The sequence below is a fragment of the Panthera pardus genome, unplaced genomic scaffold (assembly GCF_024362965.1).
Source record: "Panthera pardus isolate Hobbes unplaced genomic scaffold, ASM2436296v1 HiC_scaffold_10, whole genome shotgun sequence".
NCBI lineage: Eukaryota > Metazoa > Chordata > Mammalia > Carnivora > Felidae > Panthera > Panthera pardus.
Window position 1 is genome coordinate 56,059,422 of NW_026526655.1, and position 144,179 is coordinate 56,203,600.

At 39.6% G+C, this 144,179-nt stretch overlaps 2 protein-coding genes and 1 long non-coding RNA gene across 8 annotated transcripts; 2 read left to right on the forward strand and 1 right to left on the reverse strand.

The window, feature by feature from the left end:
* Positions 1–23,846: 23,846 nt before the first annotated feature.
* Positions 23,847–58,686, forward strand: NFE2L2 (NFE2 like bZIP transcription factor 2). Of its 2 annotated transcripts, none has more exons than XM_053907430.1 (5): positions 23,847–24,042; positions 54,548–54,814; positions 55,359–55,448; positions 56,077–56,268; positions 56,966–58,686. In XM_053907430.1, the coding sequence occupies exons 1-5, from the start codon at positions 23,998–24,000 to the stop codon at positions 58,190–58,192; spliced, it is 1,821 nt and encodes a 606-aa protein (XP_053763405.1). In that variant the 5' UTR covers positions 23,847–23,997; the 3' UTR covers positions 58,193–58,686. The 2 variants fall into 2 exon arrangements, with proteins under 2 accessions (XP_053763405.1, XP_053763408.1); XM_053907433.1 differs by lacking the exon at positions 23,847–24,042 and adding an exon at positions 25,032–25,186.
* Positions 58,687–63,623: 4,937 nt separating this feature from the next.
* Positions 63,624–73,603, reverse strand: HNRNPA3 (heterogeneous nuclear ribonucleoprotein A3). Of its 5 annotated transcripts, none has more exons than XM_053907455.1 (11): positions 73,477–73,603; positions 71,395–71,517; positions 71,158–71,304; positions 70,865–71,075; positions 70,447–70,536; positions 70,271–70,363; positions 70,106–70,186; positions 69,500–69,643; positions 68,250–68,372; positions 68,082–68,153; positions 63,624–67,989 (listed from the first exon to the last, which is right to left on the reverse strand). In XM_053907455.1, exons 1-10 carry the CDS (start codon positions 73,480–73,482, stop codon positions 68,101–68,103), a joined length of 1,071 nt encoding a protein of 356 aa, XP_053763430.1. In that variant the 5' UTR covers positions 73,483–73,603; the 3' UTR covers positions 63,624–67,989; positions 68,082–68,100. The 5 variants fall into 5 exon arrangements, with proteins under 5 accessions (XP_053763430.1, XP_053763421.1, XP_053763428.1 ...); XM_053907446.1 differs by having other exon boundaries at positions 63,624–65,297; positions 73,411–73,546; XM_053907453.1 differs by having other exon boundaries at positions 69,503–69,643; positions 73,411–73,545.
* A 15,957-nt stretch (positions 73,604–89,560) lies between these two features.
* On the forward strand, positions 89,561–113,624 carry LOC128778316 (uncharacterized). Its single transcript, XR_008423881.1, has 3 exons — positions 89,561–90,760; positions 103,284–103,471; positions 111,999–113,624. It is a non-coding gene; the product is annotated as an uncharacterized LOC128778316 (long non-coding RNA).
* The last annotated feature ends 30,555 nt before the right edge of the window (positions 113,625–144,179 follow it).

A 144,179-nucleotide genomic window follows, 5' to 3' on the forward strand; every position in this document is an offset into this window, starting at 1 on the left:
CAATGTAGGTAGGGGGCTGTCTTGGGCATCTCCTCCAAGTGGTGATTTGGCAGTTCATCTTAGAATGCCATCAGCTTCAACATACGACCTCAGCAGTTGCCACAGTGGGAGAAGGGAATGTAGAAGACCACACAGGGGGATCTGTGGCTAGGTCTACAAGCACCGTTTGTTTCTTCTGCCACGTCCCAGTGGCAGAACCCAATCACATGGCCCCTCCTAACTGCAAGAGAGGCTGGGGAATGTTATCTTTTGTGTGCCAGGAAAAAAAAATGAAGTTGATGAGTCCTACAAGCTTCTACAAGTGCAAGTTGGACAGCCTCCAGGACTGCAGTGAGGTTTTGGTCTCTGAGCACAGTCAATAGTACCAGTTGCTCTGGAGGCTTGAGCAGAAGTTAAGCTGCAAACGTATGTATTTTTCTAGATTTTTCTTCTAATTATATGATTTGCACTTGATACGATTTAGGCTGACTCCTTGCCTTGTGCTATATGTAATGACATCCACATGTAGCATCCCATTCCTCACAATAGCACTATGAGTTGTGAGGACAGGTGTTCTTATATGCATTTTATAGACTGAGGACCCTGAGGCCCAGAATAGTTACATGACTTGTCTAAAGTCACTACTAAGTGACAGAGCTCTCTCTCTCTCTCTCTCTCTCTCTCAGGTTAGTGCCTCTCCACTATACCACACTGTCTTCCACAGAAACTCAAACTAGATGAGGCACAGACCTCAGTATACAAATGCAGGTATGTAAGAAGTGTATCTTTACTCCATTATAATCAACCTAGTTTATCTTTTAAGCTACGGTTCTATGTTGGAAGGTGTCAGCATTGACTTCCACCATTTTGGTATTTTTCTATCTTTGAGGGTATGTCTTAGTTTGGAGTGGGACATGGCAGGGGTGCACAGATTAGTGTAAGGTATTGGGAGATCCATTCATTCCTCGAGTCAAGTGTTTGAGGAGGCACCAACCAAGATGTCTACAGTTCCTTCTAGTCTTCCTGCTGATACTCATACATCTGTGCCTCCTTCCTGTTCACATGGCCCATTTGTATCCAGCAGCTCCCTGCTACTTTGGAGCCACTCCAGGATCTGGGAAGTTCTGTAGGCCCACACCACACAGCCATTCTTCTCCCCAGGCTTGTTGCCTTCCTGAGGTAGAAGGGTAAGGTAGGAAGGAAGGAACCATTCATGCCTTTGCTATCTCACTTTTCATCCATCTCTCCTCCCACCCTAGTGAAGGGAAGTGTTTCTAGTCTTCCAAGAAAGCCCCACTCTCCTCAAATATTTTTCTTCCAAACTCTGGCTGTACTCCAAATCTCTCCAGTCCTCTGAGGGCTTTTATAACACAAAACATAATTCACAGAAGTTTTGTTCTTGTTTTGCTTGTTACCCTGTCACATCATTCCTGCACCTTAAGGCAATGAGACAAGGGCATGCTGTCCAAGGCATGGAGGTGGGGATAGGGGAATACCAAAGAAAAAAAAAAAAACATTTCTTGATCACATGTGTATAACATTTAGCTTCATCAAGTCCTTGTGAGGTGAAGTGTCATTTTCCCAAAACTAACAGTGAGGAGGGGTGCCTGGGTGGCTCAGTTGGTTAAGAGTCCGATTTTGGCTCAGGTCATGATCTTGCGGTTCACAAGTTTGAGCTCTGCATCGGGCTGTGTTCTGATATCTGGGAGCCTGGAGCCTGCTTTAGATTCTGTGTTTTCCTCTCTCTCTGCCCTTCTCCAGCTCAAACTCTGACTCTCTCTCTCTTTCTCAAAAATAAATAAACATTAAAAAAAAAAAAAACTAACAGTGAGGCAAAGAGGCATTGATAGGAGCTCTTCTATCAGGGGGAACTAGCAAATTAAGTCCCTTTCTGCCTGACTGGTCATTGAATGTACTAGTCTCTGTCTCCCACTTCAACCCCAATGGCTGCATCCTTGACGGTTTGATCCTACAATCTTGGCAATCAAGTTTTCACTTAAGAACTGGGGGCCCCTGGGTGGCTCAGTCCATTAAGTGTCGACTCTTGATTTCGGCTCAGGTCATGATCTCATGGTCGGTTGTGAAATCTAGATGGGCACTGGGTGTGGAACCTGCTTAAGACTTCTCTCTCTCTCTTTCTCTCTCTCTCAAAACAAGACAAAACAAAACAAAACAAAATTGGGAACCTGGTCTTCCCAAAGGAAGACTCACAGCTGTGAAAGCCTGTCTGTGGATGATTTACTAGTGTTCTCAGTGTGGAAAAGGTGATTTGTTTCTCTGAGTGTTTAGTGTTTATCCCTTCCCCTACCTCAGTTATGAGCACACACCCTAGAGGAAATCTGCTGCCAGGGGACAGGTCACTGTACAGTAGACAGTGCTGAAGGGATAAGAAAGTGTTAAGACCGTGTAAGTGGAAAGATCACCTACTCCTAGTGAGAGCTGAAGAACTCAGACCAAACAACAGGCAAAGAGATGGCTGCGTCAAAGCAAAACATCATTTAAAAAAATCTGATTTGTACCAAATTCTATTTGTGAAGTGGATTTTAAAATCATTTCAAAGCACACTAGGCTTTCAAGAGATGTTTGTTTCAAAGAGTACAGTTGGCTTTGGGTCAAAAAATGAAGTTCAGTAATCACAGTAACAATTGTAGTATAATTACTGGCCACAAAATACCAGGTGTTCAAACAAGTCTTTCTACCCACTTAAGAGAGCCAGGCCAAGCAAAAATGCCCTGCCTAGCCATACCCAGAAGTTCAAAAGCTCAGCCTTTGTCACCAGGAAGGAATTCATTCAAAGAGCAAAACCGTTAATAGGCACAACCAGGCATTTTGTTGTAAACACCTTATTCTTAATACATCTTGAGAGCTAAACTTTCTCACATTTGAAAGAGGCCTACTTGAGAGAGAATTTAGACAAGCTCGGTTCAAGGTTGTTTTTTGTTTTGTTTTGTTTTGTTTTTTTAGATTTCTGATGACATATCTATGGGATGTGTAGGGTAGGGAAGTGTTGGCTTCGGAGTCCAAGGGCTCCTCCAGCTATCATTTGACCTAAGAATGGTAGTGTTTCCAGTTCTGTGAACAGATCACTTTAGTGTCAAGGGAATGAAAGCGCAGAAAACAGACAAAACACAGAAGTCTTATAGGGAAGAAGTGTATTAAGAGACCTAATGATGCACTTCCTCATTATACGTAAGGAAACCATTTCCTGGATTCCTTGAGCTATAAAAAACCAAGTGAATTTGCTTAAGTTAATAAATTTTATTTAATTATATAATGACAGTACTGCAGCAAAATGTTGTGTTTCCTCTCTTTTTATTGCTTCCTGTTAGTTATTGAGAGAAGAAATCCATCGTAACTTTTTTGCACTCTGCTAATGATGAGGCTCTCTCATTTGTTTTGTTCCTGCTTCACGATATATGTGTGTTTGCGTGTATGTAATCCAATTGAATAAGGTGGCCACTTTGTGTGGTTGCTACAAACACAGATGTAAGGCTACAAATGGGGCCCAGTTTTGCAAGAGCAAGACCCCATTATAAAAGCCCTTTGCTATGCTTTAGAATTGGTTGTTCTGTCCTGAGAGAACCTCAGTTCTCAGAACAACTGAAAAATCTGAAGTGTAAACCTGATTCTCCTTTCCTAACCCTGGGATGAGAATGAAGTTCTCCATTCAGTTAAGGTGGCCGATCCTTGTTGGCTTGTCAGTGCTCCACATCCCGAAGCAGTGTGGGCATCCCCATGCTCGTGGGCCCTCTGTGCTTCCTTGCCAACAGTGGCAGAGGAGGCAGCGGTATAATGGACACCACTGATCGGGGGTGTGACAGGGACCATTCTGAGCACATGCGGCTTCTCTCACCTAGTCCTCTCTGCATGCTCTCGAGGTGAATGCCTGTCTGCCTTTCACACATGAGGAGCCAGGAAAAGAGAGTAAGTTATTAGGCTTAACCATGTGGAATTCCTGTTTTCGCAGGCCCAAGAGGGTCTAATAGTGGCAAGTTCATATGACTCAACCTAATACTTGCCCGATATTACAGTTAGTAGGTGGTGATTTCGGAGTTTGAACTCTCAAGTACCCCAAAATGATAGCTGCGTATCTGTATTTCAGATGACAGACCAGGGCTCAGGGCAAATTCATTTAAAAATAAATGAATGGTGTGATCAGTGCTGTACTTCCTTTCTTCTGCAGCCTCTGGTTTCAGCTACTGACTTTATTCATGTCATACTGTGAAAGTTGGCTCAAGTCAGATAAGAATGCCCTGCCCGTGGCTACCGTTCCTGCCGTGCAGCTGAAATCAGCCCATCAAACCAGCTCTCTCAGGCTGGCTGCCTTGAAATGCCTGTCTAAAAACATTTTCCTTGCAGGATGGCACAGAGCCACATACCCCATCTCCCCAGCTGAGCTCTTACCTTTCAAGCCACTTAGCTACAGCTGCACGCCTTCCTCCCAGAGCCATTGTTAAAATCCCTCTGGGAACCCTATCACCCTTTCCTGTTAACATACCAATGATCAGTTTATCATCAGATTACATGAACTCAAGGACTTGGATCAAGTGAATTTGATTTGGGAGCTGACGGGTAAGGTCAGGAGCATGAAGATGAATCATGGGCTGTTAGATGTGGCAGTAACTTTAGAAGCTATATCGGCCAGTCCCAACATTTTATAGCTGCAGAAACATAGTCCAGTGCCAGAGCCTTGGCATCTTAATTTTTACGGTGACGAATCACCCCAGTTTGCCTGGGACTGAGAGATTTCCTGCACTTTCAGTGCTCAGACTGGGAAATTCTAAGACAAACCAGGAGCAGTTGGCCACTCTACTCCTTTAGGAGCTTCAAACTCTACTGCTTTTCTGGAGAGGTCAGACTTGAGCAGAGCCTTGCAGCAAGGGCTCCAGAGCTGCTTGGTAGAGCTCAACAACTCCAGGTAGGAGATGACAGCAAACCCGTATTCACATGGCACGGTTGAATCAAGGCTAGCTAAGTGGTCAGTCTCTAGGCATGAACTTGGATGCCCCAAGGAAACAGCCATGCGAGGTAAGGTTGTATCTGCCTCGTGACCGAACCCTCACGCTCCGGGGCCATCGCATTTGGGAAAGCTGTTGATGGAGTCAGTCTCTGAAAATTAGGCTGCGGTCTGGTTTATTCGCTTCATAGAGATGAGCTGCTGTGTGAGCTGCAGCCACGCAGTGTACAGAGCTCGCGAGGAGAGGGCTGCTCTGGTCCGTCTGCTCCCTGCAGCTGCAGGGAGAAGGGAATGGAGAAGTACTCAGGCAGGGAGAAGGGTCAGCAGGGTGCCCCATGCTACCATCGCTTCCTTTTTCAGAAGTTTTGTCACTCAGAGGTTTTGAATCCTGCAATAAGCAGACGTTCTTGGCTAACTTTGGACTTTTTTCCTCAGATGTCATGCACCTAATTTTTAAATAGATCTTGGTTTTACTTCTCCTCCTGGTCTATTTTGTCCCCAGCCCTTGGTTGCTTGGCGGTTGTCTCCCCCACTAGGTCTCCTGCTTTCTGTTCTGCCGGGACCCAGCCTCTAGTTCATGCCCTGTATGTGGGAGCAAGTATGTATTGAATAGAGAAGGGATGGAAAGGGGGAAGAAAGGAAGGAACAATGCGAGGATCCTAGTCAGGCAAAATTGTCAGACAATACAAGTTCTCTCTTATTTTTTTTTTTTTATGTTTATTTTTGAGAGGTGGGGGGAATGCGAGCAGGGGTGGGGCAGAGAGATGAGGACAGAGGATCTGAGGCTGGCTCTGCCCTGACAGCACAGAGCCCAACGCCGGGCTTAGACTCATGACCCTTGACATCATGACCCTCGAGATTATGACCTGAGCCAAAAATGGGACACTTAACCAACTGAGCCACCCAGGTGCCCCAAAACAAGTTCTCTTTAATATTCTTTTCTCTGCAAGCATTCCTTGAAGCTATGCCCCAACACCCCCACCCCCATTCACACCTGCTGGATTCTAAATTTGTCATGTCCTCAGCCACTCATAAAATGTCCTTCTTAGTGCCCAACAAACTTATTGATCGGATAAACTAATTGCTATTAATGGGATTTGAAGTCAGAGGTCAAGGCCTGAAAAGTAAATCTTAACTGTGACCTGTACAGTTAATACTCCTTCTAGGTTGTCTTGACACTTTAGTGAACCTAATTCCAGTGAAGGGATTTGAAATTGGGGGAGGAAGTGTCAGCATAGTGGAGGATTATTTGGGGAAGAGTTCTGTGGTAAGGGTTGCCAGATTCAGCAAAGAAAAATTCAAGATGCCCAGTTGAATTTGAATTGCCCATAAAACAATACATAATTTTTTAGTATAAGGGTATCCCTTGCAATATTTGTGATATATTTATACTAAAAATTATTCGTTGTTTATCTGAAATTCAAATTTAACTCATTATCCTATATTTTATCTGGCAACCCTGTGACCCATGATGTCGCCCAAATACGCAGCCTGTGAAGTAGAAGGGCAGGACTGCTACGGAGTTTGGAACACTTTCCAAATGTCTGGCAGAAGAGAACCAGTCCATCTGAGAGAGCATCACGTGGTACAGTTAGGTGAACTCTCCGCCCTCAAAGCCAAGCCTGGTGACATATGGGGGAATCTGAAGTAGGCCCGAACCAAAAACCCCTGGAGACTGGCCAAGGTGTCAGTGAAAAGGGCAAGGTCCACTGGATCCTTCGCAGAAGATACTGTGTCTGCTTCCGGTGCTGACAACTAGCCCATCTGATATCCATCACACTAAGACATTATTTTTAGATCTGAGGAAGGAGTGGCAGGGTTTTAAAAATAAAGTACTAGATGTAGGGAGAATTTATTTGAGAACCTTAATCCTGACCAGGAAATGCAGGCCATGGGCCTGCTAGCACTAGACCTGGAAAAGATTGGTACCAGCAGCTTTCCATGTAAAAATGACTAAGACTGAGACTCCACACTTCTCTTGTAAACAAAGGTGATGCTACTAGCTTCAAGAAAATTCCTCTTACCACCTGTAATAATCTTTTGTCTTTCCAACTATTGAAGAGTGATAACTGTTTTGTTATCTGGTTTTGATTTCTGCACTGGGTATACCCTGTCTGCTCTTCCAGATCTACCTACAGTCCTTCTTCTCTACCCTGCTCCATTTTCTGGGAAAACACTTAGAGACTCACTTCTCCTCTGTCTTCTGGTTAGGACCAGCCAACAGGAGATATCAGCAAGAGATTGGAGGTTGGGAGGACAAATGGTCAGAAGAATAGCTTTATTGTGGGTAGGGCTTATTAAAATGCTCCTGGTTTCAACAATCTGATAACAAGCACTTGAAATCGAAATAGCTGAATACTTTAATACGATTAAACCTACGTCATCACAAAGCCCAGCATTCTGCTTGATAGAGAAACATTAGGGGCAGCCCCACTAAAGTTAGGAATAAGACAGGAGTGCTCACTGCCACCATTATTATTTAAAATTTTACTGATTGCACTGACAGTCACAATTAGACATGATAAAGATTTCAAGTATAAAAATGGGAAAGGAAGAAAAATACTCACTATTTGCAGTTGATATGATTGTATGCCTTTAAACCCTAGAAATTCAAGTGATAAATTACTATAAACAATGAGAAAATTCAGTAAAGTAGAAGGATGCAAAATTAATATACACAAACCAATCAATCTAACATATACAAGCAATATCTTATTAGAAAATAGAAGGATTAGGGGGGTGGCACCTGGATGGCCCAGTCAATTAAGCATCCGACTCTTAATTTTAGCTCAGGTCATGATCTCATGGTTCATGAGTTTGAGCCCTGCATTGGGCTCTGTGCTGACAGCCTGGAGCCTACCTGGGATTCTCTCTGTCCTTCTCTCTCTGCCCTTCCCCCACTTGCTCTCTATCTCTCTCTCAAAATAAATTAAAAAATAAAAATAAAAACTAGAAAAAAAGAAGATAGAAGGATGAGAGACCTTATTTAATGTAGCAACAAAAAAGAGGAAGTACCTAGGAATAAATTTAATAAGAAATGTACAAGCTCTATATGTAGAAAATTCAAAACAAAACCAGAGGACCTAAAAAAGATTTGAACGAGTGGAAAGACATACCTGGAGGAAAATTCTAAATTGTTATAATGTCACTTTCCCTAACTTCATTTAAAATTTTAGCACAATCCCAATAAAAATACCAACTCTTATTCTTTCTACATGACAAAAATTTCTCAGATTTGTACTGGGGACAGGAAGAGAATAGCCAGGAAAGTCTAAAAAGAAGAGAAATATGTATGTCTGTGTGTGGCAGAAGGTGGAATGGTTAGCCCTACTAGATATTAGAACACATAATAAAGCCTCAGTAATTAAAATAATGTGGACCTAGTCCATAAAGGAACATACAAATGAGTGGAATAAATGAGAATGTCCTGATACAGACCCAAATAGATGCAGGAATTAGTATATGATAAAGGGGATGTTGCAAATCACCAGGAGAAAGAGAATATTGAATAAATAGCGTTGGTATAACTTAAATAGCCATCTGGAATGAAAGTAGGTCCATATTTCACACTATTCAATAAAGTAAATTACAAAGATATAAGTATTTTTTTTCAATATATGAAGTTTATTGTCAAATTGGTTTCCATACAACACCCAGTGCTCATCAAAGATAAGTATTTAAATGTAAAAAATTATAACTAAAATCACTAAAGAGGGGCACCTGGATAGCTTAGTGGGAAGAACAAGTGACACTTGATCTCAGGGTCATGAGTTTGAGCCCCACATTGGGTGTAGACATTGCTAAAAATAAATAAACTTTAAAAAAAGAATTTATGGTATTTAAATAATAATAATAATAATAATAATAATAATAATGATAATAATAATAAAATCACTAGAAGAAAACAATGGGAGGATTTCTTTATAACTTTGGAAGGTCTTTGTAAATGTGACTGAAAATCCAAAAGCCATTTAAAAATTGATAAAGTTGATTATGTAAAAAAAAATTCTTTCACCATAATTAAAGTTAAAAGACATATCACAAGCTGGGAAAAGCATTTTCAACTTATATAAAAAGTACTATTACTCCTTATATACAAAGCACTACTAGAAATAAGTAAGACAAAAAGTTGACATCCCAAGAGAGAAATGGGCAATGGAAATGAATAAGCAACCAATGGCTTCTGGTACCAGTTCTAACAAGCAATTCTCAGACCAAGCTGGGTGTCCTACAATTGTACTCCATTCTGAAACTATTTAACCTGGAGATTGGCCCAGATCCCATAAGTTAAGGACTCAGTCGTACAACACTGCCTGTTCTCCACTTCAGATGCCAACAGCAAGTCCAGGTCGTCACCTGGGTGGATTATAGATTAGAGGTTCCAACAATCCCCTTCTTGGGTTTGATTAATTTGCTAGAGCAGCCCACAGAACTCAAAGAAACATTTTATTTACTAGATTACCTTTTTATTATAAAAGGATATAACTCAGGAACAGCTAGATGGAAGAGATGCATAGGGCAAGGTATGAAGAAAGTTACGGAGTTTCCATGCTCTCTGACAGCTCCAGTCTCCACACGTTCACCAACCGGGAAGTTCTCTGAATCCCTCTGTTTTTTTTGGAGGCTTCATTTCCTGGGCATGATTGATTCCATCATTGGCCATTGGTGATTGAATGCAATATCCAGTTCCTCTCACACCCCAGGAGGTCAGGGGGGTGTGACTGAAAGTTCCAAGCCTCTAATCAAAAGGTTGGCTCCCCTAGCAACCCACCCCCATCCTTAAGTCCTTTCCAAAAGTCACCTCATTGACATAACAAAAGATATCTTTATTGTGCCTATCACTTAAGAATTCCAAGAGTTTTAGGAGCTCTGCCATAAACTTAAGGAGGCCAAATACGTATTTCTTATTATAAATCACAAAGTCACAACTCACAGAAAATTTCATAAATATATGAAAAGATATTCAACTTCACTCATAAGAGAAATGCAAATTAAAGCTATGCTGATATATCATTTTTCATATATCAGATTTTCAAATATTTAAAAATTTGATTATCTTTGTGGGATTGTAAATTAGTACAATTCCATGGAGGGCAATTTGGCAAAATCCATCAATCTTACACATGCACATATCCTTTGAGCCAACAATTCCTTCTAATCAAATATATCCTTTAAATACATTTGACATATAAAATGACCTAGGTACAAGTTTATTCCTTGTAGCATTACTTGTAATAGCAAAATTGGAAACAACCCAATGTCCATCAATACGAAACTGGTTAAGTAAATCATAATGTATCCATATAATGGAATATTATGCAGCCATAAACATAAGAAATACATAAAAAAGAAAGGGTATGCTGTATGGCGTGGGGCTCAATCGCACAACCCTGGGATCATAACCCGAACCAAAATCAAGAGTTGGGCACTCAACAGACTGAGCCACTCAGGTGCCCCTCCAAGATATTTTTAATGAAAAATGCAGTATGCACTATCTTCTGTGTGATAAAAGAAAAAATGTAATATATATATACACACACACACACACACACATATATTATGTAATGTATATATAATGTAATGTATGTATGTATGTATGTATGTATGTATTTGCTTGTATACCCATAAACTACTCTGAAATGATATCCAAGAAACCAGTAACCATGAATTAGGAGGAGATCTAGTGAATGGGAGATAGGAAGGGAGAGAAATTTTCGCCTTTCATATCTTGTAAATATTTGAGTCATGGGCATATATTGCTTATTAAAATATTAAATATTTTTAAAGTGCTTTTAAAAAAGATCAAACAATACAGAAATACCTAAGGTAGGAAATGAATGGTCCCCTACCTCTAAACCTACCACTCAGAGAAAACCAATGCCAACAGACGGCCATTGACCTTAAGAGATTTAGTCATTGAGAAGGAGATAGGATACTTTTTTAAAAATTATGTATTAGGCAGGGAAAACATTATTTTCTGAGTCTCTGAAATGTTGTTGTGGCGTTGCCAAATCTGCTTAGACCAAAGATAAACAGCTGAAATAAATATTGACCTCTTTCTGCATGCTCAGAATGAGCCACTGGACTTACATAGCACATTCAATCCTATGTGAGTTCAGGTATATGTAAAATTAGAACTAGAAAATAATTCTGAATTAGGTAGCAATGTAAAAGTGAATGGTAGAGACCATTAGCTCTAATGGGCTAAGTATCATGTGTATGTGAAATTAAGACATTAACATTTCAGCAAATGAAAATGTTTATGTAGTCTGAAAATTCTTGGCACTGGAACCACAGAATTCAGCTAGCAAGGGCATCTAAATTACAAATGTAAAAGAGTTGCAAAGAACACTAAAAATTATTCCTAATTTTCCACTGCCATTATTAAAAATTATTTTAAAATATTTTCTAACTGGAATCTGACATTCCACTATGCAATGAAGCAAATATCATGTTACAAGGCCCCCCCCTCGAAATCATGTTCCTTTGATTCAAAAAACTCCTTGATGAGTAGGAAATGAATGTTATAAATACCTGTGACAAAAAACATACATATCGCCTCCCTGTTTCAAAATAAATTGCAGTGTCTCTAGCCAAACCAGCAGTTGATATTTTTAATACATGTGCCTTAATACAACACAACAAAACAATGTTTATACAATACACTCTCTTTCCTCTCTTCTTATAAGAGTAGTGTGTTGATGTTGGAAGAAACCTTAGAAATCAACAAGTCCTCTCATGCAATCATTCATTCATTTAACAAATAGTTATCAAGTGTCCCCATGTCTCAGGCAAAGTAAAAAGCAATAGCATAAGAAGATGAATAACACAGTTCCTGGCCCTTGAGAAGCTTACCTCAGCTAACTCCTTTATTTTTATTTTGAAGAATCTCCAGGCCTCTCAAGTTCAGACCAGTGCTTCTTTTGATTACACCAAACATCAAGCATTTATGAAAAGAACTAAATCTAAAAGAATGGCAATTATCTATTATTAATGCTTTTCACATAGTAATTTTTGGATTACCATTTAGAGGATCTAACTTCTCTTTGTCTTCACAAGTAATTTTATATACATTATGACAGTTACCTCACAAAACTTTCATTTCACAGATGAGGAAACTGATGTCAGTGAGATTAATCAACTTTCCCTGCATCACACAGCTAGTAAGTGAATCCAGATCTGTCTCTAGCATTTATATTCTCTCTACTGTAGTATCCAGCAGGATTTGTCAAAATGTAAGCTGCAGAAATTGTAATTAATATTAATACTTGCAGAGTATATGATTGTAATTTGATTGATAAATCTGCTGCTGCTTTACAGAGATTTTCTTTTTTTAATGTTTGTTTATTTTCAAAAGAGAGAGAGAGAAGGGCAGAGAGAGAGGGAAAAAACAGAGAATACTAAGCAGGCTCTGCAGTGTGAGCACAGATCCTGATGCGGAGCTTGAACTCACAAACTGTGAGATCATGACCTAAGCCAAAATCAAGAGTTGGACACTTAACCACCTGAACCACACAGGCGCCCGTCACAGAGAATTTCTTACGGAAAAGCACACTATAACTAAACAATGTATTTGTGAGCGCCGTAATGTCGTTTCAAGAAGAACATGAAATGACATTGGATAACTATTTGTTTCAATCATTACAATACTCTGCATTAAAATGATCAGTGTATAAATGAAATTACTGTTTTTTCCCCACATATTCCTTTACCTTTTTATCCATAAACCTGCCTGTAGCCTTATCTTTTGTTCATTTGAACTGCTTTGCTCTACGTCTTTTGAATATCCACATCGAGTCTATTATATTTTTTAAGTTACTATAATATTTTTACATTATATTATTATTATTATTATTATTATTATTATGTTTTTTAAAAGGTGCCTGATTTTTCTTCTTTTAACCACACTGGTGTGACTCACCTCCTAACATACATGCTTCTCTACTTTTAAGTCTTCAAGGAGCAGGACATTCACTTTACAATAAATTGTTGATGCACAGCTCGCTCAGAGCAGGGTTTGGATTTTTGCAATGAAGGTGATCTATATAGTAAAAGAAATAATTTGGGTAAAATCTCATGATTGAATCTGGCACTGATTGGCAGTTAGCTTTGAAGACCTTGGACCTTGGAATCAGACCATAAAATCTGAACCATGTTCTTTGGAGTGATATTCTTCAAATTCACCTGTGAGCAACTAGCAATCAGATACAGGTTTCTAGGGGCCCTTGTAATCTTTCTTTCTTTCTTTCTTTCTTCTTATGTATTTACAGATTAGGGTCAATAGTAAAGGGCTGGCAAGCAGCAATCAAGAGAGAAAAACAAATATTTGGAAATCTGAAACTGAATTTCAACATGAAAATTATAGCATAGTTTATATGGCTTTATTATATGCCGATAGCATAAAATTACACTACACCCTTCAAAGTGTGTCATACGCTTAAATGGGATCCATGGCAAAAGTTATGGTACAGATCATAGTCCCTACTTTGTTTAATTATTCACAAATAATTAATTTATTATGAATAAATTATTGTAAATAATAACTGGGTGGTATCTTGGGACCTAGCTTGGCCCAGTGAAAAGGCAAAGGTTTTGGAATGAGCTAACCCTAGGATATCATGTGAACTCTGCCGTGGAAGCTTGGCTAAGTTACTGAATCATAGAGTTGTGACCTTGGCCAAGTTACTGTATTGGATTGAACTAAGCTTTATCATGTGTAAAATGGTTGTTGTGAGGATTAGTAATGACTGATAAAAGGTTTGGAAGTAGAGGTTCTTACATAGTAGGCACTCAATAAACTCAAGTCTCACATGGGATATTTCACGAAGTAATAATTTTTTATTGAATAATTACACAACAATTTTTTATCGAATTGATTGCAAGGAAATTAAGTGTTCGTATTATGTGACCTTCCTCCTGGAATGGACAATTGAAATTGAAAGGGCGTATTTCTTGCTGCTGACAATGCAGTACTTACTTCCCCAGGAGACTAGAACAGACTAACTTTAGCAAAAAATGTCCCCATAATGTTCCTTTATGGAGAAGTCTATAGTATACACAAAAACTTCCTTTATCTTTTAAATAAGTATTGTCACAAAATATCTGTTTACTCAGTGTTTAGGGCTTGTTGATGTTGTTATTAATAAATCTGCAGTGACCTTGTTAGGGTACTTAATAAATGATTTTAACCAACTTGGTTCAAATTGTTTATGGTAACAACTAGGGTTTCAAAGAGAGAGGAATCAAGGAGATAAAAGAAACAGGTAATAGCTGTTGCTTCTCAGCACAGTTCAGGAAGTACGAGTAAGTAGGTCCATCAATGCATAGTATATGTAGTATTTTGTAGTATCTTTTTTTACAAACTCAAATTTGCATTAAGATGCATATTTTATATTTTTTGGAATTTTATGTCATTTAAATCAATAGTTAATGATATTGGTTTCCCATAATTTCTCTTTGATTATCTAACAGCAAAGTTTCTAACAATGAAGCATAGTGTAGAGATATATCCCCTTCCTTTCAGTCAATGTATAGAAAACATTATATCACACATTAAAACTGCTGAGCTCTGAAAAGATAATCCACATCTTTAGTCATTAGAGGAATTCAAATTAAATGCAAATTAAAACCACAGTCACACACACACACATGAATGGCTATACCAAGCAGTCTTGGCAAGAATGTGAAGGAACTCTAATAGATTGCTAGTGGGAATATAAAATGGTATGGCCACTTATGAAAATATCTAGCTGATTCTTATGAAGTTAAAACATACTCCTACCATATGACCCATGCATTCTACTCCTAGGTATTTACCCAAGAGAAATGAAATGTATATTCTTACAAAGACTTATATGTGAATGTCCAGCAGCGTTATTCATAGCTAAAAAATGGAAACAACCCAATGTCTATCAACATGTGAATGAATAAATAAGTTGTGGTATATCCACACAGTGAATACTACTCAACAATAAAAAACAATTAACTAGTGATACTTGCAAAAACATATATGAATCTCAATTATGTGGAGTGAAAGAAGCCAGATTTAAAAAGAGTATACATTGAATGATTCCATTTATAATATTCTAGAACATGCAAACGAATCCATAGTTCCAGAAAGTAGATCACTAGTTACCTGGGGGATAGGGGATAGGGGAAAGTAGATCACTAGTTGCCCATCCTAGGGGATGGGATAGGGGATAGGGAGAAGCAGAATTAAAATGAGACACAGGCAAACTTCTGGGAGTGATGGACATATTTATTATCTTTATCGTTTTGATGGCTTCACACAAAAACATCAAAACTTATTCAATTATTGTATGTCAGCTATACCTAAAGCTGTTTTAGAAAAACAAACAAACACTGTGTCAATTTTTCATAAAAATGAAGAGACAACCCTGACCTTGTGCCATCAGGTTGGCTGGATCCACTGCCTCTTTTCTGTGGCATCCACCATTTCCTGGCTCTGGGCAATGGTGATGTTTTACTACTGGACATTGACCTTAAGGGTAGAATCCATGTTTAATTCATTTTGGCCTTCCTTCAAATGCCCAGCATGGTAACCCTCATCAACTGTTATTTTTTAAATGAATAAATTACCTGGATACTTTTTGGCAAAACATTTCAGGAAACTGTTCTACCCAAATTCCCTAACTAACTCTTGCTATTTTTTTTAACATCCAAGTGAGGCAGCAAGTCTTCATGCTTAAGAACTTTAGTGCCAGAGTAAACTGATCAGCTACCTACTAACTACTCAGCCATAGTTAGAATCAGCTAGCCACTCCAGGCCTCTCTTTCCTCATTTTTATTTATTTATTATTATTTAAATATTTTCTTTTAATTAATGAATTAATTTGTAATTTACATCCAAGTTAGTTAGCATATAGTGCAACAATGATTTCAGGAGTAGATTCCTTAATGCCCCTTACCCTTTTAGCCCATCCCCCCTCCCACACCCCTCCAGTAATCCTTGTTTGTTCTCCATATTTAAGAGTCTCTTATGTTCTGTCCCCCTCCCTGTTTTTGTATTATTTTTGCTTCCCTTCCCTGATGTTCATCTATTCTGTGTCTTAAAGTCTTCATATGAGTGAAGTCGATATGTGTATTTCTCTGACTGACTAATTTCACTTAGCATAATATCCTCTAGTTCCATCCACGTAGTTGCAAATGGCAAGATTTCATTCTTTTTGATTGCTGAGTAATACTCCATTTGTGTGTGTGTGTGTGTGTGTGTGTGTGTGTGTGTGTGTGTGTATACCACATCTCCTTTATCCATTCATCCATCGATGGACATTTGGGCTCTTTCCATACTTTGGCTATTGTTGATAGTGCTGCTATAAACATTGGGGTGCATGTGTCCCTTCAGAACAGCATACATGTATCCCTTAGATAAATACCTAGTAGTACAATTGCTGGGTCATAGGGTAGTTCTATTTTTAATTTTTTGAGGAACCTTTATACTGTTTTCCAGAGTGGCTGCACCAGTTTGCATTCCCACCAGCAGTGGAAAAGAGATCCTGTCTCTCTGCATCCTCACCAACATCTGTTGTTGCCTGAGTTGTTAATGTTAGCCATTCTGACAGGTGTGAGGTGGTATCTCAGTGTGGTTTTGATTTGTATTTCCCTGATGATGAGTGATGTTGAGCTTTTTTTCATGCGTTGGTTGGCCATCTGGAGGTCTTTTTTGGAGAAGTGTCTATTCACGGCTTTTGCCCATTTCTTCACTGGATGATTTGTTTTTTGGGTGTTGAGTCTGATAAGTTCTTTATAGATTTTGGATACTAACCCTTTGTCTGATTTGTTGTTTGCAAATATCTTCTCCCATTTCATCTGTTGCCTTTTAGTTTTGCTTATTGTTTCCTTTGCTGTGCAGAAGCTTTTTATTTTGATGAGGTCCCAATAGTTCATTTTTGCTTTGGTTTCCCTTGCCTCTGGAGACATGTTGAGTAAGAAGTTGCTGCAGCCGAGGTCAAAGAGGTTTTTGTCTGCTTTCTCCTCGAGGATTTTGATGGCTTCCTGTCTTACAGTTAGGTCTGCTTTGAGTTTATTTTGAGTTTATTTTTTGGAGTTTATTATTTTGAGTTTATGTACCCATTTTGAGTTTATTTTTGTGTATGGTGAAAGAAAGTGGTCCAGGTTATTTTTCTGCATGTCACTGTCCAGTTTTCCCAGCACCACTTGATGAAGAGTCTGTCTTTATTCTATTGGATATCCTTAACTGCTCTGTCAAAGATTAGTTGGCCATATGTTTGTGGGTCCATTTCTGAGTTCTCTATTCTGTTCCATTGATCTGAGTGTCTGTTTTTGTGCCATAAATATTTGATTTTTAAGTCATCTCTACACCCAAGGTGGGGCTTGAACCCACAACCCCGAGATCAAGAGTCCCATCATGCTCCACTGTCTGAGCCAGCCAAGTGCCCTGTTTCCTCATTGTTAAAGGAGATTATAATATACTTATGTCATTGGTTTTCTGAGAGGATTAGATAAAATAATCCATGTAAAGTGCATGGTCCATAGTCAAAACTCAATTTTTAAAATGCAAATGAATTCATACATTTACTATCACAAAGCCTTTCAAAGTTTATGAACCTCAAAGATTGAAATATTTCATCTTTCATCAGGAGAAAGAAATGTGATGAACAGGTACCTAAACCTCACCAGGAAAGATAGCTTTTTTTTTTAAATGTTTGGTTGGTTGGTTTCTCTCTCTCTCTCCAAATAGTTAATAAATAAACATTTTTTTTTTTAAACTGGCATTACATTTGCAACTACGTGGATGGAACTAGAGGGTATTATGCTAAGCGAAATTAGTCACAGAAAGACAAATATCATATGACTTCACTCATATGAGGACTTTAAGACACAGAATAGATGAACATCAGGGAAGGGAAGCAAAAATAATACAAAAACAGGGAGGGGGACAGAACATAAGAGACTCTTAAGTATGGAGAACAAACAAGGGTTACTGGAGAGGTGTGGGAGGGGGGATGGGCTAAAAGGGTAAGGGGCATTAAGGAATCTACTCCTGAAATCATTGTTGCACTATATGCTAACTAACTTGGATGTAAATTAAAAAAAATAAAATAAAATAAAGTTACCTACATGTTAGGCTTTTTAGAACCACACAACGAGAGGAATTTAGTTTATTGGAAGAAATGCAACGGTTATAATAGCTTATAATCTTGTCAGTGTATTTTATACCAAGGCTCTTAGACCTTTTCATTAAAACAGAAAAATAAAAACTCTACCATTAGGTAGAGAGGCTGAAATTGCAAACAGTCCATTTAGTTTTTTCCTGCCCTTTACTTTGAGGTTCTTACATGTAGAAATCCTGTTCTCATATTTGTTTGCAAGTTTTCTCTCTAGTGAAAACTACTTTATCATTCTGTCTGTGGGGAATTAATTAAACAGAATGTGGAAAAATGTAATCTCCAGGGTGCCTTGCTGTCAGTTCCCTCAGTAAATACAGCACAACCAAGGGACTCTACAGAGACCTGACCTAGAGTGGACCAAGCCTGGGCTTTAGAACTGGACAGTTTCAGAGAATAATTTTCTTGAGTTTTGAGCAACTCAAGTCATTGTTTTGTCGTCTTCTGATTTATAATATTGGGCCTAACCACGTCTCTATGATTTGTAGGAATATTTATAAAATATATGAAATAATTGTCATCATTAATAAACTGGGTTATTAATCTCCTCCAAAAATAAGGTGCTGGCATGTAAGTAAAATTTATAACTAACCCTTTAGATCTGGTCCAGTACTTAATTTGCCTTCCAAAGCCCTGGTCAATTTGTTGTGTGGGAAGAACATAATACCAGGATCAGGAAATGTTGTTCTACTCCTCGCTGTGCCAATAGCTAGCTCTGTGATCAGTGGTAACCACTTCACCCCTCAGTTTCCTCAAATGTAAAAGTAGAGAGTTGGACTAGATCAGGAAGGGAAAACACATGATATGTGCCACTACTCCTACTATTCTGTGTCCATGGCAGACATTATTAATCAATCGCTGAAATTTTTCTACCAAATTGGGAAGCTGCTTCTGAATTCTCAACAAAGCATTGTAGAGTTGGCAATCAAAATAAAACTTTCTGGCCATCTTTGGGTCAGTAAATCTTTAAAGATTCTTTTAATTCTCATATTATGCAGAGGCCAAAATGAGAGTCCATGGAATAGCAAATGTCAAAAGATAAATACCTTGGCAATTCTTCTCTTTTCACATTCCAACCTCTGAGAGTATTAAAGACTCTGTCTGCAAGGCCTGTCCATGAGGATACTTTGCTCTTCCATGATTGCATTCAGCTTTTTGTTTTTTCAAAATGAAAATAGTTTAATTGATTTTCCCCCTAATTCTAAAAATGCTTACTATAAAAATTTGAACAGTACAGAAAAGTACAAATAAAAGTGAAAATTATCTGATATTCAACACCCATTATTAATATTTGGTAACTGGCCTTGCAGACATAGCTCTAGGTGCATGTTTCTGTACTCTGTTTATTTTCTTTATATTGCAATGTTATGTATAGGCAACTTTGAGTATCATTCTGAAGCTGTGATTCTTAGTCTCTACTCAATGTACTCAAAAAATTCCATCTTTGACTGGGGGCTCCTATTCGGCTGAGTGAACATTGCAAATATAGCAGTAGATTGAAAGCGCAAAGGATCTTTAGACCCTTACCACAACTGCACTTAAAGATATGGTTGAATTCTCCAGGCTCCACTCTAGTAAATACAGAATGGAACAATTTGCAAAGCTTGTGGTTAAAATTCAGTTTGAAAATGAAATGGACCCAGGGGCTTGGGAGAAAGCAAATGTTCCTCCTTTACCCCATACCTCACCCCCACTTTTTTTTTGCTTATTATTATAATATAAAGTAATATATGTTTATTTAGGAAAACACAGGCAAAAATGAGAAAAATAAAATCATAAGCAATCTAATCAGAATGATTATGATTAATATTTTGGAGCATATATGTTCAGTCTTTTTTTTCAATGCATATATATTTATGGAAGTATAAACACATAATTCAAAAGCACTCTTAAACTTCTGGGTTTTTTTCTTTGCTCACTGCACTGCAGTTTCTGCAGAGCGTTATTTCTATTATGAGCAGAAACCATACAAGTTAAAACTGGCTTTGGAGACATACACTTCTTTGTATCAGTAGTTTGCATAGTGACGTATGCACACCAAGGACCCAAGGTTATGGGTGTGTTTTGAAATTAATACACAAATTACTTTGAACACTGATGTATGGGAGTTCAGTTTATCCACTGGGTATGCTGCTCCTGAAGTTTAAATTCCCTCAGCAGATATTCAGCAAGTATCTTACATAACTAGTATAAATGAAGTCATGTCACGGCTAGAATTTCGATACGAATTTTATCTGCATCTACATAATTGATGAAATGTCTGTATTCCTTCAGTGTATTTTGACAAGAATATCTCATCATCTAACATCATCTATCTAATGGTATGATACTGGTGCATGCTGTGATAAGGTGACTTATTTTGTATGTAGAAAAAAAAATATATATATATATATATGTTATAGGAAAGATACCTTCCTCACTCACAGGGAAGTCAATATGCCTCTAAGGGTTTGAGACTATTACATTGCAAAATATCATCCCTATATGTACCCCCCCAATGATGGTTAACAAACAAAAAGCAGCCAGGAGAAACCTTGTCTTTGTTATCTATTGCTGAGAAACAAGCCACCCCCAAAATTTAGTGCCTGAAAACAATTGATTATAATCTCTTGCAATTCTTTGGGCTGATTAGACACAGCCAGGTAGTCTTCTACCTATCTTGCTTGGAGTCTCTCATTGATGGTGTTAGATAGCAGCTGGGGCTAGAATTCTCTGGGGGCTTGACTAGGTGGACTGGAAGGTTCCAAGGTGTTTTCTTCACTCACATGTCCGGTGCTTTGGTTCACATAGCCTCCCTCTCCACCTGGAGCCTCTTCCCCCAGGGTTTCTCCATGACCTCTCTTCCCATGAAGATAGACTTCTTACATGACTGACCTCTATGAGTGTAAAATTAAAAGCTCCCAGGACTTTTTAAGTCAGAGGCCTGCCTTTTTAAGGCAGAGGCAGAGGCCTGGCATAGTATCACTTTCAGCCTCTTTCCATAGGGTAAAACAACTCAGGGCTAGCCTTGATTCAATGTGGGGGGACTATACAAGCATATCAGTATGAGGAGCAGTGGTTCATTGGGTGCCATTTTTGGAAACTAGTAACCCAATATTCTCCAACTATAAACAGGACAAATTTAGAATTCCAACTATAATTCCAAAAATCTGGATATTTTCTGGCTCAAACAGAGTACAATTAAAGGAATGAAAAGAAGAGATAAGAAGTCTCAAGGTGATGAAGGATTTTGAAACAGTAGGTGTTTCCTTGTCCTTGCAAACCTGGCAGATTAGATCAGAGAGAGGAACGTGAAATAAACTGGCCATTGCATCCCCATTATCCAAATTTTGTGTACTCAGAAGGCTTAATTAATGATTTTTATTTTTTTGTGAGAACTCTATAACCAAGTATTACAGTTCTGACACATTTGAAGCATATACGCAGGGTTGTCTTTCCAAAGACAGCAAAAAATTCAGACAGCAGTGGAAATGTGCAAGGGTTAGTAGAATGCAAAACAGATAGGGGGAAAAATAAAATAGTAGCTAGGAGAGCCGGCAGTAAAGATTCCCATGGTACCAGAACAGGAGAGGAAAACCAGCATCCTCTTTCCTGTTCCTCTGGAGCTTCTCAGTGCATAGTATCTGTGCCCTCACAGCACAGTAGGTAAGTTTAGAGGGCAAGGAAGGACCCAGGTTCTCACATGAAGACTAATTCTGCAGAGTGTCTGCAAAGACTAGGAACCTCCTTGACATAGATGGTCTGAGACTGGGGTTCCCTTTTCTTGTGCTGAACCACCATTTAACACCAAGCAGCTTTTTGTTAATGTTTATTTTTCTTTGACATGTTTAGACTGTTATCATATTATTCTCCTCCCTCTAAAAATATGTACTCTGGAGGTGCCTAAAATAATACACTCCCAGCAATTGCAGTTTTGAAAAATAAAGGTTATTTCATTCATTAAATTCAATGGAAATTTGTTGCTTAACAAGGAAATAACAAACGCCTTATAAACTCCTTGAGGGCAACTACTGTGTCATATATGACTTTAGTATCTCCTACCCCCTGGGTTCACTGTCTACTTTCTCAGATGTAGTAGTTTTAATAAGTAACTTGAATTGTTAGGCAATATGCTCTTGTGCCCTTTGACGCAGAAGTGTCATTTCATTATGTCTCTGCATGTTTCATTGTAAATAATCAGGTTCATTGTAAATAATTCCACCTAAGCTTGTTTTCAGTGTGCAGATCATTTTGCAGGCTTTTCAAATAACAGCTGAAAAGGTTTAATTCAAGTTGAAGAAGCTTGCTTCAATTACAAGCAATTAATTTAGTTAGGCTTCACTTAGCTCAAGGAATATTTGAACATATGACTTTACAGATAAATCTTGGCAGTGTCAAATTATGCAACCAAGAGAAAGTAAGTTCTTTGCAGTTTTTTGGGCGTTGATCTGCTACAGTCAGGCTTTTTTTTCTTTTCTTTTTTTTTTTTCTCCTGTCAGGTTTTTGAATGAAATAGTAAAACCTCTGCCAGCACTATCTACTTCACCTGGCTTTGCATAATTCCAAGAAACTAGAAACTAAAAACAAGGATTACTAAAGAGTTAGAAAGATTGTTAACACATAAGAGAGAAAAAAAACCCAAAACTATTTATCTCTTCTCTCTTAAATCTGAAAAGATTTCACAATATTCCTGTTTTCAAGTACTTGAAGTTTTCTGTGGACAATGCTTAATTTTTAAATAATTGCTTTTAATGTAAAAGGCAATATATATTGTAGATTTAAAATATACTTAAAGTAACAACGAGAAAGGTAAAAATCATTCGTGAGCTTACAGCTACGATTTTAGTAAACATTAAAGTTGTTTAATTTTTTTCCTAGACACCACCTGTTTTTACAAGACGGGTCCATACTACACAAACTATTTTATAGCTTGGCCTTTTTTATTTTTATTGTTTACATCATATGCTGGGTACGTGAAAAGAAACTTGTGAAGATTATGGCATGTTGTAGTATTGCAGTCTTAAAAGGCGCCATCTGTGGTGTGACGTGTGCGCTTTGGTGAGAAGAGAAGACTCCTGGTGGGCAATACTGACCATTCTCCAACCAAAAGAGACCTCCCCGTTTGCCCACAGGGATGGGCCAGCTAGAGTGCCAGCGCGTGGGAGTAAGCGGAGGGCGTTCAGGGTGACCGAGAGCACGAGCTACTCGCGCGGTCCACGGCTGCCCTGGGCAAATCCCACTGGCCCCGGCCCAGGTATGGACGGAGGGCGAGAGGGCAGTTCGCGTCGCGCACGGCCTGGGTCTAAACATTTAACCCCCACCCCCAGGGCTGGCGCCACTCTCGGGCGGTGGAGTGAGATAAAGCCGGGCAAGGTTCTGCAACTCCAGATCAGGGAGGCGCAGCTCCGACACCGGCGCCTCCGCGGGGTCTCCAGTAGTGTTTGTTCCAACTGTTTAAACTGTTTCAAAGCGCCTGAACCCAAACGACCTTCCGCAAACAACTCTTAATCTCGCGGGCCGAGAGTTTAGGTTTTATTTGCGGGGAGAGGGAGGGATTGAGCGCGGGGACCAGGAAGCCAATGCAGCCCTCCTCCCGGCACCCCGCTCGCCTGTCCGCGGGGACCCCCGCCCGCGGCCCTTCCCTGCCCAGGGCCCACGAGCTTCTTGCGTCAGCTGGGGCGGGGGTGGGGGATTTTCGGAAGCTCTGCCTGCGCAGCCAGCCCGGGAACGACTGGCCCGGGCTCTTGCCCCGCCCTCTGGGGGGGCGGGAGGCGGAGCGGGGCAACAGCCCAGCGGGCCACTCGGGCCGTGTCGCGGGAGTGCTGCGGTGACCGGAGGAGCAGCCGTCGCCTGTGCCGCCCAGTCCGCGCCGCGCCTCGGCACCTGGGACAAGGCTGCCGTCGGGGAGCGCCACACCACGGTCCCCAGCTCATCATGATGGACTTGGAGCTGCCGCCGCCCGGACTGCCGTCCCAGCAGGTGCTGCCCCGGCCCTTGGAGCCCAGCGGTGGTTCCAGGACGGGGACAGGGGCTCAGGGAGCTGCGGACTGGGCGGGACAACCGCAGCCGGCTTCTCCCGTCTACGGCCTGAGTCCGGACTGCTGTGGCCGAGCACTAGAGCCGCTGCGCTTGCGCTGGGGCCCGAGCGGGGAGGAGGAGTAGGGACCCAAAGGGCTGCGAGGATCCTATGGGACGCGAGGAGAGTGGGAGTGCGACCCCCGAGGGCGACTATGTGGAGGTCTGGAAGCTACTTCCGTGTGCGTAGGGCGAAGGGGCCTCTCTAGCCGCGTCCCCGGCTTCCGGAGCTGGGATTCGGGAGCTCCAGCTGGAGTTTGAGCAGCCCCAGAGGTGGCAGGGCAGGAGGGGGCGGACGCTGGCGGTCTGAGCCGGCGCGGCCCGGCCCTTCCGGGGCTGCGCTGCTCCCCCGCCTCGGAGCCGGCAAAAATGTGCCTAGTCACGGGGCCGCTCTCGGGGGAGTTGAGGTCTCCTCCGGACTGGGACCCGGAGCCCTGCCCTACCGCCGCCCCCATCCACGTTCTCCGCGGGCGCGGGCGGTGGCTCTGCGCGCTCACCCTGCTGGCCCGTCTAAGGGCACCCCTTGGCAAAGTAATCAGTCCATCCATCAGATCGCTCGTAGGCAGCTTGGCGAGAAAGCCCAGCCCCCAGGGTGGGGGAGGGAGGAGGTCACTAAGTGCCCAGCGCTCTGCGATGCCCCGACGTGCGGCGGCGGGACCAGGCGCTCCCTCGCGTGGTGGGAAATGTTCGGCCTCGGAGATCCGGGGTCGGCCTCTGGCAACCGGCGGGTAAATGCGGGCGGGGCAGCGAACTGAGGTCGGACGCGGCTTTCCGATACCCGCGTGGTGCCTCCCAGTGGCGCACGCCGGATGCGTGGACTCGGCCTCCAAGACAGTGGCCCGTTGGCTGTCACGGCGGCCCTCGGTTGGCCCTTTCCTGCTTTATAGCGTGCAAACCTTGCCGCGCCGGGGCCAAGGGACAAGTTGGAGCTGTTGATCTGTTGCGCAATTGTTATTTTCCCCAGGGCGGCTTTGTCTTTGGATTTAACGTTTCAGAATTGCAGTTCCAAAATGTGTAAGGCAGGATATTCTGTGCTGTGCTGTCAAGGGTAAGAGTTTCGAGAGTGGATTAGAATTTCTGTTGATTTTAGGCTGTTAGTAAATTTTTTGCTGTCATATATTATTTCTTCCTTGGATGCTTTCGTTTTTTTCTAGTTGAGAATTTGCTTCGATTTCTTAGCATGTTTCTTTTGCTAGGGCAGAAGGTGGGACACTTGGGTTTCATAGTATTTTGCTAGCGAGTTTTGTAAATTGTTATAAAAGTGAAAACAAGTTACTGTTCATACTTTGTAGGGACTTTCAAAGAAGTAGATATTTATATTTCCAAATGTTTTTGGTAATTGGGTTTTTAGGAAAAATACTTAATACTTGGTTCAAGGAAATGTGTAGCGTAATAGGTATAAGTAAGAGCATATGTTTATACTGTTAAATGTGAAGTTTTACATTAATCTTGAAGATTTAAGATTTTAAGTTATTGATAATATATTGTGCTTTCTTGTTATTTAAAGCTGTTTGTCTTAACCCCCCCCCTTAATGATTAGGATTGTATTCCCTCAGTTCGCGCTACTATGAAGTATATTGTACTTTCCGATTTAACTGCTATTCAACAGAATTTATATAACCATCTAGCTATTTATACAGTAATCTGTATAACCAAAGGATATAAAAGGCTAATGGACTTTTGTTTTTCTAAACTGTGTTCTAGAGTTCTCTATTATTTTTAATTTTTTTCCCTGTGTAATTTAACATTCTATATATACAAAAGTTCATTAAGCATGTGTATTGCTTTCTCTTTTAAATGTGAATTTTCAGTTATATTTGATAAGGTAACTACTTTTCCTCCTTTGTAATCAGACACAGTTTTCATATTTGAAGACTATGAAAAAAGGAAATGGAGTAAAATTTGAAATCAAGTTCATGTGTGTAACTGTTAATCATATTAAATAATAGTGGTAGTCTGGAAAGATTTCAACAAAAAGTCAAGAATGGATTCTGAACTTTGTCAAATAAATTCCAGGTATGAGGTGGTACTAGGATTCAGTTTTTCATCCTGTGGGCAGAGGAGGTATTGATAAACAGGGTAGAAAGCAGAGCCTGAGATTCTGTATTTCTGTTAGCTGAAGGAACCATCCATTACCCCTTTCAATGGTGTCTCAGATAAAGTACTTTTATATATGAGGGATGGAGTTGATCTTGGACTAGACTGATTAAGATTATTTTTAAAGGAACATAAGACAGGCCTCTCATCTGAATGAATGTTAAGCAAAGAACAACTTGACTTTTTAGATACGACTTTTTAGACTTGAGAGATTATGGAAGCTGCATGTAGGAGAATAAATACACAATTCATATCAGTCTTTCTGCTTTAAAAATAATGGGTCATTCTGGAATCTTTGTTGTTAACTTGGGTTTTTATAAACAATGCTGGATAAAAAAGAACTCCTGTCTTTCTTTAGGATTACCAGGATCAGTTGAAAACCAAATACAGTTTTTCTTAATATTTATTTTCATTCAGGATGAATATTCTTCAGAGCTAGATGAGAAAAGGAAGCCTCTGTGGACTATAAGCACATTTTTTTGTTGTTGTTGAGAATTTCCTACCTACTGGCTGAACATAATTTAAAGTGGGTTTTGCATAAAAAATATTTTCTCTTGAATTTTTCTTTGATCTGGGGTTAACTTTTCAGTGCAAACTCTTGGGTGCAGGAAGAATTTGGCACTAAGATGATAATAGATGAGTTATTGGGCACTTCCTTGAGTGCCAGGAGCTGCAATAATTGCTTCACATGCATAATTCCACACTAACCCCATGGGAAATACTATTATCTCCAGTTTCCAGGGGGAGAATAGAGGCACAAAGAGGCCAAGATTCCTGCTTAAAGTGCCCCCAACTATTTTTTATTAATTACTTTATTTACATAAGTAATCTCTGCACCCAACATGGAGCTTAAACTCACTACCTGGAGATCAAGAGTCTCACATTCCACCTACTGAGCCAGCCAGGCGCCTGAAATGCCCCAACTATTGACTGGTGGAGATGGGATTCAAACCTAGATAGTCTGACTCCAATGGCTTTAAATCACCACTTCCAGACTAGACCAGGACTGCTTAAACTTTAAACAGAAGGAATAGCTCACATTTTAAAAAGTGGATTAATTGAGAAGAACTAGGGGAAAGAGAGGCAGGAATTAAAAAGATTAACTTCTGCACCTTTTCCACTTAACAAGAAATTCATTAACTTTGTATGTATTGGAGGAGGCAGGCCCTCTTAAATTCAGTGAAAGTAAATACAACCTGGTGATTAATTACCACATGGGGGCTTTTTAAGGAAGACACTGAGACCTAGAGGGGTTTCATTTGGAGGGGCAGGACCATTTCCTTCCTTCCTTCCTTCCTTCCTTCCTTCCTTCCTTCCTTCCTTCCTTCCTTCCTTTCTCTCTCTTCTCTCTCTCTCTTTCTTTCTTTCTTTCTTTCTTTCTTTCTTTCTTTCTTTCTTTCTTTCTTTCTTTCTTTCTTTCTTTCTTTCTTTCTTAAGTAATCTCCACATGGGGCTCAAACTCACAACCCTGAGATCAGGAGTCACACACTCTGCTGACTGAGCCAGCCAGGCGCCCCAGGGCCACTTCTCAATATAATAATACTTTTAAAAATTCATGGGATCTCAGCAGTGTTCAAGATTAAGGTTAGGGTTATGTTAGGGTTGGGGCAGTACATTTTTCAGGGACCATTTTTCCTTTTTCTTAATTAAATCTGTTAGCTGCTAGAACCCCCTTTGCTTACCTTTATTTGCCTTGTTAGTTGGTACATTCTCCTGTTCATTGACTTTTTTTGCTTTGAAGCAGTCAAAAATAAGTTTGATAATATATGTATATGTATGTATATATATAGTGAAAAGTGGGATTGACAGGGTTAGGCCAGGTTGAAAGTCACTGGGTAGAATGGGGAGAATTTGAATGGAAAATGGCTAGGAGAAATTTGTTGGCTCAAATTAAACACCAGTCTCTTGTTTAGGGCATTTCTGAATTGAAGCAAGCATAAGGGCTCAAGTTATCTCAATGAAGCTTATTTAGGGTTTTGAATATTTCAAAATCAAATATATTATTTCTTAGTTTTTATTGTTAAACAAGTTGTTTTCAGAATTATTGTCTTATTTGTATGAATTAAAGATGGTGCATGATTTTTAGGACCCGGTGGATGATTTGCCTGAAAGTTAGTGTGGGTAAACCCAGGGTATTTAAATGCCTGGTCCAGGGGTGCCTAGGTGGCTCAGTCGGTTTAGCATCTGACTTTGGCTTGGGTCATGATCTCAGTTTGTGGGTTTGAGCCCTGCATCGGGCTCTGTGCTGATAGCTCAGAGCCTGGAGCCTGCTTTGGATTCTGTCTCCCTCTCTCTGCTCTCCCCTGCTCAATCTCTTTCTCTCCTGTCTGTCTGTCTCTCTCTCTCTCTCTCTCTCTCTCTCAAAAATAAACAAACATTAAAAGAAAATAAGAAAATAAATGCCTGGTCCAGCCATTTCTGAAAGTTTGCTGAAATCTGTTGCATACCAGGGTATGGGAGGACAAATTTACTAATGCTTTATTTAACGTACCTCCTTTACCTTTGGCTGTATGTTTGTTTTAAATTTACTGTTAACATGAATAATAGAGTTTATATTTTGATAATATGATTTTTAGGAGTTACTAAAATTTCATTGCCACCTGCTTTTAAATATGGTCCAACAGACATTTATTGAAAGGGGTCTAAGATACAGGCCAAGGCTTTTTCAATTGCCCAATTGATATGGCATGTTTTCTGGAAATGAAAGCAAAAATTTTATAATATTTACATTCCAAAACAGTATTAGGAAAAAACAATGGTATTCTTACACTAACCTTCCCCCCCACACAGACACCCTCCCTCCAAGAAAACACCAAGACTGCTAAACAAAATTCCGTTCTGCCTAAAGTTGTTGGTTTTCTTTGTGTCAGCCCCTGCCACAATAATCACTTTTCAGTTATTGGTATTAACAGTTTTAAGAACTTGGGCTGGCTCAGTTGGTAGAGCATGGGACTCTTGATCTCAGGGTCATGGGTTTGAACCCCAGGTTGGGTGTAGCGATTACTTAAAAAAAAAAGTTAGGAACTCTGAGGGTAGGAGGCACTTTTAACCGATCATCTTTATGGCACATGGCCTATAATACCTGTGTGTCATAAAGCCTCCTATATGAGAGTCTTTCTGTGTGTGTAAGCATGTAAGTTTATTTGACCCAAACTCTGATAGTGAAGACAAATCCAGGGCATAAGAAGGGTTTAGAACACCCAAGTCCATCTGTTAATGGCCCTGTTGATAATTGGCTCTTGAGAGTCATTAGAATCCCATCGACAGCCTGTGTTCTGGAAGATTAAAAAAAATCCTTGGCAATGCCAGGTAGTCACTCCTTTCTCATAAACTCCGAAATGGAGACTTTGGTGCCTGTGGTAATAGCATACTGGCCAGATCTGAGCCCTCCGTTGCTTTTTTTTTAAGTAGGAGAATGATTGTGTAAGAAAAGAAAAAAAAAATCAGGTCATTTTGACTTTGAAGCTTTCTTTTGAACTTCAGAGTTTTTATTTTCTGCATTAGGCAATTCTGTTGCATCGCCTTTTAAAATCTCTGATATTTGTCTTGACTGTGTATTTTTCCCCCCTCTACAGCTAGATTGTGAATTTCTTGAAAGCTGGGCATAGAATTTGTATTTCTCTCCTTTTTAAACAAAAAAATAAATAAATAAAATATTTACTTTTGAGAGGAGAGAGAGCGAGAGCCTGAGCAGGGGAGGGGCAGAGAGAGAGAGGGAGAGAGAATCCCAAGCAGGCTCCACACTGTCAGTGCAGACCTCGACTCGGGACTCCCGAACCTCGAGGTCATGACCTGAGCTGAAACCAAGTCAGACGCTTAACCAGCTGAGCCACCCAGGTGCCCCTGTGCTTTTTTTGAAACAGCTATATGAGATAGAATTCACATACCGTATGGTGTACCCATTTAAAATAGTTCAGTGATTTAGTGTATTCAGAGTCGTGCAGCCATCACCATAACCGATTTTAGAACATTTTCAGTGCCCCAAAAAGAAACCCCATAATTATTAGCAGTAACTCCCCATTTCCCTTCAACTCCCTTAGTCTCTGGTAACCACTCATCCATTTTTTATCTCTGTGGAGTTGTCTGTTCTGGATATTTCATGTAAATGAAATCATGCCTTATGTGGTTTTGTGTGATTGGCTTCTTTCATTTGATACCTTGTTTATAAGGTTTGACCACGGGGTAGCATGTATCAGGACTTCATTCCTTTTTATTGCCGGCTGCTGTTCCCCTGTATGGATACACCACATTTAATTTCTCTTCTCATCAGTTGATGGACATTTGGGTTGTTTCTGCTTTATGTATTTCTTTTTGTTCCCTACAGCAATGGTTCTTAAACTTTGTTTTCTAGTTGAATCAACCATCAGTATTTTAACATGCTGACATCCAGGTCATATCCCTCATTAAAACAAAATCTGTGGTGGTGGGACCCAAACATCAGTATTTTTTTCTAAGCTTCTGAAAAGGGATTTTCCAGTGTGCAGTCAGGTATATGAACCAGTGCCTTAGAGCACCTAGCTCAGTGCTTGGTACCCACTGAAGGTATTTATAGTGATTTAGAAAATCTGGTTAGGATATTTGCCGAAAATCATGAAAAGAAGTGTCTTTGTATTTGATCACTGACCTTCACAACCTAAGGTTAACACCCAAATCTGGGATCTGTTTTAAGGTGCCTGGCGAATGTTGGAAATTCAGTAAATATAACTTGAGCTCTTTAATCCCTCATGGGGATTTGGGTGATAATTTTGTTATCAAGAGGTTTTCCCCAAGGGGGTCAGAATTCCTCTGTGTTTGGTCAGGAATGTGACCTGTGAGGACGTGCAGTCTCCATCATTTAGGGTGAGCCTAGGAAAGGCAGTGGGGACAGAATGCTTGGGCTAAGTGTTGGAGAGCCTGGAGGCTAGGACACACTTTGCCTTCCTCTAGGAAATTCCGTGCTCTGAGTTTTTCGGCCTTGTTATCCTCTCCATTTGAAGAGAACAAAAACCTTACATCTGCAAGGCAACTTTTAGCAATTCAATTTTTTGGCTCCCTGTAGTCTGCCTAGTGAAGTATACTTTATATTCTGACTGCGGTAGCTGCCATTTGTACTTACCCAAATGGCTTTCTGGTTTACATCTTTGGAAACTGGGGCTAACTTCTGAATCTTTTACGAGTGAGTGTGTGTGTGTGTGTGTGTGTGTGTGTGTGTGTGTGTGCGTGCGTGTGCATGTGTGTGAGCTACAGCACTGCAGTACCACTCAAGAGACCTGAAAGTATGGTCCCATACTGGGATCGGGCCCAGAAGGGAACAGGCACCCGGTTCCAGCCACAGCCTCTCTCTAGTATGGCCAGGTAAAACTTTGGCAGCCCACCTCCAGCCTTTCTGTAGCCATCAGTAGTTCGAAATTCTTTTAACCCATTCTTCCTTTTTGCTTTAAGATTTAAAAAACAATATCTTATTCTTTCATTTGTTCCTAAGAGTTTTGTCCTGAGGATAGGTGTAATGTGTGTTTAAAGTACCTTCAAACAGTGGGATTTCAGTGTTAACATTTAGGCTGTATGCAACGCATACTTGTATTTCAGTGAATGACTTGCCCCGGTAAAGGCTGTTTTCCTTCTTTGCTGGGATGTAGCCATCATCCAGAGTGGGTTAGTGCCCGTCTCTCCCCCCACCCCATGTCTGTGTAAGATCAGGGACAATACTGACTGCCTGTGTGGGTGGCCTGCTGATAAAGAGTATGGAACTTTGCTGTACTCCAGACTTGACAGCCTTTTGTCTGCTCTGCTTCAGCACAAAAGTATAATGCACATGGATGTAGAACTCAACCAGTTCTCAGTCTAAGGGATTAGAATACAGGGGAAAGTGATTATCCTGTTCTGTTGCTTTCTGTGAACGGAACTGAAACAGAAGGGTGACACATGGTAGAATTACTCTACTTTTTCAGGTGCTTGAGGGCTGACTACAGAACCTGTCCTTTCTGTTGCTTTGGTTTTTTTTGTATTGGATCTAGGGAGTCTTATTGCTGTGTCTGGAGACTGGAAGAGCCCTGAATTTTTTGACGTAGCAAAAAAATAAATCAAAAAATTTTTAATGTTAAAATCCTGGTAATAAAAACCACCAAAAATTAAAACTAGATTTTTTAATTGCCATAGGGGAAATTGCCAATTTTGAAGAAGTTGTTTTTGTTCTTGGTAATTCTCAGTGAAACAGAAGTAAAATATGCTTTGAGGAACCAACCCCCAAGGACAGGACCAGGGCTGGTTCACTTTATGCTAACTGCGGTCCCTGCCCTGTATGTTCTGCTGAGACCAGGACCAGGAATGAGAACCATTCTGTGAGTTCAGGCTCTTTCTTCTCCAAAGACAGAGGCTCACCCTCTGCTGGAAACTTCTTTACTTAAGGCTGAATGTTTGGGAGAACCTTGGGGCATTGGATTGAGAGTAAGGATGGTGACTTCAAGAGGGCAAATTCTGGGTTCTATTTGACTTGGAAAAAAAGGTGCTAGCATGAAAGGGAGAGAGATTGGGAGGAAAAAGAAAACTAGCTTAAGGGACTTCTTTTCAGGGACCCAGGAGGAATACAGACTTTTTGGACTTTTCCTGAGGAAAGCATCAGATGGACTTGGAATTTGTACCTGAAGATCTCCTAAATGTTTAATACTTGGATTTGCTCTTCAGTGTGCAGCCGGCACTTACGTTCTCCATGTGAGGAAAGAGAAAGCAATTTTGAGTTATTTACTTGTGGTGTTGACACTCGTTGTCTTTAGTTCTTTCAACAACCCTGTTAATGTAGGCTTTGTCTTTTCCTGAGAAGACTCTTTGGAGAGGTTAAAAAACAGCCCAGAGTTCAGTTTAGGAAACCAGAAACCACACGAGATGTTTCAGACAGGGAATTTAATACAGGAAATTAATGTATAACTGATTGGACAGACAACCCACAGGTTAGCAGCCTCAGGAAGCCACTCAGAAGCTGGCACCGCATCAGGAGCTGGCAGCACTGAGAGGGGTTCTCCCTCCCACCCTCCAGCCCCTCTCCTGTGCCCCTTCTAGTTGATGGAGTGCAAATATGTGACCACTGGGTAATTCAATAATGTCATCTTAGAAATCCCTATAGAGTACAGATGGAGTCTCCATTCGACGAGTTCCCAGTTTGGGTGAGTATTCCCAGTGTTGGTAGGTCAAGTGCCTCCCTTTCCCTGTGAGGTGCCCCTGGGATGCCAGGGCAGGATTGATTCTGTGTAGCCATGTTTTTGATGTTGCTGAAGGACTTGGGCCTCTGGGTCTTAAACTTCTGGGGAGGTTCAGAAAGGAGGGAAAATATCTTAAGAGCTGGGGAACCTCACGTCTTTTCTCAATGATCCTGAGAAATAAAGCCTTTTCTCCCCCAGAAAGATGGGAGTAAGAATGACACCCCTAGAGAACTCATCCATCTTCCTTTCCTCTGTGCCTGTGGGACTCTTGGAAGTCTGGGGCTCCTGGAGTACATGGCTCAGAGGCCAGTTGATAATGGTACTGTAAAGCTTTAGCAGTTGTGGCTGTGCTGGTGGAGGTGGTCATGATGAAGTGACGGAGGGGACAGTTAGTCTTCCCTTGCAGTCACGTTTAACCAGCTTCCTTCCAACGTTGTGAAAGAATCAGCCTTTTGATGTTACAAGGCATCTGAATACAGACAACCAGCTATTTCATAGGGAAGGAGAGGGAAAAAGCTAACATTTACTGAACACCTGGTAATACTGTAGTAGGTCTTGGACATGTTCTCTTACTTGATCTTGACAATAAATCTGTGGTGGTAAAGGCTATTACCTCCATTTTACAGGTGAGGAAACCTACTCAAAGAGGTAAAATGACTTGTCTGGGGCCATGTCGACTCATGATGGCAGAACAGGGATTTAGCATGTCCATAATCCCTGCTCTCCTGTCCGTTTTCCTTGTTCCTTTCATTTCTTTTCTTGTCTAATAACTGTGGGTATTTTGTTAGAAACTAAGGAATGAGGTACTCCTTTACAAAGATTAATTAAGGCAGTGTCCTTACCTCAAGGAGCTTTACTCAGTGTTTTCCAAAGGGAGTGCTGCTGACACATGGGCTGGACTTCTCTCTTTGGAGTGGAGGACTGTCCCACATTACAGGATATTCAGCACTATTGTGACAGCTAGGAAAACCCCCCACCCCCCATTTCCATCCAGTTTCGGTTGCTGCTCAGTGGTGGTGCCAGCCCCAGTGGAACCGCTGTCCTGCACGGTCTTCTAGAGACTGATGAAGCCAGGATATTACTGTTCCCAGGAAAGCTCAGGGCATTACAGGAGTCCCTCATGATCCAAGACGCCCAATGGTTTCCTGAAACCGCAGATAGTACTAAACCCTATATACACGATGTTTTTTCCTATACCTGCATACCTATGACAAAGTTTAATTTCTAAATTAGGCACAGTAAGAGATGAACAACAACATGATAAAATAGACCAATTATAACAATGTAATGTAATAAAAGTTATAAATGTGGTCTCCCAAAATACTACTCTCCTTGTGATGATGTGAGGTGATAAAATGCCTATGTGTTGAGATGAAGTGAGCGACATAGGCCTTGCGACATAAATTAGGCTGCTGTTGACCTTCTGACAATACATCAGGAGGATCGTCTGCTTCTGGACCTCGGTTGACTACAGGTAACTGAAACTGGTGGAATAACAGGGGACTCCATGTGTACTTCCTGGTTCTTTGTAGGAAGGCCCCATCTCCTCAGATGGCAGCCTGTTCACACCTTTTATCCTAAACCTGAAGGGAGTAACAGAGAGAGAGAGCCACGAAAGTTCTAGAAACCAGAGGGACCAAGAACATTTCATTTACTCAGGTAGAGTGTCTAGTCCAGTTCACTTAACACAGAGGTCATTGTCATTTGATATGGTAATATCGTCATTGCTGATGTTCACCATTTCTCAGGCCTACAGCTACAAGGAAGCTTTCCTCAAAAGATAAGCTAAACATTATTTTAAAATTTCAAGATGAAGTTAAAAGCCATGTACCATACCTCTCTGGATCTTTACTGCCTTTTCTACTGGGTACTTTGTGAAGAAGGCTGAGTCCTGAGTATAGAATAGCTGAAGAGGTTAATTATGGTAATAGATTGATGCTTTGGAAAAAAAAAAAGTCTAGAATATGGGGGCAAAGTGAGGTTACCATGTTCCATCGTCAGTCTGAGGGACATAACTAGGGGCCTCTAAGGAAATATATTTAGCATTTATGTTGACTGACGTGTTCAGGTTGCAAGGTGTTTTGTTTTGTTTTTTTTAATGTTGATTTTTGAGAGAAAGAGACAGAGCGTGAGTGGGGGAGGGGCAGAGAGAGAGGGAGACACAGAATCCGAAGCAAGCTCCAGGCTCTGAGCTGTCAGCACAGGGCCCGATGCAGGGCTCAATCTCAGGAACCGCGAGATCATGACCTGAGCCAAAGTCGGACGCTTAACCACCTGTGTCACCCAGGTGCCCCCAGGATATTTGATTCTCTCAAAAAATCAATTTTATTGTTAACTTGAAGGAATATGTGTTTATAGATTTAACGTATAATACTTTATTTTTAGTAGAGCACCCAAAGAATAATTTGAAGTATTATTACTATGAAATAACTTCGATAATTTTAAATAATTTTTCTATGATTGGTAGTTGGGTCATAAGTGATAGGAAACATGGTACCTTTGTTATGTAAGTAATTAGAATTCTTTGAACCCAGACACCTTATGTACACAGTGAAAATACTGAATTCTGAGCCTAAATGTGCACCTACTCATTCCACAAAAATTTATTAGGAATTTACACACCCTAGGAACTTTCAGGGCATGAAGTTGTTTTAATCTTCCAAGATAATGTGGCAAATGTGTTGTCTTCCTTGAAAGACATTTGCTTTTCAAGTTTTCCCTCCTCCTAATCAAACGCTTTGCTCTTTGTACACCTGGATTATAGGGCATGTTTCATATCATTGAGCATAATTTACTTCATATCTCTGTTTTCTCTGCTTAAGGTCTTCCTCTAGGGAAGAGACTGTATTTTATTTCTTTTTTATAACTCTGGTGTCTGGCATCATGCCTAGACTTTACATAATAGTAGTTGCTCCCTAAACTGAGGGTGAGTCTTACTGCCCTCCAGGTGCTCGGTATTTACACAGGCTCATCTGTGACACGTGACAGCTCCATGACAGTGCAGAAGAGAAAGTGTCACTTCTAACTGGGGTGCTCGGAGGACATCCTGGAGGAGGTAGCATTTTAACTACAGGTTTTTGTTTTTGTTTTTTAAGTCCATAGGATTTCTTTGGCTCAGACTTCATTTGGAACCCTGAAGAAGGGTGCAGGCACAAGCCAGACTTCTGGCAACAGATTGGGTCACTAGGGATGAGAAGGTTAATTTGGGGCTGGTTGTAGAGAGCCTTTCACTGCCTATGTGTGGCATTTCAAGTTTTCTGTAAGTATCTTGAAACACAGAAGGCTTTGGAAAGAGCAAAACACATGAGCTGAATGTGGACAGGAAGTTATTATGGCCCATGCATCAGAAAATGGAGAGGTTGGAGACAGAAGGATGGTTGGGGGGGGGGGGGAGTGGAGAGGTGTGGGTGTGGTTTGGCATCAGCACATGTACTGAGGATCTGTCTTGTAACTCTAATCTGTAACTACCTTTGTTAGCCATTTAAGAAGAATTTTTTAAGCCCCCTTTTCATAGGAGAGGAGTAGATTTCCTCTTTCTGTTGGCCCCATCATGATACCATTTGTGCTCAAGCTGTTTCTACGTTTTAACAGAAATTCATCCACCGGTGTGTTCATTTTCCTGATGAAAGGGGAGGGAAACAACCCAGAAATTGCTGCTTTGCTTGAGGGATGGATTGTTTTTTCTCCAAGGTGGCATACAGGGAGTTTGTCTCTTTGTGCCCTTCTCTAAGATCGATTTACTCTTACTGCCTATTTTCAACTGTAACAGTCTTATCCTTGGCTTCCAAGCCCAGTGATTAGCAGTATTCACCAAAGAAAAGAAAGAACAGACAGTATCCTCTCTTTTTCATAAGCCCCGAGCTAACAGAGGTAGGCATCTAACCATATTGGTGATAGCAGCCACAGTCTCTCGGGCTCTTCTCAGTGCTGGCCAGGGTGCTAATGCTTCAACACACTGAATTTGTTGTTTGTGCTCCTTATTCACCCTGTGAGGCAGGCATTATCCCAGTGTTGCAGGCCAAGGGCTGAGGCCCAGAGAGGTTAAGTCGATGGATGTTACAGTGGCATGTGCTTCAGTTCCATCAACATTGGAATGTGTATGACACCTGCCACGGTGCTCTTAGAACTGAGTAACAAAAGAGCTGGGCATAAGGTCTAGCGCACAGCACACATTCAGCAAATGGTGGCTGTGGTGTTGTTACCATAACTGTATTTCTTTGGCACGGGTGGCTCGGTTGGTTAAGCGTCCGACTTCAGCTCAGGTCAGGATCTCACGGTTCGTAGGTTCGAACCTCGCATCGGGCTCTGTGCTGACAGAGCCTGGAGCCTGCTTCCGATTCTGTGTCTCCCCCTCTCTGCCCCTCTCCTGCTCACGCTCTGTCTCTCTCTGTCTCTCAAAAATAAATAAATGTAAAAAAATTTTTCTTAATAACTGTATTTCTTCTCTGTCGGGGATGTTTGATGTGTGGGGAGCTGAGATTTCTTAGGCACACTTGAAAAAGTCCTTTCTTGAATTCTGTGTAGTGGCATAAACACATACTCTTTTTGCTCTTTGCCGTAAACTTATTCTCCTGTGGTCTTCCCTATGCGTGTCTTTCACGTGGGGACTGAAGTCTCTAGAGACAGAAAACCAATCCGTGGCAAGACCTTACATGTGCCCTGTGGCAGCAGAGGGCTACCTGCTGGCCCAGTCTCCCCTGTGGGACCCTCCAGCCTGTCTGCTGGATTCCCTGTACTAGTGTGGATTGATAAGCTGCCATCTCTTTGAGCTTCTTCCCAGACACACTCCTTCACTTGGGGCAGAATTTCTTACTCTGGGGTTCTGGGCCTAGAAAAGCAGCAGAGTTTGGGGAATGGAAGCGCATTAGTGGAAGTATAAATCCAAACATGAGCTGAGCTGACCCCTGCAGCCTTGTCCTCTTCCCAGCCCTGCCCTACATCATTTAGTCTTCAAGGTCTGAAATGGTCCTTTTGTAATGCTACCCCTGAGTAACTCACACCTTAAAAAAAGGAGGGGGGCAGTTGGGGAGCCTGGGTGGCTCAGTGGACCAAGCGTCTGACTCGTGGTTTTGGCTTAGGTCATAATCTCATGGTTTCGTGAGTTCGAGCATGGCACTGTGCTGCTGGGTATGGAGCCTGCTTGGGATTCTCTCTCCCTCAATCTCTCTCTCTCTCTCTCTCTCTCTCTCTCTCTCTCTCTCTCTCTCTGTCTCACCCTCTCCCTACCCTCCCCGGCTCACGCTGTCTTTTTCTCTCAAATAAATGAACTTTAAAAAGGATAAAAAGTAAAGGGTAGAGTGGTGAAGGGAAAGAAGACCTTCTATAAAACCCTTGAGGAGAGGTAACCTAGCTGAAAACTTCTTCCATTCACTACCCTTTGGTATTGCCATGATGTCTGATGCGTGCATAAATTATGACCTCACCTTCTACTTCTTATATAGTGGTTAGACCCAGAAGCTTAAAATTTAGATTCTTCTTGTGTTCATTTGACATTGGCAATGGCAGTTGAATTTATTAATGGTTTTAATACTTCACCCCTGGTTGTCCTTTATATTTTTAAGGGGCATTATGTACTTTTTTTTTCATATGAAAAAAAAGCTCTGTGAGGCTAGGCTTAGTGTCTTGGTTAGTCCTGGTAGAAATGGCACAGTGAGGTTGGGTGGTGAGGTCCACGCTCCCCTGTGCAGCTGGTTAGCAGCAGAGCCCTAACTGGTGCCACATTGGGCGGTTTCTCTCTGAAGAGGCCTAGGTTATTTGAGTGACTCTGTGACCTACACCTGGGTTGGAGCTCACTGTTCCCAGTTAGTAGATGTGGGTCTTCAGGCAAAATTACTGAACCTCTTTGTGGTTCAGTTTCTTTGCTCCAAAAGGGCGATGGTGATAATACTACCTGCCTTGCAGATTGGTGTGAGTAAAGGAGATGCTAGATACAAGTGCTTGCAGTCATGTTGAGTCAGAGAAAGTGAACTACAAATGGTAGCCGTTATTATTAACATTATTACTTACATTATGTCATACCACTCTTAATCTGGATTTAGAGTGCCATACTATGATCTTTCATTCTCAAGTCTTAATGTGAAGGCTCACCCGCTAACCAGTGTCCTTACATATTTATTTAGCAAGTTAATTGAAAAGATTGACATTAAGGAAAAGAAAAGATTTCTGTACTGATCTTAAGAGCATGAGATACAATATAGACACTAATTATAATTTTCTATAAGAGGTCCAAGTTGCCACCTGGAGGTTGGCAACAACAGTGGGTACTGTGTGTTTTCAAACATATGCATCTGAAAGCAGCTGAGATAGAATTTCCAACCTCAGCTTCATTCATATCCTTAGTTGGAATAGACAGTGCTTTCCTGTCACCTAAGCCCCTTATTTCTCCCCATTCTTCAGATGACCTTTGCGATAATTTGTAATTGTGTGGCGTCTGGACCACACCACCCTGAGTAACATCCAAATGGTCCGTTCTGTCATTACGAGCCCCTTTAGTCATTCAGACTCACACTGGCACTTGCAGGTCACTGTAGGAGCTTTTTACAAATAATTGCTAACAGTGTAAGTACTACCTGGTGAAGTTTGGGAGGGTTCATGTTCTCACTGTATCCTGAAAAACTAATTTGCAAAACAGAAGAGTTTGGTTCAATAGAATCTGAGCCCCCCCATTCCCCCCCCACCCCCTTGCAACTGCACTGTCACTAACCAACGGAGCTAGTGCAGCTGAGGAACTGAATTTTTAATTTTAATTAATTTTGACTTACATTTTAAAACAGGAAAAATAAGTAAACGTAAAACCAGAAACATTGTTAAGATCTTTCGTTAATTCTTTATTCTGGAAGGCAGCTACATTTCGTGTGATCATATCCGTGAGATGTGTTGTAATGTATATTGTGTTCATCACTTCTGATACCTCATTAATAATTTTAAGTTTTTGGTTAAATGTTAAAGTATTTTTTGATATGTTGTATTACACATATTGCTAAAATTAAATTCACTTGTTTCTTTTTTGTCTTTTTAGTAAGGCTACTAAAATTTTTTAAATGACACATGTGGCTTGCGTTATATTTCTATTGGACAGTACTACTTTAGAGCATCTATTACAGGTAGCTAAAATTAGCTTGTTTTAAAATTCAAAATTAGGGGCGCCTGGCTGGCTCAGTCAGTAGAGCATGTGACTCTTGATCTTGGGGGTGTGAGTTCGAGCCCCACATTGGGTGTAGAGATTACTTAAAAAAAATAAAAGCTTAAAAAAAGAAATAAGTAAAATTCAAAATTAGATTTGAGACTTGCATTTTGGATATCATAGAACCAGAGGTATTTAGAGGAAGGGATCTCAGGAGTTCCCTAACCCAGCCCTGTCCTTTGGCAGAGGAAGAAACCGAGGCTAAAAGATAAGGTAAAATGGCATGATTAGGTGGGGACTGGAACCTGATGTTCTTGATGGCCTCCTCCTTTGGGTCCACGGTTTGCTTGGCCTTGGAACCTGGTGGGCATCAGGGCTGCAAAAATCTGAAAACTCCTCCCAGATCCAGACTGAAGAAAAGGCCTTTAAGAAAAAATTATTTTGAGTGGTAAGGAAAAATAATTTTTTTGCTTTGCCTACTAGTGGATGGACAAGAGAGTCAATTCCGTGTTTGACATGTATTTTTGTTGGGCAGAATAATGAATGATACAGTCATGGGGAATAGTAATAAGGTAAAAATAATTCCTACTCTTTGTGTGAACATTTACTTTGGGAGCCTCCATACATCTGGCTTTCATGTTTTAATTTAAGAAATTCTTGAGACGCCTGTGTGGCTCAGTCGGTTGAGCGTCCGACTTTGGCTCAGGTCATGATCTCAAGCCCCGTGTCAGGGCTCTATGCTGGCAGCTCAGAGCCTGGAGCCTGCTTGGAATTCTGTGTCTCCTTCTCTCTCTGCCCCTCCCCTGCTCATGCTCGCTCTCTCTCTTTCTCTGTCAAAAATAAACATTAAAAAAATTTTTTTAATTGAAAAAAAAAAAAGAAAGAAAGAAATCCTTTTCCCAAAGCCAGAGATTTTAAACCAGACCCACAGCTTTTGTCCTGGAAAAACAGACGAAGAGCTCTTGACTTCACGTGTTTATCATTTAGGCAGGTCGTCTGCGGTCACTTGGTAAAAGTCTAGGCCTGCTTTATGGTATTGTTTCTTTACAAGTGTAGCAAAAGAGATTTAAAGGAAGAAGCCACCAACAAACTAAAAGGAACACCCTTTGAGCAAACCCGAATTGTATTTGTGTTTTGAGGAGTGGAAGAAGAAGGGAAGGCATTATGATTTACTAAATGGCGATTTGATTTATGAGTATGTCCGTGATCTTAGTGTGAGGATTACATAAGAATGCAAGTGAAAGTGTTTTGTGATCTTAAAGTACTACAGATGTGCGGGCGGGTGTCTGCAGGGCCTTCGCCGCCGCAATGCAGAACTATTTCTTGGGTCACGCTTGCTCTCGGTGAACGCTTGGATGATTCTTTCAAATTTGGAATGTGCATTTGGTGGGTATATGACCTTGACTCTGTGATTTGGGGATTCTTGGGGGTCCACACTGGTTCTGAGTTGCTTTTGTTGTAGCAGAGATGATCTGCCTGAAGGGGGCTTAGTTCTGTTATATTGATCAGGGACACAGTCTTTAGGAAACTACATGGTATTTAGAGCTCGGCTGTGAGGGAAGGAAAGTTTTGTACAGAAAAATGCACATTAGACATTCGTCACGTAGCAGGGTTTTATAGGCCATTAGTTTGGCCACAGGGTTCAGTGCCATACAACAGTTTGTAAAGGTCTATTTTCAAACTAATTCCTAATACTTTTTGATTCTTAAGAGAAATTGCAATAGAAAGTCTACTTTAAAATCTAATTTGTGTTAGGTTTGACCATATGACCTCTTCGGGGCTGCTTCATCAAATGAGAGACAGGTCGGATACTCATTTAGCATCTCTTGGCCTCAGGAACCTCATTTATAAACCTGGGGTTTAGACTATGGTCTCCAAGATCACTGTCAGCTTTCCTTTTTCCCTTTGTAGTTTACCTTGTCTGAGAAAGGCGGAGTCACTGACTTTGCCTGACATGCTTTGTATTTCAGCTATTGAGACCTTGCCCAGCCTCTGTCTTACCTGTCTGTGCCATACCCTTTCCTTTTTTTTGCTACTGCAGATGTTCTGCTGGCTCCTCAGGTACCATCCAAGGTTAAGTTGGCTAGAGCAAGGCCAGACATAGACTGGTGTTTAAAGAAATGATGCTTGCTAGCCAACCAACTGTGTAATATTCATTCTCCTCTGTAGCCTTAGTTTCACAGTGAAGATAGAGGGAGGGGCTGGTTTGAAGTGATTCCAGAATTAACATAGGGGACCTTGTACAGTTAGTATGTATTTGTTGTGTGGGTACTGTGTGCCCGTGATGCAAGCTGTGAAGGACACACGAGTGGGGAAATGGGCAGTCCCACATGTGGCTACAACCTCCGTGTAGAACTGTTGAGCAGTATCTGTCATGATTATAAATGCAGATGCAGTTGACCCTTGAACAACACAGCTTTGAACTGTGCAGGTCCACTTATACACACGTTTTTTGGATAAGTGTATTTTCTCTTTCTTCTGATTTTCATAATAACATTTTCTTTTCTCTAGCTTACTATATTGTAAGAATACGGTATATAATGCATATAACATACAAAGTAGGTGTTAATCTACCATTTGTTACCAGTAAGGCTTCTGGTTTTTGAACATGGATTTTTGACTGGGGGAGGGGAGGTCAGTGCCAGTAATTCCCACATTGTTTAAGGCTCAACTGTACTGTTTGACCCAGCAGTTCCACTTATGATTATTTATTCCGTAGATGTCTCCACACATTTTTATGAAATGATTTGTGCACAAGGATATTCGTTGTAGCATTAATTTGTAATAGCAAAAGATTCAAAATATCTTAAAAGCCCAATGAGGGACTGATTAAATAATTATATTATTAAATAATATATTATTCTAGTGCACCTTTATGATGAAGCACTGCTCAGCCATTAAAAATAATGGAAGCAGGGTTGGGGGAGGCCTGGGTGGCTCAGTCAGTTAAGCCTCCAACTTTGGCTCAGGTTATGATCTCCCGGTTCCTGAGTTCAAGCCTTTGTGTTGGGCTCTGTGTTGACAGCTCAGAGCCTGGAGCCTGTTTCGGATTCTGTGTCTCCCTCTCTCTGCCCCTCCCCCGCTCGATGCTCTGTCTCTCTCTCTCCTTCAAAAGTAAAAAAACATTAAAAAAAAAAAAAAGTGGAACAAGGGCACCTGGCCAGCTCAGTTGGTGGAGTATGTGACTGTTGATCACAGGATTGTAAGTTCAAGTGCCTCGCTGGGTGTAGAGATGACTTAAAAATAAAATCTTTTTAAAAAAAATAATGGAACAACTCTATGCCCTGATTTAGAACAGTCTCTAAAATACATTAGTAAGTGTGAAACACTATGATTATATGCTGTTTGTATGTGTGTTTAATAGAATATCTTCCCAAGAAAACACAAAAAATTGATGCCAGCAGTTGCCTTGGGGAAAGGTAACTTGGGATATTACTTTCGCAACTTTTAAATTTTTTTCCACATATACATGTGTTATCTATGTTAAAAAAGACATTGTCGGGGCGCCTGGGTGGCTTGGTCGGTTAAGCGTCCGACTTCGGCTCAGGTCATGATCTCATGGTCCGTGAGTTCGAGCCCCGCGTCGGGCTCTGTGCTGACAGCTCAGAGCCTGGAGCCTGTTTCAGATTCTGTGTCTCCCTCTCTCTCTGCCCCTCCCCTGTTCATGCTCTGTCTCTCTCTGTCTCAAAAATAAATAAACGTTAAAAAAAAAAAAAAAAAAAAGACATTGTCATGCCCTGCAGGAGTTTACAGTTTAGCCAGACCATTATAAGAAAGCCCAGATAAGACATATCGAGTACAGGGTCAATATTGTCTTTATGGGAAGATAGATTTAAATGCTGACCTCTCCTGGTGCAGCTAAGTTGACCTGATTTACCCATGAGTCATCAGGACAGGCAGGTCCGAGTGTCAGGAGGGACAGCTTCCAGGTCTTCATGTCCTGCCTGAGGGGAGGGTACTGGGGCTAAAGCAGTTTCCAGACCTTGTCCTGGTGCGGCATGAGCGCCAAGGAGCGGCACCACGGCTTGGGAAGAGCCTGGCAGGCCCGGAATCATTTCTGGGTTGGAGTCCTGGCTCTGCCACCTGCCAAACATGTGATTTGGGGCAGTGCTGGTCGGTGCCCAAAGCGTAAATGTGCTCATCCCTAAACGAAGACGAACCACCTCCCTCAGGCCACCACAGTGAGGCTGGAATGAGATGCCACCTGCGAACACCCTGTAAACCATGAAGTGCCTGGCAAACGCCAGCTGTAATAGAAGCTGTTGGGTACCTGCAGGCTGGCAACGTACAGCAAGAGATGCTAATTTAAAAATGAAATTGAAGGGGCGCCTGGGTGGCGCAGTCGGTTAAGCGTCCGACTTCAGCCAGGTCACGATCTCGCGGTCTGTGAGTTCGAGCCCCGCGTCAGGCTCTGGGCTGATGGCTCGGAGCCTGGAGCCTGTTTCTGATTCTGTGTCTCCCTCTCTCTCTGCCCCTCCCCCGTTCATGCTCTGTCTCTCTCTGTCCCAAAAATAAATAAAAAACGTTGAAAAAAAAAAAATAAATAAAAATGAAATTGAAGCAAAAATGTATCTTTTTCCCTCTGTCAAATAACTTGACATGAGCTGTAAAGTAGAGGTTAGGTGGTTTTGGCATCCTTGACCTGTCACCTTGGGCCAAGTCGTTTCATCCTCTGGCCCGTTTCCTTATTGGAAAAATGAAAGGGGCTGTCTGTGTGAGTCCTGTGGTCCCTTCCAGTTGTAACATTTCGTGACAGACATTGTGGCATTAGCAGTGATATGCAGCTCAGCTGAGATGAGTCACACTGACTGAAAAGTCCAAATGGGAGGAGGAAGTCTCTGGGTGGTGAGAATTTTCCTCATGCTGGAGGATCTGAGTCTCTGGGGAGAGGGGGGTGAGACACTGCCGCCATCAAGAGGGGAGACTGAGAGGGGTGCCTGGGTGGCTCTGTCGGTTAAGCATCTGACTTTTGGCTCAAGTCATGATCTCACTGTTTGGGAGTTCAAGCCCCGCGTCGGGCTCTGTGCTGACAGCTCGGAGCCTGGAGCCTGCTTCAGATTCTATGTCTCCCTCTCTGCCCCTCCCCCTTTTGTGCTCTGTCTCTTAATGAATAAACGTTAAAAAAAAATGTAAAAATAAAAAGGAGGGGAGACCAAGAATGCATAAAGCGAGTGGCAATGTATTCATTGTTCTCTGTTCTCTCTATCTCCATAACCTCCTTTGCTTTCGAATGTTTCCTTAGATTAGACCTTTGGAAACCAGGCTTAACCCTTGTTTATTGAGTAGGACATTCATACAGTTGTGACCGCAGTGTGGTCTTTGTGCATTTAGTGACACTTGCCTTCGTGCTGCCTTGCTCCTATACACTTCTCATCATGTCGGAAATTAGATCAGAGACTATCTTATTTATCTTTGTGTCCCCAGCAACTAGCATGGTTCCTGGCACCTGAGAGGTGATCTGTACACATGTATTATTAGATGGGTAGATGGACTGATGATCTATTGGAGGGCAGTATGTACACGAATCTTGTTGATCTTGACTACCACTACCATTATTATAGCTACCACCACCCTTCGAGTAAAATGAGGTTTTAGCCTTTAGTGGCTTATTATTTCTAGAAATATTTCATACTCGCAAAAGAGTGCATGCTAAAAAAGCTTAAACAGACCCCGTAAGAATGTATTTTAACAGGATCTACAGTTTAAAAAAAGGCTAAGGGTTTTAGGCAATTTATATATAGTATATAATACATGTGTATCTAATATTCAACACCACCCCCACCACAGCATACAAGGTCTTTGGCTTGTGTAATAAACAGTATAAAGTACTTACTCAGCCTGAAAACCTGGGTGACTACCCTGATTCTTACTTTCTAAAGCTAACGGTACACAGTGAAATCTGAAAAGAAGCTTTAAGATTGAAATAAATAATTTCTTTTTAAAAACGCAGGACCCAAGGAGGGAAAAGTATCACACAGGGCATTTAGAAGTAGCGGAAGTGGCTGTAAAGAGCCCCACCAGTTGGGTCGTGGCAGTTGGGTCGTGCTGGATGGAGCACTGTTCTCCCTCACCGTGGCCTCCCCGTAGGAGGGAGGGCCACCAGGATGAGCAGGCGGGGCTGTTCGACCTCCAGGGGGATAGCTGAGCCGTGTAGGGAGACCACACCCAGTGAATTTCAGGGTACATTAGGTAAAGTCGGTTGAGGAGTTAGACCCAGTGCTCCAGAAGGTTCTCTTGTGCCGCGCCTCTGTGTGTGTGTGTGTGTGTGTGTGTGTGTGTGTGTGTGTGTTTTCCAGTAGAATCATTCTAATAGTGATGGAAGACGTACTCACAAAGTTCCTTTCATGTGTGGAGGACAGCATCCAGAACTGAATATATACATGCTTGTTAAAAAATGGGGAAGGGATTAGAAAAATGTATTCTGAAGTTTGCTTACCAAACCAAGCCATTCTCTTGGCAAACTCCTCATAACCCTTATAGAAGCCCTTCCAGGCATGGCAGCATCATCTGCTCAAATACAGACCGCCAAAAAAAGAAGTCTTTTGGGGTCCAGGTGTGAAAGTTCTCATGGAAAAGCTGGAGCCAGTGCACTTTTTATAGCAGGTGGGATCACCTACCCTTATTGGAAATTAACTGCCCTTTCTGATTTCTTTTTGGCTAAACAGCTATATATCTCTTGAGAAAATCAGCAGTCCCAAGTTCCTATTCAGTTCACTTACCAGTTTTGCTTTATCTTTGCACAATTTTTGCAGCTTGCAGACAAGCATAATGGGTGAGAGTTCCAGTAAACTGGCTGGATTGTATTTCTTAGATTGAGTCATTGCTGAGAAACTTGCTTGTGAACAGGAAGCAGCCCATGAAAATGTCTGTACATAGTAACATGCCAGACTGAGGAAACTGGACTGTTCTCTAGTTGAAAGACAAAAGCGTGGAAGGATGGGTCCACTACTCGGGGAATAGCAAACTTGTGATCTCGGGTTTTAACTTGTTGAATAATTCATCTCTCGGTGTATGTTTGAAAATGTTTATTCTGTCAGAAATGGCTGGTTGTTAGAGATTGAGGAAATAATCCTTAGTAAGATTTCTCTAGAAGGAAAACTTGGACTATTGGTAACTATTACTACCTACTAGGATCTCTGCTGACACATAACTGCTTACTAGGCCAGTTATTTTTAAAAATGGAGTTGTAGTTACACAGAAATTAACTCAGTGACATTTACACTTGGCCTAGATGGCTTTATGACCCCTTCCATCTCTAACATTCTGTGATTTTATATATTTACACACACACACACACACGCACGCTTTGTGATTCATTTTAATTACCTACTTCGTAATTATTATAGCAATATATTTAAAAGTTAGCACATCAACCCAGTAGAACTAAAAATACTTGACTGTGGGCAAACTAAAAAGAATAACCTGTCCTCTGTCTTCTCTAGAATGCTCACTGTAAAAACAATGGGCATTGTTTGTGTATCTTCCTGTAATGAAGCAGTGGGAGAGATGCAAAGAGAAGTAAATAGGCAGATAACTATTTATGAAATATAATCGTCATCAGTGAGATGTATTTTAAAAATACACCTGCTCGGTGTCATTTTACTTTGTTTAGCAAGGATTGTGACTTATGAACTAAGGAGTAACTTGTTATTTGATCAATTCTTCAAAATTCACATGCACTTGGTTGTTTTTGTAACCACCGGTTGCTTTCATTTGATATGATTCATGTTCCATCTGGTTTTGCTCAAAACTATTTGAGCAGCTTCAATGGAGAAAATATTAAACCAGATTTACTTTTTACGTGAATAATATAACCACCAGGGCATAATCAATCTAAAGACTGAAGTGTATGGGGAAAAAACTACCAAAAAAAACCCCCATAGACTCTGAATGTCAGTAATTAATATTTGAATGAAGTAATTAATATTTGAAAGAGATCGCAGGGGAATAAAATTTAAAAGACACTATTTTCATGCTGGAAGTACATGATTTTAAGGGGTAGCTTGACATCAATTTGCTCTTACACAGTGAAGTTGGAAATGAGGAGGGGCATGGAGGTGGCTCAGGTGGTTGAGCATCCGACACTTGATTTAGGCTCAGGTCTTGATCTCACCTTTCAGAGTTCAAGCCCCGAGTTGGGCTCTGCACTGACAGTGGGAGGCCTGCTTGGGATTCTCTCTCTGCCCCTCCCCCCTTGCACAGGCACGGGCTTTCTCTCTCTCTCAAAAAAAACTTAAAAAAATTTTTTTTTAATTTGGAAATGAGCAGCTTTTATTTTCTACTTACATTTTTAGTAGTCTGTGCAGTTTTTTTTTAAGTTTATTGGTGAAATTTATTTTTATAAACAAACCTCCTACCACCTTCCCATCCTAAAGACAAAATAAAGGATGAGGGAGGGGAGGACACTGGGTTGGGAGGTGCAAGCCTCATTGATACGTGTGAATATATTATAGAAACCATCTTATTTTTCATTTCAAATACTTCCCCAAAGCCTCAGTTTACAGAATTACCTTAAGAGAAGATTATGCTATCTTGCCTTATCTTTTCTGATTTTTTGGATCATCTGAGCATGAAAAATGCTGGTTTGTTCAAGGTACAAAACCTTATTTTGAGAGCGAGAGCAGGGTAGGGGCAGAGAGAGGGAGAAAGAGAATTGTAAGCAGGCTCCAAGTTGTCAGTACAAAGCCTGATACAGAGCTCGAGCTCGTGAACCATGAGATCATGACCTGAGCCAAAATCAAAAGTCGGATGCTTAACCGACTGAGCCACCCAGGCACCCCTGAAGACATATTTAATGTGGGATTCAGTGTTCAAGGCCTCTCTTCTTTCTTTATCCTAGAACAAAGATACTTGTTTCTAAGTGGTATGAGTTAATAAACCAACTTCAGATTCCCCATAAAACATGTAATAGATTACACAGATGGCAAATGATGATATATACATTTTAAATATGAATATTTCCGTTGGACCAGATGGTGATTTAATGCGAATTGTCAAACATTTATGTTTCTTATTAAATTGTCATCTTTTGTGTAAGCCAAGCTAGCAGCATAATTTGCAACACACTCAGGAATCACTAAAGGACAACAACAAAAAAGTCAGATGCTAAGTGGCTCCATATGGCCTGTGAAGGCTCCCATCCAGCGCCTCAGTTGCTCTGGGAAGTTTTTCCCAGGTCTTCAGGAAAAATACCTGTTGGAATGCTGTGGAAACCATCCCCCTGCTTTCCTCTCCATCCCCAGACTCTACCGATCTGCCATTTTACCTGGTGGCCTGCCTTTTTGGGGGCCTGGAGAGGATAAGAAGCTCTTCTTTCTCAGGGCCTCAGGTTTATGTGCCAAAGAGCAGTTTTAGCTTTTCCTTAGGCATTTCCCTTCCCCGCTGTCCTGTGTCCTGTTCTTGTTTGTTATAGGCTCCACCCGGACTACTTCCTCTTAGACGGTTCACGAGCCTTGCAGAGGTGGGTCATTTGTGGAGTAAGTCATGTGCCTAGTCACAGGGTTCCTTGCAGGAAATGCTCACTGCCTGTGAGGGTAGCACAGAACAGTCCCAAGCCCGTGGGGTTCCCCAACAGCAAGTCTTAGGTGGACACATTTCTGCTGTTCTCATTTTCAGCATAAAGCTTTGTTTCATACACCATCAAATCTCTGCAGGTTTTTTTCTTCTGAAGTTGAAGTGAAAATTTGAGTAACAGAGTATAATATGTTAAGGCCATGACAAGAAACCCATTGTTGCTTTATTCAAAATTTGATCAGAACATTTGTTTTAAGGAATTCAGGGTAGTTAAAACTACCGTTGCTTTTATTTTCAAGCATAAGTTTTCTTTTAGAGACTTCTCATAGCAACAGTAAATATTACGTAAAATAAACTTTGGGGTGCCTGGGTGGCTCAGTCGGTTAAGAGTCCAACTTCGGCTCAGGTCATGATCTCACTGCTTGTGAGTTCAAGCCCCATGTCGGCCTCTGTACTGACAGCTCAGAGCCTGGAGCCTGCTTTGGATTTTGTGTGTCTGTCTCTCTCTGTCCCTCTCCCACTAGCACTCTGTCTCTCCCTTTCTCAAAAATAAACATTAAAAAAATAATAATAAAAATAAACTTTAAAAGGGGCGCCTGGGTGGCTCAGTCGGTTGAGTGTCCTCTTGATTTCAGCTCAGGTCATGATCCCAGGATCATGAGATAGAGCCCAGCGTCAGGCTCTGCACTGGTGTGGAACCTGCTTAAGATTCTGTCTCCCTCTGCCCCTCACCTGATGCGCTCGCTCTCTCTCTCTCTCTCTCTCTCTCAAAAATATATATATACAATTTTAAAAATTCAAAAAATAATAAACTTTAAATACAGAGGAGGGGTGCCTGGGTGGCTCAGTCAGTTAAGTGTATCCAATTCTTGATTTTGGCTCAGGTCACAATCTCATGGTTTGTGGGATTGAGCCCCATGCACTGACAGCTCAGAGCCTGCTTGAGATTCTCTCTCTCCCTCTTTCTCTGCCCCCCCCTCTATGTGCATACGTGCGTGCTCTCTCTCAAAATGAATAAACTTAAAAAAAATACAGAGGAAAATCTCCGAGAACACTTTGAAACCTGCTTTGTCCCCTGTGATCTCACTGAAGGCTGCCCGGCCTGCACTAAGAACAATTAGATGTTGTCACATGAAACATCTTTTGGTGGCATTACTGGTGGAGACAGTAAGCTAGAGCGGTAGGAGCTGCTCTGCCCCCTAGGGTCCAGCATTGTTTCAGATCAGAGAAGAATAGGATGCTCAAGAGCTGATCCAAATGATTCAGGTTTTATTTTTCCTGTTTGTGGATGAGGATCCATTAAGGTGCCCTTTTCTGATCCTGTTACGGGAAATTTTAAGAAATTGAATTAGTTTGGCTGTGCATTGAAGGGTAGTCATATCAGAAGTTGAATGGCTGTTGAATGGGTATATATGTGCTATCCATGCTTACATCAAAGTATAGGTTACTGTTTTTGTTTTCAACCCATGTTGCACAAGCCAGGGAGTCAATTTCAGACCCTCCCTGAGGAAGAACCGAGTAGCCTCCCTGCTGAATGTTTTTCAGGCTCCCACTACAGTTAGGTCCACAGCTTCTTTATTATCCATTGGGCTTGAGTTTGATCTTGCTTATATTACAGCAGGTATTAGAACCATCACTGTCAACATGCATAGCAACATTTGCATATACTTTACATATAGAGAGGTTTCTTTCACATCTCACTTGATCAGCCAACATCTGTATGGCAGGAGTAGGACAGAACAGTTATATACTAAATTTATAGCTAAACCATCTGAACCCACTCAAGCATCTCATCTGGTGGGGAGGGAAGGGGGAGAAAGGAAAGAATAGACTTGTATCAACTCTTGGTGTACTTGCCTCTGTTAATTTTAGAGTAAATTACATTAGACATTTTCTTTCAGCCCATAGGGCTGGGTTCTGGGGATCCTCTGGAATAGTCTGATTTGTGAGCAGGTGTTGGCAACATGAACTGCTTCAGCGTTCTTTCAGTTCTTTTATGAAAAAGTCAAAGCTGGATGTTGGTTTTTATCCTGAGATCTCTTAACAAGGAGAAGGCCCCGCCTAGGCATTCTGGGGAAATTAAGGAAGGGATGTGTCAGAGTGGCCCCTAGGTGCAGGGGCAAGTGTTTGGGTTTCTCTTTGATTCATCTTCTGAAGAGCTCAGCACACTGTCCACATCAGTTTTTTTGGGGGGTGGGGGGGGGGCGGTAGGAACAGGTACTGCCGGTCTTATAGAGAGAAACTGGAGTTCAACTGAGACTGTGTGATCATGCATGCCTTTAAATCCTAGTGCTAGCATTTAGTGGGTGTGAATATACCGAACACCTCCTTAGTACCTGGCTCCTTTAACTCCAGCTTGGAGAAAGCCTAGATAGGATACCCCACTGTTCTAAATTCACTAAGAAGATATGGCCCAATCTAATTAGAATTTTAAAGTAGGTTTCTCTAATACCTTGGACCTTTCTCATTCAACACCTTTGGATAAACATGTCCATTAGCATGGAAACACATCATTTTTAAAATGGAAATTATTTTCATGTTTTGTGTTAGTGGGGAGTTCCCTGTGGAGATAGCCATGTATGAATAAATGCTCTGTGGTTGCTATTCTGTGTCATGGCCAGGAAAGCGAATGAGGTGATGTGCTCAATCCAGCCTTCTGTAACCTGGCCACTTTTTCACATCCCCAAGATGTTAAAGCAGAGTATATATACGACAATGGATTTTATATCCTGCCCGGTTTGGGAACCACTGGCCAATGATCAGATTTTATTTTTTTTTAGTGTAGCTTGTGGTTAAAAAAGCATGAGTCCAGGATTGAGACTACCCAGGACATATCCCTGTATACTTCCTAGAAGTATCCCTTCTTTCTAAACCTCAGTATTTTTATCTGTAAAAAATAGGATGTATGTTATCTTCTTATGGTTGTTTGCAGATTAATTTGTATATATATAAAGTACTTTTAACAATGCTTGGCATGTAGAAAGCCTTTAATAAACGTTGGCTTAAAAAGATACACGTTAGCCAGTTCTAAAGAGCTACAGACAGTGTTATAATTATACCTACTCTGTTTGCTGTAGACTCTTTAACACTGCTCAAGGCTAGAATACTGATAAACCCCATGGTCAGGAAGGGTTTCACAGCATTTAAGATTCTACCACCAGGGCTCGAATGCCATAGCCTCTGCTGTCCATGTAGCTGTGCTGCCTTTAGGCTGGGTGGCCTGCCCCCTCCTTTGTTGGGTAAAAATAGCCTGACTGCTCAGTGAAGCAACAGCCATGTTATTTTTGTCCTTGGAGGCAGAAAGTAGAGTCTAGACGCACTGGGCAACCCTGTGCTGCCAGCCATCATCAGAACCAAAATACATGTGATGTTTGTGCATAGTGTCTACTGGCTTTCAGGCCCCAACTGCCTTCCCCCATGTCTTGATTTTTCCAGTCTCAATCTCATTTTCTTATTTTCAGTATAGATGATTTCTTAAATGGAAAGTGATTTAAATTTCCTACCTGTGAAGACTTTTCCAAAAACTAAAGTTCTAAGTCAAAAAATTGCTTTTGACATAGTTGTGGTTAGGAAAATCTGGACATGGTACCTAGGCCTAGTTTTGTTATAGAGATCAAAATAACCATTCCTTCATTCATTGTAAGATCTCCCCATGTCTTAAACTTTCAGTACCTTCCATCCTTCTGTGGAACCATGTTTTTTTTTTTCTCCTGTGTGTGTGTGTGTGTGTGTGTGTGTGTGTGTTTAAGAGGGTTATCTGTGATTTCTCAGAAGTGAAACTAGTGGTTACTACCCCTTTTCCAGGGCCAGCCTCTTGCTTCACCCATGGGTCACAAGATTACCATTAGCTAGGACTTTTCTTTACCAGTTTGTTCATACCTCAGGAGCTAAAACTCAAATCAAGAGGAAATTATTTTAATAAGTGAGCCACAGGGATTAGAGTAGCAAGAAATGATGGGGGAAAGTAATCCAGTGTAGGAAATACCAAAAGATTGGTGATATTTCGCAACTGCTAGATTGACATTTAACCAGGGTTTTTCCCCTTTTCTCTGTAAACTGTGTATTTGCTGAGGTTTAGAAAAAATTCTACATATTTGATCATGTTTTCCATGTCTCATAATACCAGTGGCTTGGAGTGTTTGCTCCAATTTCTATATTCCACTAAACAAGTGTGAGATTTCTTTTAATTCAAGAGCTGTAGTGTGCAACATGTTACTTTGCTCTTTAGTGACCTCTACTATCACCCAGTCGTTAATAATCCAAGTAATAAGTGATTAGAATGGATGCCTGTGTTTTTAGGTTGTTTTTTCTTTTAATGAATAGATTCATTGAATGGAATTAACTGTGCCCTTCCAGAACATTGGATCTGTGTTCCCATTCAGATTGTTTCTAATTTCCCTATCCCGCAACATCAATAATGGCATAATATAAATTTTAGGATCTCTGCCATTTTAAAAACCATCTTAACCATGGTCTCTCTTTCCTTTTTTTTTTTTTAACATAGGACATGGATTTGATTGACATACTTTGGAGGCAAGATATAGATCTCGGGGTAAGTCGAGAGGTATTTGACTTCAGTCAACGACGGAAGGAACATGAGCTGGAAAAACAGAAAAAACTTGAAAAGGAAAGACAAGAACAACTCCAAAAGGAGCAAGAGAAAGCCTTCTTTGCTCAGTTACAACTAGATGAAGAGACAGGTGAATTCCTCCCAATTCAGCCTGCCCAACACATCCCATCAGAAACCAGTGGATCTGCCAACTACTCCCAGGTATAGAATTCTCAGTTCTTGAAAAGGTGTGTGGCAGGGTTTAAGGAACCGATACTGACCGGTGAGTTTAAAATATCTGCATTGGAGTTCCAGATTTGCCTTTTTACTGTCTTCATGACCATATCAAGTCAACTTCCCAGCCCCAGCTTCCTGAGGAGTTCAAAACCTGACTTTCCTCACAGAGTCGTCGTAAGGATTGAGAGGACATAAATTACATGAAAGTGCTTTGGAAGCTGTGGAAACGTCCTGTAAGGATCGAGCGAGCAGCAGCAGTAGTCATAGTAGAAACTGTAGTACAAGAGTACTAGCGTTTTATTTCCAGATGGGCAGTTGAAGCTCAGAGATTCAGTAACTTGCCCAGAGCACACAAGAAATCAGGGAAGCCAAGATTTGAACCCAGATGGTCTGGTCTGTTTGATTCTGTGTGCTATACTACACTAAACTGATTTCAGGAGAAGAGAAACGTTTGAGTAACCAAACGTTGTAATCATTGTAGGACACTGAACAATATTTCTCTTCTTCTATGTCTTTCCTTTTTATCCAGGTTGCCCACATTCCCAAACCAGATGCTCTGTACTTCGATGACTGCATGCAGCTTTTGGCAGAGACATTCCCATTTGTAGATGACAATGAGGTACAACATTTGGTTAATAGCAAAACTCCCCAACTATATCTCATACATCCTATGAGTGTGCCTTCATTAAAGAAGTATTTTAGGGGGAAATTTTGTCAAAGAAATCTTAGCCTATAGATAACGTTACAATTCAAAAAAGAAAAAAAAAAAAGAAAAGGTCCCTACACCATGCAAGACCAAATCCTCTTATCCTTGCATAGCCAGAAGCATGGATCTGCATAACCATGAAAACAGGTAACTCATTTGATACATACAGGTACTTAGAAATAAATTTGGGTGAGTAAAAAGCAAGCTGGGTAACAAACCAAGACTTGCTCAGTTAACAATTCGTTTGTGTTTGAAGCACTATACTAGCTATTATACTGGGAGATGCAAATTAAATCCAAAAGCGTATCACTTTCCTTGAAATTTACCTTCAAATGCATAGGCTAAAACAAGCCAGTAAATGAATAAATGTGGAGTTATTTTGTTGGGGGGGGGGGGGGGGATTTGTTTCATTATATAGAAATAGGGGCCACAGAACTGTTGGCTAATTCCAGTTTAAAGTGTTGTGATGGTGCCCCGGCATGTGCTTCTTTCTCCACTGTTGCTGGCAGACTCACACAGATAAATGCTTTGTCAATTTTAGGTTTCTTCAGCTGCGTTTCAGTCACTTGTTCCTGATATTCCCAGCCAAATCGAGAACCCCGTCTTCATTGCTCCTAATCAGGCTCAGTCACCTCAGACTCTTGTCACTCAGTCAGTCATTGCTGATTTAGACAATATGCAGCAGGACTTTGAGCAAGTTTGGGAGGAGCTACTGTCCATTCCAGAATTACAGGTAACTAAGATCTAATAACAGTAAGTGCCAAAAACACTTTCATATTCAGTGCCTTTAAATTATTTATTCCACTTACTCTTTATATGCCACCTACTTCTAGGAAGGATTGGAGAGTGCTTTTAAATTAGTCACGAGAGGGGCGCCTGGCTGGTTCAGTCAGAAGAGCATGTGACTCTTGACCTCAGGGTCGTGAGTTCAAGCCCCACATTGGATGTAGACATTACTTAAGTAAATGAAATTAGTCATGAGAGCTGCCCATGCTCACTTAAGTATGCTTTTGTTAATTAAATGGACTGGATGTCTTGAGGAAAGATCAAGTTGTAAACCTGAAGTCTGATCTAAGAACTGTGAAAATAATACATATGCTTAGACATAAATATCTGTTAGAAATAGGAATTATCTGAATTATAGAAGACCTTGGGAAGAATGAGGGTGGGGAGAGAGTTTACCATCAAATATAGATTATCAGCTATTAAAAACATTTGCATTCAGGGGCACCTGGCTGGCTCAGTCTGGAGCTGGAGTGTGTGACTCTTGACCTCAGGGTTTTGAGTCCAAGCCCCACATTGGGTGTAGAGATCACTTAAAAATAAAATCTTTCAAAATAAGTAAAAATATGTGCCATCAGATACAGATTATCAGCTATTAAAAATACTTAACTTGACTTACATTTGGTAAAAATTTCTTTTCTGTGCAGTGTCTTAATATTCAAAATGACAAGTTGGTTGAGACTAGCACGGTCCCAAGTCCAGAAACCAAAATGACAGAAATTGACAACAATTATCATTTCTACTCATCGATGCCCTCACTGGAAAAGGAAGTAGGTAACTGCAGTCCACATTTTCTCAGTGCTTTTGAGGATTCCTTCAGCAGCATCCTCTCCACAGAAGATTCCAGCCAGTTGACCGTGAACTCATTAAATTCAGATGCCACAATAAACACTGATTTTGGTGATGAATTTTATTCTGCTTTCATAGCAGAACCCAGTAGCAGCAATAGCATGCCCTCCTCGGCTACTTTAAGCCAGTCACTCTCTGAACTTCTTAATGGGCCCATTGATGTTTCTGATCTATCACTTTGTAAAGCCTTCAACCAAAACCACCCTGAAAGCACAGAATTCAATGACTCTGACTCTGGCATTTCGCTGAACACGAGTCCTGGCCTGGCATCACCAGAACACTCAGTGGAGTCTTCTGTCTATGGAGACACACCGCTTGGCTTCAGTGATTCTGAAATGGAAGAGATAGATAGTGCCCCTGGGAGTGTCAAACAGAATGGTCCTAAAACACAACCCGTACAGTCTTCTGGAGATACAGTCCGACCCCTGTCACCATCCCCAGGGCACAGTGCTCCAGTGCGTGATGCCCAGTGTGAAAACACGCCCAAGAAAGAATTGCCTGTAAGTCCCGGTCATCGAAAAACCCCATTCACAAAAGACAAACATTCAAGCCGCTTGGAGGCTCATCTCACAAGAGATGAGCTAAGGGCCAAAGCTCTCCACATCCCATTCCCTGTTGAAAAGATCATTAACCTCCCTGTTGATGACTTCAATGAGATGATGTCCAAGGAACAATTCAACGAAGCTCAACTGGCATTAATTCGAGATATACGCAGGCGGGGTAAGAATAAAGTGGCTGCTCAGAACTGCAGAAAAAGAAAACTGGAAAATATAGTGGAACTGGAACAAGATTTGGATCATTTGAAAGATGAAAAAGAAAAATTGCTCAGAGAAAAGGGCGAGAATGACAAAAGCCTGCATCTACTGAAAAAACAGCTTAGCACCCTGTATCTTGAAGTCTTCAGCATGTTACGTGATGAAGATGGAAAACCTTACTCTCCTAGTGAATACTCCCTGCAGCAAACAAGAGATGGCAATGTGTTCCTTGTGCCCAAGAGTAAGAAGCCAGATGTGAAGAAAAACTAGATTTGGAAGGATCTGACCTTTTCTGAGCTAGTGGGTTTTTTTTTTTTTTTTGTACTGTTATACTAAAAGCTCCTACTGTGATGTGAAATGCAAAAACATACTTTATAAGTAATTCTATGCAAAATTATAGTAAAAACCTAGTATAGGAAATAATATAAACTTTAAAAAAGCATTAAAGTAAGTCATCAGTATGCTGAATCAGTAGTTTCACTTTAACTGCGAACTTAATTTCTTAGAACACCATTTGGGCTAGTTCCTGTATAAGTGTAAATACTACAAAAACTTATTTATACTGTTCTTATCTCATTTGTTACATTCATAGATTTATATGATACATCTGGCTAAAAGCAAATTGCAAAACTAACCACTATGTACTTTTTTATAAATACTGTATGAACAAAAAAAGGCATTTTTTTTATATTGTTTAGCTATGGCAAAAACCAATTTAGTTGAAAAGCTGGTACTAATAAAGGAGTATTATGACTGTTAAATTATCTTTGGAATTCATTTGCGTTTATTCACAGTATTTTCCATAACACACTTAACATATTTAGAAACATTCTTAACATTCAGAACATTTCCATTCATTATAAATATGAAAAGCATTTTATACTGAACTTCTGGTCCCAGAGACCTAAAGAAAGTATATCCAGAAGATGTTTTATCTCTTCAATAAACACAGCTCAACCAAGGAAAATATGCGGACATGGAAACATTCAGTTTACTTACATCAATACATGTATGCCTACCATGTACTAGGTATTTTTTGAAGAACAGGACATGAAAATCCCAGTACTCCCGGAACTGAAGGAAGACAGCAAACCCACACACACCGGGATTGGGAAGACCAGTAGAAAGGAAACATTGCAATTTAAACTAGGGTTGCAGGGACTCCTGGGTGGCTCAGTTAAGCATCCAACTCTTGATTTCAGCTCGGCTCATGATGTTGCAGTTCAGGAGTTCAAGCCCCTCTTCGGGCTCTGCGCTGACAGTGCAGAGCCTGCTTGGGATTCTCTCTCTCTGCCCCTCCCTCTCAAAATAAGTTAAAAAAAAAAAAATAGGGTTGCAAACAGTAAAAGCCTATTGAGATGGCAAGGTTTGAAGGTGACCCATTCTATTAACTAAAGAGTATAACAGCCATGATACAGGATGTTCAAAGGCTCTGAACTCTAGAAACAAGGACTATACGGCTGACCAGCATCACTTTCAAATGTCCCCTCTGTAAAGAGAGCTTCCTTATATTCTTGCTTTCTCATCTTATATTCTAATAGACTTTTGACTGCTGCTCAAAAAAAGTATACAGCTGAAAATGGAGGGAGAAACAAAGCAGGTAGAAGTGGAATACAGCATAGAATCTTGTTACACCTTCATGAGGACTTTGGCTTTTCCCTCGGAAAGTGGGGTGTTAAGGAGTAACATCTGATTTTTAAGTTTCCTTAGCCTGTGTATTGAAGATAGTCTAGAAGGTTAAGGTGGGAGCAGGAAGACCACTGGGAAAGTTCTGAAATAGATGGGATAGTGTTTTGGTCTAGGGTGGGGATAGTAGTAACAGAAGGCACTGGATTCTGCAGGTTTCAAAGGTAGAACTAAAAGAACTTTCTGATAGATGTTGGGTGAAGATGGGAGTCAAGGACTTGTAATATATTTAAGAACTGAGGGGCATCTGGGTGGCTCAGTCAAGCATCTCTTGATTTTTGGCTCAGGTCATGATTTCATGGCTCACGAGTTCAAGCCCACTATCGCACTCTCCTGGCAGTATGGAACTTGCTTGGTCCCTCTCCTCTGTCCACTCATGCTCTCAAAAGCAAGCTTAAAAAAAAAAAAAGTGGGGTAATGGGAGATTCATCTTGAGGATTAAAACACATTTAGAATAAGTACTACAATGCAGAGGCCCACAGGCCCTAGAGGCGCTGGGCTTTCTGCTGCCATTTTGCTAAATGACCTCCAATAACTGAAGACACTCAGGCTCATTTCCTCATCTGTAGAGGAAGTATTGAGTTACTATGCAAAAAGTGTTGTGCCTAGCTCACTAAGCACTCAACAAGCATATTTTCCATTTTCCTTAGCCTTGTATTGGGATGCCTTTTAGTTGCTAGTGAAAGAAACTAAAGTGAAATTAGCCAGTAAGAAAACCTGGCCTGAATGACAAAGCTCAGCTTGGGGTTGAACACGACTTCAGAGACTAGTGAATGTAGCAGGCATTCAGATTCTGCTGCTGGCCTCTCTGGCACAGTCAAGAATGTCTTCTGTAACTGGTGGTGATGAGACATTTTTCCAACCTCAAAAGACTGAAGTGCTCCACCCTTAGGCATTATGGGGGTATGTGGCATGAATCCATTACCTGCAGCCCCACCTGAACGCCTGGGATTGGCGCACCTACAAGGGGTGAGAAGCACTGCTGGGCAGACTGGAACAGACTTCTAGCCTGATAACAGTTGAGTTCACTGTGGTGACTCTTTTTTTTTACAGGATCTGAAAAAATAACTTGTAAGTACAAAACATTCTCTCTAGTTCTCTGAAAACAATAAATAGGCATCTGAGTGACTCAGGTTAAGTGTCCAACTCAGGTCATGATCTCAGTTGTGATACACTCCTCCTGCCCAAGTCAGGCTCTGCTGAGTGGAGCCTGCTTTGGATTCTCTGCCCCTCCCCCACTCTCTTGCAATTTTTAAAAATACGGCATTGTGCAAAACTTAATGTTTAAATATAACAAAACCTACTTATGACAAAAAATAAAGCCAAGTTTTCATCTTTTGATCTAGACTTGAGTTAGAGCTTTATACTGTCCTCAGTTTAATTTTGGCTATCCAATTATTCAAACACTAAACTCAAGTTCCTAGTTTTAAAATGTGTATAACCTATGCAGGATACCTGGGTGGCTCAATTAAGCATCCAAATTTCAGCTTATATCATGATCTCAAGGTTTGTGGGTTCAGGCCCCACATCAGGCTGTTGCTGATAGGGAGCCTAAAACCTGCTTCAGATCCTCTAGCTCCCTCTTAGCCCCTCGCCCCGCTCCCACTCTCAAAACTGAACCTTAAACATTTTTTCAAAAAAAAAAAGCGTATCTATGCCTTTTACATTGATTTATAGCAAGCATTCTTAGTAATCTTAACTGAACGGTACTGCATTTATTACATAAAGAAACATTTTCTTGCTGAGATTTCTCAAGCCCATGTTTAGGGAAGGAGTGGCTACTCACATTAACTTACACTTATCCTACCCATACTTGTTTTTAAGCCTCAGAACATACACAAAGTAATTGCCATTCCTATTTTACAGATACTTATCAGGAACAGGTTTTCAGTTGCTTTTTATATTTTTTGAGAACTCGAAAAATTTCTTTAAAATAGAGTTTTGTTTTTTTGTTAAGGTTTAGAGGCAGAAACAGCGATGAGTGGGAAAGGGGCATAGAGAGGGAGGAGGGAGACTGAATCCCAAGCACGCTCTGCACTGTCAGGATGGACCCTGATGCAGGGCTCGAACTCACGAAATTGAGTCATGACCGGAGCCAAAACCAAGAGTTGGACACTTAACCGACTGAGCCACCCAAGGCACCACACCCCAAGAGAACTGAGAAATATTTAAAGGCCACAAAAACTGTGTGGAGAGAAAAAACTTGTAAGACATTGGCATAATTAACTTTATTGTAACCCGTTAAAATATTAAGTATTCTTCAGGATAGTAAGAAAGCACCCATAATTACCCCAAATATCTTTAGAGACCGTGGACCAGATGCTAGCTTAAGTTCTTTAAACCCAGCATCAGATTCAACCTCCAGACTCAATGAGAAAGAGGGTGGGTATCATCTCCGCTTTACACAAGTTATTAGGTAAAAACAGCTCCTAATCTGGATAGAATTTAAGTTTGAGTTTTCATGCAGAAAGTTACTTCTTTTCACTAAGTTAATGAATTTAGTATTTCCTTCAACACTACAGACGACAATCCACAATACCATTAACAGTAAACTGTCAGTTAAACATTATCAGGTTACTGTTATTTCTAAATGCCATTCATACATAACTTCAAAGTCAGAAGTCAGACCCTCCTAGCCTCATTTGATACTTAAAGCATGTATTATTAAATAAAACTTTGATTACTATTTTCAATGTAATGTTTAACTCTACGTACTTAATGTATATGAAACCAAGATTCCTAGGGTCTGTGTTGACATCAAACTGCCAATGGGTAGCATGCATAAAGAAACCCCAAGTAACTTTCCCAAGCTCACAAAACAGCTTAAGTTCTGTATTTAAATATTGTACTGACTTAAACTTGATATAAACAAAAATCTAATTGCATTATTCTAATACCTATTAAAGAGGAGACAAAAGATTGAATCCAAATAGACCACCTATCAGAGTTCAATAAGTACCTATAGTTTACTCAACATTTCTATCAACAATGTATGGACTAACAGTGTATTTTAAAGTGAAAATTACCTGTATTTTAACTTCCAAACTAGTTAACATTTGATAGAATTCATCTTTTGTCATTATAGGCCCTTTTAACATATTATGGCTATATACATGGATATGGTAAAACCTAACCATTTCCTATTTCCAAGTATTTTAAAGCTGCCAATACCGTTGTATTTAACACTTACCAATAAATCTTAGAAGTTGAGTATCCTGGGCAAATTCCTATTTCCTAGCTTTCAGCATAGTACCCACTTAACCTCTAGAATGCAGTTCAATGCACCCTTGCCATTACCAGTCTTTATATAGTGTTCTACTGGAATTGTAAGGTACTTACTGCTGCAGAGTAAGACCACTGCACATACCACGAAACCAGTGTTGAAACCAAACCCAAGCAAAATGCGTTGCAATCCTAACAGCTAGAATTCCTTACATGGCTACAACTCCTATTCAACATGTTCTTAATAGCTACTAATGCTAAGAATCCAAATATTTGTGCTACAAAGTTTCCCTAAAAGTCACATTTCTTAAAACTCTACCCAACAAAGTTCTTGCTTTAACAGAGGACTATTACCACCTTTATTTGGATAAAAATGCAGTATTTCAGTCTGGCTGAATTCCGTTTTCTCCCAGTCCACCCTCACACCACAGAATACTCAACCAATCCACTGAAACCCAATTCATCCAACAGCTGAAACCCCTTCCTCTTTCCTATCTTTTCAGTCATTTAAGTATCCTTAACTGCGTTTTTTAAGTTCAGATTCCTCACTTACCACCCAAGCATCTCATACACTGGTATTCAAGACTTAAATCCTTAAGCAACAGGCTTTCAGTTCATTTTCTGTCCCCATTTCCAGTGTCATGTATGTTTCCCACTGAATAGAATCCATAACCTTGAACTGCTATGTAAAGGCTCATTTGAAGTTTCCCATTATTTTATTATTAATAAAGTATGTAATATTCACCTAGAGTGTTTAAATCACACAAACACTGGAAAGCAACAAAACCACACACACATTTCTAAAAATATTTTAATGAAAAAGTTATCTTTCTGTAAACATTTCATTAATACTACAAATGAAACATTTGAATCCATTACAGACCACCTCTTAAGTCTTAAAAATCAGGATAAAACATTGAAATTTAAAAGTAATCTTGAGTATTATATAGGCTAACAATCCTTTCATTACCCCTGCCATTAACTTGCTTATTCAACTATTTGTGACATTCAATTATTGGAACTCCGATACTGTCCCTTACCCTTAATTAGAAATGTTTCAAGTTGTGACATACCAGAACTCTTAAAACCAAGCCTATTCCAACCATTCAGTTCCTTAACAAATGATCTTTAGTACCAAATTTTCTTTTTTAGAACTTGAGTGTCTATCAGGCATTTTTTTTTTTTTTAATGTAGTGTGGGAAGCAATAACCTATAAGTTGGTTTGACAGAATCTGTTAAAAAGCCTGGCTCAACCATTTTCCCCCTTCTAGAACTTCCTTATTTGGCTTACTGGTGCTATGACTAAAGAGCACATTTTTCAGAAATGACAGTGGAACTACATTTAAATAAAATCATTTTATTTCAGAAGAAAGGAGATGGACTATAAAGAATATTACCTATCTTGGTTAATTTGCTTCACGCTAAAAGAAAATTTATCATTAAAAGACTATTATCTTCTTCAACTTCATTTTTATGATGATGTGTGGAAATTTAGTCCTGATTTAGTTGGAAAAAACAGAGCCAACCATTTTCTGAGAATAAACTAAAACCACACCTATGTATTAACTTTGTAATTTAGAAACTGTTTTAAAAGCCTGTCCCCCAAGTTTTTTTCAAAGTACATAAACATCAAATCTCATTTTCTGAAGTTAAGTCCAACATGAGGCTTGAACTCACCCATGACCCCATGATCAAGAGTTGCATGCCATACAAACTGAGCCAGCCAAGCACCCCTCAAATTCTCAAATTTTTAATAAGCCCTTTGGGACAGTGATAATAGCCCTTATGAATGATCAGCAACTGATTTAAATAGTAATTAATATTTTAATTACTCTTTGGGAAATCTTTTAAGGGAGTATTAGCATAATTAGGTCCCCCACTACTTCTGGTTAACTGATTAAAACACAAAAGAACCAAAATGTATCCTATTAGTTCAAGTAATTCCCTGGATTTATATGCAAGAGAACTTTATGAGGCCACTTGAATGAAGACCATTCTTCTATCACCTGACAATTTTGAAAGTTCATTCTAAGGTGTTTTTCATGGAATAAGGATTAGCAGCTTAATGCTTCTGTTCCAAGTGTCATGCTTATTACAAAAACTTCACAAAATTTAAGGTTACTCATCAAAAACCAACTTTACCCTAAACACACCAACAATGAATTGTATATATGGGGCCACATCTGACTCAAGATAAATATTCATGGCTGTTGCAGGGCCTGAAACTGTTTAAAATGTGTTGGATGTGGTTCTAAAATGTTGGATCTGGTTCTGAAATAAAGTATTCAGCTGAGTAATTTTGCCAATGTACCTAATAGTTTCAAAATATGTCATATAAGTTTGTAGGGAAACAAATGGTGTCATGAGCTTTTACTGTGAGCTACAAACCTTACCCAGCCAGAAACCTTCGTATATAAGATGGTAGGAAAGACATTCCTCATTTAGGCAAGTAGGGTTCTCATTCAACCTGCAAATCAAAAAGATTACTCTTACCTTGCTTTACAAAAAATTACTCTTTAATTAGTGAAAAAATTCAAATTCAAGCCTTACCTAATGCTTATTGCCCTTCCTTGCAGGTCTAAATGCTAGACCTAGTGACTGTGGCAACTATCTCTCATTGTGATGTTCCAAAAGGCGAAGAGCTCCTTCCTGCTAGACTTTCTTCGATATTTCAGTTGTAATAAGCAGATTTAACTAGCTTTTGGAAAGTTGCTCACTATCACCATAGTATCTTATGCCTTCACTTCTCTGTAGTTGAAGCTCTTGCTGCTGCCTTGTCATTCTTTATTTATGCTGACTTGTCCATACTCAAAAGGCTGCTGAAGTCCTGTCTTAGTGAGTCTCCTTTGATCCACACTGTGCTTAAAATGCACATCTTAGGTCCTTTAAAGCTGGTTAAATCGCTCTCCTCATGGCTTACTTTTCCACACTGTTCACAAGAACTAAGCTAATACAACTTATAAACAGGTTACATACACAGATTTCACCTGCTTATAGGTTGCAAACATCAACTTACTGAAAATATTTTCACTATTAAACTAGTTCCAGAACACAGAAAGTTTGTTAACAGTACAATTAACCTCATATGCCATTAAAGGATACTGTCAAGGTTGTGTCAAACATTTTCACAAACATAGAAACAGGAAATGTCAATCTCCCCCATTCCTTCAACCTTTATTATATGAATAAAAGAACTTGAGACAATTTAGCTCAATTTTAATAAAATGTTTCCCAAGCATTACTTTGACCAGGTACCCAGGTTTAAATTATGAACATTGACAGTGTCCATTTATATAACCACATTTGAAGTTGTTAAAGACTTAACCATTTTCTAATATTAGCCTATTTTCTACGCTGCTTATTCACATATGTCCGTTAACAAATGGAATGTTGTCTGTTACATTTATTGGTTTGTGAGTGTTTTCTGGAAAACTGCAGTATCTGTGAAGACCGATTTCCATGCTGGCATTGCATGCATCCAAATATTAATAATGCACAGAGGCACAGAATTAGAGCAACAAGAGAGCATATTCAAACACTAGCACGCCCCATTCCCCTTTTTATTGCTTGTTTTGCTTAGTACTTCTGAAAACAAAAATAATCTCGAATTCAACGTTCAACTGCCAAAGAAAGAGTAACAGCAGAGCACATACTCAGGGCTCGAATGAAATTGTAAGCACTAGCTGGCGCACAACAGTAGACATTGGTTTTTATATTTACGACCTTATCTAAAACTCTTCTCAACCAGGGTCTTCCAAACCAAACTGTTAACTCATACCAACATGATTTATATGTTCAAACATACATATGGAATAACAGTGTGTTCTGGATTTTTAAGTGAGCAAAAACTCACACTATTCAAATTTGAATTTGGGTCTCTGGGAAGTGAGAAGCTTGTACTAAGCAACTATGCTACACTTCTACTGTAGGAAGTCATTTGGGATGATTTTATCTAGACTGTCCTTGGTTTTATCCAGCAGAATACAGAGGGTACACACAGGAAAGCATGCCAGCCAGTTAAGGGTTCAACAATGCATGATTTTTATTCTCTTGCTTCTGAAAGCTTATATCAAAAAAATAGATATATATTAAACCAAGGAAAATAACTGAAGACTTATGGGCCTCTTGTGCTTTAAAAAGGGAAAGGAAGAGTAGCCACTAATTTGCTCAGATACAGCAGGCTTAGTGGTCCTGTTATTTTGAAAAGTTTTTAAGAATGGTTTTTAAGGAAAAGGGAAAACATCCACTACCCCTTTCCAGAATTTAAACAGAGGGCAGTAGACATTCTTTACACCCAAATAAAACTATGGCAGTTCACATGTGACCATGGTGAATGTAGAATGGAGATGTTCTAAACACAGCTAGGACTCTCAGCAAAGCTAACACACTAAAATCATATGATTACATTTTGAAATAAAATGCACAAAAACCAAATAGGAATTTTGAGATTTTTCATTTGAAGGTAAATCTTAATGCTATTAAATTCACAAATATGCTAATTTAAATACCCAATTCTATTTATCTAAAACACACATTGCAAACATACAAATATCTATTCTCTCCACATGTCAGAGCCCATTCATTTCATGGTTTGGAAATGCGGAGAATAGATTCCCCTTAAACTGCAAGTCAGCAGGTGTTTCTTTACAGTTAACTTTAGCAAAATTCATACAAAATAGTAATTAACAATGATCTTCTTTACTTGTTAACTCACAAGGAAACACCTTCAAAACTGCATTTTGTTAAAGTTTCTGTACTAAAATGTAGAAAAACTGAACTACACAAATATTGAAAAGTTAAAAATTCCTTAATTTTTTATTCCTGGTACCACTACCACAATTTACAGGGCAATATACCTGATGTAATGAAAAGAAAAAGAAAAAGACAAAGCTACAACAGATAAAAGACCTCAGGAATGTACATCTAATTGACACTACATTGCATTAATCAATAGCTGCACTTTTTGCAAACTGTGGCTATGACAGTCCTGAACAAGAAGGGTTTCCTGTTTAAGCTGCAGTAACTTTTCTGACTATGGATCATCGTTCCTTCTGTGGCAGATTTTTACAGTTCCTCTAATGCATTTGGGACGACTGTCTCAAAGTAACCTGCAGCTTTCCTGACAACTCCTCGCTCTCTCTCCTGCTAAGAACTGTAGCCTGTTGAATAATACAGGATAAAAAAATTATTACACTCAGTGAACAGTTCCACATATTCTTTATCATCATGATAAAAATTTAAAGATACCTACCCTTTTCTTCTGAAAATTTTTAGAACCTTCTGCTACCATATCCACCACTTCCACCACCAGATCCATAACCACCTAGAAATACACAAGTTGTTTTGTTTTAAAAATCTGTGTATGTTTTTAAATTAAGTCTATGGAAAACTTAACCAGAAAAATAAAAACAGTACTTACCACCATAGGGACTGCCCGAGCTTCTTCCACCAAAACTGCCCCCCTTCATGGGTCCATAATTTGATTGCTGTTGTCCACTATAATTTCCAAAATCATTATAGTTCCCACCACCACCATAGTTACCTGAAATCACAAAAGTTTTGTTTGTGGTTGACCTATACAATTATTTTCCTCTTTTAACATATGTACCCATTCTTGTGACAGCACACTTGGGAACACTTAAAATGCAACCCATTTGCAGTTTATAGAGCTACCAACTCTACCAACAGAGGCCCACTAGCAGACCTCAGGCATAAGTAGGAGAGGAGGAATCAGAGTGAAGATGGTCCAGAAGAGCTCCTATGTCCGCCTCAGATGTTATGCCCCAGGTCATTTTCTTGCCTTCATACTACTAACACCATCAGAAACGTGCTTGATTCACTCTAATTCTAATGTAGTACAACTTTTATATCAATGACAAAGAACATACTCTAAATGAGCTACTCAAAAAAGAAGGATGGCTCAATCAGGTAAGTGTCTGACTCTTGATCTCAGCTCAGGCCATGATCTTATGGTCCTGAGACAGAGCCCCACATGGGGTTCTACGCTTTCAGCATGGAGATTCTCTCCCTTGCTCTCTGCCACCCCCCCACTCTCTAAAGTTAAAAAAAAAAAAAAAATCTTCAAGGGGCACCTAGCTGGCCCAGTGGGTAGAGTATGCAACCCTTGATCTTGGGGTTTTGAGTCCAAGCCCCACACTGGGCACAGAGCTTACTTAAAAATTAAGTAATTTAAAATGACAAAAACTTAAAAACCTTCTGTTGTTGACACATTAACATCCCAACAAAACTCAATGTATTCGTAACAAAGCTCTTCATCTACAGTATCATGGAATAATGATGAAACTGGATTATCTGAAATGTACCTGACATCAAAATTCAAAATACTCCTGTCACCTAAACCCCAGATGACAACTGATTTTTCAACATGTCTGCATTTAATTTGAAGTTCCCATTTGTCCAATTTTAAAGTGCCTAGAATTAAGTTAATTCTGGCAACAATTACTAAAAATATGTCCATTTTGATTACATAACAGTTGAACACATTTTTACCAATTTGCTAAGTAGCCAGCAAAAAAATTAGGTTTCATCACCCATCATTTGAGTATTTTCTAATATTATGATTTGACTAAATGCTACATTTTAACATTTTTTAAAAATCTGTAACGACCTATAAATGATATGGAATATTTAAAACAAGTAAAAGCTTACCACCTCCAAAATTTCCTCCTTCATTGTAACCATCATATCCTCCACCACCGCCACCATATCCACCTCCTTGGTTTCCATATCCTGGTCCACCTCCACCATAGCCTCCTCTGCTACTATAACCAGGACCACCACCATAGTTGCCACCTAAAAAAAAAAAAAAAAAAAAAAAAAAAAAGTCACAAAAACCCCACAAATATAGAGTCAAATTATTGAACTATATTTGTATCACCACCAACCAACTGAAAAATAAACCAATGACTTAACACTCTAAAGGCTGGTAATACCTCATTAACACAGCATCAGAAACCTGGGCTACTGAGAATTAAGATGAAATCTTAAATATCTTTTCATACTAAAAAAAAATTGTTCTACTTTTTTGAAGTTAAAGTTCACTGAAGAAAATAGTGAACAGTATCCACTGACACAGTCTGGCTCCACTGCTAGTACAATAAACATTATTACCCTGGTCTTTCATGTCATTAGTTAAAAAAAAAATCACACTTTGTAATAAGCCATGGAAGTTTTCACTAAAATCCACAATATAAACAAATGCTTAACTACCAATAAAGTACATAAAGTCAAAACATCAAACAGTTAAAAACTTACCATCACCTCCAAATCCATTATATCCACCATCACCTCCTCCATAACTACCTCTGCTGCCACCACCTCCACCACCATAGCCTCCTGAGGAAAAGGTTATGAATTAAAAATAAATACTCAACTTAGCAATGAATTTTAGATAAACACATTACAAGATAACTATCTTACCTCTTCCACCAAAGTTTCCACCGCGGCCAAAGTTACCACCACCTCCAAAGTTTCCTCCACGACCCATAAAGTTGCCAGATCCACCTCCACGACCTTTAACACGGGCAAGGAAGATCTTTAAAAACCTTACAAACACCACTCACTTCTATTGTGTATATATACATTGTTCTACTCACCTCTTTGCGATCCAGCAGACTGCATTTCTTGTTTAGAAAGGGCCTTTTTCACTTCACAATTATGCCCATTAATAGTGTGGTATTTCTGAACTAAATTTTTTTTTAATCAAACAAACAAACAGAAGTTATTTGATGTTTGGAAAAGCACATATAAATGATAGCCTTTTAAAAACTCATTAAAATATCATCAAGAAGGTAGTGACTGAATGGGAATGAGGGAGTGTTCTGGAACAATAAATAAGGTTTATTTCTTGATCCGGATGCTGGTTACACAGGTGTAGTCATTTATGAAAACTGAACCATATGCTTTATATGCTATGAAACACAATACAAAATGATAAGCAGTCTGGCAAATCTAGCATAGCACAAAGGAACCTTTTCTGTTTTCTCATTCAAGCTCCAATAAATTCCTACTTACCAACAATTTTATCAACTGTATCATGATCATCAAAAGTTACAAAAGCAAATCCTCTCTTTTTTCCACTCTGCCTGTCCTCCATAACTTCTATGGTTTCAATCTTGCCATATTTTTCAAAGTAGTCTCTCAAATTATATTCTTCTGTATCTTCTTTAATACCACCGACAAAAATTTTCTTCACAGTTAGATGGGCACCAGGCTTTACAGAATCCTACGTATAAAAAATACATGTCAAAAACCAAATTCAAATTCTTCAACAATTCCGCACATTATGCAGCATAATATCAAAATACCTCTCTAGAAACAGCTCTCTTTGGTTCCACTACACGCCCATCAACCTTGTGTGGTCGAGCACACATTGCTGCATCCACCTCCTCCACACAAGAGTAAGTCACAAAACCAAAACCCCTGGAACGTTTTGTTTGGGGGTCTCTCATCACCTATAAAACAGAAGTTTTAAAGTACTGAAATACATCTGTACAGGTCCCACACCCCTTAACAACCTTTTTTTGCTCTTTTAGTTAACTTACCACACAATCTGTAAGTGTGCCCCATTTTTCAAAATGTTCTCTTAAACTATCATCTGTAGTTTCAAAGCTCAAACCACCAATAAACAGTTTTCTCAACTGCTCTGGTTCCTTTGGATCATGGCCCTGAGAAAACAAATACATGTTAATTATTTCTTTGAGCGGATGAATTGCTAAGGTGCACAAAGCTTTAATCTGCTACAAATGATAAACTCACATCAAATTCCTGTACCATTAACACTTTGTCCAATTAAAAATTGGAGTAAGATCACGCATCAACTGATTAAAGGTACCAACACCAAAAAATTCTGTAGCCAGTCTTTCAAATGCCAACATCACTTCAACTACATTGAAGTCCAAGAAAACTTCAGAATCAAAAGTCCCTTAACTTTAGACTTCAACTAAAAGTATCTGGGGACAGAGTTTAGAAGTTGCTACTGGCAAACTATTCTTTAAGAAACCAATGTGTTGTAGAAGCAGTATTCCATCCATGCCATTTATTTTCATGTCTTCCCTCCTCAGTCTACGTTTCAAGCATTTAATTTTAAACCACAAAACCGTGAAGAAAAACTTAAAGGTTCTTAGTGGTAAACTTTTAAAAATTCATCAATTTCAAGAAAATCAAGATGTTAAAACAGGTATTCCTCAATACCAGGCTAAACCAGCATTCTTCCTCCAAAAATTACAAAAAGAAACCCACCATTTATCTTGATCGCTTTCTATAACCAATCTGTATTTGCACTTGTATCACATGGCAAAAATTTCAAAAACATAGGATCACAAAAAGGACAAGTTACATTAAATATAGTATGTAATGTTCGACAAGAATGGAGCACAACAAAACAAAACGAGATTTAAAAAAATTAAGATGTGATATGGACTGAATTGTTTTGCAATTTAACTGGTTCCTTAATAAAGTTACATGAACTGCCATTTAATGCATGCATTAAAATTAATTCATCCAAAGTCCTTAAATAAAGGGGCTCACATTTACATTCTAATGTCTTCGTGTGTCTTCCAAAGTAGAGATGTTAAGGCATTTAATATGAAAAGACTGTCACATGCTAGAAAAAAATGTTAAATGATTAATAGCCTAAAGCACCATTCACGTAATCTTTTCAAATCTTGGTTAACAGCATTTAATCGACAAAACACAAAGATGACCAAAAAAAAACCTTAAAACCGCATAAAATTATCTCAAACACAGAAAAAATTCAACTGTGGTTGCAGTCCTCAACAACAAAAATCAAAGAAACCATTACAGCCAACCCACAAGGCGCGAAAATACGTATAATTCTAAGTACTTTAGCAAGAATAGTAAATCAGGAAGTATTCTAAAGCAGCAAACTTTTTAAAAATTTCATTATTGTCAACTGGGTGCTGCGAAGAAAAAAACAGGAGAATTAAATTCTCGTCGCCTTAAAAAGATCTGAAAGGACGAGAAACGCGCGGGCAGAACTTCAGCGAAAGCACTAGGCCCCAAGACCCAAGAACGTTTGTGGCATTTTCTGCCGGGCCGCCTCCTCCCGCTTCCTTCCAATCCCGCGCTCTTTCCCGGCGGCGGAGCGAGGCGGCGGCCATTGCGGCCCAATGCGCCATTTCGTAACGCGGCAGCGGATCAATGTCAATGTGGCCGCCGCCCGGCTGCTCGCTCGCCCGGATGTGACTGCTCGTCCCCTCCCCTCCCCCACCGCCTCCTCCCAACCGCTCCCGCCGAGGCCCGCCATGCCGCCCTCGGCCTTGGATCCGAGGCCGCGCGGCCTGCCGGCCAGCTCCTCTCCCGAGATCTCCCCAGCCACGCAACGCCTCCGAGGGGCCACCTGTGCAGCCGAAGGAGAAGGCAAGGGGAGCGAAGGGCCCCCAGAAGGCCTCCGAGGCCCGCTCCCCTCCCCCTCCCACCGCCCGTCTCAACGCAGAGCGCGGGACGGTCGACACGGTCCACCCGGCCTCCCCGCTCCCACCGAGCTAGGCCCCCCACGCCGGCCACTACCCGTCAACCCCCCGCTCTCCCCCTAATACCTCCTCCCCCCGGCGGCGGCGGCGACGGCCGGAGTCGGGCTGGGGGCGACCGGGCGGCGGTTTTACCTCCATTTTGAGACCGGACTCGCCTCTTCCAACTCGAGTTCAATATGGGACCGAGAGGAAGAGGCGGGGCTAGTCATCACGTGACGCGCTTTCCGCGCGCCACCGGCCTGTGGGGGAGGGGCAAGTTCGGAAGGGGGCGTGGGCAACTAGGCGCGAAGAGGGAATGGACAAGCGGGTTGGCGGGCGGGGAGCGGGGGCGGGCCGGTTCGCGGGAGCGCGCGCGCCTCGCCAACTTCCAGTGCGGTGCCGCCTTTTCCGACGTTCGCGCCGGGGCTCAGGCGGGGACGTCAGCTGGGACTCAGCCAATAGCGAGCGCCCACGTCGGGAGAATGCCTCGTGATCGCGCGTCACCGGAGAAAAGGCTTTTCTCTTTCTTCTCGCGCTTTTTTCCCCTCCCCCACGTAGGCTTCTCGGTTTGCTCATACGAATTCATTTCATTCCCGTGCCTGAATAAAACCGCACTTTTCTCACCTGTGCTTTAAGGTTGCAAGAAAGCCCTGTGGGCCCCTCGGCATCTCGCACGTTTCCACATGCCAGAGACCAGATTCTGTGACTGCGATGCCCACTGTGAGGTATCCCTGCGACCCCGGCATGTGTGATTCATAGGCACCTTGGAAAGGCCTCAAAACGCGGCTGACCTAGTGAAATTTCACCCTTAATGAGCTGAGGCAGGACTGGTCGAGGTCAGTTCATTAGGTACTCACTGAACTTAAATCTATCGCCACAAATTTCTAACTTCTGGTTAACGTGGAAAGCTGAAACAGCTGTTCTCGTGGACGTAATTTCAGGAATGATTTACAAGATTTCTAAAAGGGTGGTCAGTTAGGCTTCTTTTACGCGAGTGATCTTTATCTTAATGTTTCCAACTCGATTTTGAAGTATAACGAACGAGACAGATAGAAAACCGATCTAATAATCCTTTATGTAGTGAAGTGATTTTAAATCATTCGACCTTACTGAGCTCTCGTTTTAGTTTTTTAAATGAAAAATGGAGGTGAGTCTCCAACACCTATGGGAGCTGTAAATTAATAATCTACCGATCCGTGTCTAAACGAAGGTACTGATAAAAGTGGCCACAATTGGCAAGTCTCCTACCCTGCTAAGAAATGCCCGGTATTTTAATGTAACGATCCGTAAAGAAGCAGCCAGCCACTTTAGAATTGAGCAAGCGCTCCTTTGGAAAGATTAGAAATCTAATCAAATACATAAATCGCTTGAAAAACAGTTTGTGTTAAATAGGGAATGGTGGGCTTGGAGTTTGGAAAAGGGAGCACAAAGAGTAAGAGTTTGTTGATGTTTATCTAGCGCTGCCAAGTGGAACAGGTGTTTTATTTAGGAGGCATGAACAAAAAGTACTCTGTTCTGAGGCAGAACCCAGTCACCAGGCCTTAATGTAACTTGGATGAAATAACCCTCCAAAGTAGCCTCTTCCTATTATGACTCCACATCACAAGCAAACCATTATGTATTTTTATCAGGTACTCTTGATAGCCAACAAAAGTAGTTAAGACATTCAGAAAATATATACCCTTAGTGTCTGGTTAATACATCAGGCTTTGTGAGTTTGATTATTGTGAAATAGTCATGAATAACTTGGACAATTCTGAGTACTTAGAAAAACACAGGGGCGCCTGGGTGGCTCAGTCAGTTAAGGGGCCAACTTCGGCTCAGGTCATGATCTCCAAGGTCTGTGAGTTCGAGCCCCGCGTGGGGCTCTGTGCTGACAGCTCAGAGCCTGGAGCCTGTTTCCGATTCTGTGTCTCCCTCTCTCTGACCCTCCCCTGTTCATGCTCTGTCTCTCCCTGTCTCAAAAATAAATAAAACGTTAAAAAAAAAATTAAAAAAAAGAAAAACACAAAGTTAAAGATTTCTTCACTTAGGAAGGTAGTGTCTACACCAAGATACCTAAGAGCCACTGCAAAGGTCATCAAGAAGACTGATCACTTGGGGCACCTGGCCTGCTCAGTGGGTACAGCATGTGATTATTGATCTCAGGGTCACGAGTTCAAGCCCCACATTGGGCATTGAGCTTACTTAGGAAAAAAACAAAAAAAAAAACTGATCACTTGGCTTTACCATAGGGCATGTTTGTCTAGGTGTTTGCTAACCAAGTTACTTCTAATTAGTAATGATAATCATAATTTGCTATTATTCTTTTTTTAATTGTATTAAATTCTTATATTCATATGAGAAATTATGGGGGATGGGGTATTAAGTACTTCCATCCAAGAATATATGTCAGTACATTCATTCACGTCTTTTGTCCTTGAGTAAATATGGATTCCTCTCTTTGGATTTATCCAGGTTTGCTGTTAAGTGATTTTTCGACATTAGCTATTTGTTATGCTTGTGTCTAAGTTTACCCTCCAGCCCTGGAGCCACATAGTATCTCATACAAATATCCATGCTGGAGTACTTGACCCTGTTGGATACAGACTTAAACCTTGGCCACTGTACACTGTAGCCCTGGCACTCTTTGAAATGTGAGAAAGAGAGAAAGAAACTATATGGTGTGGGAAGCAGGGGACAAGGTCCTAGGGTAAGATGAGATGGCAGACACACTTTATAAAGAAATTATATCAGGGATTCTCAACATCTTTCATATCATAACACATACAGAAAAGGATAATTTTTGCACAGCAAACTAGTAACATAAAAGAAGAGATTTGGAGGCATCTGATGGTAAAAAAAAAGTCATAGCATTATCTTTATATAATTATAAAATAAGTAATAATGCATTAGAGAATATATTAAAAATTAAATTAGAATAAATCTTTCAAATAAAAATTTTCCACATTTTTTAATGATCAACTTGATCATTAAAGATCATCCTGTGAATACATTTTGACATTAGGTTTTATGGTCAAAGTGGCTTTATGCAGTTTCTGATCCAGACTTCTTAATAATAAACTTCTCATATTCCAAATAGTAATTATCAGTGAGGGACTCTGATCACATAAGTGGGTGATAGAATGTTTAAAAACATTTTATACAACCATTCAAAATTTACAATTATAATTATATGCAAAGAATAACAACCCTTTTACTGACAAATGTCATATTGCAATTTCATAAGATAATGAAAATGGATTTGGAACCCAATAGTATATTTTTATATCAGGATTTCCATATTGAAACTCTAGCTTTCAGAACATGCATGCATTGTCAACAGCTAGCCTGGGCACCAGAAAAAGAGTACATTGTTACAAAGGGATAGAAATAACCACTATATGTTAAGACAGATATGAAGGGCATTGCCTGGAGTTGAGCCCACTAGAAACCCCACTCTGTCCTCTTTCACCCTCTAACAGACCACCCCTGAGGCTGTGTGTTGTGACCCTTGGATATCTAGATCACAAATATGAGCACTGGCTCCAAAATCTCCAGTCACTGATGGGCAGTGAGGTCCTTTGCATATGGATGCCCAAGTGATAGGCATCTCCTTGGCCATGCACATCCGACAGAACTGTAAGTGCTGGTTGTTGTCCACTGTGCTTGCTGCTGCTTTAGGATACACCCCAGACTGCTTTGCACAGGCTGCCCTAAAGAGACCTAAACAAGGCTGCTCACAGCCAGAAGTACTGGCCCAGAGGACTCTGGCTCTCCCTGGCCCTTCTTAATTGCCCAGTTGCAGGAGAAGTCAGTTTCTTAACCCACATCCAGGACACCAGCAGGCCAAAGTGCAGTAGTTGGGAAGCCCTACCTAGATTGCATGCCTCATTTTGTGAATGAGAAAACTATTATGCAGATCAAGGAATTGATTTTTTCCAAGATTAACAGGAAATTATGACAAAGTCAGAACAGAAAGAGAATGGAAATTGAATGAAAATATTTTGGACATGTAATTCTGAGAAAGGAGGAAGTGTAACATACTATAAGCTTTATCATCCACCACTATATTCAGAATATGATAATAGTTTTATTTCTCTAAAATCTTGGTTTTTAAATAAGGAGTATTTAAAGTAAAACACAAAACAAAATTCTCTCCCCTACAAATCCTATTACATAGATTTAACCACAGTCAACAACTTAGTGTCTCTCCATTTATATTTTCTTCTAGGCTTAACCGATGCCTTAAAAATATATGAACGTGTATGGATAACCATAACTTTGACTTAGTTTAGGCTGTTTAACAAAATACCACAGACTGAGTGAATTAAAAACATTTATTTTTCACAGTTTTAGACTGGGAAGTCTATCAGACTGCCAATATGGGTGGGTTCTTGTAAGAGCCCTCTTGCTGATTGCAGATGGCTGCCTTCTTGCTGTGTCCTCACTTGGAAGAGAGAGAGAGCTAGCTCTTGCGTTTCTTCTTTATAAGAACGTTCATCCCATCACGAGGACTATACCTTAATGACTTAACTGTCTCCTAAAGGCCCCATCTCCCAACACATTGGGGGTTACCAACACATTGGGGATTAGGGTTCCAACATATGAATTTGGAGGCAACACAAACATTCAATCCATAGCATACCTCCCTAACCCAGGGACTGGTATTACTGTCTATCCCTCCTTTTTGGTGTTCTCCTACCTTGTCTTTATTTAGGACGTTGATTCTCCCCTTAAGGGTTCTCTCAGCTCCTCTCTGGTCCTTTCCTCCATTGTCTTCTCCCTCTGTTTACACAAGATTTGTAATACTGAGAACCCTTAGGGAATTTGCATATACTTCCCAGGGAGGTTAAAGTAGTGGTCAATTTTGGTTTTTTAGTTTTTTTGTGGGGGGAGGGGGGAATGATTGTTATTTGGCAATTTTTTTTAATTTTTAATTTTTTAAATTTTTATTGAAATCCAAGTTAGTTAACATATAGTGTAATAATGATTTCAGGAATAGAATTTAGTGATTTATCACTTACATATAACACCCAGTGCTCATCCCAACAAGTGCCCACCTTAATGCCCATCACCCATTTAGCCCATCCCCCCACCCAACCCTCCAGCAACCCTCAGTTTGTTTTCTGTATTTAAGAGTCTCTTATGGTTTGCCTCCCTCTGTTTTTATCTTATTTTTCCTTCCCTTCCCCTCTATTCATCTGTTTTGTTTCTTAAATTCCACATATGAGTGAAATCATATGATATTTATCTTTCTCTCACTGACTTATTTTCCTTAGCATAATGCAGTCTAGTTCCATCCACGTTGTTACAAATGGCAAGATTTCATTATTTTTGATTGCTGAGTAATATTCCATTGTGTATATACCACATCTTCTTTATCCATTAGTCAGTTGATGGACATTTGGGCTCTTTACATAATTTGGCTGTTGTTGATAGTGCTGCTATAAACATTGGGATGCATGTGCCCCTTTGCATCAGTATTTTTGATATCCTTTGGAAAATACCTAGTAGTGCAATTGCTGTGTTGTAGGGTAGCTCTATTTTAAAACAAAAAAAAATTTTTTTGAGAGAGAGGGCACAAGTGACCAAGGGGCAGAGAGAGAGGGAGAGAGAAAGAGGGGCAGACAGACACAGAGAGAGAGGGAGAGAGAGAAAAGCGTGACTCACCTGAAGCAGGGCTTGTGCTTACTTGAAGTGGGTCTCAAACTCATCTGAAGTAGGGCTTGAGTTCACCCAAAATGGGGCTAAAACTCATGAATGGTGAGATCATGACCTGAGCTGAAGGCAGATGCTTAACTGACTGAGCCACCCAGGTTTTTTGAGGAACCTCTATACTGTTTTCCAGAATGGCTGCACTAGCAGCAGTGCAATTCCCATCAGCAGTGCAAAACTGTTCCCCTTTCTCTGCATCCTTGCCAATATCTGTTATTTCCTGAGTTGTTAATTTTAGCCATTCTGACAGGTGTGAGGTGTATCTCATTGTGGTTTTGATCTGTAGTTCCCCGATGATGAGCGATGTTGAGCATCTTGTCATGTGTCTGTTAGCCATCTGGATGTCTTCTTTGGGAAAGTGTCCGTTCATGTCTTTTGCACATTTCTTCACTGGATGATTTGTTTTTTGGGTGTTGAGTTTTCATAAGTTCTTTATAGATTTTGGGATACTAACCCTTTACCCTATCTCTCATTTGACAATATCTTCTCCCAGTGGCCAGTTCTGATGAGTGTGTTGAGATGATAGGATAGATCACACCCTCTTCCCCAACACACACGCACATACACACACATACACCAGGCACACCCCATAGGTGGGTGATTTAAAGTATGAGGAGGTAATTTGATACTAGAAGTATTAATGAATCATGCACAGTGATTATGTTCTTTCTCAGGTCCCAACTTGGAAATTTGAAAAAGCTAAAATCTTTGTAATAGGTGTTTCACAAACGACTTCCCTGTGTTTCCCTTGTCACATCTTCTGGAATGAATATCTGTGATTTCACCTATCTAGCATCCAGTTCCCTTCTAGTAATAGCACTCTGATTTTCCTGTGGAACTACCCACTTCTCATTCTCAGACTACATGGTTCAGCAAGAACTGATACCATCCCTGACCACAGGGGCAGCATGTAATTTAGGCCTGGCCAATTGGAACATTGTATCCCTTTGTCACTGAACTAAGGAGTTTGCTCCTTGGTGAGTTACAAAGACTACACCAAATGGTGTTGTCACACAAAAGAAACTTTATTTGCAACAAATAAGGAGATCACAGGGAATAACTTCCAAAGTGTGCTCCCCAAGCAAGGGTGAGTGTGTTCCTTTTATTTAGGATTAGGGTAAATATTCAGAAAGAAGAGTTTTGTCATCCTATGTAGAGGTGAGCCTAAGGTCATGCATACATACTTAGGAAACATGACTATACATGCATGGTATGTGATGTAAGGTTTGTGCTCCTCCTTAGGTGGACATTTTAACACTTATCTCCTCTAATGAAGTAGAAGTAACTGTTCAACACTCCATGGCTCTTCTGCAGAGGTCCATCTGTGCAGGTGAGTCATTGGTTGAACTCAAACTTGTCTGGGCCAGCAGGAGCTCTTCCTGTTGTTTGCCTGTAAAAGATAAGGTTAACATTCTTGTGAAGTAGTGGGGGTCATTGGGGGTCTTGCTGATGACACCTTTAAGCTATATTTATTGGTTTAAGATTGGACAAGTGAGCTTTTCATTGGTTCATTTGTTCACTCAACAAATATTTATTGAGCACCAGCCATATGCCTAAAAATATTTTAGGTGCTAGGGATACCTCACACGAAAGAGAGAGAGAGAGAGAGAAGACAACATTTATGGAGCTTACATTCAAACTGAGGGGAGCAGACAACAAACAAAATAAATTATATAGGAATAGAAAATAGCAAGTGCAGAGACCCTTGTTAAAAAGAAAAATTCAACTGAGTAAATTTTAAAGGTCGAATTGGGGAGCCTCTCACCTAGCAAGTAGAGGAGCCTCTTTTGAGGAGTTGTACAAACTGGAAGGCTTTTATAGGAAGGAGGATGGGGCAAGAAGTTATTAGCAAAAGAAAAGAGTTGTTTCTGGCAAGGTAACCTTCCCCTAGGAGGAAGGACTGGGGATATGGGGGAAGGTGTTTTATTAGGTAAAGTACCATATCTTCCTTTAGGGGGAGATGGAGAGGACCCATGTGACAGTCTCTGGTGCCTACCAGAAAATTTCCAGATTGATTGGCTTAAAATTCCACTCCTGGAGAAGTTGAAACTGCAATTAAGTCTTGATTTGCTGTCCTGGGGCAAGTGACTCCATCTTGAGCCCCTGGTTTTCTCTTTCTTGTCTGGAGTATTTGAGCAAGGAAGCTCTTGGGTAGAAGCAGAGTGAGTGTGGAGAAGAGAACTGGAGTAAGATCAGAGGTAGTAAGAGATGTGATCATGAAGGACTTGTAGGAAATTGTTAAGAATTTTGGTTTTTACTGTGACAGGAGAAACCATTTGATAGTTTTGAGGCTTCAATTTTTACAGGATTGCTCTGAACTCTGTCAGGTAAAGCACTTACCTTTGTTAATTAAGGTCTGTTTTGGGAGTTTTATCTTGTCCTTTTTTTTTTTTTTTTAACATATTTTTGTTTCTTCAGTTTTCTTAACTCTTGTCACCTCTCCCAGTCTTGAGGGAATAGTCTTACATAGGAGATGAACCTTATCATTCAGCCCTGCCCTGGCTCTTGGTTGTCTTTCAAGTCTTTGTGATTGTCCAAATGGAAGCCAAATGTTACAGTCAGGGAAATGTGACACCAGACTATTAGGTTAGTTAGGCATGAACACTGGATTTATCCATGATGACAGTAGGACTTGGCGTAAAGAAGGAAACTGTGGTAGATGCCACATCTTACATTAATACAGGAAAGTGAGAAAACACCTTGGCTAGAAATAAAATATAGAAAATAGGAGACTTTTTGTGGGATTTGATGCTAGGTAGTTGAAAGAAGATGGAAGGTGAGCTTTTGAGTCAGCAGATCCAGCTTCTAATACTTAGTAGCTGTGGAAATAGTGATATATTCTTTAAAGGGTTAAATGAGATAGCATTAAATGAGATAAAATGCACAAGTGTACTTACAAAAGAACACAGTGCCTATTTGGCACTCCACTGCATGGGAGGGATTTGGAAAGCCTCAGGTCTTTAAGGGAGACAACCCAGCTGCAATTCACATTCCACCCAGCATGAACTGAAATAAACTGGGGGTAGAGTTTATATATATTTATTATGTATCTTTTTATTATAGAAATTTTATTTATTTTTTTAAAGGCTTTTGGGGGGCGCCTGAATAGCTTAGTTGGTTAAGCATCCGGCTCTTGGTTTCTGCTCAGGTCTTGATTTCACAGTTAGTGAGTTCAAGCCTCATATCAGGTGCTGCTCGTGCTCGTGCTCTCTCTCTCACCTTCTTTTCCAAAAAGAAAGTTTATTTATTTATTTTGTGTGTGAGAGAGAATGGGGGGTTGGGGAGGGGCAGAAAGAGAGGGAAAGAATCCCAAGCAGGCTCCACACTGTCAGTGCAGAGTCCGATGTAGATCTCGAACTCAGGAAATTGAGAGATTATGATCTGAGCCGAAGTCAGATGCTTAACTGACTGAGCCACCCAGGTGCTCCTACAGAAATTTAAAAAAAATACAGAAAAGTCAAAAGAACCGTACAAAAATCACCTTTTATACCTACCAACTATATTCAACAATTGACCATGTGCCATAATTTTTTGTTTTTGTATGGAAATAGATTACAAACATGATACTTTTCCCTTAGTACTTTAGCCTGCATGAGCTAGAAATAAGGAAATTCTCTTCTATAGTCACATTACCTTGGTTTTTTTTTATTAAATGTTTTATAATCAGTTGCAGTCATTATTCCTTTTGATATGTAAATTGCCCCAAAGTTGGCTTCTATGTCCTTTGTGTCATGCCCCACTAGTCTTTTTTTTTTTTTTTTTTCCCTTAAGATTTTTTATTTTGGGGGGCGTCTTGTGGCTCAGTTAGTTGGGTGTCTAACTTCAGCTCAGGTCATGATCTCATGGCTCTCTGCTGTCATTATGGAGCTTGCTTTGGACCCTCCATCTCCCTTTCTCTCTGCCTTTCCCCCTCTCAAATATAAACAAACATTTAAAAAAAAGATTTTTTATTTTTAAGTAATCTCTATACCCAACTTGGGGCTCGAACTCACAACCTCAAAATCAAGTCACATGCTCTATTGACTGAGCCAGCCAGGTGCCCCAGGCTGGCACTAATCTTAAAGAGTTAACTTGAATTCTCTCTTAGGTGCATTTGAATTGTATTAATCAGAACAAACTGGAGAGGGTGGAATTTTAGGCAATATGTGGAAAGATTGGGGGACGAGGAAAGGGAGAAAGTGGCTGATATGTATGTGAGCCAGCAAGATTGTCCTTAAAGTCAGCCAGCCTAGGCTCATCCTGAACTGGGGAATCATCCCTTCTTTCACATTCACAGCCCAAGATTCACCAAAAGCTCTATTGCTTTTCAGAATTTATCTGCATCAGGAGGCTGAAATTAGTATGTGAGTGTTTTACTTGTTTGTAAATTAAGAGTTGTCTATGTGTTTGTGTAGGAAGAGTCAAGAGAATATAACCCAAATATAATTAATTAAAATTAAATGTGCGGGGCACCTGACTGGCTTAGTAAATAGACCGTGCAACTCTTGATCTCGCCCTCTCGCCCGGGTCGTGAATTGAAGCCCCACATTGAGTGTAGAGATCACATAAATAAATAAACAAACAAACACTAATTTAAAAAAATTTAAAGGGAAATAGTTATCAGTAGCAATATGGGACATTAAATGAGGAAAGTATGTTGTTAAAAATAAGACAATAGACCTGAAATGGAGTTGTTTAGGCTAAATTCTCCCACCAATCCAAGACTTGATCGAAGTTTCACTCAAGCAGAAATGGACTCCTAAACCAGTCGATCAGGAATCATCTGATCAGCACTATTTAGGTAACATAGGCCCCTGCCATCTGTTAAAGGAAGGTAACCTTGTGATAACCAACCCATTCTTTTGCCTGGTATAACTTCCTCATGTCTGCTCCCTCCTGCCAATATAAAAGTCTTTCATTTTGTACAGCTCTTTGGAGCACCTTTCTTTTTGCTAGATTGGACACTGTCCCATTTGAATAGACTTTTGCTCAAAATACGAAAATTTTAATATGCCTTGGAGTGCCTGGGTGGCTTAGTGTGTTAAGCATCCGATTCTTGATTTCGGCTCAGGTCATGATCTCACAGTTCATGAGATCTAGCCCCATGTTGGGCCCCTGTGCTGACAGTGTGGAGCCTGCTTGGGATTCTCTCCCTCTCTCTCTGCCCCTCCCCAGCTCATGAGTGTGCAGGTGCGCACACACACACACACACACACATACACACACTCTCTCTCTGTCTCACAATAAATAAATAAATAAACATAAAGAAAATAAATCTCCAAAAAAATTTTTTTAAATATGCCTTGTAATATGTATAGTGACAAGAGACTTCTGTGTGAGATGTTGAGAGAGCATACATTTGGAAATCCAGCTGTCCTGCACCTCGTTCCTTCCATGGTCTTCTGAGCTCCCGCTGACAACAAATCCCACAGCTTGGGGTTGTTGTAACTATCCCAAGGGAAAGCTAAGTCTTAAGAAAATTTCTTGTGACAATAATACTTAACCTAAAGCAAACATTTTCCAAGGGTGGGAATTTGAGTCATGGAGGCAAGTCAGTGGAGGAATTGGTTTTGGACAGAGGCTCTTTTCATAAGTCACCACCATAATAGCTACTTCCTATTCTGCTACCTATCTCTCTGGCCCTGGCTACAATCTTATCAGTATACGGCTGTGAACACGTAGAAGGTAGAGAAGATTAAATTACCCTGAGTTATGCAATCTCCTGTCTTATAGAAGAATGGAAAAATGCTTTCATGTTTCTGCAAATGTAGTAATGCTCAAGACATATTTGATGGAGGACATTTAAATAACTCTCTGTGAGGGATTGAAGAATGGAAGACAGTTAAGACTGCCAGTCTTTTCAGTCATCCCCCTATCTCTTTTCATTTTATTTACTTAGATTCCCACATGCATTTAAATCCTTTTGTTTTATGTGCTCATTTTCATTTCCCTGTATTTCCCTTTCTTCTGGTTCATCTGGTCCATTTACTATCATTGCCTTAGTTAATATCCTGGGATCTAGTGTCATGTGCTTCCCACCAAGAACATTTTCATACTTCAGTTTTCCTAAAATGGAGCTTTGGGATTTCTTCATTTAGTTAAATTATTTCCTGGAGACAAAATATGAAAGGGATTCTGCTAATCCTATACACTATATAAATTATACATACTCTTAGAGAACAAATAATATGTAAGCTAAACAAGGATGTAGGTTTCACAGGCTTACATGTAATTCAGGTGTTTTCTCTCTGCTTTGTTACATGGAGTAGCTAAAGTGGTGTTGGTCCCAATCTCTGGTTCTCTTTCACCTTAGAGTTCTGCTCAAAGTCTCTCTCTGTAAACGGAATCTTGGTATGGGCTACTAAGAAGTCACTTCTCCTTAAGGAGGGCACTTATGTCGTATGTAAGTGATGAATCACTGAATTCTGCTCCTGAAACCAATATTGCAATGTATGTTGACTAACTAAAATTTAAATTAATAAAAAAGTTACTTCTCCTTGTGCCCACATCATTGAATATAGATAAAACCATGTACCAAGAGAAGTGATTTTATTTACAATTATTCAGCTAAGCAAACAAAATATGCTGGTTACCATGGCAGTGTATCTTACATTCCTTAACCTCCAGAAGTATACATAAAAATTAGAAAATAGAATAAAAAGAAGTAGGTATGGGAAGAGGCAGATTATTATAAGGCTTAAGGGTGGGCATCATTCTCTTTATTCCCTTAATAGACATTTTTTTCTGGCGCTTTATTTTCACTGTGGTAAAATATATACAACATAAAATATACCATTTTAGCTATTTTCTAAAATGTTTATTTTTGAGAGAGAGAGAGAAAGACAGGATGCGAGTGGTGGGGGGAGCAGAGAGAGAGGGAGACACAGAATCTGAAGCAGGCTCCAGGCTCTGAGCTATCAGCACAGAGCCCAATGTGGGGCTCAAATTCAAGAATTGTGAGATCATGACCTGAGCTATAGTTGGATGCTTAACCAACTGAGCCACCCAGGCACTCCCCCCCTACCCATTTTAGCTATTTTTAAGTGTACAATTCAGTGACATTAATTACATTCACAATGTTGTATAACCATCACTGCTATTTCCAAAATTTATCTACTACTGTAAAGAGGAACTCTGGAACCATTAAACCATAACTCCCCTTCCTGTTCCACCCTCCTCCCAGCCCTGATAATCTCAAATCTACTTTCTGTCTCTATGAGCTTGTCTGTCATTTAAAAAAAAAAAAAAAAGTTCATTTACTTATTTTGAGAGAGCGCACTGTGTGCATGAGCAAAGGAGGGACAGGGGGAGAGAGAATCCCAAGCAGACTCCGTGCTCAGTGTGGAGCCCTTCGCGGGGCTCTGTCTCAGGACTGTGAGATCATGACCTGAGCTGAAATTAAGAGTGGGACAATTAACCAACTGAGCCACCCAGGTGCCCTATGTCATTTTTAAAAGATGAACTCTGGTGGCTATGTGGATGGGAAATATGGCATGAGGAATGCAAAGGAACAAGACTTAACTCTTTTCCTTCAAGTAACTTAAAAGGGATAACACTTTGAAAACCATTTATAGTGCCCTTCTCTTTTGCTTTCCTTAGAATGCAATCTTTGCTCTAGTTGGCAGAAGTGTGGATCTAGCTGGCAGAACTGGGAAATTAGGATTTGAGATGGAAAGGACACAAAAGAAAAAGCTACATGATATTCAACTTCTAAAAGCAAAATAGTAGTATGCATGTCAGTAGGCTTGCATGCTGAGTTTTTATCTCAAGAAAGGATTTTTCCGAATCCTTTTAGTATTCGCTGGCTGAATCGGAAGGAACCAGCACCTAAAGTTCTGTGGTGTATAGAGAGGCTACTCTTGTGTTTATATTAACAAAGCCACAAGTCTTTGTACTCAGTAGTAAAAAAGGGGAATAGTTATGTTAAGGTTGCCTGCAAGTAACAAAAATACTCCAGATAAGAGTAAGTGAGGTAGAAATTTGTTTCTCCATCATATTCCAGAAGTCTTTTTTTAGTTCTCAAGGTTGTCAGTCCAAATTTGTCATGGCATTCAATAAGACTAGGAGATGTAGGCTCCTTCAGTCTTGTTATCTGCTATACTTCACCCTAGAAATTTAATCTACGTTGCAGCCAATTTCATTTGCAGCAAAATGAAAGGGGGAATGAAGGGTACTTCACCTTCCTTTAAGGACATTTCCTGTAAACTGCACATACAATGTATGTTCTTACCCTACTGGGCAAAACTCACATGGCCATAACTAACTGCAAGGGAGCCAGGAATCAGGAGCTCTGTCATTATGGAAGAAGGAAGACACAGATATTGAGGAATAACTAGAACTTTCTACAACAGAAAGAGAGGTAGTTTGAAGAATGAGACTTCCAAGATGGAGGGCAGTGCTGAGTGGAGGGCCTTTGTGAGGGCTCTGAGCAGCCCAAAGGCAGCCCTTGTGAGGGAACTGAGTGTCAAAATAGGATAGTTCCAATAACCGAGAGGCTGGCAAATGGGTTTTGTTGGCTGAGAAGGTACCAAAAGTTCTCTATCTTAGCATTTTGGCTAAGACTAGTCCTGTCCCATCTTCACCGCAAATTGTATGTGAAATGGCTTCTTCAGAAAATGAGTCCCAGGAGGGAAGGGAGCCTGGTGGATACCCTTCTTCATCATGCTGCCTCAAGAGTCTAGAGGTAGGATTAAGGGGAATAGGAAAGACCTTAATCAGAACCTCTAATATAGGACCTGGACCTCTGGCCTGCTGAGGGAATGGGCTCTGGTGAGCAGCAGCAGGAGAAAGTATGGATGATCCCTTCAATTTGTAAGGGAACTCTGCTTTGATCTGCCATTTAATTTGTGATTTACAGCAAGGATTTGGGAGCCAGACTATGTAGTTTTGAACCTCAGCACTACCCCTTCCTATCTCTGTAACTTTCCTATATGAAAGGAGGTACTAAATACTAGAACCTTCTTCATATTACAAGATTACAGGATGTAAACAAGACCAGAGATATGTAATCATTGTAAAGTTCAATATGGTTAGTCCTACCAAATTGAGATTATTTGCCTGTGTTTACAAATAACAACAACGACATTTGAGATGCTATCTACTTAATCCCTACTGCTCTGTTAGTGTCTCTCCTATTATTTCAGAGTTCTTACAAGTGATCCTATTTTGGGTTTTTACAAGGTTTTTATAAGTTTCTTGTAAGGATTAATTTAATTAAAACATGTTATATAGAAAAACTCAAAGTTAGCTATTATATATTAATGTTATTATTATGTCTCAGAACAAAATGGAGAAAATTGCTAAAAAAATGGAGCTATAAGGAATTGACTTAGGCTAAGGAAATAGGTATTTATTGATTCTTCATCAGCATTGATCTAGCATGATTTAGATGGTGGTAACCTACAATCCTTTCAAAAGTTAGCAGGCGAATAAATATGCTTTCGGTTGTGTTATCAGTTCACGCAATGGAAATGACCTTAAATCCATACCAAATGACAGGCACAAATGGGATGAAGGTTGAGTTAATGAGTTATTTTTACAGTTGAGCAACATTAAATCCAAACAATGTTATTCTGCAGTGTATATGACAGATCTGTGCTTTCAGTTAGTCCCTTGTAGCAATTATGACAGTCACAAAACTGTAAGAAGAAAACAAGGTGCAATTCAGATTGCTTTTGGGAGTGAGCATAAGAGAACAAACAGGACCACAAGTAAGAAATTGGACATTATAAGAAATACACTAGGGACAAAGTTTTGTAGGGAGAAAGTAAATACAACCCTGAACGTCTTCTTCCCCGCCCCCCCCCCCTTTCCTTTTTGCAAGGCATAAGCAAACTCCTTCTGATAGGACTAACCATTTTGACTTTCTAATGATAATACAGCTCTGGATTTGTTTACATACCATATAGCTTATTCACAGAGCGTGCTAACCAACATATGCTGTGTGTTTACTTCAGGCTTGCAATATTGACTGTGAATACTGCTCAGTCCAAATACTACCGTGGTCTTTTGAAGCTGTAGTTATAATATTTTAAATACTCTCAGATGTACTAGATTGTTAATCAGTTAAGCATCCAACTTCAGCTCAGGTCGTGATCTCATGGTTGGTGAGTTGGAGCCCCACGGTGGGCTGTCTGCTGTCAGTGTGGATCTGCTTTGGGTCCTCTCTTCCTGTCTCTCTGCCACATTCGCCCGCTGTCTCTCTCTCTCAGAATAAATCAACACTGAAAAAAAAGAAAATCAGAAACTTATTGTTATTAGATAATAGAGCAATAAAAATATTTTGGGGGGAAGGGAGAAAGGAAGGTTCAAAACACCTAAGCAGTGACCCAAGCAGCTTAATAAACCATTTGGCATGAAGCACCTCAGAATGTGCTAACATGTTCAGAACACTTACTTCCATGTATCTGAGGAAGAATTGTCACATATTTTGATTCCTCAATTTGAAATAATTTTGAGCTTTTTCTTCTTTTCCAAAAAAATGACCTTGATTTCCCAGTTTTGGAATTACACATTTCTTAGTCTAGACCTTATAATACGTAACAAAGACAAACTGGCCACATACTGGTGTAACCGTTAAAGTTAGAACTGTCGATAATTAGGGTTAAATCCCTAAATTTAGAAAACTGACTCTCCTTCAGTGAGTACTGCCGTTTACTGAAAGGTAAAATATTGTTAGCATGGTGTAGCTGATAGGGTGGGTAAGCTCCAGCTGGTGGGTGCTCTCTGCTTCCTCAGTCTTCCTGGGTCACCCAGTCTGCCTTCAGGAAGCACTTCAGGTTAGTTAATTCCAGGCGGGGCACTCATACCATTGTTCCCAGGAAACTAGCAATATTAAACTTTGTAAACCAAGACCTTAGATGGTCCATGAAGTCCTTCCAAGTGTTGCTTTCTGTTTAACTCCCTATCCCAGGTCAAGCCAGCCCTACAGGCAGTCACTGGGGGTATATCCTCAGTTGTTTCAGCTTCTTTTTTGTAAGTAAGGAAGAGAAATCTACTCTAATTAATTCAAATAAAAGGGGTGGGGACATGTAATAGTAAAGACCTCACAGAATCAAACATAGTCAGGCTTCATGGGAAATCAGACTATAACTGAAGCTATCAGGAACCAAGAAATCCATATTCTTCCTTTTTCTGTCTCGCTGGGGCCAAGCGGTGTCTCCTCTTCCTTTCTCTTAGCCCATCTACTCCATTTTCCTCTTTCATGTAGCCAGCACATTAATGCACATGTTCCCAAAATAGCAGACAGCCTCCAAGTTTGTATGACCTAATCAGCATAGCTACCTTCAGGCTTTAGGTGTCTGATCAAAATATTTGAGAGGGGTAAGAATGAGGGGAGAGAGACAGAATATGATGTGATACAGGGAGGCCAGTGGACTATTTTACCTCAGGTAGCTATCTTTGATCCATCAACCTTGGCCTTAGGGCTCCTGGATGTTAAAGATCAGTCTTATTCATCACAGCAAAGAAAATGGGAGATGACAAGTGAAGCAAACCGGAGATCAATGACATTTGAAAATAGTAACAATTACTACATTTTCATACTCCTTGACATTTTCTCTTTGTATGCGAGCTAGATTTTATGATGTTCAGTTGGAGCTTCAACACTTTGTAGGAGCAATACTGGTATGAAAAAGATGATTTCTTCTCTGCCATGTGAGGATCTGGCAATATTGCTGCCATCTGCAAACGAGGAAGAGGGCTCTCACCAGATACCAGATCTGCTGGCACCTTGATCTTGGACTCCCCAGTCTCCAGAACTGTAAGAAATGAATGGTTGTTGTTCAAGTCACCTACTGTGTAGTATTTGTTGCAGTAGCCAAAATGAAGACAGGCAGATAAAATCTAAAAATGTTATTGAAATATTTTTCTCTTCATATTTGATCATTTTAACACTGCACTGAGTTGACTTGTAACTGTGAGTATGTTGCTTACTCTCTAGGGACCTCATTTCTTTTGAGTTACTATAATCTATAATAATGAAGTTCCAAATATATATTCAAACCCATCAAAAAGAAATTGCCTGATTGGATTTGAGAAAGGATTCTACCCCTCAGGCATTTCACTTAGTTCATGTTTCTATGATGATGTTATTCACCTCTAACTTTCTTTATGAAATATTCTTATAATAGAACATAGAATATTAGACCTGGAGGAAATATTAGAAATTATGTAGTCCAACTCCCTCATTAATTTATACCATATTTTACCCTTCTAATTATTGATATAAAACACTATTGAGGTAACAAAAAGGAATAAGAAAAATCTGGGACTACATAAAATGAAGCACTTTTTAGAGAGGAAACAAAACTCAAATGAGGCCTCACCTTTATCAATAAAGCTTTGTTCATTTACCCCATAATTATTACCTGATAGATTTTTTAAATTTGTATTATCTGAATCACAGTATTCACAGATATGAAATAAGAAGTGACCATGTTTATGGTTTCTGTTATAGGAAGAACAACTTTTAAGTGATTCTCCTATATTCATAATTAGTTGTGGCTCAAAAATATAAATAGACATTAAATACATCACTAATGTTGAGATTTTCTATGGAGACAAATTTGAAAAACTTCCTTTAGTCTTATAATTAAGTTTTGAACAGTATGCTATTTGATAACAAAAAGCTTATTTCTATATTTATTAATATTTGCAATGCCATGATGGACAAGGCGCCATCTCAGCTATAAGAAACATGTGTTCTGAAGTCCTCAAGCTAAAGTCCTTAGGCCCAAACATTTCAGTTTTGTTCATGCTTTAATGACCACACACCTTTCAGAACTGGAAGGAGTCTTTCAACATAGAGATGGAAAGGACAGACAGCAGGCTATTTTTAGTTGCCAAGAATAACACATTCTAGCCAATACATTTTTTTACATGGTAGTGTGAGCCAAGTCCAAGGGTGTCATTAAAGTATCCCTTAAAATGTGGAGCAACGATTGTTTCTAAAAAGCATTCATAGGGGGCTCCTAGGTCCCTTGGTTGGTTGAGCATCTGACTTCGGCTCAGGTCATGATTTCATTGTTTGTGGGTTCAAGGCCATAGCTGTCATCTGTGCTGACAGCTCAGAGCCTGGAGCCTGATTTGGATTCTGTGTCTCCCTCTCTCTCTTTGCCTGTCCTCTGCTTGTGCGCTCTCTCTCTCTCTCTCTCTCTCTCAAAATAAATAAACATTTTTGGGGCGCCTGGGTGGCTCAGTCGGTTAAGTGTCCGACTTTGGCTCAGGTCATGATCTCACGCTCTGTGAGTTCCAGCCCCGCGTCAGGCTCTGTGCTGACAGCTCAGAGCCTGGAGCCTGCTTCAGATTCTGTGTCTCCCTCTCTCTCTGGCCCTCCCCTGTTCATGCTCTGTCTCTCTCTGTCTCAAAAATAAATAAACGTTAAAAAAATTTTTTTAAATAAATAAATAAACATTTTTTAAAAAGTCTTATAGAGCTCTCTCAACCTTTGCAGGTTGGGGGATTAAAAAAACATAAAATAAAAAGCATTCACAAAGTCCAATTCTTTTTTTTTTTTTATGTTTATTTATTTTTGTGAGAGACAGAGACAGAGACAGAGGATCCAAAGCAGGCTCCAAGCTGTCAGCGCAGAGCCCAATGTGGGACTTGAACCCACAAACCATGAGATCATGACCTGAGCGGGATTCTGATGCTTAATCGACTGAGCCACCCAGGTGCCCCCACAAAGTCAAATTCTTAAATAGTAAAAAAATTTAAAAATCTAAACATTTTAAGAATTCTTGCTTATTCCTTTGAGAATCTGTTTTACTGGAGTTAAATAATTCTCAGGTCAGAACAATACAGCCATTTCCTCCATTCTTGGCTCTCTGTCGATTTCAACATTAGATTTTGCTCTATTTCCTCTGCTGTGAGTTTGAATTTCTAGGCAATAAAGATAACAAGATAGGAAGCAGTGTGACTTCTCCTTTCCACCTATATTTAAAAGGTAGGAGGTGGCTAGAAACTTGCTTAAAGAGCCCACTAGTTGCCAAAAATGTTTGCAAATTGTTTCAGTTAACCTTTTTTATTGGTCATAAGTAGGTCTATTATCTCCATTTTAGAGAGTAGGACACTGTGGGTCAGAGAAGCTAAGTAATTTTCCTAAGGTCATATGGCTAATAGTAAGACTGGAAGAGGACTCTGAATCTGAACAGAAACAGAGATAGAGTGAGATAAACGTCTCATTTGGTGAGCCACTCACCCTCATCTCTCTTCATGGCTCTTCTGCACAGACAGTAGAAGTAGTAATAGCTTTGGCTGCCCTGGGCCTCCGTGCAGAATTTAGATGCCATCCCATGGAAGCTTTAAATTTCTAATATTTTTTAGAGAAACTTAACAGAAGACCATAGGGGAAGGGAAGAAAAAAGAAGTTCAAACAGAGAGGGAGGCAAACCATAAGAGACTCTTAAATACAAAGAACAAACTAAGGGTTGATGGGGGTGGGGGCTTGGGGAGCAGGGAAATAGGTGAGGGGCATTGAGAAGGGCACTTGTTGGGATGAACACTGGGTGTTGTATGTAAGTGATAAATCATGGGAATCTACTCCTGAAGCCAAGACTACACTGTGTACACTATATGTTAGCTAATGTGACAAAAATTATATTTTAATTAATTAATTAATTTTTGAGAGAAAGAGTGTGCAAGTGAGTGAGGGGCGGGGGGGGCGGGGAAGGGGGGGGGGAAGAGAATCCCATGAGGGGCCAGAGAGAGAGAGAGAGAGAAAGACGGGGAGAGAGAAGTGGGGCTCACCCAAAGTGAGGCTCAAGTTCACCCAATGCAGGGCTCGAGTTCACCCAATGAGGGGCTTGAACTCACAAACCACAAGATCATGCCCTGAGCTGAAATCAGAGGTTTAATCGAGTGAGCCACCCTGGTGGCCCTGAAGCTTTAAATTTCTGAAATAAAGGCCATAACCTGCCAAGTATATTTGTAGTAAGATGCCTTAAACATTGAAGGTATAATATTGAGTTGCTTCCTTTATTAGCAGTTTTGTAGTGAAAATTCTCCATGAGGAGTCAGTACAGCTCACCATGCATGGTGATGTGGGACACCTGTACCAGAGCTTTCTCTTCTGGTGGCCTCAAGCCTTACAGGCTTATTTTTTGTGCTTTCAAATCTTTCCTCATTTGATTCTTTCAACTTACAGGCAATTCATTTCTTAAAACTCAGAATTGGCTTTCCAAAGTGGTGTGAAATTTAGATGCTAATTATGTTTTATTTAATTTGATGTGTGAGTTAAGGGGTTAAAATAAGTCACTAACTACTTTCTCAAAAGATATAATAAATCTCTCAGATTGAAGAGCAAAATAGAATAAATTGTAATCAGAATAGTGTATGATATTGGGGTGCCTGGCTGGCTCAGTTGGTAAAGCATGAAACTCTTGATCTCCAGGTTGTGAGTTTGAGCCCCATGTTGGGTGTAGAGTTTACTTAAAAAAATTAGTGTATGACAAGTGTGATGTTTCAAAGGGGCACATACACCCCAGTATTTGTAGCAGCACTATCAACAATAGCCAAAGTATGGTAAGAGCCCAAGTGTCCATCGACAGATGAATGGATAAAGAACATGTGGTATATATATGCAATGGAGTATTACTCAGCAATCAAAAAGAATGAAATTTTGCCATTTGCAACAATGTGGATGGAACTAGAGTGTATTATGCTAAGTGAAATTAGGGGAAAACAACTGTATGACTTCACTCATGTGGAATTTAAGATACAAAACAGATGAATAGAAGGGAAGAGAAGCAAAAATAATATAAAAACAGGGAGGGGGATAATATATAAGAGACGCTTAAATATAGAGAACAAACAGGGTTGCTGGATAGGTTGGGGATGGGGGGGATGGGCTAAATGGGCAAGGGGCATTAAGGAGGATACTTGTTGGGATGAGTACTGGGTGTTATGTGTAGGGGATGAATCACTGGATTCTACTCCTGAAATCATTATTGTACTGTATGCCAACTAACTTGGATATAAATTAAAAATAGAAAAAAACAAAAAGAAAAAAGTGTATGATACCTTTTCATGCAAGAAAAATGAATGATTTGTAAGAACTCTCCTGAGAAATTAGGTTCAGAGACAGGCTCAATCCTCGACTCCTCCCCTCCTCCCTACTTCTTCATCCACAAGACAAACAAAGCAGGTATCTTGCAATACACAATTTAAAGTGAAGCTATAATTATCACCTAGTAATCTCTCATCATAGAATTCCTAACATCTCCACACCATCCTGCTTTGATAATTCTCTGCTCAAAGTAAATGGCTGCAGTATCAACTGTTGAATGTCAATAATCAATTCCTTGGTAGATTACATAATAGAATAACAAAACAAAAAATTGCTGCCTAACAAACAAAGCCTTTGATCTCTCATTTGGCCACTTGTGCCAAATGCCTGTATGTCATCTGCAGATAACGAGCAGTGCTGACATGGCAGACAGGAACATTTGGGAATGGCCTCCAGGCCTAAATCCAGCAGAACCAGTCTCCTGCTCTCAACTACCTACAGAAAAATCTGCACCTTCATGATTTTCTTGGGACAACTCCCCCTTCTGGACCATGTTATGGCTTCCTGGGACTCCCAGGAAACAGCTTGTGCAAACAGCTTGGAGCACACATCAGAGCCTGCGGTGTCCCCACTAGGTTCTTTGGTTGGTCTAATAATTAAATTGACAGGACAGATGAACAGGAGAGGGATTTAATTTCAAACATTAAGGAGCCCATAAAAATGTGAGACTCCCTGAAGTGACCAAAGCAGGTAAACTTTATACTTTTTAAGCAAAGGAATAATTATTTGCGAAGAACTGACAAAAGGATTTGGGCTTGGGGTGGCAAATAAATGAGGGGCAATATATAGCCTTCTTGGCCCTGAATTCTCTGTCTCTGGTGATAAGGATGCTTTCTACCCTTCAGGTGCAGGGAGGGTAGCCTTCACTGGAGTTTTTATTTCCTACTTTCAGGGGGACAAAGGGTCCTTCCTGTACCAGCTGTTTCTTAAGTAACTTTAGTTCAAAATAATATGTTGAGGCACCTAGGTGGCTCAGTCTGGTAAGCGTCCAACTCTTGATTTCAGCTCAGGTCATGGTCTCACGGTTTGTGAGTTCGAGCCCCCGATCGGACATTGTACAGGCCGTGCAGAGCCTGCCTGGGATTCTCTCTCTTTCCCTTTCTTTCCGTTCCTCCCTCACTTGTGTATTATAAAAAAAAAACACAATAAAGTTTAAAAAAATAATCAATATGTCAAAGTGGCAGTGTGGGGCGACCCACACTGACTCTCACCATTCCTTCTCATTGGCTGACTACCTTGTGGCACTGCTTTCCCATTCAGCCCACATGTATGTTGCTTCCCATTCCTCCCTGCCTCTCCTCCATCTCACTGCCCTGGGTTTCTACCTACCACATAAAGCAAGAGCACTTAGTCTCCCTTACACTTTGTTGTCTAGTAAATTGGGCTTACACATAAGCCCACTATATGAACCAGAAAAAATAAAATTCTGGATGTATGTAAGGTACAAAAGCAAGTGGCTCTAGGAATAACTGATAAAAACCTATTTTTATGCTAATATCTTCAAATTGCATACATAATAAATCATTGTTACAATATGAATTTAGAGGCATTCTAGTGCTTGGATGTAAATTTCATCTTTCAGAGTCCTGAGATTCTTTGTTATATCCTAGTTAATTAAGAATTTATTGAAAATCATGTATATGTGCAGCACTATGTAAAGCTTTGGAAATGCTAAAAAGGGCCCAAGACACCTTCTTTGTCCTCATAATATAGTTAGAACAGGGAGACAATATAGAAGTACTGATTTGTGTGGCCTAAAGTGCCTCAGAGAAGTGAGGAAATTGTTGATGGTCTCAAGGATCTTGGAAAATTTCATGATGGAGATGTAAGGGTTCTGCATCCAATTCCAACGTGGAAGAGGGGTTTCCCCACACCAACAGGCAATTCTTGGGCACCAGCTGCGCTACAATTCAATTCAATGCTGACACTATCTACTCTGAGACAGCATCAGATTCCACAGATTAAAAGCTCAGTCTTGCAAGACTGCCTCCCACTCCCTTTAGACATGAGTTGCAGGCCCAAATCGTCACTTGTGCTTCTGATGGGCCAACTACAGATCGGAGAGGTTCCAGAGCCCAGGGAAACATTTTGCTTACCAGATTAGTGGTTTATTATAAAATGATGAAACTCAGGAACAGCCAGATGGAAGAGATGCATAGGGCAAGACATGGGGAAAGGGGAAAGGTTAAGGAGCTTCCAAGCCCCCTCTGGGTGTGCTGTTTTCCCAGTACCTCCATGGGTTCACCAACATGGAGGTTCTCTGAACCCCATCTTTTCGGGTTTTTATGGAGGCTTCATTAGGCATGATTGATTATATCACTGGCCATTTACTCAATCTCCAGACCCTCTCCCCTCCACAGAGGCAGGGTCGGGGACTGAAAGTTCCAACTCTCTAATCACAAGGTTGCTCTCCTGGCAACCTGCCCCCATTCTTCAGTGCTTTCCAAAAGTCACCTCATTAATATAAGACATCTTTATTGCTTTCATCACTTAGGAAATTCCCAGGGTTTGAGGATCTGTGTAACAGAAACAGGGATGAAGGCCAAATATACATCTCTAGTGATAAATAACAACATCACAAGATGAAACTTTTGAATGGTATTTTTTTTTTTTTAATTTTTTTTTTTTCAACGTTTTTTATTTATTTTTGGGACAGAGAGAGACAGAGCATGAACGGGGAGGGGCAGAGAGAGAGGGAGACACAGAATCGGAAACAGGCTCCAGGCTCCGAGCCATCAGCCCAGAGCCTGACGCGGGGCTCGAACTCACGGACCGCGAGATCGTGACCTGGCTGAAGTCGGACGCTTAACCGACTGCGCCACCCAGGCGCCCCTGAATGGTATTTTTAAAAAATATTTATTTTGAGAGAGAGAGAGAGAACAAGCAGGGGAGGTGCAGAGAGAGAATCCCAGGCAGGCTCTGTGCTGCCAGTGCAGAGCCCTATGTGAGGCTTGAATTCATGAACCTTGAAATCATGACCTGAACCGAAATCAAGAATTGGACACTTGGGGCACCTGGCTCAGTCGGTTAAGCCTCCGACTTCAGCTCAGGTCATGATTTCACAGTTTGCGGGTTCAAGCCCTGTGTTGGGCTCTGTGCTGACTGCTTGGAGCCTGGAGCCTGCTTCAGGTTCTCTGTTTCTTTCTCTGTCTCTCTCTGCCTCTCTTCCACTTGTGTGCTGTCTCTCTCTCTCTCACACAAATAAAAATAAACATTTAAAAAAAAAGAATTGGACACTCAACTGACTGAGCCACCCAGGTGCCCCACTGAATGGCATTGTTAAGGATGAATAATATCTGAATGGGTAGAGAGGAGAAAGAAAGGTGCTTCTGGGTGCACTCACTATCCCTGCATTCTTTTTAACACCCCAGGGCGTTGTAGACTGCTTGAATCTTATCAGTGAAACACACATTCATCCATAATATAAAAAAATTAATGGTTTGACAATTTTCTCAAAACAACAACAAACAAAACAAAGCTGAGTCTAAACCTCAAATCTGAGGGTGCCTGGCTGGCTCAGTAGGGAGAGCATGTGATTTTTATCTCAGAGTTGTGAGTTCGAGCCCCATGTCAGGTGTAGAGATTACATAAAAATAAAATCTTTAATTAATAATAAAATAAACTTCAAATCTGGGTCTTCAAGCAAATTCTCAAAAGGGCCCTCTCAATTTTGTTGATAAAAATAAGCACTCTTGATGAAGGGTCCCTTACTGATAACTTAGATGTTTAAGAGTAGGTAAATTAATAACTGTGTATGGTGACAGATGGCAACTATATTGTGGTGAGCATTTATCTGTGTACATAAAGGTTGAATCACTATGTCATATACCTGAATCTAACATAACATATGTCAACTATACTTTGATTAAAAATTTTGTTATTTTATGTTAAGTAGCCTCTATGCCCTGCATGGAGCCCAATGTGGGGCTTGAACTCATGATCCTGAGATCAAGATCTGAGCTGAGATCAAGAGTGGGATGCTTAACCCACTGAGCCACCCAGCCACCCCTCAATTAAAAATTTTTTAAAAAGAAAAGAAATTCATGCATATTAAATAGAATAGTCAGAATATAGGATTGTTTATACAAGAGTGAAAATAGATAATACTTCACTTTAATATTGAATTATGGGATATCCTGGAAATAAGTGACTTAATCTCATTGACAAATGATTATCTAGGCCCATATTTAACATTCAAGTATGTGACCTATAAAGTGTTGTTGATCTGGGAGTAAAATTCAAGAATTTAATTTTACTTGAGGACAGTTTGTTAGTTGAGAACTCACAATTCAGCATAAAAACTCCTACTTAGGGGCGCCTGGGTGGCGCAGTCGGTTAAGCGTCCGACTTCAGCCAGGTCACGATCTCACCGTCCGTGAGTTCGAGCCCTGCGTCAGGCTCTGGGCTGATGGCTCAGAGCCTGGAGCCTGTTTCCGATTCTGTGTCTCCCTCTCTCTCTGTCCCTCCCCCGTTCATGCTCTGTCTCTCTCTGTCCCACAAATAAATAAAAAAACGTTGAAAAAAAAAAATTGAAAAAAAAACAAAAAAACAAACTCCTACTTAAATTTAAATAATTGAATTCAATATAATTGTTAAACTTAAAGAGCAATTTATGAAGGAAAGGAAGATAGATAATTAGGAAAAATTCCTAAAGAAAAACCCTTGTTAAGGGGACAGATTATGTTCTCAACTGTTAGCCACAAATTTCTCCTCTCTCTTTCTTTGAGTGATACTAAAATTTCAAAAATTCAGTATATGAAATACATACTGGTGAGCCAATATGATGAACAAATTTGCTTCAAAATATTCCAGGAGAAAAAAAGTTGGGAGAAGAGCAGACAGGAGGAACAATGAGAGGTGACAGGTCATCAAGCTTCATTATGCCTTCTCTCCTATGTATTTGTAATTTTTATAATATGAATTATTTTATAAAATCCATGTATTTTCAGCAGATGACAATTGATGAATTAAATCTTAAAAATTGTTTTAAAAATGTTTATTTTTGAGAGAGAGGGAGAGAAAGCACAAGTGGGGGACAGGCAGAGGGAGGGGGACAGAGGCTCCTAAGCAGGCTGACAGAAGAGAGCCAGATGTGGGGCTCAAACTCACGAACTGTGAGATCATGACCTGAGTCAAAGTTGGATTAACCAACTGAGCCACCCAGGTGCCCAATGGCAGGAATTAAATCTAAATTTTTTTCCTCTTTTTCAAGGTGTTTATAAATATACGTTGTCAAAAAGAAAACCATAGACCAAGGGACACCTGGTGTCTCAGTTGTTTAAGTGTCAGACTTTGGCTCAGGTCATGATCTCACGGTTTGTGAGTTCAAGCCCCACGTCAGGCTCTGTGCTGGCAGCTCAGAGCCTGGAGCCTGCTTTGGATTCTGTGTCCCCTTCTCTCTGTTCCTCTCCTGCTCATGCTCTGTCTCTGTCTCTCAAAAATAAACATTAAAAAAACAACAACAAAAACACACCACAGGCCCAAAATGGAGTCATATATTATACTAGGCCACATCAACAAACTGGGGCATAATACTTAGCCTAATTGTAACCTTCCCAGAAATGCAGTCTTAACCAGTCAGTCAGGAAAGTCAGTCAGGAATTTTCTGATCAGCACCAGGGAGGTAATCTGTCACATGGGCTCTCTCCATACCCCAAAGGAAGATGAGGTAATCTGTATAATAAGACCCCCCCCCCACTCCCCTTCCCCATAAGGAAAAGTGACCTTGCTTGAAACAATCATTTCTTTTTTTTTTTGGCTTGATAACTTTCTTGCCCCACCCTCATTCCTATAAAAACCTTCCTTTTTGTATAGCTCTTCAGAGCTCCTTTGTACTTGTTAGATGGGATGCTGCCTGATTTATGAATCATTTAAGAAAGCCAATTAGATCTCACATTTACTCAATTGGATTTTTGTTTTTAACGCATCAATTATTTCATTTCAGCTAACTGTATTGTTATTAGGGGTGAATAAGGCAGAGGAGGGGATAGACTAGTCAGGAGTGATGGGGCAGAGTTGTTGGATATATGTAAGGAAAACAAACACCTTCTGAGGAAGTTTACAAGATTTAGTAACTGCTTAAAGAAAGAAAGTAGGGGGACATCTGGGTGGTTCAGTCAGTTAAGCATCTGACTCTTAGTTTCGGCTCAGGTCATGCTCTCTTGGTTTGTGAGATCAAGTGCCGTGTCAGGCTCTGCGTTGACAGTATGGAACCTACTTGGGATTCTCTCTCTGCCCCTCCCCCACTTACTCTCTATTCACTCTCTCAAAAATAAACATTAAAAAAAAAAAAAAGAATAAGGTAAGAGTTGAGTTTCTTAAACTGAGTGGATGATGACAGTACCACTAACTCCTCAGGCTATAAGGGTAAGGTAGGAGTCAGAAGGGATAAAGAAAGCTATAAAGAGAGTTGTTTGGCTGGGCTGATTTTGAGGCATCTAACAGATATTCTGCTCCAGGAACATGTTTCAGTTTTTTACCTTGAATTAAAATACCCCAATCCTTTTGATAGGTACTACATCTTGGTATTTTCAGAGGTAGTCTTCCCTTAAATGGGTTTGTCTGCATAGTCTCCTATGGGCAGCCTCAGGAAGATTCTGGAACCTCCTTGGCTAGCATCATGTTGCTGAGAAAATGTTGTCTTCAGGATTAAGAAATTAAACAGTTAATTTATGTTTAATCTCAAAAACACACATAAGAACTACCAAATCTTAAGCACCCGGGTAATAGGTAGTGGGGTGCTTGACAATGATTCATTATCATTTCCTCCCAGCTCAGTGAAAATTGCTGTCTCCTCATTGTGGTTTGAGTAATTTGACCAAAGTTTAATTACTAAACACAGGCAAAGTCCAAATAAAACTTCATGTTTTTATTCTTTGTTCTTTTGCTTTATTTTTTTTTTAATAAATCTCCATAGCATTTATAAAATAATAACAACATATCTGAACCAGTAGCATGTTCCTGCGGGTAGTGTTTCTCAGCTGAGCTCCAGGTAACAGAGACCAGAACCAGAGCTCCCTCCCTTTCCTATTGTACCTTCACCAGGTTCTTTCATTAATGGAGTATTGTCCCTGCTTCTTTCTTTTCAGTTCACTGGTCCATAGCTTCCAGGTTAAACAAAGAAATTTCAGTAGATCATTTTTATATATCTATTTATGTATGTTAGCTTCCTCTTCACTGCATTCCAGGACAAATTTCTACCACTAACCAGGCACCTTTTCTGTGAGATTTTTGTGAATATTTGGCTTGTTATTATTGGATAAAACACAAAATGTGACTTCAGATTAATTTCCTTTTTTAGTCTTTATCCAATTTTCCACAAACTACTTCACTCCTAACTTAAAGGGATCACTCCTAAAATAAAGATAGTCTTCTTTTTTCTTTTTTTTTTTTTTTAACCTTTGCATTTGTTTTGCCTCAGGTACTTTTAAGACTGCTGGCTAAGGGTTCAATCAAATTTAAGGAAGATTAGATTGTTTTGAGGTTGGACAATTCTGTTCTCAAACTTGCTTTGAGATTTTATCATCTGATTGACCACATGAAAGAATATAATGAGAAAAGAGCTAGGAATCTGAATCAGGCTAACAATTGATCTAGTGTCATGGGAAAGAGAGGTGAGCATGACCTTTAACACACAGTAAATCTGCTCAAGTATAAACTTGGCCTAATTTGATGTGTTGGGCTCTGACCAATCAACAACATTTTTCTTTGGGGATTGGTTTACGCAAAAGTGAGAAAAGAAATTTGAAGAAGGGAAGAGAGACCTCAACTTTCATAAACCTAAGGAAACAGAATACAATAAGGTTTTGGCAAGTGAAAGCCTACAGGTGACAGTATTTGGGATAAAGTTGGAATGACAGGCCTGGGAAGGGCAATGTAACGGGGTTCCTGCATGTCAAGAAGAAGCTTGAAGAAGAGGATCTCTGGTAGGAAGGGGTTCTTGAAGGGAGAAAATGGGTCCTCAAAGATCAGTGTTACCTACAATTTTACCTAGGCTAGGTCCTAAAACACTCATTATCTTTGGCTTAAATCATACCAATTTAAGATCTGCATTACTCCACTGACATTTGAATCAATAAAGTAAAATATTCAGGAAACAAAATGCAGAGTAGATTATATTACACTTTTTTACTTGATGCCTTAACTTTTAAGAACCAAGATACTGGAATGCTTGAAGGTAAACTTAAAAAAATGTTTTTGATGTTTATTTATTTTTCAGAGAGAGAGACAGAGTGCGAGCAGGGGAGAGGCCGAGAAAGAGGGAGACACAGAATCTGAAGCAGGCTCTCAGGCTCCGAGCTGTCAGCACAGAACCCCATGCGGGGCTTGAACTCACAAACCCCAAGATCATGACCTGAGCCGAAGTCAGATGCTTAATGGAATGAGCCACCCAGGTGCCCCTTGAAGGTAAACTTTTAAAGGAGAAATGCAAATGGTGTGGGGGTAAATGAACATTTTCATACATGATTTACTCTAAGGTATTAGCCGATCAAACAAGTATTTCTTGGGGCACTGTGCTGACAGCTCAGAGCCTGGAACCTACTCCAGATTCTGTATATGTCTCTCTCCCTCTGCCCCTCCCCTGCTCCACTCCATCTCTTTCTCAAAAATAAATACACATTAAAACACACACACACACACACACACACACACACACACACACACACACACAATATTTCTTGAGTAAACAAGGTGGGTATATGGATCACACTCCATGTTAATTCTAGCCTCAATAATGATTCTGTGCTAATGATCTTTTTTTTTTGTAAATGCTTACAAGTCATCTATTTAATTGTGCTGTTGACCTTTGTCCAGGATAGTATTAAAATCATACATCTTTGTATTGATCCTCTATTAATTTTGTTCTCTTCACACTCTCGATCTATCTGCTCTTAATCTGTCATTTTATTTAAAGATCTGATTTTAAAGCAAGTAATTTCTTCTTTTCAAACACCATTTGAAAATTATCTGAGGAGTATGTTTTTTAATTCAAATTCAGGAAAATTAGATTTAATTGCAAAACTGATAACATTTTGAAAATGGAATGATATCTTTTGGAAACTGAGAATTAATATATATGTATATATATATGTACAATAGTAATAAAATCAGTGCACAGAGAAATGCCACAGGTACATTATGTCTGGTGAGTGGAAATAAGTAAAATGAATGTCATTTATAGAAGATTTCCCCAAGTTTTTTGCATTTGCCCCTAGAACAATATATAATTCTTTCAAAATGTTTTGACTAAAATAAAAGGTGTTAACCTCCCCTGATAAAAACTCTTGTAATATTTTTAGAATGAAATAGATAAAAGCATGTGAATAAGATGATGATAAATGTATTAGGAAGAAGCAAACTTTGGAACTGAATCCATCACAGAAAAGTTCTCTTGGAAGTGAAGGTAGACCACCTCTCCCACACAAGAGTGCAGCAGGCTTTAGAGCGTTTGGCTTTCCTGCCAGGAGGCTGCACTTCCCAAAGTGCTCAGGGATACAGCTTCTCGGCATTCCAGGCAAGATCTCTGTACAACGATAGCAGAGACATGTGGGGAGGAAGGTTCGGAGGTGGTTCTAACTTCGCAGAAACTGACTTCCCTCATCATGTCAGGAGAAGGATGGTGGTTCTGATAATTGGGCTTAGCATGGCAACAGAAGTGCATGGCTCAGGTGTGTGTCCTGTCACTATGTCCTCTCTGGAAGGGATGGCCATCAAAGCCACCCTCTAAAGGGTCAGTGGGGTATAGCCCAGATTCTGAACCAAGGGTGAAGGCTGTCCTGTCTAGACACAGCACATTAATTATGTTAAAAAAATTTTTTTAACGTTTATTTTTGAGAGAGACAGAGAGGGAACAGGGGACGGTCAGAGAGAAAGAGAGACACAGAATTTGAAGCAGGCTTCAGGCTCCAAGCTGTCAGCACAGAGCCTGACACAGGGCTCGAACCCACGAACTGTGAGATCATGACCCAAGCCGAAGTCAGATGCTTAACCGGCTGAGGCACCCAGGCGCCTCTAATTATTTTTAAATAGATGAAAGCCAATCTTATCTTATGTTTCAAATCTGACACTGATGATTTTCCACATTAGAATCATATTATATATTTATGTATTTATTTTTTTAAGTAGGCTCCACACCATGGAGCCCAATGTGGGGCCTGAACTCATGATCCTGAGATCAAGACCTGAACTGAGATCTAGAGTTGGATACTTAACAGACTGAGCCACCCAGGTGCCCCAAGTCAGAGAGCTTTAAAAGTCTTGATGTCCAGGCTGTACCCCTGACCTATTCAGTCATAATCTTTGGGGGTAGAACCTGGGCATCAAAAGTTTTAAAAATTCCCTTGGATGATTCCAATTGTCCAAGTGGTAACAATTAGCTTTTCTTTTTTAAGCCTATTGGCTTTGATTACTTTAGAAATGTTGACCAAAGAAATAGTCTTGTTATAAAGTGGTACTTGCTTGGAGGATCCCAGGGAGAAGAACAATCATGGGGATCCTTATGAAGATCTCATTATATCATTTTTATTCCTCTTGTTGTTATATTTGTCCTATATTCTCACTTTTCACCCTTAGGACTTGCTTTCATGCGGCCACTGGATCACTCTCTGTGTGTGTGTGTGTGTGTGTGTGTGTGTGTGTGTGTGTGTGTAAACAGAACAAATTAATTTGGGGGATAGTGCTACCTTTACTTGCCTTAGGTTGTTTTGTTTTTCCAACAAAACAGGATAAAATGGGAGGTCCAAAGTTTGAACTGGGACCACAGTTGTTCCCAGAGACCCATGCTTTTCCACCAACCAGTGAGGGGAAGAGAGTGAAAAGAGTGTTGAGATCACCTTGCCAACCAGGAGCTTTCTGACAGAAATGCAAAGTAGGAGGTGCCTGGGTGGCTCAGTCAGTTAAATTTCTAACTCTTGACTTTGGCTCAGGTCATGATTTCAAGGTTTTTGGTTCAAGTCCCATGTTGGGCTCTGTGTTGACAGCATGGAGCCTGCTTGGGATTCTCTGTTTCCCTCTCTACCTGCCCTGAGTACTCTCTCTGTCTCTGTCTCTCTCAAAAATAAATGAATAAACTTAAAAGAAAAGAAATGCAAAGTAGGTTAAGTTACTAAAGGGGCTTTATTCCACCCCCTATACTAGGAATTAGGTAAAGTTTCTTACTGTACCTTAAGACTGTCCTGATAATGCCATTACCTTCAAACACTCTCAAAAGAGGACACCTGGGTGGCTCAGTAGGTTAAAACCCCCATGACTTTGGCTCAAGCTTAGGCTCAGGTCATGATCTCCCAGTCCGTGGGTTTGAACCCCTCATCCGGCTCTGTGCTGACAGCTCAGAGCCTGGAGCCTGCTTCAGATTCTGTATCTCCCTCTCTCTCTGCCCCTCTCCCCTCATGCTCTGTCTCCCTCAAAAGTAAATAAACATTTAAAAACAAAAAACACCTTCAAAAGAGGAGCTAGTTAAAAGCAAAGTATTTATCACCAATCAACTAAAGATAATTCCTTTAAAGATTCTACTTCAGAGCCAGCAGGCCTTTAATCCAACATTCCCTTGCTTCCAACTCCACTCCTTGCCCAATACACACATGGATGTTACAAAAAATTCACATAGTCTTTTTTAAAAAATGTTTATTTATTTATTTGGGGGGGGACGTGGGTGGGGGGAGGAGCAGAAAGAGAAGGAGAGAGAATCCCAGGCAGGCTCCAAGCTGTCAGTGTGGAGCCCAACTCGGGGCTCAGTCTTAGGAAACATAAGGTCACAACCTGAGTGGAAATTAAGAGTTGGACACTTAACTGACTGAACCCCAGGAACCCCAGACATTCACATATTCAAACTAAACATTTGTAATTATGATTTAGAGAGTCCATGGAAGTTCAGTTAACTATCATTGACTTTCATTATTTTCATGGGACTTTTAAAAGTCCCATGGGACTTTGATTGATTGTTTTTTTAGTTATCTCTACACTCAACATGGAGCTTGAACTTACAGCCCCAAGATCAAGGGTCGCATGCTCTTTCAACTGAGCCAGCCAGGTGCCCCTCCATGGGACTTCTTTATTTCAGTGTAGAGTAAAAGAGGAAACCTGGATTTTCATAGTAGAGAAATCTAGATTTGAATCTCTGCCACTTACTCTATGGCCAATTTTTTTAACTTTTCAGTGCCTCAGTTTCTTTGTCTATAAAATAGGTAGAGTTACTGTAGGAATAGTACAAATATATGTGATGTTTTTGGTATATGGTATGAAATCAGTATTTAATATTGAAGTTTTAATTATTTTTTTAAGTTCATTTATTTATTTTGAGACCAAGAAAGTGTGAGTGGAGGAGGGGCAGGGAGAGAGAGAATCCCAAGCAGGCTCTGCACTGTCAGCTGGGAGGCTGATTCAGGGGTGGAACCCATGAACCATAAGATCATGACCTGAGCCAAAGTTAGAAGCTTAACCCACTGAGCCACCCAGGCGCCCCAAAATTTTAATTATATTTGTTGTTTTTTTTTTTTAAATTTTTAACATTTATTTATTTTTTGAGAGGAAGACAGATTGCAACTGGGGGAGGAGCAGAGAGAGGGGAGACACAGAATCTGAAGCAGGCTCCAGGCTCTGAGCTGTCCGCACAGAGCCTGATGCAGGGCTAGAACCCATGAGCTGTGGGATCATGACCTGAGCCAAAGTCCAACGCTTAACCAATGGAGCCACCCAGGTTCTCCTAATTATGTTTTTTAAAGGAATCTCTACACCTGATGTGGGGCTCGAGCTCACGACCTTGAAGTCAGGAGTCAGTTGCTCTAGCAACTGAGCCACCCAGGCACCTCCGTTTTGTGTGTGTGTGTGTGTGTGTGTGTGTGTGTGTGTGTGTGTGTGTGTGTTTAAGTGTGAGGGTTTTTCTCTATCGTGCATTCTCCAGTAATAACTTGTGACCACTGAGTTCTCACCCTTGACTGTAAACTCCATGAAACCAGGAACTCTATCATTTAATCTACTGCCTGGAATAGAGAAGGTCATCAATAAATATTTGCTGAATGCATATATGTTTCTCTTGTACAATATGCTCAAAATGTCATGTGAGCAAATGCCTTTACTATGACATAAGAGAACTTCAGGACACATTTTAGTGATGAATAAAGTAAATTGTAAAAACAATTCTCATGTTACTCTCTTGAAAACATTAACTTGTTGTTCCCCATTTTGTTCTGTTCTTCTTTTTTAGTGCTACAGCATAGGATTGTGGGTGTGGGCTCTGCAACCACAGCGCAACACTCCCTGGTTTCAAATCCAGACTACATTACTGAGTAGCTGTGCAGAAATAAATTAACCATTGTGTTTCTCAATTTTCTCATGTGTAGAATGGTTATAATAGTAACACCTATCTCACAGAGCTCTTTGTTGATGGTTAAATGAGCTAATACTTGAATGTACTTAGAATAGCGTCTGGCACACACTACGAGTATTAGCTCTTCTAGCTCCTTCCCTGGGCCAGTCTATGCTAGTTATCCTATCCTATTCTGAGATCTAGGATGAATGGTCTCTCTTGTGGCCTTCTGGTTTCTGGAGAAGCGGGCAAAGTCCTGGCTTTGCTCTCGTTCACCAGATTTGCCCTCCAGTTTTGATTCTGTTCTTTCCGCAGCCATGTGACTGGCATGTGGGCAGCACATCCAGAGCTCTGGGTGCTGGAATCGCTCTCCGACACTTCCTGGTTATGAGCAGTTTCCTAGTGGTGAGTTTCCTGTCAGGAAGCAATCTCTCTGTCCTCTCCTGCCTATCTCCTTCCCGGAGCTCTTCTCTCCTAAATTAGTATATTCTATATCCTGTCCTATGATTTCTCCTGAAAGTCTTTTGCCCTTCACAACTCCCTCTCCCCAAGTTCTCAAGCCACCTAGCCTGATCTAGATGATATATCTGTATCCCTTCTCCACTTTCCTTTCCCAAGTCACCGCCCCTCCCTCCAGGGACACAGTGTAGTCCCCTCTGGGGAATGTTCTCTTGGAGTCTCAGACAAGTCTGTGGGTGTATGCAAGGTATTTGAATGTTGCCTAGAATAAGAAAAGATCACCCACCTCCCTGACTGCAAAAAACAACAATAAATGAGGACAACCCAGGGCTCTTGAATAGCAGAACCAATTTCCAGAGCCTCCGTACCTAGCAGTGCCTAGCTCTTAGTAGGGCCTCCATAAAGGTGTGTGGAACACTGAACTGGCTCAGCCTCCAGGCCAGGCCACAGTCTGGAAAGGACAGCCTTCTAGCGCTCTTGACTTCACTTAATTCTGGGGATCAGGCCCCACCCTGTTTGGTTAACTTGACCTGTACCTGTGAGAAACTGCAAATATTTCACTGTAGGTTCCTACCATATCTGAGGAAATGTTTATTTCCTGTCCACTGCTAGCATAATCCAGCAATATTAAAAAAAAAAAAAATAGGGTAGCTAGAGAGAGCCATGAAAAGAAGGAAAAAAATGAGTGGTCACTTGCTCACCAGAAAGCAAACACATAAAAAGAAGGAAGAAAATGTGGTTATTGCTAACAAGTGGCACAAACTCCCAGTTCCTCCTTTTATGCTTCTGTCCATAGGCAGCTGTCTCCCGTGGCCTTCTCTTACTGGGCGTCTCTCTCACATGACCATCACTGACTGATGTGACTCTGGGCTTTCTGAGACAGAAACACCAGGAAGGTGATTTGCTTCTGGCCTTCCCTCTAGACTCCCCATCAAAAGGCCCATATCTGCTAAGTCTGAGACTGGGAGGGGAAGAGATTGAGATGTTCTCCCCTTCTGTACAGATTCCTCATTCAATCTGGCTGATTTTTTTTTTTTTTTTTTTTTTTTTTGGAGAGAGATAGTGAAGGAGAGGGAGGATGGGGAATCGGTTGAGAGAATTTGAGAGAAAAAGATAAGGAAAAGGAGAGGGAGGGAAAGTGGGAGTTACATCATATCTGTGCATCTGACTTTTAGAATTTTTAAGAGCAAATTTTTGTGTGTCCTCCTTAGAATTCCGTACGATGTGAAATTTGAGACAAGATGTATATAAAGTGTACATTTGGAAGGTCATACGATGAAGATCAAAGGTTATTTAAATGAGGGGAGGGAGTTGTCTCTTGGTGGTTACTAAATCTCTACTGTGTATTTTTAGAGCTTTCATTGAATCTTAAGATAAGGTGAGGAAAACAGGATTTCTTAAGTATTGATAAGTGGCAATTTAACAATCTTTGTGATAACCATCAAAAAGTTTCCTTGAACAAAGTTATCTTGTTAAGAGTTTTCAAACTGTGCCCTTGGGTGTTAAGGGAGAGGGAACTGAATGGTGGGGTTGGCACCGGGGTGTCTGAGGCATGCTGCCCACTGGCAAGGATTCGGTGCATCTCTTACAAGTCTTCATTCGTGATAGCCAAGGTGGGAGCATTTATACCACAGAAAGCAGCATTTATACCTCCAAATCAGTGTTTCTCAGAGAGCCCCTTGTTAAACGTTTACCAGCACACCCCTGCTTTTATTTGTATTTGTAGATAATGTCTGTGTAAAATACAGCTTTTGAAAAAGTGTTTGGCCTGAAGCAAGTTTGAACATGCTTCCCCTCAATTGGGGTTTTCTCTTCCTTTCTGAGTAAAATGCATAGTGAATATTATCCACATTTTCCTCAACTTGTGCTAGGGTTAAGTCCTGATAAAGCCATCAGAAGTCAAAAGTACATATAGTGCACCCGATCTACTGATCATCACAGTTTAGCCACACCTACCTTATAACCGTGCTCAGAACAGTTAGATTGGCTTACAGATGGGCAAAATCCTGTAACACAAAGCCTATTTGATAACAAAACAGTTGACTGTATGATGAAATTTATTGAATACTGTGCTGAAGGTGAACACCAGAATGTTTGTATGGGTGCAGAGTGGTTCTGTACAAGTGTCCATTGTTTACCCCATCCCTCACCGATGGATGGCGGGGCCAACTGGGAGCTGGGGCTGCTGCTGCCCAGTGTCACGAGGGTCACGGGAGAGTCGCGTGCTGCATATCCCTAGACCAGGAAGAGATTGAAATCAAAATTGGAAGTTCGGTTTCCACTGAACCATGCACCATGCATGGTAAAGTAAAAAAACCATTAAGTCAAACCACTGTAAGCTGGGGGCCATCTGTAATTTGAAGAACTATTAATCATTTTATTATTTTTATACCACTTTTTTTCAGAGATCACAGTGATTTTATTTTGCTAAAACTATAGCAGTTATATGACATACCTTGAGCTTTCTAATAAATCTGCATAAAATGACTGCATCAGGTACTTAAAAATGTTTTAAGATAAATCAAAAGAAAGAAGATCTTTGGTTGTGGGCTTGGGGTTTAGTAAATGTAGCCTTTATGGGGTTAGTCAGCTGAGTAAATTACAGAAATGGATGTGTTCCAGAAAATTGCCACTCCTTTATGTTTTATGTGCCAGGGAGCAGTATTAATATTTCTTTAAGTTCTGATTAACATTTTTGTTCTTTTTGGATTATGGTATTGGAATACTGTATTGATTTCTTCCCTACTACTTTTGACTTCCTGGCTGTTTTTTCCTTGCATGTTTTTTTTGTAGTGGCTCCTTAAACTTGCACTTTGAGAACTTTGATGGTCAAGCCCATGAACAAGAAACGTTGGTGATTTAAGCCTTAGATCACTTTCCTCAGGTCTCCCCCCACTCCTCTCAGTGCTCCTTTCTCAGGCTTTGTTGGGTCAAATTTCGGGTCACTATTCAGGCTATTTTTTACTTTGGTCTCTTATCCCAGGAGGCTAGCTGGCTTAAGGGATGAAAGATGCCAAGATCTGAGTTGAGCTTAAGGGAAGGGAGGGAACTCATTTTGAGTTAAGCCTAAACCATGTGCTTGGTCTATAATCAGAGAGCTCGGCCTTGGGGTTTTAGGTGTGTATGGTTCTTTGACTTCCTTTTCTCATCACTTTTAAACATCTTCCCCAGGGCCTGTGGAGAGAAGATGTGGTTGTACCATGCAGGAACTGGGTACTTTGGAGTCCTTTGGCTTCGTAGCATGCCCATTATTCCAATGAGGGTCTCCAGTTGTGGTTGTCTGGTTTTGAACTGCTGTTACCTGCCCTGAACCTCTCCGTGGCCAGGCTCTAATGAAGACCATCTTTTTCTGATGTATACAAAGGTACCCTTAAGGCTTGTTTTCTGATCTAATAGCAAATCCTGTGTAAGCTAGCAACAGTGACGATCCCATTGGGTATACAGATTCTGACCTTGTGTCCCAGTTTCCTAGGACTGAAAAACAATCAAAAGAGTTATTTTGAGTGCTCACTTTGGCAGCACATACACTAAAATTGGACTGATACAGAGAGAGTTAGCATGATTAGTGCTTGCCAGTGGCTGGGATGGGGGTGGGTGAAATGGGCAAAGGGAGTCAAAAAGTACAAACTTCCCATTATAAAATAAATAAGTTGGGGATGTAATGTACAGCATGGTGACTAGAGCTAATAATACTGTATTGCATATTTAAAAGTTGTTCACAAGTTAAATCTTAAAAATTCTCATCATAAGAAAAAAAATTCTATAACTATGGATGGTGTTGGATGTTAACCTGACTTCTGTGATCATTTTGCGGTATATACAAATATCCAATCATTATGTTGTACACTTGAAACTAAGATAATGTTGTGTGTCATTTATACCTTAATCATAAAAAAAAAAAAAAAGAATTACTTTGACAGGGGAAGATAAGTCAGTCCTTAGTCACGCAAATAAGACTTTTGCTCTTCCCTGAAAATGGAGTTCTTCTGCTGGAAGCCTTTTGTGCATCTCACACATATGGCCTCCTCCTCCTACTAATTTGCCAGACTTGTCTGGATCTGTTTGAATTAAAGTAGCAGACCCAGTTTGAGTGCATTGCCAGAGGCCCCTCAGGCTTCTGCAAGGCCTGCCCCACCAGTTTGACAAACATGCTCAGGCATACTTGAACTCCACCATGGACAATAGATTTCCCGCTATACAAATAAAGCAGGGGAGCAGGAAAAGAAATGGTGGTCAAGGAAGGAGAATGAAAGGGCATGACCTGGTGCTGCTGCCTGCCTTAGGTCCTCTTTTGATTTGCATTTTGGTGGTTAATTCGGCAATAAAAATTGCTGTACACCCACTTGCCTGCCTTTCTTCTCTCCACATCTTAGACCATAAACTCTTTAGGGGTCCGGCTCCTTCCTGGCTTAGGTGTAGTGTTTACCAAAAATGCTTAGGAAACTTTTTTGACAATTAAAAAAAATTTTTTTTTTTCCTACACAAGGAGGAGTGACCAAAAATGAACTTAGATGTGAAACTGAAGCAAACAAAAAAAAGCTTTTCACTTTGCTTTGAACTGAGGACTTTGTTAAAGGAGCAAGGCTCTTTCTGCATTGATATAATTCTACTGCAGCCAGTTTCACCAGGTCTGTCCAATGACTGTCGTAGGCCTGGATCAGCTGTGCTGTGTATACAACATGGCATCACTAATTCTCGCTGCTAGCTTCGGCTCAGACACAATGGAAAACAACTCCCCAAAGTTAGATTTAATCATCTGGATTGATTTTTCTTTAGTTCCAATCTTTGCAAGAAACAGTGAATGTACAGCCAAACTCACTGTCCTTGTATCTTGTATTTCTGGGTTTGGTAGTGAAATATCATATAGATAATATAATATCAATACATACATACAGATAATACATACATATGTACAAATAATATAAATTTGTTTTTTGTGATTTTTAGAAAAGATTTTATTTACTTTATTTTTTTTAAGTTTATTTATTTGGGGGGGGAGGGGCAGAGAGAGGAGAGAGAGAATTACAAGCCCAATGTGGGGCTCGAATCCATGAACCATGAGATCATGACCTGAGCCAAAATCAAGAGTCAGATGCTAACTGCAATGCTGACTGAGCCACCCAGCTGCTGCTTTAAAATTTTATTTATTTTTATTTTTTATTTTTCTAAAGTTTTTAATATTTACTTTTGAGAGAGAGAGAGAGCGAGAGAGCAAGCAATCGGGAGAAACAGAGAGAGAGAGAGAGAGAGAGAGAGACAGAATCCAAAGCAGGCTCCAGGGTTTGAGCCATCCACCCAGAGCCTACTGTGGGTCTTGAACTCACAAACCTGGAGATCATGACCTGAGCCGAAGTCGGACACACAACTGACTGAGCCACCCAGGCATCCCCTAAGATTTTATTTTTAAATAATGTCTACACCCACCGTAGGGCTCGAACTACAGTCCTGAGATCCAGAGTCACATGCTCTACCGACTGCCAGCCAGGCGCCCCCAGTGTTTCTTTAAAAGTAGCCAGATAAACAAGTGCATGGAATTAATACAAATAGTATCATTTCAAATCTTGTTGAAGGTTATAAATGAAGATTCTGGTCTCAGAATCTCTTACCAACAAAGATGTTGGGGAAGGAAAAAAACCTTTCCTCAACAGCAAAATAAATTCGGGTGGCCTCAACCTCTCATTATCCACATTGATCAATCTTCTGATTACTTCTGCATTTTTATAAAAAATGGTTGTGAATGGGGCTGTGCTGTCCTATCACCAGTCTTGTTTACAAAAGGACTTTTTAAGAGTGAAGGGCAGAGTGGCAGAACCCTGTATCCTCTTATGTAGAGAAACGGTCCATGAGTTTTGGCTGAGCCTCAGGTAACTTTCATCTCCCCCCCTTCCCTTGCAGTTCTAGGCGTAGCCCTGCGACCAAGTTCTGGCCAAGGGGGATCTGAGTGGAAGGGAGACCTCTTCCAGGAGCTTCCTGCTGCTTGGAATTTTAGAACATGAGCACATGATTATGCTCGCCTGAACAGCAAGACAGAGGAACTTGGGTCCCTAAAACCATACACCACTATATTAGTTCTGTCCTTCCCACCCCAACTTTTATGTGAGCAAGAAACTTAACCTGTGGCTTCACACAACAAAAGTTTATTTCTTGATCACACCACTCATCCCATGCTGGTCAGCAAGGGCATCTGCTCATCGAGGGCACTGAGAGACCTGGGCTGAAGCATTCCATCTCAATCAGTGCTTCCACTAGTGTAGAGCCAGGCAAAGGAATGTCATGAATTGTATGCTCTTAAAGCCCCCACCTGAAAAACACACGTTTTCGCACATGTGAAAACACACGTGTCACTTTGTTGGCTAATGCAAGTCACATCACAATGCCTAGCCTCAGAGGGTAGGGAAGTACAATCCTACTATGTGCCCCAATAGGAGAACTAGAATGTGTCAGCTATCCTAATGAGTACTATAATTTCTGTCTTGCTTAAGCCACCGTTATTTTGGGTTTTCAGCTACTTGCAGCTTCACTGATTCCCAACCAATACAGGAATGATCACATTAATGCTGTAATCAGTAGGGAGTGTTGGTCTCAGTCTCTGGAGTTCCCAGGAAACATGCTTTCGTATATTTCATAGTAAGATAATAATAGTAGATAAAAGCAATCATAGGTGTTGCGGACACACAGTTAACTGCAGTATTTGAGTAGTTTAGGAATGTATTCTGATCTGCTGTAAGTAAGATCATGTCTGTCTGCCGCTGCCCCCCCCCCCCCCCCCCGAATGTAGAAACCATCTGCGGTAGAAGGCTGACATAGATATTTATTTCTTTAAACCAGACCTATTGTGCAGCTCAGGCATTAAATCTGTAATCCAGAGCGTTTATTTACTGTGTGTCACCTAGAAGTAGGCACAGTTCATTAAAAACAACAACAAAAAAATCACGTTAGTCTCATGGATAAAAATTCTACAGACTATGGACAGAGGAAGTCTTTCCTGTTACTGCAGAGCAAGCCCACGCACAGAATGGACCACTCTTGCTCTCTTACAGTCTCATTCTTGAGCAGGAAAGCAGAGCTGTATCAGATATGAATCTGAAGGACAAAAGCAGCTCTGGAGACACCAAGCAATAGCCTATGTTACAGGTTTAACACACTCCTTTAATTTCATTGGAAAAAATAATGAAACTGGAGAAAAGTATTTATGGAACTGGAGGAGAGCATATTTTGCTGGTTTTACTTTATGTTTGAAGTTTTGGGTATGGCTCTGCCCATAAATACTGAAATGCCTAGCATAAAGAACGCAGCCTGGGGCATACCCCATAAAACTTACAGTGCAATTAAATGAGCAATTTCCACTGGAAATAAAACGGGCATGTTGAGTGGAATATGAATTAAACTGTGCATAGACTCAGGCTTGCACTAGGAACCTTCTGGTTTCAGTAGCAACTGATGCAGTCCATCTATAGGTCAAGGCCAGTAAGTAACAAAAGACAACTGCGGTTAGCATGAAGATCAAGGCATTCCCAATTGTGGTTAATGTAGTCCCCCTGTCATTATGTCTCTTGGAGAGGCCCAGCAAAATCATGACTGATAACAAAGGAGTAAATCTGACCCTCCATTACACTGCGGACACACTGAGCTCCTCCGTTGTATTTGCTGTGCAGAATTTTTGACGGTCTCAAAACTTTATTTTCACCTGAATATTCCTTCCTTCATTAAAGTCACCTAGGTATCATTAAGAGATGCGTTCATAAAGATTTCAACTGGAAGACTGAAAAGCCATCAAAACAAACATGTTTTGGTAACAGACCACACTCTGGTTCATTTCTGGGCCCTTATTTGGAGAGGAAAGGACAATGACTCACTGATATCCCAAGGGAAAAGTTCAGGAAAGGTTTAGAACTGCAAGTCTGAGGCACCACATGTATACTTTGGCTGAGAGAGGGACTGGCTTCTAAGTAAAGAAAACACATTTATCTCATTTGTCATGGAGGTGAAACAAATACGCCCAAGATAAAGCTTAGCACTCATTCTTTGAGTAATTAGCATAAGGGCGAGGAAAGGAAAGCTTGAAGTCTTTCTGCCGGTGAAAACCAGAGGAAAGCTGGGAGAAACTGGTTCTTTCCTTCCCAGTCCCAAGTGGCCCACCTCCACTGTCCTGGAGGATATAAGGGGGCAGAGAGGGCAATAGGTCACATGGTTTGAATGGGTATTACCAGCCATTTAAACCGTTCATAAGTTAAACTAAAAAGTATTGCTTTAAAAAAATACAGTAGGAGTGCCTGGATGTCTCAGTAAGTGCCCAACTCCTGGTTTCTACTTAGGTCATGATCTCGTGGTTCGTGGGTTCGAGACCCACATTCTGCTCTGTGCTGACAGTGCGGGGCCTGCTTGGGATTCTCTCTCTGCCTTTCTCTCTCTCAAAGTAAATAAATAAACATTAAAAAATAATTTTAAAATATATTTCCCTGTAATTTTGTCTGAATTCTCCTCTTGCCAAAATAATCAGAGTCTGTGATTTTTCTAATTGTAAAAATGTACTATGTAAAAATGTATGAAGTTTTCTCAAATGAAAAACAATGTTTTCCATGGCAGCAAATGCTTTGAATTTTTTGTATATGGTTTTGCTCTAGCCATACCTAAATCTCAGCATATCTTACTTGCATGATGATAATTTATGTTGTGAACCCAAAACACCATTTCCTCTCTTTTGTCCAGGGCCATCTTTCCCTAAAATGAGCAATTATTTGTATTTGGCTGGCATTTCTCGCCACAGAAGTGCAGCCATGGCGGTGTCTGGAAGGGCGGTGTTGGGTTTGCACGGGAGGAGGCAAGGGCAGGATGAGAGAAAGCTGGTGGAGCCCGCATGCCAGGAGTGGAAAGCTGAAGCTAGTTACACGGAAGGAGGGTGTGAGAGTGAATTAAGAGCTAAGGCAGTAAAGTCGCTTTTCTTGTATGACCCTCCTGTGTTGGACATTTCTGTCTTAGACTGAAGGCATAATAAAAAAGCACTTTATTTAGGTTAACAGAGCATTATATAACCGGAAAATTTTACAGTTTTATATGTATAGTGAATAGTTTGTAGAGGAAAAAAAAAAAGACTTCTATGTTTATTATTTAGATTTAAAAAAAAAAACTCAAATTCTTTAATGATTTCTTTCTTTCTTTCCTTTCTTCTTTCTTTTCCTTCCTTCTTTCTTTCTTTCTTTCTTTCTTTCTTTCTTTCTTTCTTTCTTTCTCTCTTTCTTTTGACAAAAGCTTGGAGGCATAAAATGGAGTTATTTTAATCGAAATGGCAACCTCTGTGGTGCTGCTTTACTATATGCTTACAGTTAAAATCATCTCATGTTTTCCTCAGATAACTACGGTCAGTTTGAAAACAGCCTTGTTAATTAGCAGGCTGTGACACAATATATCACTGCATCTTTAGGGTTCTGGCGCCAGCTAGTGGTAGACGAGGGGAGCCGCGCGGTCGCTCTCAAATCAAGGGCAGGCGGCTATCATCATGTAGCCTCCCATTAGCCCTCGTTCTTCCCCATTTTTTCCCCCCATCAGTGTAATGGGGGATCATTGTCGTGTGGCCGGAGAGGGGCAGGCTGATTTGCAGATGAAAGTAGAGAAAAACGGTGGGCAGGGGCGGAGAGAGGAAAGGCCAGACAAATGGATTCCGTTCTTCCAATGGATTTGAGAAGAGAGCATTTATTTGAAATATTCCTGCCATGTTGATGGAGGAGCTCAATCTTTTGCCAGTGAATGCTTAGCTTTTTGTTTTTCATTTGTAGAGATATTTGAATGTATATTTAGGATATGTAATAACCATGGAACTTTACCACAAACACCACTGAAGACAGACATGTTGTAAGTTTAAATTTGTGTTCATTTTTAAGTAGCAAATATTTCTACTGTGAACAGGCTCTGCTACCTTCTCACTGATACAACTCTAAGATGTATAACTCTCAAATGCTTAATAAAACAGAAACCTCTTAAGACAATATTTGCGGCTGGCACATTATGAAAAAAATATATAAAAATTTCAGGCAAAAGACACTTTGTTGGGGATGTATGAAGTAAATTTAGGCTTGGAGCCCGATCTATCCTCAAGTTGAAATAGGTTATAAGGATTTGCAGGAAAACTGCAAACATACAGTTATGTATTTTAAGGACAAAGAATTTTGGCAGGCCGTTTTTCTCATTTAATTAAGCTATAACTGATCTTACTAAGGTTATGGAGGGACTTCAAATGCTAATAAATAAAACCTGAAGCTGAGACATTTCTTTCATTAAATAGCAGGAGTGTTTATTACTTACTGCTAAAATCAATTATAAGTATTAATATTCTATGTGGAACTTATAATGAAAACAAGTTGAAGCTTGTAAAGAACTTTTTAAAAATGTCATTTGTGTATCTCTATGTCAGTTCTAGAGACTAAGGATAATCTGAGCTACCATTTCTTGTGACAATATTTTTGGAAGGCAGATCTAACTTAAGAGGAGGTTTTAGGCGGGAAAACTTGTCACAATCTTACCTGGCAGCCTAATACGTTACTGTGCTGTTGGGGAAATACATTTCTTCTCTATGGGAGACATCAGATGGTAAATTAGGCTGGTCCTGGTGCTGCTGTATGAGATTTATGGAAACTACAACTTTGAGCTTCCTTTGCACTTTTGCTAAAATCTGCATATTGCATATGAACAATTCACCTTCTTACCCACCAAGTTGAAAGGCAGACATCTTCTCTTTGGTTTTAAGCATCTTGTAACTTTTGGTATATCATAAAGCCCTGGTTAAAATTTTTAAAATCTTCAGTCTATCTGGTCTCCTCTGAGTCTCTATTATCTCTCTTTATGATGGAAGCTGAGCTTATCTAATTGAATAAGAGTTTTAAATCAGTACCTCAAATGGGATATTATGATTATTTTGGAAAAAGAAAATTAATTTTAACAAGACTCTTTCAATGACAGTAGATTAATTGCAACTGAAGTGAATGATAGAGTGGAATTGTCATAAAATTTTGAGAATTACAATGAGATAAAATAATTTCTGCTCTTTTAAAACAGTTTTGTAGTGTGTAAAGACTTAGTTTAAATGCTGAGTTTGTGATTAGGTCTATCTTTAAAACTGTTTAATGGTCGCCTTAAAATATTTTGATGCCTACTATAATCCTTATGTAATTTCCCATATGCTGCCAAGTAAATGCTTTGAAATGTCATTCCATCATAATTTGAAATTTACTCAAAAAGATTTTCAGATTTATCATTTGGCTTTAATTTCTTATTTCTTTTTGAGATTATAAAGTTAGAAATTAACTCTCCATTGCAAAATGAACACATTTAAAGGAAGGAAGGAATATATACCTGAGTACATATATATTTTTTCCTCTTTGGAGGTTTCTCTGATGACTTTGAAATGGTGATAGCAAATAACCGGTTCACTCAATCTGGATTTTCCTTTCATTTGAAATAGTCTATATAGTTTTTACAAAAGAAATAAACGTAGCACATCATTTTTACTTGTGGGTGTCCCCAAATGTGATGGCATAAAAACAAACTTATTAATACACTCACATATTCTGGTGTTCACATCTGAAAAGAAGGCATACTAAAATGCATGTATACATATAATCAGATATTGGTTTGGCCTCTAGATTACACGGTTCCTAAGTAGCACAATCTTTCCTCACAGAGTGATCCAGAAGCCCTCTATAGACCTTCTCATTAGGAGACTCTGGCACAGTATGAAGAGGGGCACGCATCTGCCAGCAAAATGCTACAGATGGTTCCCCTCATTAGCCTACAGAACTCCGAGCAGCCGTCACGGAGGAGGCCTGGGATCTCACTTGGACAAGACGTTAAGCTAGCCTCCTGTTCAGTGTCATTAGGATTTCTCCAAAATAATCTCCTTCGTGTACCCTGTTGGGCTTAGGCTGGTCTGCATGTCGCACTCGCAGAGAGTCAAGATGGCGGCACTGCATCCAGCTTGCCAAGGGGCTTTGTCTGATTTTCGGATTTGACAAAGTCCCATAGCAAGTCAGACTTATAAACTTCTTTATCTAAATGCAGTGGCAGGACAGTCTTGTCCCCAGAAGCCCATTAGTATCACTTTTGGAATTCCAGGTAATGCTTGCCTCCATGTAAATGCTTACTTATCACGCTAAATGCACTGACAGTCTCGTTTCCCCTTTTCCTTTTGACCTACTGATTTATTGATATAATGGCATTTTAATTTTGTTTTGTTTACCCTTTGTTTATGAATCAGCCTTAAAATCAGGACACCAAGCCGTGGCAACCGGAAATGTTAGTTAAGTTTAGCAGTAGAAACAGCAGGGGGAGCCCATACTGTTTTATGCTCTGCAGTTTCTCTGACTGGATGATTATTATAATAATTATTATAGTTGTTTTACACTTATAACAAAGATGTTTACAATTTATGTACACTTATAACATAGATGTTTAGAATACAGATAATCACCATGTGCTAGACTATTACGATTTTAAGTCACAGAGGGTCTTTATTTTCTTTATGATTTATTTATTTATTTTTAAATGTTTATTTTGAGAGAGAAAGAGAGCACGAGTGAGTGTGAGGGGGGAGGGGCAGAGAAAGAGGGAGAGAGAGAGACTCCCAAGCAGGCTCTGTGTTGTCAGCACCAAGCCCAACGCAGGGCTCAATCTCACAAACAGAACTGTAAGATCATGACCTGAGCCAAAATTAGAGTTGGAAGCTTATCCCACGGAGCCATCCAGGCTCCCCTTTATGCTTTAATTGTATCAAATTGTTAGGATACTGCTAAGAATAATTGATAGGTAAGAATTTGACAGTAAGAATTTTTCTCCCTGTCTTTTAATCCAGGGAAAAACCTGTTCTGAATTTTATTTCTCAAAAAATGAAATCAGCTAAAATCCCTATATAATTTCTCGTGGCTGTTCTCTCACATTTACACCTTTTTTTTTTTTTTTTTTTTTGAAATAAAGTGTAAAATATACCATCTTAGGGGCACCTGGGTGGCTCATTTGGTTAAGCCTCTGACTTTCGATTTTGGCTCAGGTCATGATCTCTCAGTTTCCTGAGTTCTAGCCCTGCATTGTCTAGCTCTGCTGACCTGCTTGGGATTCTTCCTCTCTCTCTGCCTCTCCCCTGCTTGTGCTCTCTCTGTCTCTCTCAAAATAAATAAATAAACTTAAAAAAAGAAAAAATATATATACCATCTGATATATTTTCAAGACTGTGGTAGTGAGGGCAAGTCTGACCACAATCACTTTGATGTTCTAATATGACCCAGACTTAATTTTCAATTTTGAAGTTAATAAAATGCAAAAGCCCAGTGGCCTTTAATATTGTTTTCTTATTCTTGATGAGCTCCTTGGGTCAGTAGGTTTTCACTACCATAAAATAATTCAGAATATCTGAATGACTTTTTGCTCTCTAAGTAAGCCATTGTAATGTCTCTGGGAATGCATTTTATATATTGTAGCCCATCCTAGATTATTCTGCTCTATTGGAGGGGAAGGAACTCTAGAGTGATACTCATATACCTGCATTGGTGATTTTGCCCATAATATCAGAGAAGCCACCTGATGGTGTGCCATTTCATTGTTGTGTTAAAAAGGGTTTTGTAAATTTAAGCAATTTCTATTGAATAATTTCTGAATTTCTTAAGAAATGGCTTAAAACTAAGCATCAACTGTACATTGACAAGGATGTTGAATATGGGTACAACACATACAACTTTTTAAAAAATTAAGAAAGAGTGAATTTTTTTCCTTTTTGCCAAAAGATTATAAGGCTTAAAATTCTATGATGGATCAACACTTCTGCAGATCCATAGTTCTGGTTCCCTCCATGCTAAAATAAAAAAAGAAAATGCAATCTCAGAGTGATCAGAAAAGTTTAGGGAGGAGTAGCACTTGAGCAGAGCCTTGAAGGTTAGGAAGAACTTTATGGGGATGGTGGTGGGGCTGTAGTATGTAGTTGTGGTAAGAAAGATACTTCAGGCAGAAAGAAGGTCACAGAGGGTCACAGTTGGAAAGGGTCACAGTTAGACTAGGGCATAGGAACCTTGGCTACCTATGGGAGTGGGGTGCCATCATGAGAGTTTTGATGTGCAGTTAAGCAGTTAAAGCTTCATTCTGGAGGCAGAGGGCGACAGGGAGGGTTTTAGAGGGAGACATACCCATAGGAATAATATTCCAGAGAGCCAGAGAGATTGATTTGGTGACAGGGAACAGGATCCTTGAAGATTTAATCAAATTGATTTAGCATCAGCATTAGAAAGCAAAATAAAGAAGTTATAATTTAAAGTCTCTGTTCACATAATTTTAGAATGTGATTTAAGGTGTTTTCATATCATCTTCCTTGATTATTATAGTCAATGCTAAAAATCCAGGAGAACAAGTCCGAGTAGAGCTGTGTGTGGGTATTTTCTTTCCATGAATATTAATAATAACACCTTGCATTTGGGGAGCATATTTTATTTATTTTGTTTTGTTCTTTTGTCAATCTGATAAGGTTAATGGATGCTTATGAAAGTAAACAGGTATTACAAGCCTGTCCCTCCACCCACATGATCTCTCTTTAGTTGCATATGTAAATGTAGAGTGAGAGATTAGACTGAAGTTTATGGCTGTGTCAGTTTTTCTGTGAAGAGTTGACAATATTATTCCATGGCTATTTGTTTTAAACAAGCTTTGAACTTCATTTTGTGTCTTAGACTGTGGTAGGTGTATTATGCCACAGTACTATTGTTGCTTCAGTTATATGCTCATAGGAAACACTTTTTGGAGGGAAATAGAGTGCCATCCAGTTATATGTAAGTGTTGTTTGGTAGTATCTTTATTTTTTTCTAAAAAAATTTACAATTTACAGATATAATATACTAGTATATCATGTCATTTACTTGATCCAGAAAGATGGAGAAAAGGTACAGTCACTTGAAAAAAGCAAAAAGGAGTCCTTATAATTATAAGACAGAAAAGAGATTTTTAACATTTTAGTAAAATAATATTTTTTAAAAAGTTGAAGAAAATAGAGTTTATATAAAAATTTGAAGAAAATACAGTTTACATCAATACACTTAAAAGCCACATAGTAGGGGCACCTGGGTCGCTCAGTCAAGCATCCTTGAGAGTTGGTTAAGTGACTTTTGATATTGGCTCAGGTCATGATCTTACTGTTCGTGAGTTTGAGCCCCACGTCAGGTTCTGTGCTGACAGTGTGGAGCCTTCTTGGGATTCTTTTTCTCCTTCTCTCTCTGCACAACACCCCTTCCCCCAAATAAATAAATAAATAAATAGCCACATATGATATTTAAAAAAAAAAAAAAGCCAGAATATATTGGCAGGGAGAACCCAGTAAGATAATAATTTTTTTTTTCTAAACTACCTGATGTAAAGTGGGAACTTAGATGAGATCTGGTGTATTCAGGGTAGTAAAAGAGTGGAAACTTAGAATAGCTAGCTGCTCGGTGTTCAGATTCTTTTAATGCACTACATATGTTTGTCTATTGCACTGATAGTGCCAGGATTCATGCAACACATCATTTGTGGCTTATGTGGCCATAATTGTCATCTTTGATCTCTATGTCAATGCTCGGTTCATCTAAATTTATAAAAACATATAGGGCTCTTTAGACCCCGTGTTTGGCATTATCACAATTTTTGCTTGGCTCAGACAGGGCAGGTTGATTATCATTAAAGTGTTATTTATTTCTATTTTATTAAGCCCCTTTTACATTCATGTTACAGGTTAATTTATACTTTTATTTCATGCACTACTTGGCTTTACTGATTAATATGCCCCATGGCATTCAATAAAGTCAGGCAGTGGAGGAAATAAGAGTGGTATTAATTTCTAACATTGCTATAAATTTGCCTTAATAAAACTAGCTCAATACCATTGCAGAAGTAATACAATGGATGCTTCTGAATTGTTAACAAAGATGCAACTAAACCATTTTCCTTCCTGAATTTAACATACCCCAATTGCCTTTTCTTTCAAGTGTCGAAACGAAGCCTGCCATATATTTTTTTCCCTCTTTAAAAGGTAATCTGATAGTTGGCATAATACGGCAGTACACAGCCCCGCATTTGACTTATTCCAATGCCTTATTCAGACTTAAGGTTACAAACTATGCAAATTAACGCAGGCCCATAGGCCCTTGGAAGGGGGATGACTTTGTTCATGTAAGAATTTTAATACAGATTAAAATGATCTAAAAAAAGTTATGTCTCTAGCATCAGTTTTTTGTCCTTCTTTAATGTATTAACACTCAGTCCCAATGATAAATGTTATCACTGTGGTATCTGATAACATGAAGAAGCTATAGCAAGGATCTATGTCCTGGAATTAGTTTTTTGTCACTTACCCCACCACTCCCACCCTAACTGCTCAATTAAATAAAGTTAGAATTAGGATTTATAGGAATTTATCAAGACAAGGACACACTACCACCCACTGATTTTTGGGTCACAAAATTTTGATGATAAGGAATATACTCCACTGTTAAGTAACCAAATTCATGTGTTACACGGTAGCACTTACTCTTTCCCTTTCATTTGTTAGACTGTAGCCAGACTGGCCAAAAAAAAAAAAAAAAAAAAAAATTGTTACAAATCTAAAATTTGCCTTCATTTCAATTATTCTGAAAGAATAAGTACATTTTATTCACTCTGAAATTTCCCATTTTTTTCACTTTCCAGTAATTTCTTTAAATTCTAGCATTTGCAGATTAGAAAGAAAATTGAAAAAAAAGCGAACAACATTAAAAAACTCTCCTTTGCATGCAAGTGTCAGGAAATGTGTTCATTCGACAGATTGGTTATTTATTGATTAGCGTCTGTGGTAGGCACTAGTCTTGTCCTGGCAATGGAACTGTGAGATAGTTACGGTCTCTGTCTCCCTAGAATACCCAGACTTGGTCTTTTATTTACTTTAATGATGCTGAAATTTCACACATAGTAAGGAAGATATTTTGAGACAGGAAAAAAAAATTCTTCTTTTGGGTCTATTTGTCTTTTGAATGAAAGAGGAGCTTCTAGATTCCTAAAATTCCCCTCGAATCGCACCAAAGTAACAGGCATCTTTGCTCATAAAACAGTTCAAGAAACAGTAGAAGAGTGAGTCATCCTATATCCATGCTGTGCTCAGGAACATATTTTTTGGCTTTTACTAAATCAGCCTAATGGAGTGATTCCCCAACACCCTCTCCCCACCCACAAGCTGAATTCAAGTGAATCCAAGTCTGATAGCTAGGTGGATTTGATGTTACTATATTTTCTCTTGCTTGTCTTTTCAGGTAATTCACATTGAAAAGATGTGTCTTTTCATGTTCATGTATTTATGCAACCTCCAGCTTTACACAAAAGTAAGAATCTCCTCTTTGTGGGTGTTATTACCAAGCCCAAACTGATCCCCTTTACCCATAAAAATCAGACTTTAAGAATAAGTATTTTCTGAATGACTCCTCAAAGCAGTATTTAGTAAAAAGTTATTTTCAAGAGAATAATCTACATCCTGGATCCTGAGGGTGCTGACTCAAGAGAAAAGCAACAATTTTGGAGACTTGGGAGTGTCCCATCTTAGAAAGTTAGTTTCAGAAGGTTAAAGAACGTTTGTTTCCAGAAACCAATGTATACCCAGAGCCTGGAGAATAGAGGGCTTGCATTGGATTAACAATCTTCCTGTAATCTTTATTCACAAACATGCTGACTCAGTGAACTGCCTCAGTCCACAGACAGAGTCCCGTGCTAGCATCCACTGACTGCAGGAAATCTGGTTGTTAGCTACTTTGGAAAAAAAGTTTGGAATATTGACCCACACTCGTGTTTTGATGGATCTTATGAAGTGAACAGACACAATCTAGTTTATTGTATTTCAGGATGGATTTAATAATACCATTGATTAACCAGTAGGTGATCAATACACAAAGGAACTTACACACACACTCCTCAGCTAGTGGGCTAAACTAAGACTAAAGTTTTGCCATTCTAATCAAATGGAGAAATCTTATTTAGGTAAGAATAGGAAAATCAGGCCTGTTGGTAAAATGAGTTAGGCAGTGAATTGAAACAGAATATAAGGTTATATGTTTTTACTTATAGACTGCAACACCTCAGGACTTTGAATCCATGTATAATTACATTTCTTAATTACCCCCCCCCCCACATACTATCTAAACCAAAGTAATAGTAAATAAAATACAAATTAAATGATGCCCCAAATGCTTCCATCTTAAATTCCTATTCTATAAGTAAATCTAAAAACTTCAGGAGTCTCTAAAAATGTATTTCAGTAAGTCATTCTTTGCAGAACTTTTCTGGGGAACAATGCTGACCAGAATGGAACAGTTGCAAAATTATGATAACTTTGCAAATATTAGTGTAAAATACATGTATAAAGCAAAGAGAACTTATTTGATTGGTGAGAACTAGAGGATATTGTAACGTTAAATTTCAGATAGTCTTAACTTAAGTCTTTAGTTAAATCACATGATCAGAACTCAACAAAATATATGTGAATGTGAGATGTGGGGGGGGGGTGTCAGGATTTCCCCCTCTATTTATTTTTTAAACAACTCTGTTCAAGAATTACTACCCTTTGAGGATAAGGATATTATTTTCTTTTTGAAGGGAAACATTGTACTCTATAGTATGACTGGTACTGTCTTTTGTGCCATTATTAATACATTTCCTGTTTAAGGAAATGACTTTTTTTTTTTTTTTTTTTTTTTTTTACCATGATAGTTTAAACTTCAAAATAAGTGCTATGGACTTTTACAAGGTCTTATCTTACCAATGTCATTCTGGGCATGAAGAATAAAGTATGGGAAATGCTTGTCATAATAATCCTATTGTCATGAGATTCTTCTTTTTGAATAAAGTGGCTCACGTTTGGTTTTCCTTTTTTGGGGGCAATTGGGAGAGAGAAAGTAAGTTTTGTAGATAAAACAGATTCTTCCCTTCTAGATTAATGATTTTTAAAAATACAAATATATAATATCCCTATCATATAAATAAAGATGAGGAATAAATTCCAAAGTTCTTATCTTCATATTTCCAAAGGCCATGTAAGTCTCCTCATACAGTTCTAGCTTAATGAATTTTGTTTCCCTTCATTTTTGTTTTTCTGTTCTTACTGCATTCTTTAAAACCATCATTTAAACTTAATCAGATTTGAATTGAAGCATTATGTACAGAAAATAGCAATAGCAAAAGCTAAGTTTGTGGTTTTGGATTTTTCATGTTACATACTTAAAGCACATTTCACCAGTGAAATAATACATACGACTGATATGTATTTAATAAGTGATGTAGATTCCACTGTGAAAGTTTCAGTATTTACTGAGTGGAATCTATTTATATTTTATTAACTTACTACAGTTAAGATATTTTTTCAGTTATAAAACAAGATAGTAATACTGTTAATATATATATAATACACACATATATATACAATATGTATATATAACGTATGCATATATATTATGCATATATAATGTACATACATATGCGTATATATAAACATATACATATGACAGTAATACTGTTAATACATATACACATATGTAATACAAGCATATGTTTTAAGGTTTTTTTCATTTGATATGTATGTATGTATATAATATCTTTCCTGTTATTAAGGCCTCAATCTTAAAATCAAGGTGACCCTCAGTTTTGAAAAATACAGAGCAGTATAATGATTAACAAATTATATTCTTCAAAGTAACTGTTAATTGTACATTAATACTAATAGATATTACTTACTACATACTCACTTGTGCTAGGCAATATGCTAAGTGCTTTATGTACATTAGTTTATTTAGCCTCACAAGAAAGCCACAGGGTAGATATTTTTACCCTCATTTCAGAGTGAAAAACATTCTTGGGATTAAATGACATATTCAAGTTCCCGCAGCTAGTTACTGGTCGAGCTAGGGTTTTAACCCAGGGCCATCCATTTACACACAAAGTACATTGAACAAGATCAGATAGCTTTAATTTCTTTGTAAATTTTTTGATTAGGAAAATATCAGGTGAAAAAATAATGATGACAAGACCAATAAATGTTAGAAGACAGGGTTTACGGGACAAGGATATGGCACATGAGTCTTTTCTCTTGCAGAAGGAGTGAGAGAGGGTTTTTGCAGGAGACAGCAGTACAGTCCTGTAACACCGTGAAGGGAGCATAGATTGTGCCCAGTTTATTCATTCACTTGAGCAGGTTTTTGTTGGTCACTGTGTTGGGTGGTGGTGTACAAAGGTGAGTAGGAAATAGCATCCACCTTTGAGGAGTATACAGCCTTATGAGGATATAGACCATCACACAAATACTGTAGTAGCTCAAGAATGATCAGGAATTGTATTGATTACAAAGGAAGGTGTGTAATCTAGAAAGAGGTGGCTGGTGTGTGGGAAGGAGACTTGCCTTAAGTTTTAAAGATTTGCAAGTGAGACAGGCAATATGGTGAATGGCAGGGTGGCAGGGTGGGGCCTTCCAGGCAGAGAGAGTAGGTGGACTAAAGACGAGAAGGTTCAAATGAGTTTGAGTGGGTTAGCATAGCTGTAGATGAGTCTAAAGACAGACAGGAAGAAGACACACTAGATTCTCCAGGGCTAAGGATCACAGAGGTTCCTATGAAGCCTCTAGGGAAGAGGAATGATGAGATTTACTTGTTAGGATAAACTCTCTGGCTAAAGCATAGGGAAAGGATTGGGGAGGGGTCACATTGGAGGAGACCAGGTAGGTAGACTATAGGAAGACAGGAGGGAAATGAAAGGGCCTGACTGTCAAGGGCAGTGGTAGGGGTTTTGTAAGAAGAGAACAGCTCAGGGATGATGTCAAATGATGTTGAGAAAAAGACGTTTGTTGGGTTCCAAGAAGGTCCCTTGTGACTCTTACTAGAGCAGTCTCAGGTGAAGGGTTTGCAGAGCCAGTGGGGCTAATGAGTGATCCAGAGATGAGTGGAAAGGAAATACAGTGAGTGCAGTCTCTCACTTTTCTCCTTTTCTACTCCCTGTGATTTCCTCCTCTGCTCCCAATCTCGGAGAAAGAAAAAAACACTTGCTGGGTAATTAATGAAAACCAGTGCATTGTGTGGGCCTCATAATGACCCTGTGATGTAGGGCCTACTGTGATCTGCGTTTCATAGGTGGAGAGTGCAGGGTTTGAAAGGTTTATACACCAGCCCAAGGCCTACAGTTGACAAGTAGCAGGCCTCTAGTTCCAATCCAGCTCTTCCTGGTTCTTGAGCTCAAGATCTAACCACTGCCTTCTAGAATTTAGCATCTTCATGTCTAATCTTTTCCCCTCCCTTTGCAAGTCTTCCTGCAATCGTAGAGCTAATGTACTTATTCTCACCAAAACATAAATGATGGATAAAGCTTAATGTGTTCTTTTTCCTCATGTATTTTTGGAATGACCACTGAATGTGCTTATTTTACATTTTTTATTGTGAGATACAACATACAAACAGAAAAGTGAACATAACACGATGTACAATTTGAGGAAGCATCGCCGGACCTCCAGAAATTGCTTGTGTCTCCCTTCCCATCATTCCCCCTCTTCTCAGAGGCAGCCACTAGCTCTGTGCTTTTCTAATCTGAGTTATGCAGCCCTAAACAATAGTTTAGTTTTGCTTGTTTTGGCACTTTATGTAAGTGGAATTATGTGTATGTATTCTTCTGTGTCTTGCTTCTTTTGCTCAAAATTATATTTTGTGTTGGGGTCCCTGGCTGGCTTAGTCGGTACAGCATGCAACTCTTGATCTTGGGGTCATGAGTTCAAGCCCCACTTTGGGGGTAGAGTTTGCTTAGTAAAAAATAAATCAGATTTTAGAAAATAAGACATTTTATTTTGTGTTGTGTGTGACATAAGTGCATTCATTTTCAATGCTGAATAATATTTCATCATGTGAATTTACCATGTTATTTATCTGTTTTATTGTCTAGGGACATGCGGGTTATTTCCAGTTTTGAGCAATTATGACCAATGTTGTTCCCTTTTTGGTTAAGTCAAGGGCAAGATGCTCTAAGTATGCAATTTTAAACATCTTTAAATATCTTAGGGGGTTGGAAGCTCTTTCTAATTTTCTTGATGTGAAACCCCACAGGTGGTTCTTATGGGGTTCCTGATTTGCTTACTCATGAGGCCAAGCCTGAGGACTGTGAGGAGCATTTCTAAATTAAAATGTTTAAAGAAGTCAGGTGAACTGAAAAAAACAAACGGTTATTACCAGATCCCCCCGTTTCCCCTAGTTTTTCCACTTCATTGTTGCAATCTTAGCTCAATGCAGTCAGCTTGCATATTTTCCTACATCAGTCCTTTGATCAGCGAAGTAATTTCTTTTCCTTCCTCTGCACAAGTCTTTTAATTATAGCAAGCTTTGAAGAACAAACATGGTAAAAAATATGAACAACTTGAATCATTTTAGCAGCTATCTAAAATAACTGATCTTACATGGGATGAAGGGATAACTATTTAGTTTTTGTAACGTGAATCACTGAAATATAATACAACCAGTAATAAGAGCAGGGTGTTTCATATATTTAATAACAACATAGAAGGCAGGCAAAATACAGCAAGGTAGTTTTGAGTACAGGTTCCAGAGGCGGACTGAAGTCAGGTTCTAGCCCTACCACTTCTGACCTGTGTTGCTGGGTGAATTTCTTAATCTTTCAGACTCAGCTTCCATGAACTATACGATAGGGAGGGTAGTAGTGCTTCTTTCATAGGGCTGTTGTGAGCGTCCAATAAGAAAATGATGAGTTCTTCTAAGAACTGCTTTAGTAAAGCTCAGTTTTACTAGCTAGTTACCGTTGGTATATTTAGGCCCACAAAAAGAATAATCAGACAATTTATTAACATATCTAAATAGAGACAGTCATCTACTTATGTCATAGCTATTTATTCAACATTTAATAGGCTCTTCACTGTGGTAGATGCTGGGGGTCATACAAACGTCCTCTTTGTGGAGATAAGCAAGTAGGAAGTCACAGACAAGTGGCAACGTTAAATAGGACAGGTTTGGATGTTGTACACCTGAAACGAATATGATATTGTATGTTAACTGTGCTTCAATAAAAAAAAATTTAAAAAGTATGTCACAGAGAATACAGTCAATAGTACTGTAATAACATATGGTGACAGATGGTGACTGCACTTATGGTGGTGAGCACGGTGTGATGTATACAATTTTTGAATCAGTATGTTGTACACCTGAAGCTAATCTAATGTTGTTTGGCAATTATACTTCAAAAAAAGACATGATTGGTAACATAAAGTAGCAAGTGATGTGGCTCAGCCACGGGGACAGGTTTCCAGGAAATGTATTTTGAATTTGATCTTATACTAAGTGGTAGACATAACTTTGCCAAGAAGAAAGTTGAAGTCCTTTCATCTAGAAGATATGTGTGGGCAAAGAACAGAGGGTAAGGAGTAAGACATCTTTGGGGAGATGTTAGAAATGGATGGTATTGGGGTGAGGAAGGGAGAAATAGTTGGTGGAGTATTTTATAAGCAGCATCTTTAACATGCATATATTTATTAGATGGTAGGAAGAATAAGAATTCAGTTCCATTTGGATTGCCCCACTGAGTTATAAACCCTTAAAGTAAAACGTAACTGTACAGTATCCAATTTGGCAGATTATAGGAGAGAGAAAATGGCAATATTTTGGCAAAATAAACTTTTCATATTTTCCTTCTCATAATAAATACAGAAATAATGAAGCACTTTGATATTTCAAAGACTTAAACTTCATACTGAAAAACCGATTGTGAAATTCCTGTAAGAGTCATTTGAGTTAATACATGTTCGTTCTACTTTTTCTTTGTTTTTAGATAAGTGTCCTTCCCCACTGCTTCGATTGTAGTTTGAAGCAAAAAGGAAACAAAAATTTTCTTTTACAGGTTGGCTGTAGGGATTGTTCCCAGAATCTTGCACAACCCCCCAGTCTCTTGCCGACTCCCCCAGATCCATGGATTCCACTAGATGGCGCCCAGATCTACCGCTGTGTTTTGCCTCCGTGGGGCGCAGATCTGGAAACAGCTGTAGATTTTCTAAGAATGGCTGCAGAGATCAATATGGTCCATGTGCAGCAGCTTCCTACAGATCTGCTCCAAAATGCTGTAAGCCTGGTGCTCCTTCACACTGTTACCGTAATGGAATTACCAAATATGGGCAACGATGGTGTGGTTTTGAGTCCGAGGCCGCCCGCAATTTCGCAGTACGCGTCTTAGCCACAAGCAGCAGGCAGACAGGCATTTTTTTAAGCGGCAGTTCACAGCCTCTTCGCAGGCAAATTGCGTGCTGGCGACTTAGAAGCTACTCCTTAATGCCAAAATATTGATTTAGGCAACAACACTGTTGTTTGTGGAGAAGGGGAAAAGGGACAAGAAGAAGGTATCAAAAAGGGAGAGATCTTAATAGTAGCTTTGGTGCCTGCATAATCCTCTCTCCTTTTGTCAGACAGTTGAACACTGCCTGAGTTGCAAAATCGAGGATATATTCTGATGTAGATTTCAGGTAGTAGGAGATGAAGCATTTTGTTTTTCTTTTGAATGGAGCTGAGCAATTGCCTTTACTTCACATATGAAACGATGAAGGCTTTGTAAAATTATTTTACACTTTATTAATATTCTTCTAGAAAGGGACACAGCTCTTCTTTCCAATTCAAAGTAGCGGATAATGACTTTGGCAGCATTTCCCTGCCTTTTTCAAGTTTATGGGAGCCCATTTCTCATCATTAGGCTTAAGATGAAGATCAGAAAGAATAAGCCTTATTCTGGAGCTTGTCACATCAGTGTTGCTTCTTAGGTGATTAAAAAGAAGCAGCGGAATCTTGGAGAAAACATCTGACAAAAGGTAATGCAAACACAGTAATAGATGAAAATTGGTGGTACCTTAGACATAACCCACTCTGCTAAGTACACAAGTACAATTCAGTTCAAGAGCAAAAATAAGACTGCTTCTGAGGCTCTCAAAAAACCTGACCTGCTCTGGCCCCACAAACTAAGGTTATTTGAGCCTCCCCGAAGGTGATTATACTGGGGAGGATGTGTTTTTTCTGCAGCTAGTTTAGGAACTCAGCACCAGTCAAATGCTTCGTGCAGCTGCTAGTTGGCACGTTAAAAGGTATGGAGCTTCTTTAATTAAAAAAAATCACAGGTTCATTTTAATTTTGGTCAAAATAGATTTTGTTATTTTTAAACTTCCTGTGGAATAAAACAGTACTCTTCTTTCCTTTCCTCCTACTTGCCCAGCTCTTATTCCATCCCCATCTTCTGCTATCATGATAATGGGAGGGTTCAACAGAACATTCTTAAAATGTCCCCAGGTTATAATTTTGGTTCAGGGATATACAATGGTTCAACATAAATGTTTTTAGAAAAAAACATAATATGGGGTATATGGAAATTGTGTAATAGTCACAGAACCATTTCTTAAAAAATATTTTTGCTAATAATGTCGGTTAGTCTAGAGGTAGACGAGTGGGCTTTATATTCAGTTCTGGAAAGTATTTTGCCTGATGTTAGTGGGCTTGCTTATTGTTTTGAAGGGTACACAATTTAATTCAGAAGTGAAGTACTTTTTTCAAAATGAAGGCATTTATTTTTATTTGTTAAAATATGGTATTTTGATATGTAACTAAGAAAAAATTATTTCTAGTATGTTACTAGTAAAAAATCTGGAAGTGACATAAAGGATGGCTGAGAAACAGATGATGGTTAACCATATAAATTTCTAGAAGTAATACACTTTTCACCTCTGGGTGCCACTGTTCAACTGCTTCTTGTTTTTTATGACTGTTTGAAAGCCGGATGCTTCCTGTAGATGTATTCTTAAAAGAATCTGTTAAAGAGACATTTCCTCTATCTCTAGTTATCTGCTAAATAACTTTTTGGCACATGGATGTAAATTCAGCATGGTTGTGATTTGCCATTTTAATTACCAAATGATGACCAAATAACAGTAAAGATTGTTTATATGGGCAATTGGCCAGGTTAAAAGCCCGATTTCATCTCCTATTGAAATAAATCTTGTACTTACCTTTTGGTAGGCATTTAACCAGAAAAAGCCATTAAAACACCAGGGAGTTTTAGCTTATATCTGTTGCCATCTGCAGCCATGATTTTAATTCTGCACAAATATTTCCATAGAAATCAATTTTATAAGGGGAAATAATGGGTAGACATTGGGGGAAATTAATCAATTAAAATATAATTTTAAGAATCTAACATTGTTAACTGAGAGATTATTTTTCCACTTAATTTCAAAGCTTAACTGCTCCAGTATTTCCATTTAAAAACCCCACAAAGTATAGTTCTATATATTTTCAGAATTCTTAATTCTTGGATATAATTATTTTAATAACTAAAAATAGGAACCATATTTTAATTCTGCAAGATGTTACGAGTAATCTTTTCTTTTCACAAACCAGGCAATGAGTTAGTATTCTGTACCAAGAAACAAATGCACATGTTTGGTTGGTTTTTAAATCTCCAATTATTTATTTTAAACTTGGGGTTCATCTGAAATGCCAGAATAAGGGGTTATAATGACAAAGTTAATTTTGTTTTGTCATATACAAAGTAGTTAATCTAAAAATTATTGATTGATATTCTCCCTCTTTTAACTCTTTTAGGACTCAATATTTAAAGGAAAACTAATTTATCTAGGTGTTCTATGGCACAAAATTAATTCTACTGGGACTGGGCCAGGCCAAGCCTCATTATGGAACGGTTCCTCTTGCTGAACTAGCCTAAGCCTGATTCTTCCTAGAATACTTTTTCAAAATTATTCACAACACAGAACTTAACCCTTGAGATGCTGTAGAATCAATCTTCAATATTACACTTATTAGGCCATTTGACGGCACAGGGATATATTAAAAGGAGAGTTATGTTTTACCCCTGTTGGTGCTGACACTGGGCCTTTTCAATTAGGCAATTGTAGTTGTGTATATTGGAGGGATTTTAATTTTGTGATTCATGTGCCAGAGTTGAAGTATTCATTAAAAAAATTTCCCCCTGTTCCTGCCTGTGTCATATTCAATAAGCATATTGTTGACACTGTCTTTTTTCATTTATATGTAAGTAGTGAGTTTATCACCTTGTCTCAGTGGCTGAATAGTTTTTTAGGTAACCTAGATGGTTGACTGACTTTTTGCTCAAATGTCTGACCAAATCAATTGGTTATTTTGATGTTTTTGTACATGTACAGAGCCCAAGAGTGTAACTGTTAGGCATCAGTTATCTGTTGCAGGTACAAAAGGAGTTCAGCATCATATATATTTTTCATGTGCGTGTGGTTTTCTTTTAATATCTATGCAAATGTTAGTGGGGGATGGATTTTTGTGTCTATTTTTATGTTGACTTTTTGCTTGATGTGTAGCGGTGAGGATTTTCCACTGGAGAAACTCTTGTGTTTTAAGTTTCTCTACTCAGTGTGGGCATCCCACCAGATTTTTTCATAAAGTGGTTTTCTTCATTCATATTGCCTCATTTTCCATTAAAGTGTTACTAATTTGGCACAGCATATCTGTATCTATATCTATGTCTATATCTGTATCTATATATCTATGTATCTATATTTATATCTGTGGCTGGTAAGAAATATTTATTTGGTGGTAGTGATTTTGTGCCCAGTCTACCAGTGTGGTCTTCCACAGAGAATCATATGGTGGTAACCTTGAGTGTGGTTAGATGTCTTTATGAAGGAAAAGCAATAATTTAGCCTTTAGGTGGTTGCTTGATCTATATGCTAATAACCCACCTCCCCCAAAGAATGGATAGATTTTCATGAAATTAGTAAATTGACTTGATGCCTCAGTTTCACATAGACGCACCAATGGAAGGTGCTGCCTTTACGTTGTGAGGCCTAATTCATCAGCTTAAACTCATTTTATCTGAAATGCAATAACAATTGTTAAATTTTCCTAATGTAAAAATAGGTTAAGTCAATTATTCTAGGTTATCATCAAACACCAAATAACAGGATTAATAAGTAAGGATTAATAGGTAATTCAGCGGTACTGAATAAGGAAATCTCATTGGTTTACAGAAAATTAAATTGTAAAAATCACCTAAATAGATCTTATTGTTTAAAATAAAGTAGGTTTTTAAAAAAAAGCTTTGTGAAAACATAGATTGGCCAGTGAATTTAATTTCTCCATAAAATAGTAGTTTTAATAGAAACTGTTGCCTTGTGAAACTGAATTCTCAATCCGTAATGTGCTTCTGTTTTAAATCCATTATAAAAGGTATTTAAACTGCATAGTTTCCCCCCTTCTATTCTTGTTAGCTTAGATGCTTTATTCTTTCTTAAAGCATCTAAGAAATTTAATAAACATTAATTTTTTATTAAGAACTTAATCTCCAAATAGATGCAGATCTATTTTAGTTCAAATCTGTTCACAATAAGTAACAGCATCTATGAAACTTTGGGAAGGTAATGGTTCTCCACAAGAAAGTGGGCTTAAAGCTTGGCAGGGAATATTTTACAATTCTTTTCCCTTGCTCTTCCCGCCGTGGTAATCAGTATTCCCAGTCAACAGTGAAAGAAAAACTCCAACAAAAAGAACACCCACTCCCCAGTTTTCAATTTATTTATTTATTTTTTATTTCATTTGGAAAATCCCCACTGAATGAATTTTTAAAAAAAATTAAATGTATCCTGGGAACATGCCGTTCAGGATTTTGGAATGGGAACTTCAAACGAAGTTGGTAAAGGAGTCAAATGCGTAAGTGGAAACTTTGAGGAAACTGGCAACGAGAGACTGGAAATCAGACAGTCATTTACGTTTTACTCCACCCCCCTCCGCATGTGTGAGTACAAAGCAGGGAGCTGGCAGGGCTGTGAGTCAGAATTCTCCTCTCAGGAACTGAGCGGAGAGAGATTCCCAGCATCTGTTTCCTCAACTATCACCCAGAGGATACTGGTGGTAAATCACAGGGAGTAAAAATAGCCTTGGAAGTCTAGTTCCAAACAAATGTTATATGGTTGGATATGTGATAGTGGCGTGGAGTGTCTCTTCTCTCCCAATTCTTCATTTGCTAAGTAACAGATCTGTTATTATTTCTACATTAATGAGTTATATTTGTTTAAGTTATTCATCAAAATGTTGAGCAAAATCTTGACATTTTTATTGCCCCGAATTGAACTATTACCTAAATTACTTGGCGTTTGATATAAAAATCTGAACCATGTGGTTATGTGAAGGTTGGTCTATAATCAATAATCACAGATGTTAAAGCTGTGCTTCAGACACAAAAAGCTTGTATTTCTGAAATAAAAACACCACTGAAAGCTTCGTACAATAATGACGATTACCAGTAGACTGACAGGGTTTCCCTGCATTTTGGCTGCAGGAAATTTTATGGGTAGGATCTTGCAATTTAACACAACTTAAGATCCTTTAAGGTTATATTTTATATATAAGGCAATATTTCTTAGGTCTGGCTAGAACTGTTGTAATCTGATATTAAGTTATAGCTTCAGATTTTCAACAAAAACAGCAGCTTTAATAAATGAGATTAGCAAGTGGTGAAAAGTTCAAAGCATTTAATGGAATTGATCTACTAAATTAGCATTGACAATTTTTAGTGGCTATCTTAAATATACATTATTATCATGAAAGAATTAGTCCAATTAAGCCTTTACATTTGGAAGATGCCCAGTGTGACCTTGTTCTACTCAATATGAAAAGTGAGAGGGTCTCTGGGATTATTTAAATTTGGTGCTAAATCAGTGGGTTTGGGGGACCCTTTCACTGCTATTTGGAAAGGAGAGGAAGCCCAAAGGTTCTTTATGGTGACAGATGGGTTATTAGAACAGTTATGTATTGCAAATAAAAACAATGGCCAAAGAATAGAACAGTATAATACTCAATAAATAGATCAGATGAATCAACAAGAGTTGGGTTGTTTTCTCATGATTTCTCACTACAACCATATATTACTGTGTATACTGAACACTTTAGGTACAAAGGTCATGCATTTTGAAACTTAAATAATTATATTCAATGTCAGGTTTTATTTAGAGCATTCTGAATTAACAAATAACCAGCTAATTAAAACCAATTTTTTTTAAGGTTTATTTATTTTTGAGAGAGAGAGAGACAGAGTGCGAGCAGGGGAGGGACAGAGAGAGGGAGACACAGAATCTGAAGCAGGCTCCAGGCTCTGAGCTATCCTATCAGTGCAGAGCCCGATGTGGGGCTCGAACTCACGAGCTGCGAGATCGTGACCTGAGCCAAAGTCAGATGCTCAACGGACTGAGCCACCCAGGCGCCCCAATAACCAGCTAATATTTAAAACAGAAATCTATGCAAGTATACATGAAGAGATAAGTATGGGATTTTCCAGAAATCTACTTCCTGTATATCCACAGTATATTTTATATTCTATTTTGATATAGACTCCTATGATGCATTGAACATAAATATCATAAAAATAAAACTGGGTTTTGCATTTTTGTGCAAAGGTTCTGATGATGTCTGGTTATTCATATTTATTATGAAATTGTGGGTCCCTGGCTCTGGAAGGGGCTTGCTTTTGAGAAGTTAGCTCCTTAGTTCACAAGGGCTCACATATAACCTTTTCATCACTGGAGCTGAGAGGCCACCAGCTCTTTTGTGAAAGCATTTAGTAAAATGTATTTTAATTTTGTCATTGTTGCTGTTGTTGTTAGTATCCATTACAATATTTAATGGTTCATCTCCCTGTGGGCTTCTGACCCATCCATTTTGGGACATTTTTAGTAGAAAAAGATGTTTTCTTTGTGTCGGATTTCTTCAGAATTTGAGCATTGTAACTAATACACCCCGGCTTTCTCTTCCTTAAATAGAGGAATCCAGTTCTGTAAACTGATAATCCCATTCTCATTTATTGCCCGCCCCCCCCCCCCCAGCATTTCTAACTTCTCCCTTGAATGGTCAGAAAATTATTCATATCCATCTTTAAATACAGCTCCAAGAGGGAGCTTAGTGCTTTAGTGGGGTATCCCGAGGAAGACAGGAGGATGATATTATTCACTCTTAAGGATTTATTGAAAGGCTGCTCTTGCCAGACTCTGCTAGGTACTGGGAATACAGCAAGGAAAAAAAAAAAAAAAACAACAACAAAAAAAACACTTGAGGGAGAGCAAGACTTGCCAACAAATAATGACAATACCATGTGCTAAATGCTAATGTGGGTGTGTAGAACGTGCATTTGTATGCTATAGTCCTGATTCCATATCCATTGTCGGAACACTGTTATAACTGCTATTGCAATGCTATTATAATTGCTATTTGGGTAGTCAGATTTCTACCCAAATAATCTCTTAACTCTTTCTCTCCCACAATCAAGGTATATTTTGAGCATATTTTTCTTACCAAGTTTAATTCTGAATTTTGTTTCTGGTTATTTATACTGTTTCACCTGAAACTGTTATTTCCCCTTCTGAATACCCTTTTTGGCATCTCTGTTTGTTGTTCACTTTGATGTTACAAAACACTATTTGTGATCTCCTAAATTTGAGTGCTTTAGCTACTGCTCCCCAATCCAGCTATAGTTAGCTGGTGAAGAGTTTGTTGTCTGTTCCTGTTCATATTTTTCCATCATGTTTTATAGGGCAGGATCCAAAGGCTTCCTAAAGTCAAGCTAGGTTTTCATCAATTTTTGTTCTATGATCTACCAGGCCTGCTACTTGGCTATGTAAGAAGATCACTGTATATTACCAAGACAGGACACCTTCTTTGTGAAGTCATATTGATTATTCATGATCATATAACTGTGAACACGCTTAGGAGTTCTGGTTATTTTGGTTCCTTTTTCAGTCTGTAAGCATCTACTTAGTTCTCTGAACATTACACCAAAGTAGAGATGATAGTTTTGTAGCACTCATTCAATGTTGTCAGATGGAAAAAGTCAGAACCAGGTGTATCAGAAAAGGGGACATCAAATTCCTAATATGGCTAGCTCTTTAAGCATTCAGTGTTGACTTACAGCTAAAACAAAATCTCTTTTGGAGCACCTTGGTGTCTAAGTCAGGTAAGTGTCTGACTCTTGGTTTCAGCTTAGGTCATGATCTCACGGTTTGTTAGCTCAAGCCCCACATCAGGCTTCGTGCTGATAGCATGGAGCCTGCTTGGGATTCTCTCTCTCCCTCTTTCTGTGTCCCTCCCCAGCTTGCTCACTCTCTCTCTCAAAGTAAAGAAATAAGCTTAAAAAAGAAAAAAGAAAATGGGGCAAGTCCCTTATTCTGGTCACAATCTTGTTAGCATTAGTTCCTTCATAGTCTGCACTAATCATGGCATGATACAAGCTTTTATTTGGTCACCATGGACAAGTTTCCCCTCTTTATTGATTGTAATATACACTTTAGGGTTGTGCTACAATAGGACATGACAACATAGCAAAATGACTGAAAAAAAAACCCAACCCTATAATTCCCTTATCTAGAGATTATCATTTTAACATTTTGGTATATACATTGCTGAGGTATACATGTGTTACTAAACCACATTTTACTTTGCAGCTTTCTTTCTTCACCTAGTACTATATAGAGTTCATTGTTCTAAGGTAATGCACATCATATAACCACACAAATTCAACTTTTCAATACCGAACCTCTGTTGTTGTTGTTGTTGTTGTTGTTTTATTGTTTAATAACTCTTTGTTAACTCCCTGAATAAAAAGAAACCTCTCCTTCATACATACCTTTCTGTGGCATTATCTCTTTTTTAATTCAGTAGGTTCCTTATTCTGTTAGTAACTGTGGTCTCTGAGAGTAGGATCTGTTCATGACTTATCCTTATGTTCCTTAAATTGTAGCTGCATAATAAATACTTATTGAATTAATGAACTTTAGCAATGGGAATTGAAATCCTGAACCTTTATGTTTTGATCTTAGTTCTGCTTCTGATTTTAGTTGGTAACTGTTTACCCAGAGACAGAAGGAAAATAAAGCAATTTCTCTCATATTTGCTATGAAGTATGCTGCAGAAGGTAAGTTATTGGTATGATTAAAAATAATTTCTTAATATTAACCATTTTGGAATAATGGTTTTCATCAATTTATACCCTATGATCTACATCTACATCTCTTTCTGATGCACTACAAGCTTTATTAGTTTGTTTTTTTTTTTTTTTTGGAAGTGAAACATACTAGAGTAAACAGTTTGAAAATATAAAGGAGAAAAACAACCAATCTATAATTCTACTACCCAGAAATAATCTTTATTCTTATTTTGATGTGTGTTTTTTCAGCCTTTCTTTTCTATGTATTCCAATGCATATGAGATATGATTTTCACTTAGATTTTTATCAAAATGGGACCATAACAAATTACTATTTATAAGTGCTTTTTTCTTAAATTTTTTTAACATTTGTTTATTTATTTATTCTTTAAATTTATTTTTTTTTTTAATGTTTATTTTTTGAGACACAGAGAGTATGAGCAGGGGAGGGGCAGAGAGAGAGGGAGACATGGAATCTGAAGTAAACTCCAGGCTCTGAGCTGTGAGCATAGAGCCTGATGTGGGGTTTGAACCCATGAACCATGAGATCATGACCTGAGCTGAAGTCTGATGCTTAACCGACTGAGCCACCCATGTGTTCTTATAATTGCTTTTTTTCTCATGAATAGAACATTTTTACATGATGAGTTTATGCCTAATCATCAGTGTTGATGGTTGTATAGTATTCCACGATGGAGATATGCCATGATTTACTTACTTATCCTCCCCTTATTGAGTATTTATTTAAGATGTTGTCTACTTTATGCATTATACAAACAACATTGTAACAGATACCCTGGTTCATACATCTGGGCACTTGCCTACAAAAGGTTTTAAAAATCCTCTTTTAAAATATCAGAAGTTAGGTAAGCTTAGTCCCTTTTCCTTACATCTCCAAATTAAAACAAAATATAGCTTCTATGTATTTCTTTAGTGTATGATATTGCTTAAGATTTAAATAATTATTATTAAACCAGGGCATGTTACCCTGGTTGGTGATAATGGAATTACTTTCTGTTTCAAATTCATTCTAGAAGACTTGTTTGGCTTCATTTGATCTTTTGTGACATACAAATTGTACTTTTTTTTTTTTTTTAGAGTTAGTCCTATATACAGAAGAAATAAAAATTTAAATGTTCACATTTCCTGGAAGAAGCTGATATATCTAGCTAAATCTTTGTGTCATTTCATAAAACTATAGGCTTGTAGGGAGATTGGTTTCTGTGATCCACTCTGTTCTCCCGTTTCCAATTTTGTAAGTAGGGATACTACTAATCATGCTTCTTATAGGGCTGTAAGAGTAACAACTAGTGACAACAACAGCAGAGTTATCATAAATGGCTATGAAAATGTGGGCAGTATTACAAAAGTGCCTTCAATTAGAAAACACTGTGCAAACTGCATCCATACCGATGGGACTTTTTAAATTCTTGAGAAAAGCATTTGCATTTGCCTCAGCTCTTGCTTTAATGCTAAGTAATGTTTATAGCTAAGCTAGTGTTTATACAAGATCGAAATATTTACTAGATCAAAACATTTGTAAGAAAGAGAATGGCAAAGTCAAGTCACTGATGTAGACTGGGAACTCTAGGGCTCCGTGTGTTGTCACACTGAGTAAGTCACATAACCTCCTGGCCTTAACTTCTTAATCTGTATTTTAAAAAATTTAATATTTACCAAGTGTTTACTAAAAGATAGGTTCTTTCTGAGTGTTTCTCCCAAATCGTATTTATTATTATTATTACTTATTATTATTATTATTACTATTATTATTTATTCCTCATTCCATTTTATTGCTTCCTAGGAGTCAATTGTAAGTATCATGGTTTATTCAGTCAGTCTTCTCTGGGCACTTGGGTAGCTTCTGATATTCTGCAAATACAAATACGGTACAATGAAGAAGTGTACATAATATAGGCATACGTATTATTTCTGGAAAGGTAAATGCAAAAACCATTCATTAGACATTGGCAAATGACCCATTCAGAGGGGTTGTACTATTTTCCATTCTCTGTACTATTTGTCTCCCCATAACCTCACCAACAGAGTGAGTCTCTAGATGTCTGTACAGTCGTCCCAAGATCATATTAAAAAGCCCTCCTTTGCCTCAGTTGTTTGCTTACCATACACTAGATTTCATATGTAGTTGGACTGATTTCTCTACCTTCTATCCTCTTACATTGGTCTGCCTATTCATTTGCCAGAACCACATTATTTTCACTCAAGAGGCTCCATAGTAAGTATTGATATTTGTTAGAGCTTCTCATCTCTTGTATTTCTTCTCAGTGTTTTATTAGCTATTTTTGCCAAATACGTATTATTTTACTTAGTCCTCACAAAACTAATGAGGTAAATGTCATTATTACCC

Bases quoted from the DNA above. Each gene is read 5' to 3' on its own strand.
- NFE2L2 (XM_053907430.1), top strand. From the start codon at position 23,998: ATGATGGACTTGGAGCTGCCGCCGCCCGGACTGCCGTCCCAGCAG. The intron at 24,043-54,547 runs GTGCTGCCCCGG...TTTTTAACATAG, and splicing joins CCGGACTGCCGTCCCAGCAG to GACATGGATTTGATTGACAT. The intron at 55,449-56,076 runs GTACAACATTTG...TGTCAATTTTAG, and splicing joins CATTTGTAGATGACAATGAG to GTTTCTTCAGCTGCGTTTCA.
- HNRNPA3 (XM_053907446.1), bottom strand. From the start codon at position 73,482: ATGGAGGTAAAACCGCCGCCCGGTCGCCCCCAGCCCGACTCCGGCCGT. The intron at 70,537-70,864 runs GTAAGTAGGAAT...AAAAAAATTTAG, and splicing joins TACAGTTGATAAAATTGTTG to TTCAGAAATACCACACTATT. The intron at 70,187-70,270 runs GTAAGATAGTTA...CCTTTTCCTCAG, and splicing joins TGGAAACTTTGGTGGAAGAG to GAGGCTATGGTGGTGGAGGT.